The 122648-nt window shown below is 45.8% G+C and overlaps 3 protein-coding genes across 3 annotated transcripts; 2 read left to right on the top strand and 1 right to left on the bottom strand.

Annotated features, from left to right (window-relative positions):
• Nucleotides 1-2432: 2432 nt before the first annotated feature.
• Nucleotides 2433-19123, top strand: LOC128973618 (killer cell lectin-like receptor subfamily G member 1). Its single transcript, XM_054390003.1, has 5 exons — nucleotides 2433-2550; nucleotides 14077-14169; nucleotides 14931-15082; nucleotides 18170-18273; nucleotides 19012-19123. Exons 1-5 carry the CDS (start codon nucleotides 2433-2435, stop codon nucleotides 19121-19123), a joined length of 579 nt encoding a protein of 192 aa, XP_054245978.1.
• A 12380-nt stretch (nucleotides 19124-31503) lies between these two features.
• Nucleotides 31504-65325, top strand: A2M (alpha-2-macroglobulin). The gene is made up of 36 exons (XM_054387525.1): nucleotides 31504-31586; nucleotides 33267-33450; nucleotides 35141-35300; nucleotides 36165-36217; nucleotides 36701-36721; nucleotides 37087-37255; nucleotides 38570-38654; nucleotides 39917-40040; nucleotides 41232-41346; nucleotides 41586-41695; nucleotides 42181-42339; nucleotides 43687-43914; nucleotides 44240-44303; nucleotides 44756-44898; nucleotides 47511-47660; nucleotides 48349-48519; nucleotides 49109-49250; nucleotides 51132-51240; nucleotides 51583-51811; nucleotides 52064-52190; nucleotides 52805-52926; nucleotides 54376-54427; nucleotides 55577-55660; nucleotides 57764-57940; nucleotides 58410-58494; nucleotides 59226-59382; nucleotides 59718-59792; nucleotides 60344-60509; nucleotides 61133-61356; nucleotides 61907-62125; nucleotides 62430-62557; nucleotides 62886-62976; nucleotides 63136-63204; nucleotides 63835-63937; nucleotides 64408-64449; nucleotides 65182-65325. The coding sequence occupies exons 1-36, from the start codon at nucleotides 31504-31506 to the stop codon at nucleotides 65223-65225; spliced, it is 4464 nt and encodes a 1487-aa protein (XP_054243500.1). The 3' UTR covers nucleotides 65226-65325.
• A 5698-nt stretch (nucleotides 65326-71023) lies between these two features.
• On the bottom strand, nucleotides 71024-121146 carry LOC128973521 (alpha-2-macroglobulin-like). Its single transcript, XM_054389893.1, is given in 38 exon segments — nucleotides 71024-71052; nucleotides 72124-72165; nucleotides 72399-72501; nucleotides 73357-73425; nucleotides 73585-73675; nucleotides 74004-74131; nucleotides 74436-74654; nucleotides 75194-75417; nucleotides 76041-76206; nucleotides 77307-77381; nucleotides 77642-77798; nucleotides 79946-80030; nucleotides 84997-85173; nucleotides 85287-85370; nucleotides 86707-86758; nucleotides 90412-90533; nucleotides 91125-91251; nucleotides 92833-93061; nucleotides 93833-93959; nucleotides 95388-95487; nucleotides 96154-96324; nucleotides 96537-96686; nucleotides 96989-97131; nucleotides 98420-98483; nucleotides 99535-99762; nucleotides 100214-100375; nucleotides 101272-101381; nucleotides 101513-101627; nucleotides 102318-102441; nucleotides 103146-103230; nucleotides 105385-105553; nucleotides 108983-109003; nucleotides 109618-109670; nucleotides 110214-110370; nucleotides 111227-111410; nucleotides 120888-120994; nucleotides 120996-121039; nucleotides 121071-121146. Coding segments are annotated over 38 exon segments (4569 nt in total).
• Between the last annotated feature and the right edge of the window lie 1502 nt (nucleotides 121147-122648).

Here is a 122648-nt window from a genome sequence, read left to right as displayed (position 1 = left end):
TCCAATGAGCGATAAGGGCCCCGTGGAGCTCTCCGGCTAACCCCTCCCTCCCGGCAGCCACTGCGGAGCGCGGCGCCAGGCGGGAGCCGTTGGCCCAATGGAGAAGCACGGCCCTCCCCGTGCCCCGCCCCTCGCCAAAGTGGCAGAAGTCACTTGGCGCCAGTGAGGGTCAGAGGTTTGGGGTATTGTGTGCTGACCGTCTCCTGGTCTCGGTGCTTTGTCGCCTTTCCACCTTGAAACCGAACTCTTACAGAATCGTAGAATCTGGAAAAGGTTTTTAACATCATCATGTCCAACCACCAACCCAACACCACTATGCCGACTAAACCATGTCCCAAAGTACCGTGTCTACACATTTTTCAAACGCCTTCAGGGACGGTGGCTCTACCCTGGCCAGCCTGTAAAGAAATTTTTGCTAATGTCCGATCTAAACTTCTCAAGTCTGTTGTCTCTCATACAGGCTTGGATCACCTTCCCCACATCACTGTCACCCAGCTGCTGCCTGCCTCCTTCTCTCTGTCAAAGGCCATCACCATTCTTGGATTTGGCCACTCCACCCCATGTACCTCCAGAGTGTCTTCTCATTAAACAAGCAGGAGAGATCACTGTTTAGGTTGGACATGAGCAACAATTTCTTCACCAAAAGGGTTTTCAAGCCCTGTGACAGATATATCTGTATTCACTCTTAGCTATTAACTGTATGCTGCCTGCATGCCCTTTTATGGTGCAATCACTTCCTCTCTTAATTACTGTCCAAACAAAGAACTCAGTTTACTGTTGATATGTGAAAGAAAATAGTAAATAATATCAAAACAGAGCACTTTGTTCTTCCCTGACTGCCTTCACCGCTCCACTTGTTCACATTGACCCAGCAGGTAGACTGCCAAGTGCTTTTGGCCACAGCCTTTTCCCCTTTGCCTGGAAAGGGGAAAGTTGCTCTGCTCTCTTATGCTTTCCTCTTCCTCTGAAGACTCCCTGTCTTGCTACCTACAAGCCCTACCCAGGAATGGAAGGAATCTTCTGGGTGCAATATGCCACCCTTACAGGCAAATGCATCATGGACATATGGTCAGAAATATCCAGTCCATGTCGTTCTAAATATGTGTGTTGGAACAGTTCATCTGCAAGCCTCTATAACAAACTAAGCATCCTCATGGTCAATTGCTACTCAAATTTATAGCAGATCACCAGGATGAAGAGAAATAATCTCTGTCCTAGAAATGGCAAACTCCTTTGTTGAGAATACCTGGGCAGTTCTTAGAATCATAGAATCAGTCAGGATTGGAAGGGACCACAAGGATCATCTAGTTCCAACCCTCCTGCCATGGGCAGGGACACCTCACACAGATCAGGCTGGCCAGAGCCTCATCCAGCCTGGCCTTAAACACCTCCAGGGATGGGGCCCCAATCACCTCCCTGGGCAATCCATTCCAGGCTCTCACCACTCTCATGGTGAAGAACGTCCTTACGTCCAGCCTGAATCTCCCCACTTCCAGCTTTATTCCATTCCCCCTAGTCCTGTCACTATCTGATATCCTAAAAAGTCCCTCCCCAGCTTTCTTGTAGGCCCCCTTCAGATACTGGAAGGCCACAATAAGGTCACCTCAGAGCCTTCTCCAGACTGAACAGCCCCAACTCTCTCAGTCTCTCCTCGTAAGAGAGGTTCTCCATCCCTCTGATCATCCTGGTGGCCTTTCTTTGGACACATTCCAGCATGTCCGTATCCCTCTTGTAATAGGGGCTCCAGAACTGGACACAGTACTCCAGATGCAAACATCCCCAGTCTCGGCATGAACTGGAAGGAATTAGAATGTGGATCAAACCACAAATCAGTCAACTATGCAGCTAAGATGTAGGTTAATAAGATGCTCCCCAAATTGTCTCTTCTCTAGCCTAGCAGTCCCAGGTCTCTCAGTCTTTCCTCAGAGAAGAGATGCCCTAGTTCCTTCATCGCCTTTGTACCCAAGTTTGTCCATGTCCCTCCTGTACTGATACTGTTGAGTTGTTGACTCAGAAGGTGTTGAGGAATACCAGCTCTCAGTGCCCACTTGTGAGCACATTGACACTGGGTGCTGGGTGTGGAAACAGCTTCCAGTAGAAGTATTCAAAGCTCACAAGGCTTTCTTCTCATATCCACACTGTCCACCTCCATTCCCCTTTTGACAGCAGTTGGGCTGCCAGTTTGCCATAGCCATTGCTTATCTTGTACTCTCACTATTCACCTTTTTCACTTTATGCTCTCACTGTCCATCTGCTTCTGTCCTGAGAAGTCTTTGCCCTTCCACTGCTTTCCATTCTGTTGTGTATTTGATTCTTTTGAGCAGCATCATGCTTTATTTCTTAATGTAGCCTCAGGCTTCCTGTTTCACAGGCGTTGAGCCTTGTTGCTCAACTGCCTGATCGAAACATCTTGTCATACACTCTGCTTTGGCATGGAAGGAAGCAGATCAGAAACTTTTGCAGCTGAAGCAAACGAGGAAATAATTTATACTTCTCTAAAATTCTCTCAGACATCTCTGCCAAGAGCCAAAGCTGCACAGGAAAAAAGAGGTAAGGAAAAACTTCTTTCCTTTAAGGATGCTGGAGCACTGGACCATGATGCCCAGAGAGGTTGTAGAGTCTCCTTCTCTGGAGACTTTCAAAACTCACCTGGACATTGCAATCCTGTGCAACCTGATCTAGGCAATCCTGCTTTAGCAGGGGGGGCTGGACTCGATGATTTCTGGACGTCCCTTCCAACCCTACTGATCTGTGACTCTGTGAAACTGGATGAGGTAGGTCAACAAAAGATTTTATTTTGAGTGAAAGCAAGATCTAACAAAACCACTGACTTTGGGTACCTTGTCATGGTATTGTTGCTTTGGTTCTAAAATAACCATGAGTATTTTAATTTGATAGCAGCTGATAGCTCAGACACCCAGCATTGATCCCCTTCCTCTCCCCAGTAGACCCCTTTCAGTATCTGTTCCTGGGCATTCAACCTTAACATCCTTTTCTCAGAACAAGGTTTACAATTTTAAAGTTGTCTGCTTGAGATCGTCAACAATAGTTCTTGGAAGGGCAGATGAGATGCAAATACAGATAAATTTGAGGCGTATGCTAATGAGAGATCAGAGGCAGAGGAGGCATATGAGATCATCCAGTTTCTGTCCCGTGGGGCTCTGCAGGATTCTTTTGTGATACATTTTTCCTATGTTTTCTCCATTTTAATTTTACAGACCTACTGTTGAGCAAATTTTCCACTTTTGCCTTGAGACAGTTCTGCAGGGTATTTTACTGTCAGGAAGAGATTTTGCTTTCCTTAAACTTTCTCTTCCCTTTTCTCTGCTCTGTTCCCCCTATTCAGGCCTTACAAATGCCACATCGAGCAATTTCTGTGTCTCCTTAGTTGAGAAAAAACCTTAGAAGTGGAAGATTTTGCATTGGTATTCATTCTTCATGTCTCCTTCTCATGAGCTGGTTGTTCTTCCTCTAAACACCCAGGTGCTTTACATGATTTGTGTTGCATTGGCTGCGACACTAATATGGAACAGGTGGATGCTTTGCTGGGTAAAAAGCTCACTGGATGGTCAGACCCAATGAGTAGTGGTGAATGGAGTTAAATCCAATTAGTAAATAGTCACAAGTGCTGTTCCACACAGATCAGTATTGGGGCCAGTTCTCTTTATCCCCGTATTTCTGGATGAGGGGATCAAGGGTCCCTCAGTAAGCCTGCACATGACAGTATACTGCGAGGAAGTGTTGATCTGCTGGAGGGTAGGAAGGGTTTGCAGAGGGACCCGGACAAGCTGGATTAAAGGGCCAAGGCCAATTGTATGAGACTCGACAAGGCTAAGTGCTGGTTCCTGCACTTGGTTAGCAACAAACCCATGAACCTTCCAAACTTGGGGTAGGGTGGCTGGAAAGCTGATGAGTAGAAAAAGACCTAGGAGTGCTGGTTGACAGCTAGGTGAAGATGAGCCTGCAGTGTGCCCAGGTGGCCAAGAAGGCCAACAGCATCCTGGCAGGAATAGTGCGACCAGCAGGACCAGAGAAGATATTGTCTCCCATGTATTGGTGAGACCACCAGTTGAGTGGTGTTGAGCTTTGGGGGCCCTAACTACAAGAAAGACATTGAGGTGCTGGAGCGTGTCCAGAGAAAGGCAACAAAGCTGGTGAAGGTTGTAGAGAACAGGCCTTGTGAGGAGTGGCTGAGGAAACTGGGGTTGTTTAGTTTGGAGAAAAGGAGGCTGAGGGGAGACCTTGCTCTCTACAACTCCCTGAAAGGAGGCTGGATCCAGATGGATGTCAGTCTCATCTCCATAGTATCAAGTTAGATGATGAGAGCAAATGGTCACCAGTTACACTAGTGGAGGTTTAGGTTATATATTAGAAGACACTTTTTCACTGAAACCGTTCTCAAACACTCAAATAGGCTTCCCAGTGAGGTGGTTAATCCCCATCCCTGGAGGTATTTCAAAGGTGCAGAGATGTGGTGCTGAGCAATATGGTTAAGCACCAGACTTGGTAGATTTGGATAATGGTTAGACTTGATGATCTTCATGTTAATGTCGTGAAGTTAAACAGGGCAAAGTGCAAGGTGTTGCACCCGGATCAGGGCAATTCTGCTCTTGTGAGACGCCATCTGGTGTATTGCGTCCATCTCAGGAGCCCCCAACACAAGAAGGACATGGATCTTTTTGGAGAGAGTCCAGAGGAGGTCCACAAAATTATCAGATGGAATGGAGCATCTCCTACAAGGGCAGGCTGAGGGGGTTGAGTCTATTTAGCCTGGAGAAGAGAAGGCTCTGGGGAGACCTTATAGTAGTCTTCCAGTGCCTGAAGGTACTGGAAAGATACAGAAAAAGTGTATCTATAATTAGAGAGGCACTAATTATAAGGATATGTGGTGACAGGACAAGAGGCAATATTTTTAAACTAGAGCAGGATTGTGATTGTTTTAAAACTGTCTTTTTAATTTTTCTTTACAAAATCCAAGCAGAGAAGGTGAAGGAATGTAAATAAATCACAACTGGGTGTAAGAAAGCAAAATAATGATTATTCTAAACACTTCCATTGGGGAGATAGAAATGTTTGAGAACTACTACTCAAGACAAGGTTTGGGGAGTTGGGGCAGTTCTCAACTTGCTTGCTGGGCTGTCTGGCTGCTGTTTCTTTTCTGGCTGAAGGTAACACACTGACCTTGACAAGCTAAGTCTAACAGCCTCTCTGCTTCTTGACTCTGCCTTCTGCCAGGGAAGTCTGGGGGGATTCCTTCTGGTTTGGGGGGAGGCCCTTTGGGGGAAGCAAAGACATTTGTAAATGTTGTGAATAGTGTATATTTGTACATATTCATTGCATTTCATCATAGATTGTAGATTTGCTTGTAAATACAGCTTTCATTTGCTTCCAGACTGAGCTAGCCTGGTTATTATCGGTGTGGGATGGGGATTTCAGCTCTCACACTGTTAAAAGGATAGATTTATATTGGACATTAGGAAGAAGTTCTTTACTATGAGGGTGGTGAGATACCAGGACAGGTTGCCCAGTGAAGTTGTGGACATCTCATCCCTGGAAGAATTTATGACTAGTCTGGATGAGGCTTTGAACAACCCGGTCTAGTGGGAGATGTCCGTGCTCATGGCACTAGATGATCTTCCTTTCCAACTCAAGTATTTTGTGATCTTGGAGGTCTTTCCCAACACCAACAATTCTATGATTTTTACGTCTGACCTTAGCACTTTTCCCATGCTGTTAGAGCAAAGGGAGCTGTTACTGTGGGACACCAGATTTCTATGCCCTGATCAGAATAACTGCATCCATCTGTGGTTCTCACTGCTGCCTGGTCACTCTCTGTGCTGTGGAAACAAAGACAGCACAGCAACTCCCAGGTTCCTATTTGGTAATCACACTCCATCTGCTGGGAAGGCAGTCTTGCTGTTACATGTAGTTTCATTAGAAATTATATTTTCTGCTGCATCAGAAAAAACAGGGACATCCCTTCATTCCCTGTCATTTGTGTTCACTCAGATCTTGTTGGAAGTGGAGATTACCCAATGCCATCTTGAGACATTTTCCATTTTCTTTTTAATATTCCTCCTCTCCAAATGCCTCATGTTTTTGAGCTAAATCCAGAGGGCCTACAAGAGGGATGCTGATCTTTGAACACACATTCTGTACCTATTATTCAATTTTTTCCCAGCTCTCTTCCATATGCAAGGAATCCCAAAGAAGAGCATTTTGAATACCTTTCTCTGAAAGATCTTTGTTTTCAGTTCTGTCTCTGCCTCTGTCACATTTGAGAGATGTGCTTTCAGGTGTTTAATCTCTGTTTTTAAATGCAAGCCCATGCTACCAAGTCATCCCAGTGATGCAGTGTCACAGGTATAGCATGGGTGTATAGATCAGTTCTCTGGTCAAACCAATGACTCTTATGGACTCCAAAATTAAAAGTTGCCCTTGCTGACTTCTTTTTGGCTTCCAGAGAGCCTTAGATATACCACACTACCAAAATGTCAGTTTAGCAGTCACTTAAGACAGCATTAGCCTGTGAGGCACACTTCTTGTAACAGTGATAACCAGCCACAGACAAGGACAGATGATAGAATGGTAGAATCATAGAATCATTTCAGTAGGAAAAGATCTTTAAGATCATCAAGTCCAACCTTTCTCTAACTCTACCAAGTCTGGTGCTAAACCATGTCCCTCAGCACCACATCTGTGTCTTTTAAACACCTCCAGTGACGGGGATTCAACCACCTCCACTGGGGACTCTGTTCCAGATTTTAAGAACCCTTTCAGTGCAGAAGGTGCAACTTGAGGCCATTTCCTCCCCTCCTATCACTTGTTGCTATGGAGAAGAGTCTGACTCCCACCCGGCTCTGGCACCTTTCAGGGAGTAGTAGACAGTGAGAAGGTCTCCCCTCAGCCTCCTTTTCTCCATGCTAAACAACCCCAGTTCCCTCAGCTGCTCCTGGCAAGACCTGGTCTTTAGGATCCTCCTTTGTTAAATGATCCTGGCCCTAAATATTTGTTCTGCCCCCATACTTATGTAGGCAGGAACTGAGGGGATCTGTCTGGGACAGTGCAGTGTGGTCTTCCAGACTGTCCTAGAAGACTTGAGTATTCTGCTAACTGATAACAGCTTTCAGTTTTTGAACTGAACTGGACTCCCCAACCTAAAAATATTGCAGATGAATGCAACATACCATAGTCATTTCTCCAGAGTACTGGGAAACCCTAAGGGGTATTTTGTATATTAGAAAGTCATAGCATTGGATATGTGCATTAAATGCCCACTGGTCAACTTCTCCCTTCCCCTGAGAAAACTCCTTCACAGTTCCTCAGAGAGCTACATAGAAATATTTCTGGATGCTCCAAGCAGATTTCCCACTTATATTTGACACTCCTCTCAGGTACTTCTCCCATCCTCTTCTACAAGAGCTTCACGTGTTGGTCAGGGGCTGAGGATCAAGGACAAACCATTGAACCTGTTTTTAAAAGAAGGAACTGCAGGGATTCCCTTTTGGAAGGAGGAAAAATCCCAATTTATGGATGTTTTTTTCCACTTTCCTGGATCAACCACTGCAATTCAAGTGAGGCTTAAGTTCACTTCAAACATGAATACAACTTCAGTCTCTTCACTTCAATATGACTTCACTTTATGTTTTCCTTTCTAAATTACCTAACAACATAATTTTTCACTTTTAAGAACTGAAGTGGATCTCTCCCTCTGCTCTGTTTGTGAAGGTGCCTCAGGATTTTGTTCCGATGAGTTGAATCAGTTCTTTTTTTCTGCAATTGATTTGAAACAATAGAGAGTGGACTGCTCTATTGGTTGCCAGGACTCACCAGCTCCAGTGCCCAGTCCTGGCATTTGAAGATTAACCATTTCACTGACTGTCATCCCAGTTACCTTGTCCTGAAAGCAGGTTTCCCTAAAATCAGGACCAGTGATTTGGAGGATGCAGGAGACAGCTGCTTTGAGAGGCAAGACAGGAGAGAAAACAGAAGTGCAAATCCTCAATGTTACAGTTTAACACTCAGAAATGTGGTGTCAGAACAAGGAGCTCTTTTTCAACAGGTATTTTCCCCCTTTCACTTAGTTTTCAGTTGTAATCTGCATAGAGGCAGCTCCACCCTACCCTTTAATCTTGAGCTGAGGCCATGCTCTTGAGTCTTATCTGACAGCAAAAATCACAGTAACCAGGGATGACTCAGAGTGATCTTGCCCCTGTACTCAGGCTGCACCTTGTGTTCAGTTTTGAGGCCCTCACTACAAGAAAGACATTGAGATGCTGGATCATGCCGTGAGAAGGGCAACAAAGCTGATGAAGAGTCTGGAGAACAGGTCTTGTGAAGAGCAGCTGAGGGAACTGGGGTTATTTAGTTTGGAGAAAAGGAGGCTGAGGTGAGACCTGACTCTCTACAACTTCCTGAAAGGAGGTTGGATTGAGGTGGGTGCTGGTCTCTTCTCACAATTGGTAGGTCAAGAGGAAATGGCATTAAGTTACACCAGGGGAGGTTTAGATTGGATATTAGTTTAAAAAAAAAAAAAAAAGTATTGAAAGAGCGGTCAAGCATTGGAACAGGCTGCCCAGGAAGATGGTGGAGTCGCCATCTCTGGAGGTGTTCAAAAAGATATAGATATAGCACTTCGGGACATGGTTTAATAGCCATCGTGGTGGTGTGCTGATATCAGACTTGACAGTATTAAAGGTCTTTTCCAGCTGAAACGATTCTATGACTTATCAGGCCGCCAGGTGACTTTGTAAGAGGAACAGGGAACAGGTGGAGAACTCAAATCCTCCAGTTCTCCCATTGTCCTCCTGCATGAAGCAGAAGAGAGGGTTGTAACTTCACTTTGTACCTGAAGAGAGATGGGGTTTTGTTCTTTAATAGAGATTAATAAAAATAAATAAAATTTTAAAACTTGCTATTTTTAAGTACAAGTGGAGCACCTAGAAGATGGTGCAAGCTTCAGGAGACACAACACAGCCTCTACCTTAGGAATGTACAAGAAGAATAGTGCTTACAATAAAGATCCCTCATGCTCTCCCTCCTTACCTTAGTAACTTCTTTTAGCCCAAAAGGCAGGTCTAAATACATTGCTATAAGCCAGAAACTGGTCTTAAAGCTGGTGAGGCCACAAACCAATCTAAGATCAAAATTGATTCTTATTAGTTTATTGATCGACTCTACTTTGTATATTTAGACAATGCTTAAAGGAAGTGTTGTTGTTTTTAAGTGAAGTCTCTTCCCCTTTTAACACTGCCTTTCTTTCTCCTTCCCACAATATTCTTGATACCTGATGTGCATTTTTTTCACCCTCCACTGAGAGATCATAAAAAGTCTTCCCTGCTGCTTACTAATATTTAATACTTTTAGCAATCCCTTTTAATTTCTCTCTGACAAACTCCCTCATTTCCCTGTAGTTTTCCATTTTGAAATTATTACACCACAGTGTCTTTTTGTGTTGTGTCATTGCTGCTGTTGTTGTTGGCTTTTTGTTTGAGCTGATTCTCAATACATTTGTGTTCACCATGGCAAAGAAGCTGCTGGATGGAGCCCTGGGGAGATTGATGGCCTGAGCATGGCTCAGGGCAGTCACGAGCTGCTTTGATTCTGTGTTTCCTGGTTGATGATGCATTGAGTCTCAGCATCATGCCCTGATGTGACATGTGTATAATTTAATGTGATTAGTTGACACTTGTCATCGCTGTGCTTCCCTCACATTTGCTAAGGGGTTTTTGTCAGTTCATACATGCTGTCACCATCCTTTTCTGGAAGTTTGTAAAACATTTCCAGCCCTTTGCATTTAGCAGCATTTGCCTGCTCTGTGGGGATGCTGTTACTGCTTCTTCTTGATGCAGCTGGTTATTTAACCTAATTTGACTGTAATTTTACTTGAGCAGAGAACAGCACCCTCTGTATTTTGCACCCTGTTGATACGACATCCTGCTCACAGCCCTTCTTCCACTGAATCTTCTATATGCTTGTTGTGGTAGTATCTTTGGTTAAAGTTGGCCTCCTCTTCTTTCGTCCTATTCCTTAGCCTCCTAGCCTTTTTTCAGAGTACAGATATGTTTCTTTGGGCCTTATCACGTGACTGAGAAAGAAGCACCTCAGATTTCATGAGCTTCACCAGATACTTTGCCACTGGTTTTGGGCAGAAGACACTAGAGCAACACAAGAGCAGGATGTGGTATATAAGCTTTTGGGAGAAGCACAGGAAAATCATAGAATCATAGAATCAGTCAGGATTGGAAGGGACCACAAAGATCATCTAGTTCCAACCCCCCTGCCATGGGCAGGGACACCTCACACTACATCAGGCTGGCCAGAGCCTCATCCAGCCTGGCCTTAAACACCTCCAGGGATGGGGCCTCAACCACCTCCCTGGACAACCCATTCCAGGCTCTCACCACTCTCATGGTGAAGAACTTCTTCCTCACGTCCAGCCTGAATCTCCCCACTTCCAGCTTTATTCCATTCCCCCTAGTCCTATCACTACCTGATAGCCTAAAAAGTCCCTCCCCAGCTTTCTTGTAGGCCCCCTTCAGATACTGTAAACCCACAAGAAGGTCACCTCGGAGTCTTCTCTTCTCCAGACTGAACAGCCCCAATTCTTTCGGTCTGTCCTCACAGCAGAGGTGCTCCAGCCCTCTGATCATCCTTCTGACCCTTCCCTGGACACATTCCAGCACCTCCATATCCCTCTTGTAATAGGGGCTCCAGAACTGGACACAGTACTCCAGGTGGGGTCTCACCAGAGCTGAGTAGAGGGGGAGAATCACCTCCCTTGACCTGCTGGCCACACTTCTCTTGATGCAGCCCAGGATCTGGTTGGCTTTCTGGGCTGCAAGTGCACATTGACAGCTCATGTTGAGCTTCTCATCCACCAGCACCCTCAAGTCCCTCTCCTCAGGGCTGCTCTCCAGCCAGTCACTGCCCAGCCTGGATTTGTGCTTGGGATTGCCTCGACCCAGATGCAGGACCCTGCACTTGGTCTTGTTGAACCTCATGAGGTTGGCTTGTGCCCACCTCTCCAGCCTGTCAAGGTCTCTCTGGATGCCATCCCTTCCCTCCAGCGTGTCTGCTGCACCACACAGCTTGGTGTCATCAGCAAACTTGCTGAGGGTGCACTCAATGCCACTGTCCATGGCACCAACAAAGATGTTGAACAAGACTGGTCCCAGGACTGATCCCTGAGGGACTCCGCTTGTCCCTGGCCTCCACTGGGACATGGAGCCATTGACAGCCACTCTTTGGGTGTGGCCATCAAGCCAGTTCTTTATCCATCTCGTGGTCCACCCATCAAACCCATGTGTCACCAGTTTGGAGACCAGGATGTGGTGTGGGACAGTGTGGAAGGCTTTCCTCGGGTCCAGGTAAATGACATCAGTTGCTCTCCCCTCATCTATTAATGTTGTGACCTTGTCATAGAAGGCCACCAGGTTTCTCAGGCAGCATTTGCCCTTGGTGAAGCCATGCTGACTGTACCCAATCACCTCTTCACTATTCTTCTGTCTCAGTAGTGCCTCCAGGAGAATGTGCTCCATGATCTTACCAGGCACAGAGGTGAGACTGACTGGCCTGTAGTTCCCTGGTTCTTCTTTCTTACCGTTTTTGAAAATGGGAGTTATGTTTCCCTTTTCCAGTCAGTGGGGACTTCCCCAGACTGCCAGGACTTTTGGAATATAGTAGAGAGGGGTTTAGCAACCTCATCTGCCAGTTCTCTCAGTACCCCTGGGTGTATCCCATCGGGTCCCATGGACTTGAACACTTTCAGGTTCTTCAGGTGATCATGAACCTGATCTTCACTTATGATGGGAAGTTCTTCCTTCTGGTCCTTGCCATTATCTTCCATGACTATTCCAGGAGTGTGGCTGGAGGCCCTTGTAGTGAAGGCTGAGGTAAAGAAGTCATTAAGAACCTCAGCCTTTTCCAGGTCACTTGTGACCATTTCACCTGTTTCCTTTCTGAGGGGGCCCACACCTTCCCTAGTCTTCTTTTTACCATTAATATACCTGTAGAAATTCTTGTTGTTCCCTTTGACCTCCCTGGCTAGATTCAATTCAAACTGTGCTTTGGCTTTCCTAACCAGGTCTCTTGCTGCTCAGGCAGCTTCCTTACATACCCCCCATTCCAGCTGTCCTTTCCTCCACTCCTTGTAGAGCTTCCTCTTAAGTGATAGTGTGTCCAGCAGCTCCTTGCTCATCCAGGCAGGCCTCCTAGCATTCTTCCCTGCTTTTCTCTTTGTTGGTATACATTGCTCCTGGACACAGAGGAGGTGGTCCTTGAATACTGACCAGCTGTCCTGGGCCCCTCTTCCCTCTAGGGCTTTGTCCCACAACACTTTGGCCAACAGATCCCTGAAGCGATCAAAGTCTGCATGTCTAAAGTCCAGGGTCGTAAGCTTAGAATATGTCCTCCTGGTTGCCCTGAGGATCTTAAATTCAACTGCTTCATGGTCACTGCAGCCAAGGCTGTCTCTGAGCCTCACATTGGTCACCAGCCCTTCCCTGTTGGTGAGAACAAGGTCCAGCATAGCACCTTTTCTTGTTGGTTCCTCTACCATTTGGAGGAGGAAGTTGTCATCTATGCAATCCAGGAACATCCTGGATTGCTGGTGCCTTGCTGTGTTGTCCTTCCAGCAGATGTCCGGGTGATTGAAACCCCTCATGAGGACCTGGGCTCGTGACCTGGAAGCCACTTCTATTTGCCTGTGGAGGGCCTCATCTGCTTGGTTCTGCTGGTCACGTGGCCTGTAGCAGACCCCTACAGTAACATCTCCCTCCCCTGTCTTGCCTTTAATTTTAACCCATATGCTCTCAACCAGCTCATCATCCTTCCCCAGGTGGAGCTCCACTGATTCCAGCTGGTCACTGACATAGAGGGCAACACCTCCTCTTCTCCTTCCCTGCCTATCCTTCCTAAAGAGCTTGTATCCATCTATCCCTACATTCCAGTCATGGGAATCATCCCACCAAGTTTCAGTAATAGCCACTATGTCATGGTATCCCAGCAGCACATCCTGGGTTCATCATCAGTAACTATTAGCTGTACATTTAGTGCTTCTTAGAAAGTTCTGTTGTCTCTGCAGCCATCACACTGTGGTTAGTAAAACAAGCAAAACAAGCCACTGGAGCTCATGCGTGGAAGTAAGCATCACTTTCTCCTCAGCCTGGGAGAGAGGAGATCTTAGTGCTAATATTTCAAATGGCATATGAAAAGTGAAGGCCTCGGTGGTCAAACACAACTCCAGGAGATGATAAGAAAGCAAGATGTAGCCTGGAGGTTAACACATAGGTGCTATAGATGAGTGGCAGTCCTGCTCCACCCCTTGAAAGGAAGCTGTGCAAAGCTACAGTGGAGGTTACCCCAAAGATTCACTCTGCCACTGGCAGCAAGTGAACAGCAGATAATGGTGGTGAAAGTATGAAGGGGCATCCCAAGGTCTTCAAGGCTAGCCTGCCACCCTGCCAAGGTAGAGGCAGATGAGAGCATAGGACTGACTTGGGAGTATCCTGGGAAGATATAACACAATCATGTGTCTAAACCAGTGAACAGGATGCTGAGGTTAAATCTGTTGCTGAGAGAGCTGGAGGAATAGCTTTGGGTTTATTTTTCGCATTTAAGTTGGAACATGGTGGCTGCAGCAGTGCACTGTGTTTCCATCCCAAGCTTCAACACTGAAGTAGAAGTGGGTTTGTGGGGAGGCTCCCGCCAACGTGAGGTGCCACATTGTCCCTGGGGGGCTCTGGCTGACTGGCATAAATGATTCCCTCCCGGGGTCAGCAGCTGCAGGGGCTGGAGCAGCCAAATTTGTGGCCAGGCAGCAGCAGAGATGTGGCTGACCTGGAAATAGGCACATCCCTTGGGAAGCTCAGGCAGAGACTGATGTCCCTGAGCCCAGCTGAAATGGGTCCCTGGGATGGTGGGACAGGGATGGCAGTCATGTTCAGACTGTAGACAGACAGGAATGTTGTAATTCATTCAGTTCCTGATGGAAATGCCCAGGACACAAACAAACTACATAAACCTGTCAGTTTTCATGTGGCTCCAGTTCACTATGGTTTATTTTCTCTTTCACAGCTCCCTGTTGCTGGCCAGCAGTTGTGTCAGGCTTGGCTATAGGCTTTGGGATACTGAGCATCTCCCTGGCAGTTGCTTTGATTTGGAAACTGAGTAAGTGCACAAAGCGGTGCTGAGGATGAGCAAAAACCAGCAAAGGACCAGAACTCATCTAAGCACAGGATCCCTAATCCCAAACTCCATAATATGGAGATAAACCAGAAGCTATACTAGGTTGCTACAGCCCTAAGTACCTGCTGCTTATCCAGAATATTTTGAATATATTCCTTGTGTAGACCCTAGGCGACCCATTTCAGATCTTGTAGCAAAAAGCAGTGAAACATACCGAAAAGTTTTTGTAGACTTGGCTGTTGTAATTGTAGTGGTATATACCATAGAACACATTTTCAAGGTCATAACACTTTTGTGTGCATGCAGAAGGTGCTAGACTGTGTGGGAGAGCCTACTGTTTGCTGCTTAAAATCACGTGATGTGTGACATGATCACACCATGCCAACACAACAATGTCTCTTTTTTTTCCCCTACTGTTTGCATGCCCAGAGCGTTACCTGCTTTCAGATAGCCAGTTTTGGTTCTCAGGTATCTGAGTAGTTCAGAGGAAACCTGCTGGAGGTGTATTGTGTTGAGGGAGTTGCACCAACATCAGAGTGCCTATGACTTTTGTATGAAGATCTGGAAATTACACAGGGAGGATCTGAAGTTTAGTGTTCATGCATTGTTAGTTTTAGATTATTTTTCTGACTTTTCTGCATTGCGATTATTTAGAAGAGTTGCTTTTCAGCAAGTTCTTGCTGATGAGCATCCTCATGTTGGTCAATGGTAGAAAAAAGCTGGTATTTTTGATTCCGTTACAGATGACTCCCACTCACACTGCCCTGAGCAGTGGGTGGCCTACAGAGGGAGCTGCTACTCCTTCTCCAAGCAGAAGAAGGACTGGTATTCCAGCCAGGAATCCTGCTGGAGACAGGGAGCTCATCTCCTGGTGATCAGCGATACCAGCGAAATGGTAATGCCTCTCTTGTTCTTTGAGGATCTTCTGTTTCCTTGCAGATAGCTCAGTGACTGACATCCAAGCAGTGCTGTCACTCTGGCAATATTTTTGTCTTTAAAGGAGAGGCAGGATCTATGTGATGTTGTGCACTTCCAGTGGCAGGTACACATCTTAGAAGTTTCCAGAAGGCAGAGAAGCAAAGGATAGGAGAGAGGTGTGAGGGTCACTGTCAGCTACTTGGAATCATCCTATGAAGGATATAAGAAGACAGCCTCCTCCACTGCCCCTCTCCACCTACCCCAAATAATGATCACATGAATGATTACAGGAAAAGACTGTGGCACTGTGCAGTCACTGTACTTGTTGCCTGCAAACCTGCATGTACCTCCCCACTCTCCAGAAACGGTTCCTTTGCAAAAGTGTTGCCTTTTCTTCCTGCAACTGCTCCTCTTGCTCAGTGACCATTGCCAGTCCCTGCCTTCATGCAAAACAAACCTTTATCCACTTGTTTTCAACACTTAGTCCCTCTCTCTGCCAAATAAACTCAGCTGTACTGGTGCAATCAGAAACCATCTGTTCCAATGCTTATTTTCCAGCAGGTGCTGACTAGGTGTAGGGGCATGTATGACCACTAAAGAGATGGGCAGAACTTAGGGAGGTGAGGCACGTCTGCCGAAGTTGGCCAGAAGTGCTTGTGCTGTTTTTGTGCAAACCATGGCTTATTAGCTGAGGTCCAATGAACGTGGATAACTTCCCATTCATAGACAGAAGTTGCATTGTTCTGTGGAGGTTTACAAAGCCAGGTCTCTGCTCAACTAGGAGCATGCACCAGGCTCTCACACTTGCTTAGGCAAATTCCCATTACTTGGGAAATAGACATATTCCCCAGATGACCCATTTCTCTGGGTGAAAAAAGGCTCATTGGTCCAGCTGCTTTCTTACTGCTGTCTCTGCTATTAGAGTGTTACCCATTATCCCTGCTAAGACTTCCCCATACAAGCAAGATTTTCCTAACCACCCATGTCCTAGGCTGCAAAAGCAGTGACTGTTCAACCTCCCTTTGTCATGGAAAGTACAGTCACCTTCAAACTACCAGCAACACTCAAGTGTTCCTCAAGCTACTACTATTTCCACCACTTTACCAAGACAGCTTTGTTAATGCTTCGCCCCTCTCCTCTCCTCTCCTCTCCTCTCCTCTCCTCTCCTCTCCTCTCCTCTCCTCTCCTCTCCTCTCCTCTCCTCTCCTCTCCTCTCCTCTCCTCTCCTCTCCTCTCCTCTCCTCTCCTCTCCTCTCCTCTCCTCTCCTCTCCTCTCCTCTCCTCTCCTCTCCTCTCCTCTCCTCTCCTCTCCTCTCCTCTCCTCTCCTCTCCCTCCTCCTCTCCTCTCCTCTCCTCTCCCTCCTCCCCTCCCCTCCCCTCCCCTCCCCTCCCCTCCCCTCCCCTCCCCTCCCCTCCCCTCCCCTCCCCTCCCCTCCTCTCCTCCTCCTCTCCTCTCCTCTCCCTCCCCTCCCCTCCCCTCCCCCTCCCCTCCCCTCCCCTCCCCTCTCCTCTCCTCTCCTCTCCTCTCCTCTCCTCTCCTCTCCTCTCCTCTCCTCTCCTCTCCTCTCCTCTCCTCTCCTCTCCTCTCCTCTCCTCTCCTCTCCTCTCCTCTCCTCTCCTCTCCTCTCCTCTCCTCTCCTCTCCTCTCCTCTCCTCTCCTCTCCATTCACATATATTGCATTGAGGAATTTCCTTTGAAGAATCAACATGCATAGGTTGAGTTGAACCTGCTGTTAGTATTCAATACCCTGCTGTCCTTATGCCAGCTTCAAAGTGAAAGTGATGGCAGGAGCAAAGTATTGTGGGGCTTGTAGTTCACATTGTAACGTGAGAGGCTTCCTGTTGCAGTTGCAGCTTGGTTGCAGCTTCTGGTTTCCAGGTTTCGGGGGTTGGTCTTTTCTGCTGGGGTGGCTGCTGCATGCTTGTGTAAGGGGAATAATTTCATCACTACTTCTGCATTATGCTGCACGTTTCTCTAAATAGACTAAGGTAATTGTGCATTCTTTATCTCAACCCAGAATTTTTTTCTGTGTGTTACTTTTTCTCACTTACCTATATGGGGAGAGGGGGGCTTGTGAGAGCAGGCTGTGTTAGCCCAGGACAGTCCATTTTTGGCACCCAACATGGGGCTCAAAAAGCAGGCTATCTAACCAGGACAGTTAATTTTGGCAGGAGGCAAAAGGGTTGAGACAAGAAACAGCAAGATAATAAAGGTATTTAATTGAGGCTTGTTAAAGGAGTTTTATACTTTTTTCTTTTCTCATGGTATGTTCACTATGTTGATGCATTTGCATTCTGGGGGCGGCTGGGTCCTGTGTGTGCTCTCTGCAGTGCTGTTTGTCACCTCAGGGGAATGGCTTACAGCTGTGCTGTGGCTGTGATGGTTACTGGTATGCCAGGTTTTGTTCAGTGTGATGCAGATCTTCCTCAAGAATACCACCTTGAGATCTGCCCCAGGGCTGGATAATTATGAGTGTCAGGAGGTGTGAGCAAGCATGGGCAAGTGCCTAAGATGGTGGCCACCTCCGATGTTTTGGGATTTCACCTGAACAAGTGCAAAACCCTGACACGCTGGAAAAAGGCTGTTGTCAGCCCAGAAGTTCCCAAGAGACAGAAATCATTGTGATATGTTAAGGCCTGACCCATGCCTATCAAACCCTTCTCATCACTGCTCAGATCACTCAGGGGCGAGAGAAGTTCTCTGGACCTACAGGCAGACTGGTAGGCACTGTGGCTACTCAGACCCCAACAGCAGGCATGCAACAGAGAACCAGCCTGTGCCAGTATCAGCTGCCCCTGTGTTAACCCAGGACAGCACACTTACCTTCCTGTGAATTTACACAGAGTCATTATTCCAGGCATGATCTGCAGGACTGATTCTCCTGATTAGAAGGTGTGGAGAAGCAGTGTTATCAGCCACTTAAGGAACAGTCAGGCAGGGGCTTGTATCTTGCTCTCTGTTCTTTTTTATTCCTCCTTACCTTCATCTTTAGGCTGGCTTTCACATCATAATTCACTTAATAATTCACTCCACTGTCACTTGATAATTCATCATAATTTCTAGGACCTGTTCAAGAGTATTCAGACAGAATGTTTCTGGATTGGACTGAGGAACAGCACAGATTCTGGCTGGATTTGGGAAGATGGTTCTGTATACAATGGTACCAAGTGAGTTTAATTCTGTTTTAAAAACAACAGTGCTAATTCAGATGGCCTGGTGTTCCACAAGACCCAGAGTTCTTGCACCACATCTCAGGACCTTTTTTCCTGGGAAGATTTTTTTCTTACTGTCACTTCTACAGCACTGAACCCAGCTCTTTGCTGCATGATTGTTGCCACCCTAAGTCAGAACCTTAATTTTGGCTCACTCTTTACTTGGACAAAACTCAACATTCTGCATGAGGGAAAATATTATGACTTGGTCTAGTGACTTTTCCTGGCCCTTTCCTTTTTATAACAGTTCAGGCAATGACTTAGTCTTTAACACTTCTCTAGCAAGGAAACTCACCCAAGATCTTGCTGGCAGTAGCACTCTAAGCACTTGGGTTAGTTCCTTTTTTAAATTCAGTTTTCTGTCTCCTTGGAGAACAGAACTCCTTGGAGGTGATCATCTTTCCACGAAAGTCTCAGCACTGCCATTCTCAAGCTGGTGGATATCACTGCCACCACAGAGCATCATGTCTCTCTTTGGTTCTGATTTTAGTTCCACAATGGCAAAATTACTTAGATGTGTAATCTCCAGGCAGATGGGGGGTTGGGTACATTTTGTTTTCAACATTTGGAGGTTGGGTTTTTTCACTTCCTCTGGGCTCCACCCTTCAAAATCAGATGGTTTTGATTTCTTGCCTCCAGGAGACAATCTCAACGTTTTCTCTCACTTTCACTTCTGTTTCCTGTCTCTTGCAGGATACTTTCTAACAGCCCAGTGCAACACTGTGTTGTCCTGATGAAAGATCATCTTCAAGCCTCCAGCTGTGAATTTCCTGCTCCGTGGATTTGTGAGAAATCCCTTACATAAATCTCATGTACATTTTCATCTGATAAGCATCTCATCAATGGTACTAGTGGATTATTGTCCTGCAAACCAAAGGTCTACACAAGACCAAGGACTTTCCCTTTCCACACCCTCGCAAAGGTGTTTTGCAGGTACAGGTTTGTTGTCCATAAGGGTGAGCTATCCTCAGTAGTACATCCATTCTTAGTCCACATCTGTTGGATTACTCCTGTTTGTGACCTGAGGAGAATTGTGACATCTTGGCCCTAATCTTTCCTTATTTGTCCTATAAGGGCCAACAAAAATTTTGTCAAAAACATATGCTGGGTCTTCATATCTCTGAGAGTGACCTGGCCATAATCCTCCGTTCCTGAGCATTGGATTTCATTTCCGTTCCCCAAGTCTCCATTATGTAATGCCAGCAGGACTGGGAAAATGAAGCCTACTGTTCACTGTCAGAAACATAAATACACTTCTCCCAGTGGCAGCCTCCTCCTTTCCAACCCAGTGCTATAAGTAGGAGAGAAGAGGGATAAATGAGGCTACGACTGTAAATTCAGCAGTAAGAATAAACCTCGAGTACTGCACCAGACCAAAACTGTGCACCCATGCCAATGTCATTACTTTTTTCCATTGGAAGGAGCAAGCTGCATGCCATGTTTTACAGGCCAGCTTCAACAAACTCCTCAAGAGGCTGGACATCAGGAGTCAAAGCAATGCAATTAATTGTGTGCTATTATTGAAATAACCAAGGCACTTCCCCCATCACCTCTGCCATTTGGTATTGTAACGGACAAATCCTTACTATAAGGAGCTCCCGGTTCAAACAGAGCAGATGTATGCAAAGAGTGTTAACAGCATGCCTGCTCTTACAGGTTGAGGGCTTGACTGTACATGTCCAGCACATTTGCTTGTTGCCAGTGGGTGCATGTGGCTGAGCCTGTATGAACAACCTTTGAAGCACACATGGCAGTTGTGGCCTGCTCTAATCATCTGCCTCACTATGTATATATCATAGCTTTGGTTGGAAAAAAACTTTGAGATCACCGAGTCCAAACCAAGTCCAACTCTGTTGAGATTGGTGGTAAACCATGACCCTCAGCACCACATCTCTGCCTCTTTGAAACACCTCCAGGGATGGGGATTCAACTACCTCCCTGGGGAGCCCTTTCTAGTGTTTGAGAATGCTTTCAGTAAGGATGTTTCTTCTAATATCCAATCTAAATCTCCCTGGGTGCAGCTTGAGGCCGTTTCTTCTCATCTTATTGCTTGTTATTAGGAAGAAGAGACTAACACCCAAATTGCTCCAACTGCCTCTCAGGGAGTTGTAGAGAGCAAGAATATCTCCTCTCAGTCTTGTTTTCTCCAGGCTAAACAACCCCAGTTTGCTGAGCCACCTGTTCTCCAGACCCTTCACCAGTTTTGTTGCCTTTGTCTGGACCCACTCCAGCAGCAAAATGTTTTTCTTGTATTGAGGGCCCCAAATCTGAACCCAGTATTCAAGATGTGTCCTCACCAGTGCTGAGTGCAGGGTGGCAACCACTTCCCTGTTCCTGCTGCTCACACTGTTCCTGATACATGCTAGGATGCTGTTGGCCTTCTTGGCTACCTGGGCACATGCTGGCTCATGTTCAGCCATGTGTCAACCAACACCCCCAGGTCTTTACTGGGCAACTATCCAGCCACTCTTCCCCAAGCCTGGAGTGGTACACAGGAGTATTTCCATGGGGATTTTCCAGCAAGGAAGTTGTAAGCCTTGGCAAACATTAAGGTAGTGACGGATGTTTTGAGGTGTGTGTTTGTTCTGGGAGAGACAGAGGGAGGAAAAGGGCTGCCAGGAACCTCTGGAATTTCAACAAGAAGAAGGTCAAAGTCCTGTAGCTGGGGAGGAACAGCTCCATGCACCAGTACAACAAAGGGTGATCCACATAGAAAGCAACTTTGCTGAAAAGGTCCTGGGGTCCTGGTGAACTTGCACCCTCACTGCAAAGGAAGCAAATGGTACCCTGGGCTGTGTTAGACATAGTATTGCTGGTGGGTCAATTTCCCTCTACTCAGCACTGGACACTTGGGGTCCTGTGTCCAGTTCTGGGCTCTTCAGTACAAAGAGACATGGACATACTGGAGAAAGTATGGCAAAGGGACACAAAGATGATGACAGGACTGTAACATCTCTCATATCAGGAAAGGCTGAGACAGCTGGGATGGTTTATTCTAGAGAAGAGAAGGTGTGGGGGAGTGATTTTAGGAAACAAGTACGGAGAAGAGACAGAAATGAAGAGACAGTCAAGAACTAGGCAGTATGGTACCTGGTGGGGAAGGGCTAGGGAGAAACTAATTGACCCAAACACTAGAGGTTTCATCTGAAATTACTAGTTCAGGGGTTCACAAAGAGCACTGCAAATAAGTTGGAAGTGATTTTAGTTTGGATTGATGCTGCCATGCCATATGCATGTAAGCACTACAAACAACAGTGAAATCACAGAGAAAACAGAAACGAAATCTTGTTACCCAAAAGAGAATTGATGTTTCCCCTAGAAATGTTGTTTTCAAACAGTTTAACTGTTCCTGCACCACCTAGTTGAAAGAAGTAGATTAATGCAGTTTTGTGCAATCCAGGGGCAACACAACAGCAGATTCCTCGCACTGGTGTTTACAGGATGCTTTCAATTACACATCCCTGGTATGTGAGGCTTGACACCCATAGAAGATGTAACACACGAAGGCATCAGGACAGGTGAAGACAAAAATACAGACCTTAGCATAAGCAAAGTGGATGTCTTCTGAGGCTCTTTGTGAGTTCACTGACCTGAGGGGCCTGAGGAGGTAGCAAAGGCACACCGCTGGCTCGTGTTAAGCCAGCTGTTGATTAACACTCCCAGGTCTTTCTCTGCTGGGCACCTTTCCAGCCAGTTTACCCTAAGCCTGCAGCGTTGCATGGGGTTGTTGTGACCCAAGTGCAGGACCTGACACTTGGCCTTGTTGAATCTTGTACAATTCGCCTCAGCCTATTGATCCAGCCTGTTCAAGTCCCTCTGTAGAGCCTTCCTACCCTCAAGCAGATCAACACTTCTCCCTGCTAAATGTCATCTGCAAGCTTACTGAGGGTCCCTCAATCCCCTCATCCAGATCATTGATAAAGATACTAAACAAGAATGGCCCCAATACTGAGCCCTGGGGAACACCACTTGTGACTGGCCACCAACTGGATTTAACTCCATTCACCATCAATTTGTGGGTGTGGCCATTCAGGGTTTTTCCACAGCGAAGTGTCCACACATCCAAGCCATGAGCAGACAGTTTCTCCAGGGAGATGCTGTAGGAGACAGTATCAAATGCTTTATTAAAGTTCAGGTAAATAACATCCACAGCCTTTCCTTCATCCACTAAATGGGTCACCTTGTCATAGGAGATTAGGTTTGACAAGCAGGACCTGTCCTTCATGAAACCAAAAGGGAGTGACAGAAGAAGTTTTGATTGTTTAATCTGACTAAAAGGAAGTTGGAGTGATTAAATAGCTGTCTACAAATACCTGAAAGACAGTTACAAGGATGTTTGAACATGACCTTTCTTGGTAGGGACAGAAGATGGGGCAATGGCTGTAGCTGCAGCTTGGGGAATTCAGACTGGGCATGAGTAAAGAGGTCTTCATGACACTAGAACAGATCACCATAGAAATGGCAGATTTTCCATCCTTGGAAATTTGCAACATCTGATTTGGCAAAGTCACAGCTGACAGCATCAGCAGAATCCTGCTTTACAGGATGGACTTCTAGAGGTCCATTACAATCAGCACTTCTGTGTTGTTATCAATGAATACAGCAGGATTCTTGGTTCAGATACAGGATGCTCTTTTCTGCACAGATAGGGCACCTGTCCCTTTGAGCTATCCCAAATGATAGAACTTCAGATTCACTGTACTCTCTTCCTGGGTTTCTTGAGGTGCTTAGAGTTAGCCACTTAAAATCTAGCCAAAAAGCTCTCTAAAGCCTGCTAGCCTTCTAAGTTGTACTCACAGCAGGTGCAAATGGCAAAAGGGACCAGGAAACTTCATTGCCACCACCTTGTCATACAAGCCGAATCTCATGGTCCATGCAGAGACCCTTGAAATCAGGCTGCAGGGGCCCAAGTTACTCTTGGGAATGGGATGGAGGACAAGCGGCTTGAGGGCAGACTTTAAAAGTCAGTTCACTATCTGTGCATGGTCATTAGTATCTACTGGGATTCTCAAGTCTTCAAAATCTTGCCTACCCACAACTGAATGAAAACATTTCTCTTCATTTTTTGGCTACAAAGCACATTTTTGATGAAGGTCCTAATGATTTGGCTGGCTTGTGAGCCATGTGAGCTGGTTGTCTACTTGCCAGAAAGGGTAGCCCTAGCTTCCTCTGCTGTGTGCAGTTCTGCATCTCTTTTCTGCAAGGTTTGTGTTCAACCAGTCTGACTTCTGACCTGTTTGAAGCAGTGTAAGGTGTCATCTTCAAAAAGGTTTTGGCTGTCCCATGTACAAATCCTCTTCTCTGTGGGTGTGACAGATCTTCCTGGTTTATATTTCTAATGGGCAGGCAGAGCAAACTTTAGGCATTAGATAGAATCATAAAATCATAGAATTGTTAGGGTTGAAAGGGACCTCAAGGATCATCTAGTTGCAACCCCCCTGCCATGGGCAGGGACACCTCACACTAGATCAGGTTGCTCAGAGCCACATCCAGCCTGGCCTTAAAAACCTCCAGGGATGGGGCTTCTACCACCTCCCTGGGCAACCTGTGCCAGTGTTTCACTACCCTCATGGTGAAGAATTTCTTCCTAACACCCCATCTGAATCTACCAATTTCTATTTTACAGAATCACATAATCACAGAATTAACCAGGTTGGAAAAGAACTTCAAGATCATCAAGTCCGACCTGTCAGCCAACACCTAATCAACTAAACCATGGCACTAAGTTCCTCATCCAGTCTTATTTTAAACACTTCCAGGGATGATGATTCCACCACCTCCCGGGGCAGCCCATTCCAATGGCAAATCACTCTTTCTGTGAAGAATTTCTTCCAACATCCAGCCTAAACCTCCCCTGGTGCAGCTTGAGACCTCTTGTTCTGTCACTGGTTGCCTGAGAGAAGAGCCCAACCCCCACCTGGCCACAACCTCCCTTCAGGTAGTTGTAGACAGCAATAAGGTCTCCCCCGAACCTCCTCTTCTCCAGGCTAAACAACCCCAGCTCCCTCAAACGCTCCTCATAGGTTTTGTGCTCCAGACCCCTCAGGAGCTTTGTTGCCCTTCTCTGGACACATTTGAGCAACTCAACATCTTTCTTAAACTGAGGGGCCCAGAACTGGACACAGTACTCAAGGTGTGGCCTAACCAGTGCTGAGTACAGGGGCACAATGACTTCCCTGCTCCTGCTGGCCACACTATTTCTGATGCAGGCCAGGATGGCATTTGCCTTCTTGGCCACCTGGGCACACTGCTGGCTCATGTTCAGCCTACTGTCAATCAGTACCCCCAGGTTCCTTTCTGCCTGGCTGCTCTCCAGCCACTCTGTCCCCAGTCTGTAGCACTGCATGGGGTTGTTGTGGCCAATGTGTAGAACCTGGCACTTAGATGTGTTAAATTTCATTCCATTGGACTCTGCCCATCTGTCCAGCCTGTCAAGGTCCCTCTGCAGAGCCCTCCTACCCTCTAACAGATCGACACCTGCCCCCAGCTTGGTGTCATCTGCACACTTACTGATGATGGACTCAATGCCCTTGTCCAGATCATCAATAAAGATATTGAACAGGATGGGGCCCAACACTGATCCCTGGGGGACACCACTAGTGACTGGCCTCCAGCTGGATGTGGCACCATTCACCACCACTCTCTGGGCTTGGCCCTCCAGACAGTTCTTAACCCAGCACAGAGTGCTGCTGTCTGAGCCACAGGCTGACAGCTTGGCCAGGAGTTTGCTATGGGGGACGGTGCTAAAGTCCAGGCAGACTACATCCACAGCCTTACCCACATCCCCGAGGCAGTCACCTGATCATAGAAGGAGATCAGGTTGGTCAGGACCTACCCCAATTTTTTTTCCATTTCCCCTAGTTCTATCACTACCTGACACCCTAAAAAGTCCCTTCCCCAGCTTTCTTATAGGCCCCCTTCAGATACTGGAAGGCCACAATAAGGTCTCCTCAGAGCTTTCTTTTCTCCAGATTAGAATAGCCCCAACTGTATCATCCTGTCTCCATAGGAGAGGTGCTCCAGCCCTCTGACCATCCTTCTGGCCCTTCTTCTTGTAATAGAGGCTCCAGAACTGGACGCTATACTACAGGTGGGGTCTCAGCAGTGCCTCCAGGAGGATCTGCTCTATGATCTTACCAGGCACAGAGATGAGACTGACTGGCCTGTAGTTCTCTGGGTCTTCCCTCTTTCCCTTTTTGAAAATGGGGGTTATGTTTTCCCTTTTTCAGTCAGTGGGGACTTCACTGGACTGCCATAACTTTTGGAATAAAATAGAGAGCCTCATCTGCCAGTTTCCTCAGCACCCATGGGTGCATCTCATTAGGTCCCACGGACTTGAACACTTTCAGGTTCTTCAGATGGTCACAAACCTGATCTTCACTCACAATGGGCAGTTCCTTCTTCCAGCCCCTGCCATTATCTTCTGTGACTCTAGGAGTGTGGCTGGAGCCCTTGCCAGTGAAGACTGAGGTAAAGAATTCCTTGAGAACCTCAGCCTTCTCCATGTCACTTGTCACCAGTTCACCTGTTTCCTTTCTGAGGGGGTCCACACCTTCCCTAGTGTTTTTACCAAGGAGAAGGAAGAGTGCAAGACTGGGCTGTCTTCTGTGCAGTCCCCAACGTGGGAATTTGGGTTGTTTAGTATGGAGAAAATGAGGCTGATGAAAGGCCTTCTGGCTCTCTACAACTGTCTGAAAGGAGGTTGGAGCCAGGTGGGTGTTGGTCTCTTCTCCCTCTTAACAAGTGTTAGGATAAGAGAAAATGGCCTCAGTCTGCACTATGGGAGGCTTAGGTTTGATATTGGAAGAAACTTCCTCACTGAAAGGGCTCTCAACCACTGGAAAAGTCTCACCAGGGAGGTGGTTGAATGCCCATTCCTGGAAGTGTTTCAAAGAGGCAGAGGTGTGCTGCTGAGGGACATGGTTATGCACTAGCCTTAAAGGTCTTTTCCAATCAAAATGATTTTATGATTCTATGACATACACTATCATCCTCTCCTCCTCTCCTTTCACATACAAGTCATTTCAGGGCAGGATGAGGTCTGTAATGAAGGTTTATCTCATTGTACTTGAATTTCTTGATTTCAAAGTTCTTGATCTTACCAAACTTCAGATAATGGAGGACAGCCAGATAATCATTTTATCCAGCACCCTTTAATCTGGACCTGATTATGTGTCCAGAAATGTGTCCAGAGAAGGGCCATGAGGATGATCAGTGGGCTGGAGTACCTCTTCTATGAGGACAGACTGAGAGAGTTGGGGCTGTTCAGTCTGGAGAAGAGAAGGCTCTGGAGGAGACCTTATTGTGACCTTCCAGTATCTGAAGGGGGCCTACAAGAAAGCTGGGGAGGGACTTTTTAGGGTGTCAGGTAACGATAGGACTAGGGGGAATGGAACACAAATAGAAATGGGTAGATTCATATTGGATGTTAGGAAGAAGTTTCACACCATGAGGGTGGTGAGACACTGGAACAGGTTGCCCACGGTGGTGGTAGAAGCCCCATCCTTGGAGGTTTTTAAGGCCAGGCTGGATGAGGCTCTGGGCAACCTGATCTAGTGTGAGGTGTCCCTGCCCATGGTAGGGGGTTGGAACTGGCTGATCCTTGAGATTCCTTCCAACCCTAACAATTCTATGATTCTAAATCATGCTCCTACACAGAGTTTATGTTTGGAGTTTAGGTTAAGACTGTAAGTATGAGAGATATTTTACTGCCACTTGTAATGGCAATGATTATCACAGCTATTTGATCATTGTGCTGCAGACCAATGTAAAGACATTTCCCTCTGTGATACGTCACCTGTAACAGTGTTTTACATGGGTTTTCACACAATGGAACCATGAAGGACTCCATCAAACAGCAATAATGTGATCTAGATGTATCAATAACTTGACCTGGAACAAGAACTAGTACAGGGAAAGCAAGACCCAGGCCACGTTTGTTCCGCTCTGTGAGGGCAGCTGCTGTTCTGAGGAACTGGTTAATGAGTTACATGCTGTTCATGGGTTGAACTTTTGGCATCTCCCCATCATGTCACTGCCCCTGTTTCTGTCAGGGTGAAGGTCAGATCTTTTTTGACAACTCGTTTGTCGAGGCACTCTCTGGCCCCATTTCCTGGTATTAGCCCTGGTGAGACCGGGAATGGACAGCACAAGGGAGCAGTGTGAGTGGAGGGGAAGGTTTTCACTTCGCACTCCCTGTTTTCAGATCCTGCCAGTAAGTGGGGGTTAGGAACACCCAAACCTTAGCCAAATCTCCTGCTCCCAGTTTGAAAGAGATCAACTTGCTCCTGCTCCTCGAGCAGCATCATAGAATCATAGAATCAGTCAGGGTTGGAAGGGACCACAAGGATCATCTAGTTCCAACCCTCCTGCCATGGGCAGGGACACCTCACACTACATCAGGCTGGCCAGAGCCTCATCCAGCCTGACCTTAAACACCTCCAGGGATGGGGCCTCAACCACCTCCCTGGATAACCCATTCCAGGGCCTCACCTCCCTCATGGTGAAGAACTTCTTCCTCATGTCAAGCCTGAATCTCCCCACTTCCAGCTTTATTCCATTCCCCCTAGTCCTATCACTACCTGATAGCCTAAAAAGTCCCTCCCCAGCTTTCTTGTAGGTCCCCTTCAGATACTGGAAGGTCACAATAAGGTCACCTCGGAGCCTTCTCTTCTGCAGACTGAACAGCCCCAATTCTTTCGGTCTGTCCTCATAGTAGAGGTTCTCCAACCCTCTGATGATCCTGGTGGCCCTTCTCTGGACACGTTCCAGCATGTCCATATCCCTCTTGTAATAGGGGCTCCAGAACTGGACACAGTACTCCAGGTGGGGTCTCACCAGAGCTGAGTAGAGGCGGGGAATCACCTCCCTTGACCTGCTGGCCACACTTCTCTTGATGCAGCCCAGGATCTGGTTGGCTTTCTGGGCTGCAAGTGCACATTGACAGCTCATGTTGAGCTTCTCATCCACCAGCACCCTCAAGACCCTCTCCTCAGGACTGCTTTCCAGCCAGTCACTGCCCAGCCTGGATTTGTGCTTGGGATTGCCTCGACCCAGATGTAGGACCCTGCACTTGGTCTTGTTGAACCTCATGAGGTTGGCTTGTGCCCACCTCTCCAGCCTGTCAAGGTCCCTCTGGATGCCATCCCTTCCCTCCAGCGTATCTGCTGCACCACACAGCTTGGTGTCATCAGCAAACCTGCTGAGGGTGCACTCAATGCCACTGTCCATGTCACTGACAAAGATGTTGAACAAGACTGGTCCCAGGACTGATCCCTGAGGGACTCCGCTTGTCCTTGGCCTCCACTGGGACATGGAGCCATTGACAGCCACTCTTTGGGTGTGGCCATCAAGCCAGTTCTTTATCCATCTGGTGGTCCACCCATCAAACCCATGTGTCACCAGTTTGGAGACCAGGATGTGGTGTGGGACAGTGTGGAAGGCTTTCCTCGGGTCCAGGTAAATGACATCAGTTGCTCTCCCCTCATCTATTAATGTTGTGACCTTGTCATAGAAGGCCACCAGGTTTCTCAGGCAGCATTTGCCCTTGGTGAAGCCATGCTGACTGTACCAAATCACCTCTTCACTATTCTTCTGTCACAGAAGTGCCTCCAGGAGAATCTGCTCCATGATCTTACCAGGCACAGAGGTGAGACTGACTGGCCTGTAGTTCCCTGGTTCTTCCTTCTTACCCTTTTTGAAAATGGGAGTAATGTTTGCCCTTTTCCAGTCAGTGGGGACTTCCCCAGACTGCCAGGACTTTTGGAATATAGTAGAGAGGGGTTTAGCAACCTCATCTGCCAGTTCTCTCAGTACCCATGGGTGTATCCCATCGGGTCCCATGGACTTGAACACTTTCAGGTTCTTCAGGTGATCACGAACCTGATCTTCACTTATGATGGGAAGTTCTTCCTTCTGGTCCTTGCCATTATCTTCCATGACTATTCCAGGAGTGTGGCTGGAGGCCCTTGTAGTGAAGGCTGAGGTAAAGAAGTCACTGAGAACCTCAGCCTTTTCCAGGTCACTTGTGACCATTTCACCTGTTTCCTTTCTGAGGGGGCCCACACCTTCCCTAGTCTTCTTTTTACCATTAATATACCTGTAGAAATTCTTGTTGTTCCCTTTGACCTCCCTGGCTAGATTCAATTCAAACTGTGCTTTGGCTTTCCTAACCAGGTCTCTTGCTGCTCGGGCAGCTTCCTTGCTGTGTTGTCCCTCCAGCAGATGTCAGGGTGGTTGAAATCACCCATGAGGACCAGGGCTTGTGACCTGGAAGCCGCTTCTATTTGCCTGTGGAGGGCCTCATCTGCTTGGTTCTGCTGGTCACGTGGCCTGTAGCAGACCCCTACAGTAACATCTCCCTCCCCTGTCTTGCCTTTAATTTTAACCCATACACTCTCAACCAGCTCATCATCCTTCCCCAGGTGGAACTCCACTGATTCCAGCTGGTCACTGACATAGAGGGCAACACCTCCTCCTCTCCTTCCCTGCCTATCCTTCCTAAAGAGCTTGTACACATCTATCCCTACATTCCAGTCATGGGAATCATCCCACCAAGTTTCAGTAATAGCCACTATGTCATGGCATCCCAGCAGCACAGTGCCCTTAATTCATCCTGTTTGCTGCCCAAGCTGCGTGCATTTGCATAGAGGCACTTCAGCTGGGCTGGCCTTGTCCTCCTCTTGTGCCAGTTCCCCTTGATTTCCACAGAGTGTCCTGGTGCATTATCTGTGGCTTGCCTCAGGGCAGCAAGTTGAAAGCCCTCACTAGCTCTCCACCCCTCTACCTCTGGTGAGCTGCCCCTCTGTTTGTCACTGGCCTGCAGGAGACTATTAACTCCTTCTCCTTTCAAATCTAGTTTAAAGCCCTGTCAATGAGCCCTGCCAATTCCTGCCCCAGAATCCTTTTCCCCCTCTGGGACAAGTGCATCCCATTAGTTGTTTGCAGCTCTGGTGCCTTGTAAACCGAGCTGTGATTGTAGAACCCAAAGCCCTGTCGATGACACCAGCCCTGGAGCCATGAGTTGACCTCCTGGCTCTTCCTAAATGTTCCCTCGTCCATCACTGATGTTAGAGGGATAGAGGAGAACACAACTTGAGCTCCTGATCCCTTTAGCAGTTGCCCTAAGGTCCTGAAGTCTCTTTTAATTGATTGTGAACTTCTCTTTGTAGCACCGTCACTACCCACCTGAAAGACCAGAAGTGGGTAATAGTCTGAAGGACTCACGAGGTTGGGAATTTTACCTGTAATGTCCCTTACCTGGGCAGCAGGGAGGCAGCAGACCTCTCTATGAAGTGGGTTTGGTCTGCATATTGGGCCCTCTGCTCCCTTCAGTAGGGAGTCTCCTATAACAATGACCCTTCAAGGTTTCTTTTCAGGATTAGTTTTGATGGCTGGCCTGAGGCAACCTGTCATTGGTGCAGCTTCTGACCTTCTTGAGTCCTCACTCTTACCAATGACCTGTTCCTCCTGCACAGCCTCATACCTATTCTGCAAGTGCACTGTAGGCAGTGTGCTGCTTGAAGCAGCACGCTGCTCCGTTTGCATTTGTTCCGTCGGGCAGAGACCGGTTCCCACTGACCCTGCTCAAGTGGGTTACTACATGGAGGATGGGAGGGTATCAAACTCCCTGCTCCACTAAGAGTTACCCACTCTTCTGGTTTTGTAGAGGTTAGAGTATGGAAATAGTCAATTTCCCTTTCGCAGTCCCTTATAGTTCTTAGTCTTTCCACCTCTTCTTTAAGTTCAGCCAACATGTTCATCAGATGCCTGATCTGCTCACGCCCATGTCCAGCACTGTGTCCAGCTCCATGTAAAGAGCCGTACCAGAAATTGAATCTTCTTATTCTCTTCTGTTAGCTCCACTTCTCTTTAGCTACCACTTTTTCTCTACTGATTTCTCCTGCTCTGCCCCAAAAGAGAGGCAGCTCCAGCCTTCTGGGTGCACTCCCCTCCCTCTTCCTGCCAGTGCCTGGCCTTCTGCCCAGACTCAGAGCTGCTAGTTCCAGCTCCTCCTTACTGCCTCTCCCCATTTCCGGATCGGCCCTGGCCCGTAGCCCTTATCTCCTCCAGCCTCTGTTTGCAGAGGAGAGTATAAAGGGGTTGAGTCAGAGAGCAGAGCAGGAGTACAAGCAGCAACGGACCAGGTTTGGTGTCTGGTTGGCTCATCACGTCCTGGTCTGCACCATGGTGAAGCTGCTCATCAAAACAAACACCTTTCTCCTTCTCCTCTTCTTCCTTCCTGGAGACACCTCACCCACCACAGAGCCGTAAGCTATGCAGGGGGGGTGTCTGGGCAGGCAGGAGACCCGGGTTGTGTTCCTGTGGTTGTTGCTTTGTTTTTTTATCTTCTGCCTACTTTATTTTACCGAGGAATAAAAACACTATGACTGCATAAAGTGTCTTCTACAAGCAGTAACTCTAGTGCTTCAGGGGGACCCAAACAGTCTATAAAACCGAGATAACAGTAAAACTTCAGGAAAACAGTAAGGAAAAGGAAAGAAGAGGGATAGGTCTGTGAGAATACCTTTTGCTGCTTCAGCGAACTGACAGGATGTCAACAAAATTTTTCTGCATAAATTAGTTCCTCTGAAAGACAACTTTTTATAACTGTTTACACGTTCAGTTTTTATTAAGAGACAAACTTTTTATAAAAAAAACAATGAAAGGCATCATTTTGGGTCAACTACTTGGCAGGAGATGGGAGTGGTTTTAAAATTGTTAATGAGGAAAAAAGTCAGGAGCAAATAAATGATCTGGTGTGAGCAGAAATGGCTTTATTTGTTGAATCACATTTTTCAGCTCAGCCTATGGAAGGAAAAATGCCTTCTTACCCAGGAGTTTGTGGCACTGTAAAATCTTAAAGGTATTTTCCAGCCAAAACAATTCTGTGAGTCTATGATGCTATGACTCTGACTGTTAAGCTTTGTGAGGGTATATTGTGCTGCATCACTTTTCTCCTCCTTTCACCCTCTTTGTATGTGAAGGGAATGTGTGTTGTCTGCATGTGTGTACATGTATAGCTGGAGCAGCACATGAGGAGTCCTGACATCCCAGAGATGTTTTCCTCTGGCCTTTTTGGTAATGTCTTTTTCTCCCCAGCAAAACAAGCCTGTGGTGCAGTGCTTTCAAGATAAACAGAGAGCAGGGTTGGGATCTGAGAGGCCAGAGCTTTCTCCCCTCAGACCAACTGATAGACATAAAAGTGTTAGACCCTCCTCTACCACTAAAGGGGATGCCCTTTCTTACTTGCTGAGGTGTCAGGGGCTCTTCTCCCAGATGCTTGCTGCTCCAGGGGTGCCAGTCAGAGGCTGGTCCTCACCCACCTGAAAGAGAGCCCTGTTGTCATTAGGCATATCAGGTTTGATTCCCAGATACAGTTGCCAGGCACCTGGAACACCACCGACAAGATGCTCTGTTGGGAGGAAGGCTGCATAGGGATGAGCAGAGTCCCCCTGCTTGGGCTGAGACAGAGGGGCTTGCTTTCCTGAAAAGCTGAAATGTTTTCCAGTGTTTTTGCTGAAGATCTGGCACCACGCTGTGGTAGTTTTGGGTTTCTGCAAGGAATGAGAGGAGTGCTACAGATGGTTTGCAGCATGTAGTCAATGGCATTTATTCACTGGATATCAGTACTTGTATGGCTCCTGAATCCTACCCTGTTCTCAGAGTCTAGCAAAGGTGGCAACTGACTTTTCCCCATTGGCATTATTCAGGGTCCCAGAAGGAAATGCTGCTGTTGTGCCGGAACCTAGAAAAAGATCTATTTGCACTGAGGATTTCCTGTGGTATTTTACCTTTGAGACCAGCCTTTCTGCTTTCCCCTGCTGTTACTGACATCCTGGAAATCTTCTTGCACTTCTGTACAGTGAAGGCTGTAGTCATCAAACTGTTTTGTTTGCTCCTGTTACCAGTTCCTGCTCCTCTGACCTGTCCTTCTTCCTTGTTCCTAGGCAGTACATGGTGCTGCTGCCCTCTCTGATACACACCGATTCTTCTGAGAAAGTCTGTGTTCAGCTGACCCACCTGAACGAGTCTGTGACGCTGAGTGCCACACTCGAATATCAAGGGGAAAACAGGAGCTTGATTGATGACGTTGTGTCAGAGAAGGACATGTTCACCTGCATCCCTTTCTCTGTGAGTATCTTATCATTGTGGGCTGATCGCTTGTGCCAGGGATAAACTGTAAGGGTGATGAATAGTAATGAGCAGAGTAACACTGTGTAGGTATTCATTTTCTTCTTGGCCAAAGGTATGTTCATGTCCACCTTCAACACCTTCTCGCTGCTGACATCTCCTTAACATGCTACCTGAATGGGAAACACTGAATCCTAGAAACCCAGCCTCTCTCTGGAACAGGAGGAAAAGAGGCCAGGAGAAAGACATGGGTTTATAATTGACGGTCTTGTTGGCTGTTCAGTGAACGGCTTCTTCACATGATTCTCCACATCATCCTTCAACAGCCACACTGTCACCTGAGTGTCTTCAAATTGGGATAGACCTTCCGGACCTTGCCTACTTTTTAGCTTATAGTATTCTGAATTAACACAGGATTATATACCTGTGATTACCTCTAACCAGAAGAGAGAGTGAAGGAGGAAATTCATGTAGCTGATAGCCCCAGGGACTATGACAAGTCATAAACAGCTAGGAATGTTGATCACCTACCTCAGAGCATAGATTATGTCCTTGGCCTAAAGTCTGAAGAAATGGCATTCAAGACACTGAACAGATCCATGTTTGGGTTAGAATCATAGAACTGTTTTGGTTGGAAAGGAACTTTAAGATCATTGAGCTGAACCATTACCTAACTCTACCAAGGCTCAACTCTATCCCTCAGCACCAGATCTCACCAGAGGTCTTTTAAACATCTCCATGGATGAGTTCAACCAACTCGCTGGGGAACCTGTTTCAGAGTTTGAGAATGCTTTCAGTGAAGGAATTTCTGTGCATATCTAACTTAAAACTCCTGTGGCGCAACTTGAGGCCATTTCCTCTTGTCCTATCACTTGTTGCTAGGGAGTATAGACCAATACCCACCTTGCTACAACCTCCTTTTAGGGAGCTGTAGAGAGCAAGAAGGTATCCCCTTAGCTTCGTCTTCACCAGAAAAAACAGCCCAAATTTGCTCAGCCACTCCTCAGAAGACCTGTTCTTCAGACCTCTCACTGGCTTTGTTTCACCTCTCTGGACACATTCCATCACCTCAGTATCTTCCGTCTAGTGAGTGGCCCAAAACTGAACCCAGTACTCAAGGTGTGGCCCCACGAGTGCTAAGTATGGGGGGATAATCACTTCCCTGGTCCTGTTGGTCACGTTGTTCCTGATGCGGGCTGGGATGCCATTGGCCTTCTTGGCCACCTGGCACACTGCTGGCTCATTTTCAGACAGCTGTTGATATCGGGTTTGTCAAATATTGGCTGAAGATTTTTTTTGTTTGCTTGGAGAGAGATTTATAGAGATCTGGCATATCTATCTTGGAAAAACAAACGTTCTGCAAGGACTATGGACATTATCTGAAAAAGAAGCAGGATTATTCCATTAGCCCTGTGAATGTCAAAATGAAAAAAGGACAGAAAGCTTTTGTTCAGGGTAGTAAGAATTTCTTAAAACTGGGCATTAAGGTTGGGAGTTCCTTTGCACAATCACTGTACACAAGTAGTAATGAGTAGGAATATGGATCAAGAAAGATATGTTTCTTGTTCCTGATTATGGTTCTGTGTTGGGTCCATCAGGATTATATTAGATCTCGTATTTCATGAGGCCATTGCAGTTCAGGAAGCCTTTAAATGTGGTTGGTAACATTATCTGCCTTCTTTCTCTTCAGCTTCCAAAATCAAATAACCTGTCACCAGACACATTTGTCACTGTGATTGTGAAGGGGGCAACACTGCAGTTCAGGAGCCGCAAGTTGGTGGTGGTCAAGAATTCTGAGAGCTTGGTCTTCATCCAGACAGACAAACCCATCTACAAGCCTGGACAGACAGGTACTAGGAAAGGGGTGGAGATTTATGTTTGAATCAAAAATTTGTCCTAAAACTGCTGGACTGTGCTGGCCAGATGTTGACTGCTTGTAGTGGGGGTCAGAACAACTACCTCACAGTAGAGGATTGTACATTTAATGGGAATAATTTGGGGAACCTTAATACACACGTATATATCTGGAGTGTCTGCTCACGCTTCCTCTGGCTTTGGGGAATCTGCTGTTGTGGTCCATGCAGTTAGGGTCCACATTAAAATCAGAGAAAGACTGGATATTTGTTGTTTAGAGAACAGGGCCAAAATTCACACTAAGTCATGAAACAGCTTTGAAAGCAGCAGCTGATTTTGCTCAGTGAAGACAGAGAGAACTATATAAGCCATTTATTTCTTCTGGGCCATTGATCTCCTAAATTTGGCCTGCACAGAATTGAATGTCCTAAAAGAGGCATTGAATTCTCTATCCATCCAGAGCCAACACAAACTTGCAGCCAAGTGCCGAAATAATTTGCTTGCATTCCTCCTTCCTAAGAAGCCAGTCTAGTTATAACAAAATTAGAAGACTCATGTGAATTCCAATGTAAAAATGTATCCTTGCAAAGTAAACAAAGACAACTTAAATTTAACTTTGGTCCCAATTAATGAGATTCATAATCAGTAAGATGTTCGCATTGCCACGGATTTGCTCTTAACATCTTCTTATCCATGTAATTTCTTACATTGGTAACCTTCTAGCATAATTTAGCTTTGTAGTGAATGGAATTTGCAGAAGAGAGCAGCTCTGTCTCTGTTGTACCATTTGTTTGTTGCAACTGATGTTTTCTGCTCGGTGACTGCACTGTGGAATCTCACTGTCTGCCCTTCTTTATCAGTGCTGTTCAGAATTGTTTCTTTGGATAAAAACTTCCGCCCCTTGAATGAGGTGGTAAGTATGATACTTCCTTTTCACTAGTCAGTTGGCCTTAAATCATCTATGAGGGGAAAGAGAGGAAAGAAGTGTCTTTTGGGGAGAGCTCTCAGTACAGTGAGATAATTGTGCAATTCTTGGGTTACCTCAGATCTTGTTAACAGGGTCTGTTCTTCAGATTTCTGCATAAATCTTCCTTCTGCATTCTTGGAAAGGAAACTGCAAATGCTGGTATAAACATCTCAGCAGTGAGAAATTCTGCCATTGTCATAGTGTATGCATGCTCTTATTAGTGTTGCAGATCATCTAGAGTTAGTAATTTCTGTTTAGATGACTTTCTGCCTGAGACAAAGGATTGCCCTCCTCTTGATGTACCTCAAAATGCTATGTTGCTCCAGACCAGGAAATTTTTTCCTTATCCCTTTTGTCACTGTCTTGTTCCCTGAAATGTGGTTGCTTGCACTTTTAGTCTAAATGTTGTTTCCTTTCTTCTTTTTCTAGTTTCCGTTGGTGTATATTGAGGTATGTACAAACATTCAGTTTGTGTTCCACACCTATGGTACCTCAACCTAGGTAGAATTAACTACCAGTTGCCCCAAGATGATTCTTCTCTATTTTATGTATCAAGCAGGTCCATTATGTTAATTTGAATATACAGAACTTTTGATTTATATGCTGGCAACCACATACTCCAGGCCCAGGTTACAGCTCCTTCTACTGTCCAGCCCAGGGCTACCCACACAACACTGCTGGTGCCTCCCACTTCAGGAAGCGCGGCTTCCTGAAACACTGGGTCTGGGCCTCCTCTCACTGTTTTAATTTTAATTTAGCTCTTGATACAGACTCTTGCTGTTCTCAACATCTCCTTGTGATTTCATTGTCTGTAGGACCCAAAGAAAAACCGTCTGTACCAGTGGACAGAGGTAGAGTTGAAGAGAGGATTAACCCAGCTGTTCTTCAACCTCACCTTTGAACCTATGCAAGGGACTTATACAGTGGTGGCACAGGTGGCCTCTGGGAAGACAATTCACCATCCGTTCTCTGTGGAGGAGTATGGTAACTGTTGCTGCAGTTTCAAGTTTCTAACAGCTAGTCATATGATTTATAAAAGCTTAAGTGAACAAGGTGGTAGATCTGTCCAGGATGTTCAGCACGTCTAGAAAAAATGCCTCTGTGTCCACTCCCTTCCAGGCATCATCCCTGTCTGAGGAGTAAAGTCTGAAAGACTTGAGTGACCTGTCTCCACTCTTCCCTAAGCCTCAGACCATTTAGTTATTCTGACACTCTCACCTGAGCAAGGCTATCAGGAGGAGTGATATGCTTGGATCAGTCTGTGCTGGCAACCACAAGCCTCACCTCCTTTCAGAGTTGACCTAAAGCCATTACCTCATCTTCAGTTGGCCACATCTGTCAAGTTCCATGCTACAAATCTGGATCTCCCCTCCCTCAGGCCTGAAGCCCTGACCTTTTGGTGTAGTCTGGGGCTGTCTGCAAATGCAGACTTGGCCTTTCTTCACCCATGTGCTAATCTTGTATCTCGCATGACACCTTAGTGCCTTAAACACTCTCTGATGCTTTCACCTATATGCTGATTCCATCTGCTAGACTAGAAAATGGCATTCTAATACACACTTACACAGGGTGGCAATCCACATAGCTTTCCAACCTAGCAAGCCAGCTGCAGCTCTTGTTGCATGGTCTGGCATGACCTAGCTTATGCAGCAGAGATGAGTCCTGGAAGCTGGTTGACCTCTTTCAGTTGCAGAACAGTTTCTAAGTCCTGAATCCCTCCTAGTTCTCCCAGGACAGCCACCATCCACTTCACCTTCTGCAGCTGGGTTTGGATGTGATGTCACCCTGTGCAGAGTTACTGGGGATGCTATGAGGTCTTCCTATTTTGTAAATTGGTAAGATCTATGTGCTTTCGAAATCCACAGACCAGGCTGCAGTCCCAGCTCTGTATGCATGTGGGATATCTTTACTAACTTATCTCTGTTTTACTATATCCTACTGCCTTGTGACTGATAACTCTTGTCTCGTTAAAGAAGCTACTGTATTTTAATAGCTGGTGTAATAATCCTGGCACAGTGGTTGGCTGAATGCCTGTGGTCTTCACGGCCTTCGGTGGCATGCGCAGGTGGCATGTGCCCCAAGTGATCCTGCTTTGACAGGGAGCTTAGACTCAATGATCTCCAGACATGCCTTCCAATCCCTACCATTCTCTGATTCCATTACTCTACGAAGCCTCTAAAATCTGATAATTTAGGCACAACGGAGATTCAGGTCACTCATAAGAATAACCTTTGAGCAGCTTTCATGTCTCATGTTATTCCTCACCACAATGCCTGTTTTCCTGTGATTCTGCTGCAGTGCTGCCAAAATTTGAAGTAACAGTGAAAATGCCCAAAGTGATAACCATTCTTGATGAGAAGCTGAAGGTGACAGTTTGTGGTCTGTGAGTGTCATTCTTTCAAGTTCCTGATTTCAAGCTTTTTCTTCTGGAACTAGTGAAAGTCCCGCTGGGAGACTGAGATATCATATGCCATTATATTTCTCATTTATTCTGGGGGCCTGGGACCAAAACAAATTACATCTACCAACAGACAGAAGGCAACAATTATTGCATGGAGGGCTTTGTATGTAATATGCAGAAACACATAGTTCTTCTGGGTTTTGGGAGGGGCTTGAAGCTTAGTGAAGTGTCTAGAGAGCAGGTCTTGTGAGGAGCAGCTGAGGGAACTGGGGTTGTTTAGCCTGGAGAAAAGGAGCCTGAAGGGAGACCTTCTTGCTATCTGCAAGTCCCTGAAAGGAAGTTGGAGTCTCCCTAGGATAGAGACAAGAGGAACAGGCCTAGGACAGGATAGGACAAGAGGAAATGGCCTCAAGTTGCACCAGGAGAGGCTTGGGTTGACTGTTAGAAGAAACTTCTTCAATGAAAGGGCTCTCAAACACTGAAACAGGCTCCCCATGGAGGTGGCTGAATCCCCATCCTTGGAGATGTTTCAAAGATGCAGATACATGGTGCTGAAGGATATGATTTGGTAGAGTCAGCTAACAGTTGGAATTGATGATCTTGAAGTTCTTTTCCAAACAAAATGATTCTTTGAGTCTGTTATTTCAGACCAGCTACAGCACCGGGGAAGGGGTCTTCAATTTTGCTTACCTGAGAATGATGTTTTAACTATTGTTTCTACTTGTCATTGCTGAGAGGAAACCATAAGTGACACAGCTGCGCTCTTTCCTTTGGGCCGCCTCATTTGATTCTGCATGGCATCCTTCAGGGAGAGTCAAGGCTTATGCTAGAAGACCCAGTGCACATCCATACACAAATGGCTTCCATCAGAATTGGGTGGTGGGGTAGATAGTGCAACATGTTCTCCAAGATGAGGGGTACTCTCAATTAAATCAGCATTAGAATCATAGTATCATTTTGGTTGGAAAATACCTTTAAGATCGAGTCCAGCCATCATTTTACTCTGCCAAGTCTGGTGCTGAACCATGTCCCTCATGAGGGACTATAAGAATTAGTGATCCTATCCCTGTCACCAAGCTCTATCCTAAAATGTTACCAAATTTCTTCCTGTTATGACCTTGCTGTATCCTGGAGGCACCTCTAGGGAAGAGTCCTGGATCCACGGGGAGTGAGGTAGCAATGTTCCTCCATCCCTCTCATGTACCTCATGGCTCTGTTTTTCTTTCAATCCTTGCTACTGGCAGCTACACATTTGGGAAGCCTGTTCCTGGTCTTGTCAGCTTCCGTGTCTGCCGGAAGTTTGAATACGCAGCTACGACCTGCTATGGTGAAGAGTCTAAAGCAGTGTGTGATGAGTTCTCTGGACAGGTGAGGCATGAGTACCCTTGTGGGTAGGGTGATAGGAGAATGTGTTGCTTACTGATCATGCTTTGTAGGCACAGGCTTGCACTGAGTATGTGCAAGCATAGTGTGAAGAGGGAAGAGAGTCCATGTATCTTAAGGAAACTTGAGAAAATTGGGCGTAAGATGAAATGTGAAAAATGAAAACAGGGGAAGGTCTTTGCAGTAAGAAAGGTGTGTGCAAAGGCAAAAAGGTGATAGAGAAGGAAAAGACAAAAAAAAAAAACAATGAAAAAGGTCACATGGAGAGTATGAGAGAGAAGTGAGAAAAGATGTGAGTGATGAGAGCAGAGTTGCGGCTGGCTTACACTAGAGTCATTGTGTGGCATCAGAACTTGGTGCTGGAAGCAGGAAAGGAATAGAGATAAGAGAGGGCTGATGTAGTTTGAGCAAAAAGGAAAGGAATATGTGTTTAGTAGCAGCACTTTTTTCACTCTTCAGACTTCCAAGTCTACAATAGCAAAACTCAATTGTATTTTAAACATGGATAGGTGCAATAATTGACAGAAGATGGGGTAATAGCAGTTGTAGTAATATGCCAGAACAAGGATGAATGCCAAAGACATTCTTATGGCCCTTGTGGTCTGGTACACTCTGATCCCCACAACTGCCTCTGCCACTACTGTTATCTATGTTAAGAGAAAATACGAACACTGTGGTGCTAACTGCTGTTCCATGCCTCTCTTCCCTTCTCTGTGGAGACCAACCTTGCACATGAAGATGCCAAAAAGAGGTTGCAAACTTTGGAAATACTTTTCCAGCTGTCATCTTTCTACATGTACACAGGCTTTGGTTTATGTATCACTCATACAGCTTGTGCATTTTGAGTCAGCAGTGCCTGATGCCTGGCAAACTTCTACTGTGTAGCATACACATGAATAATTCCCTGTGTTTTTGTAGCAAGCATTTGCAATTTCAAACTTCACATGCATACATAAAAAATCTGGTTTGCAAACTCGTTGCCCTGATGCTGCTGCAAGTACTTCAAAGTGCTCCTTGTCAAGTTATTAATCCACTTTTCCAGCTTTGATAAAAACAGCAGAGGGAATGAGGTGATGGTTTCTCTTCCAGTTCAGAGCAATGCACAAGAATAGATTCATTAAGTTGGATAAACATAAAAATGAGACTAAAATGATCTTGTTTGTTTTCCTCAAACAGACAGACAACTATGGTTGCATTTCTGAAGTGGTAAAGACCAAGTTATTCCAGCTCAAGAGAAGTGGATATGAGAATAAGCTCCATGTGGAGGCTAAGATTAAAGAGGAGGAGACAGGTATGAAGCATCTGGATTAAGGACCTGTGTAATAAGCCTGGGAGAGAGCAGCAGAGAGACTTGCCAAACAGAAATGAGGGATGAAAGCAGACTCTTGCTTTTCTGAAATTCTAAAGTTTTCCTACTTGGAGGCCAGGAGTATCAACAAAATTGCTTGTCCAGCGAAGGAAGGTTGGCCTGGAATAAAAGTAATTCTGGTCAGGCAATGGCAAATTAATTCTTCATGCTTCTTCCTGCAGGAGTGGAGTTGACAGGAACAAGCTTCTCTGAGATCACAACCACCATTAGCAAAATCACCTTTGAGCACTCAGATTCCCACTACAAACCTGGAATTCCCTTCTTTGGGCAGGTAGGAAAATGAGAGCTTAAGAAAGGAACGCCATGAGTGCCAAACAATCATAGTACTGGACCTCCTGGACAAGATATGTGCCCACTCCCTCTTCAAAGATGCCAAACCTCAATGCTGCTAATCCATGTGTCCCTCCTCTCCTCTTCAGGCTCCTGAACTGGGGAATAGCAGCTGAGAGCACAACCCTCATTCTGCTTTACTTCTCTATCCTTGTGCTTCCACTTCTCCAGTCAGGCAGAAGTTTGTTTTTCCAGTCACCTGTCTAGTAGGAGGCCTAAGGGGTGTGAGTCCACTCCTTTGACCCAGAGGTGAAGATAAGACAGAGCCAAAGAAATAAGATTCAGAAAGTTTGCAGCTCTCTGAAAGAGACAGGTGAAACACATGTGAAGTGCAACAGAGACCTAAGCCAAACAAACTTAGCTTGGTGGTCTACCAGGTGCCAGATGTTCCTCTCTTTCTGTACTGTACTATTTTTGCCCCTCCAGGTGAAACTAGTGGATGGATCTGGTGCCCCAATTGCCAATGAAATCGTGAGGATTTCTTTACAAGGAGACCAGGAAACCAACTACACAACAAATGAAGAGGGCAGGGCATGGTTTTCCTTGAACACTTCCATGCTGAACTTTGACTCTATTGGAATTAGGGTGAGTCCTGCAGCCAGAGGAGGTGATGAAGTGACCCACAGGGCTGGGAGTACCTCTGAAGTTTCTGCTACATATGCAAAAGCACTTAGCTGCTTGTTCCTGGTTTGTGCTAAACTTGACACCAGTCTGGTGGAAATAGTTGCAAAACAAACCAGGTTGCCATGTCACAATTACACTTTGCTTGTATTTGATTTTTGCTTGGCAATAGCAATGTAAGGTTACAAGAAACATCAGGAGATCCTAACAGTCCATTCTACTCCAAGGGATCACCAGTTCTACCTAGATAAATCTGTTTCAAGAGTGGCTCCAACTCCCATGGTGCAGTGCTTCAAGTGCTTTGCTGACTTTTTGATTAAATGTTTTCCCAGGTATCTCAATATTCTTTATGGTGAGATAAGGCAATCTGCATCTCTCAGGGGTTTATTTATTGTTCTGAGTTTCTCAGTGGTCCTCCTTATTTTGTTCTTTTTTTTTTTTTTTTTTTACTCCCCTTTTCCCACCATAAAAAGAAAAGGAGTACAAACCATTCATAGGCACTTTCTCCCTAATAATTTGTTTGTCTGGGGAAAGTGATACTGAGATTTCCTTTGTAAACGGAAAATGCACTGTGTGTGTAATGTGCATGTTTTATAATACCTCACCCTAGAATAGGGTAGATTGTCTAGAATTGTATTTGCTCTTCTCCCTATGGTTCTCTTGTCCCAAACTAAACTCATTAAAAATTATCCAGAAGTTACCCACTAGGTGCTTGAAGTTTTCAGAATTTTGCAGTGTAACAAAAGGCAACAACTTCCAAGGATAGCGAGAAAGATATAGAAATAAGGGCACATGAGGCAGATGAAATGGTAAAGCAGCACCCTTCTAAATGTGAAATGTCTTCTTCTTGTTCATATTTTTTAACAAGACCTGGACCCTCAGCTCCAAAACTTCTCATCAGTTTAGGTTTTGAATTCTTGAGTGGAGACTTTTCCTCCTTTTCTACAGCATCCTTATCTTGATCTTGGCATTGGTAATCTCTGAACTGAACAGCACTATCCCTTCTCTAGCACAGAAGGCAAGGCATTAGGGTAAAGAGCCTTTGAGCTGATCCTGATAGTAAACAAACAACTGATATGGTTCAGTTTGATTGAGACATACTCCAGCTTCTGTGGGAGTGAGAATATTCCCAATGATGTGCTAAGGAAAACATCACCCAACCTTGCATCTCCCCAGCTTGTGGGTTTTTTGTAGATTACCTTGTTGCTTAAACACAAAGAATACCAAACCTTTAATATAAGCCTATGAATTCTGGCTTCAGTTCAGCTACCTGTGTTCAAGGATCTGTGTGTGTATTGTCTTCTTTTCCAGGCAATTCATAAAGTACACTCCTACTGCTATGACCGTTCCTGGGTTTCTCCACGTTATGAAGAAGGCTACCTGCCACTAAAGCGCTTTTACTCTCCTAGTAATAGCTTCCTCAAAATTGAGCCCAAGTCCAAGACGCTAAACTGTGGTTCCTCCACACTGGTCCGAGTGCACTATATTCTTACTCCAGAGGCCATAGGAGAGCAGAAGAAAGTTGTCTTTTACTATCTGGTAAGCTTGCACCTGCCATATGGTGAGGTTGTCACTGGTAATTGTAGGGTGGCTGGAGATGGAAGTTGTGGTTTGTGACAGCAGGGTTTAAGCACTTTTTCATCATTCTCTGTATGTTCTTTACCCATAAAAAAAAGGAAGGTATGGGTTAGGAGCAACAGAGTAAAGAGTGGGCACTGGGATTCTGCTACAGAAGGGCAGAAATCAGCTGAGCAGGATGTAAGCAGCAGGCATATAGCTCAGTTGCTCTCCTTTCAAGTTCCTCATCTTTAAGATTTGGCTCATGCACATCCTCAATCACAGTAGGATTTCTCATTCCATCCAGGTGATGGCGAGAGGAATCATTAAGCATGCAGGCACCTACATTCTGGATTTGGACCGCGACAGTGGTGAGTTTCAATCCCCTGCCAAATTGCCACTGTCCTGGGAAGCCAGGAAGCAGTGTCAGGCATAGACACTGCTTCCATGTAAATGCAGGGGTCTGTATCTCCATGTCCCCTAAGATATGTGAAGAGTTTGAGTTTTCTTGTTTCTGCCTCTATTTAGGCTTTGTACAGATTTGCTCTAATTCCCCATGCCAGCCTTATTTCTGCTGACACTACACTTCTGGGGCTACAGTGCTCCTAGAGGAGACTGATAATCTGTATTTTAGAAGCTGAACTAAAATTCAGCGTGCTTATGCACTGGAAAACAGGACTTGCACATCTCTGTGAGCACTGGTTCATCCCACTGGTAGGCCTGGAGTTTATGCATGGCTAGGATGAAGTTCGGCATGAAGTCAAACTGAGAATTTTTGGCTGCTTCCCGTACCTTAACTTTTTGCTCTTGTTTTATTTACTAGCCAATGGTGTCTTCTCACTCCAGCTGCCTGTAGAAACTGATATTGCCCCAGTGGCCCAAGTGCTTGTCTACACCACTGCCCCCAGCAGTGAGGTGATTGCTGATTCAGCCAAGTTTAGCATAGAAAAGTGTTTCAGCAATAAGGTAAGTGTCCATTTCTTTATGTAAATGGAGATAAACCTTGCCTGAACCTGCTGAGCAATGCACAGTGATGCTTCAATAGCAACAGAGAAATGAAGAAAGTAAAGAATAATGAGGCCTTCTTTCTGTGAGCATGTGGACCATTTTTCTTCTATGACCCCATGTATTTCTTGGGCAGAATGGCAGATTTATGTATGAGCAGCCTTAAGAAGAGAACAACCCCTGAAATTCATCAGGACTTCAGAATAGTAGAGAGGACTTTCCTGAAGACCAATTCTTTTTCATGCTAAAACCCAACCTAATGAGTTCTTGAGACTACTGTCACTGTAGGAGCTTGTTCACCTGAATTTTATTCATATATTAAATGACATACTACTAAAGGTCATGCATTGAAGTTTGGGTGCAAGCCAAGTGATTTACATGCTTAGATACTGCTTTCCTGTCTGAAAGCATCCTGAATTCAAAGCAGTTGTCAAAGTGGATAGAATCATAGAATTGTTTCAGGGCTATCTCTATGCTAATCAGTTTTCCTAGTAGCAAGTTCACTACAGCTCTTGTCCTGCCATTTCCTGAGGAATATTGGTTTTGCAGTCTCAAGATGATGAGTCCACCCTGGGAGAGGTGTCAGCGAAAGGCATGCTGTGGTCTGTTTGGGACACGAGGGACGCTGACAGATGATGATGCATTGTCAGGCAACATGTTTAGTCTGAAGATGCTTTGATCATTGCACATTAGGGGGGGTTTGTGCCGTTGAGGAGAGGGAATATTTATGCTGATCAGCCATTTTACTACATAATCTTGTGAGGTGGTGATGGCAACAACTTCTGCTAACAAGAACTTCCAGAGCTGAGGTCTGTAGGGGGTCATTAGAATTGTGAGTTAGGTTTTGGAGGAGGCATACAAGTCTGGCAGACCTGAACCAACAGGCCAGTTCTTCCGAATCATTACAAGCCAGTAGATACTGCAGTATTGCTCCAGGCATCCCTGCTTCTCATGTTACAAAAAATCTGCTAAGAAGGGTTTTGTTAAGCCTTTTTCCTCTTCACTTACGATGTCTGGGTGCAGCACAGAGTCCAGACCTGGTTTAAGGCCATACTTTATCTGCCTGAACAAATTTAGACACTATGTGGGATTAGCTCATCCTATTCACAGTGGCTATGAAACCCAAAAGAGCCTTTAAAGTTTTATGAGCAATGGTGGTACTTGAAGTCACCAAGAACCAAGTGCTGATTCCTCTGGCACTGAATGAAGGAAACCCAGTTCTGTAGTAGCACAGAGGGAGTATGGAGGTGTGTGGCAGTATCATATGTAATATGGGCTTTGTAAGGTTGGAACTGATGCACTTAACTGCTCCACCCTGCAAGGAGGCCCTGCAAAACAGGTATAGTGTCCTACAAGATAATTCTAATAAAAACAAACATCTCAGCTCACCCTCTTTTGTTGTGTCACCGAGACCAAAGAGTTGTGGTGAATGGAGTTGGCAGCCAGTTACAAGGGGTGTTCTGCAGGGCTCAGTACTGGAGCCAGTTCTCTTTAACATCTTTATCAATGATTTAGATAAGAGGATCAAGTGTACCCCAAATAACTTTGCAGACAACACCAGGTTGGTTGGGTATGTGGATCTGCTGGAAGGCAGGAAGTTTCTGCAGAGAGATCTGGACAGGCTGGGTAGCTGTGCTGAAGCCAATTTTATGAGATTCAACAAGGTCAAGTGTCAAGTACTGCACTTGGGCCAAGACAACCCCATGCAATGTTACAGGCTTGGGGCAGAGTGGCTGGAGAGCTGCCCAGCAGAGAAGGACCTAGGGGTGTTGATTGATTGACAGTGGGATGAATATGAGCCAGCAGTGTGCTCAGGTGGCATCCTGGCTTGTATCAGGAAAGTTGTGTCCAGCAGCTCTAGGGATGTGATTGTCCCCCTCTACTCAGCACTGGTGAGGCCATACCTCAAGTACTGTGTTCAGTTTTGGGCCCCTCACCACAAGAAGGACATTGAGGTGATGGAATGTGTCCAAAGAAGAGCAGGGAAGCTGGTGAATGGCTGAGGGAACTGGAATTGTTTAGCCTTCAGAAGAGGAGGTTGAGAGGAGACCTCATTGCCCTCTACAACTACCTCAGAGAGGTTGGAATAAGGTAGGGGTCAGTCTCTTCTCACATGCAACAAGTGACAGGACAAATTGTGAGTTATGTTTTGAAGAAGGCACATGAGTCTGGTAGACCTCAACTAACAGGCCAGTTGCTCAGAATCCTTACCAGCCAGTACATATTGTGGTATTGCTCCAGGCATCCCTGTTTCTCAGGTTGTGCCAGGGGTGGATCAGATTGGAAATCAGAAAAAATTTCCTCACAGAAAGGGTTATTGAGCATTGGAACAGGGTGTCCAGGGAGGAGGTGGAATCACCATCCATGTAGGTATTTATAAGGTGTGTGCTGAGGGTCATTGTTTGGTGGTAGTGGCTTAGCAGTAGTGGTGGGATTGTGAGCTCCAGGTGAGCGTTTGGACTTGACGATCTCAAAGGTTTCTTTCAAACTCAACAGTTCTATGATTTTATGAACTGGAGGGAAAGGTTCTGCAAAGGTAGAGCATATGTGACGTACTTTTCCTGTGGCTACAGGTGGACATAAGCTTCTCTCCTTCTGAAGGCCTGCCTTCCTCTGATGCTCACTTGCTGTTCAGAGCCTCACCGCACTCCCTCTGTGCTGTCCGTGCTGTGGACAAGAGCGTTCTTCTCATGAAGCCAGAGGCTGAACTGTCACCCAGTTCGGTAAGTCTGTGGAACAAGTCACAGTGCAGTCAGAGTAAGTGCAGGCCAGTGCTGGAGTGGAAAGCAAACAGTCCCTTCTGTCAGTGCTGACCCCAGAAAGCTGCCTTGTGCTGTTTCTTGTCTTCCTCCAGTGGGTGAAAAAAGATAACTGGGCAACAGCTGTTTCTTAAGGGGTTTGTACAATTGTAGGGATGGAATTAAGAAGCTTTTTTAAGGGGACTGCTTGTCTTGGCCACAGCCAAACACTCCCGTGTGTTCGATGATAATTTTTCAGTTATTCCCTCCAACCATGGACTGATTTTCTTTGAGCCTCAAAGAGTTTATTCCCCCTCATGCCAAGCAGCAAACAGCGATCCCTAAGGACAAAGTGCTGCAGATGGAATGGCTGCTGTAATTTTTTATATCTTTGAGCCCTAATAACTAGACTAACATGCTGACCATAATAAAAGAGGCAATATCTCCAAATTTGGATCTCTTTTTTGACTCCCAAATTGTGATTGCTCCCACAAGAGGGATGCAGGTGATGGGACTGTTATGATGCTTGAATCCAATTCCCTCTGTTGTGTTTTGTGGCAATGGACACTGAAAATGGAAATACCCTGGCCATGTCAGGGGGTTTGGAGTACACAATCTCTAAGGTCCCTTCTGACCTAAGCCTTTCTATGATTCTATGATTCTTTCTGCCTAGGTGTATAGCTTGCTGCCAGAAAAGGAATTTCATAGTTCTCTTGGTGGTCCAGGCATGTTCTTGGAGGAGCCCCAGGAGAATTGCATCCCCTTGAAGAAGATAGTCCTGAATGGGATCACCTATTCTCCAGTAGTGGAGATGAATGAAGAGGACACTTACACCATCCTAAAGGTATAGCCTGCTTGCATAGTTAGAGAGTGGAGTGGGAGAAGGACTGAGAATAACTGTAACAAGGGAAGAGTTTGTGAATCTGAAGGATCTCACACTAATTTTTATCCAGAAGCAAACTGAGTGAGCCATAAGCTTCACCTGTGTTCCCAGCTTTGCTCTCTGCTTGGTAGAAAGGGGATCAGTTTTCTTCTTTAAGGAAAAGTTTTGAGGTTGACTTGAAATGAGGTTCTAACAGGATGTAAATAATCCTGTGCTATTGCAGTTGCCCCAAATAGATCAGTATGAGCTGCATCATAGACATTTCCTTCCAGGGAGAAAGCTGTATCTGCTCTCTGGTTTATCTTGACCCCTAGAGGTTGGAAATGGATTGGAACCAGTGTCCTAGAAACAGTAGGGATCTACACTTTGTTCCCTCTGAGTCATCCAGGCACCCAGACTCAAGGTTAGGAGGATCATCTTAAGGTCCAATCCACAGAAAGCAACAGCTTCTCCTTTCATAGCAGTAAAATACCATTGTCAGGTCTGCTGTGTAAACCTGTGTAAACAGGAATCAGTAACAAAAAAAAAATGTTTGGTTTCTCTCCCATAGGAAATGGGTTTAAAGATTTTCACAAACACCAAGGTGAGGAAACCTTGGTATTGCAGCACTGAGAATATGGTGCCTGAGAGCGCCCGCTTTGCGTCACCTTCAGTCATGTCTGCAGCACCTACCTATGCTATGAGGACAAGCGGTAAAGGAACTGGGTTTTGTTTTCACCTCTGTTCTGAGCAGACTTCCTGTCTATATTCTGGGGTGAATACTTAAACAAGAGCTGGGGTTGTGAACTGAACCATTGGAAGTAGTACTGAAGTTAAGCTTCTGCATGAGTGTGAGGCTTATCTCTTTTGCCGGGTCAAGAAGGCCTATATACAAGTTTCTATGACTCCACATGAGAAGTCAACACAACCAGGTACTTTTCAGAGACTCTGGCAGAGCAGAGGCTGTTATTCTGCTGCTGAATTCTCTGTCCACTAGGCTTATAGAGTAGACTTTTTTCCCCAGATATCAGTTAAGGGGTTTCCAATACAATTTTCAGTCTGTCATTGACTCGTCCAGTTTTATGTCCGGTCAAAACCAGAGGATAACCTGGTATGCTTTCAGAACTAAGAATGTTATCCAAATGTAAAAATTAATTTAGCCAAAGAAAAGATGACAAAAACTAGAGTTCAGATATAAACTTTTCTTCTTCATGTGCTTGGGAGGATTTTCTTTCTGTTTCTAAAGCCAAGCAAACCAAGTCCCACCCACTCCATCTTTGTTTTCCAGTTGTTCAAACCAAAATAAAAGATTTCCAGATTTCACCCCAAACTCAAAATATTTTATTGGGAATATTTTTTGTATGTGGAAATGTAGGTTTAGTAAAAATTCCCATTTTTACCCCTCCAAAATTCCAGCTGCATATTTTTAGTTTGAACATCTTCAGGCTAGTTCTTGAGGAGGCCATAGATTTGGCAAAGGAAGGTAGTTGTCAGAGTCACAAGGACCTTACTTAAAACACTGCAAAAGAGGGATGTTCTATTGCTAGCTATTCTGATGGGATGGAGAAGTCATGTTGAGACTTCCTTTTCCTATGAAAGGGAAAAGGCTTCTTGCACAGAAGGTCATAAATAGCTCTTAGCTCTAACATCCTTGTTTTATCCTTGTGGAAGTGCTGCCTCACAAACTTTGAGGTTCACTGGAAACCAGTGGGAAATAATGGAAAGCTGGTTCTTCTTCCTAAGTAAGTCCTGACTTTGACACTTCACTTCTCTTGGTACCTGTGCTCACTACAGCCAAAGCAAACATCCTGTTGGTCCTAGTGAATGGAAGGTTGACCATGAGCCAGCAATGTGCTCTTGTGGCCAAGAAAGCCAATGCCATTCTGGGGTGTATTAGAAGGGGTGTGGTTAGTATGTCAAGAGAAGTGCTCCTCCCCCTCTACCCTTGTGAGGCCAAATCTCAAATATTGTGTCCAGTTCTGGGCCCCTCAGTTCAGGAAGGACAGGGAATTGCTTGAGAGAGTCCAGTACAGAGCCACAAAAATGATTAAGGGAGTGGAACACCTTCCTTAGGAGGAGAGACTGAGGGAGCTGGGGCTCTTTAGTCTGGACAGGAGGAGACTGAGGGGTGACCTCATTCATGTTTATAAATATGTAAAGGGTGAGTGCCAAGAGGATGGTGCCAGGCTCTGCTGGGTGATGCCCAGTGACAGGACAAAGGGCAATGGGTGGAAGTTGTGGCATAGGAAGTTCCATGGAAACATGAGGAAAAATGTTTTCACTCTGAGGGTGAAGGAACACAGGAACAGGCTGCCCACGGGGGTTGTGGAGTCTCCCTCTCTGGAGATATTCAAAACCTGCCTGGATGCATTCCTGTGTGATCTGGTACAGGTAATCCTGCTCTGACAGGGGGGTTGGACTAGATGATCTTTTGAGGTTCCTTCCAGCCCCTAACATTCTGTGATCTGCTGCCAGCACAGCTTCTGATTGCCACATAGATTGCCACTTTCTCAGACTGAAGCACGATGCTAATGTAGATCTTGCTTGTTTGGAATTATCGGTAGTTATTTTCTTTTCCATTTCACCCCATGCAGGCCGTCAGCCAGTTAGACACAGTGACGCGTTAAGCAGTCCTGCAAAGGTGATGGAGACAGTCCGCAAGTATTTCCCAGAAACATGGATTTGGAGTTTAGTGCCTATAAGGTGAGCACCTTGAGCTAGTTCCTTCCCTTTTAATAAAACTGTTTAAAAAAACAAACAAACTTGAATCCCCACATGTTTGTCAAGGCTTTTCAATGCCAAAAAGTCCTTCATTGTTTGCAGAGATCACATGGCAATCCTTTGAGATGGAATTTTCTTAATCTGTAGTTAGATTTGTCCAATAAGGGGGCCGGAAGAGGATGTGGTGTGGTCCTACAGTAACAAACATACTGTGTTCCCATCAGCTACACAGGCAGTACTGTTCAGTAGGCTAAAAAGGGTAAAAATTGTCAGCAAAATGCCGTAAAAATTATCCGTCTGTCCTTGCTGTCTGTGCTTCATCAGCTCTGAGGGAAATGCTGATCTAGATGTGACGATCCCTGACACCATCACCGAGTGGAAAGCCAACGCATTCTGCACCTCAGCAGACACAGGCTTTGGTCTGTCCCCAACAGTGTCCTTCAGAGCCATGCAGCCCTTCTTTGTAGAGCTCACCATGCCCTACTCTGTGGTTCGTGGCGAGTCCTTCACGCTAAAAGCCACCGTTTTCAACTACCTGACTGCCTGCATCAGGGTAAGGAAGGTTTAAATACTGTGTGTACCTTCTTATACATTTCTTGCCTTCACTTAGCTGCTTTCTCTCTAAGAATCCCTAGATCCTTCACTCCCCCCCAAACTCTTATTCTCCTATGTATTCCAGACACAGAACCCATAACTCCAGCTCCCTGCTCCTTTGCTTTTGAAATGTAGCTGTTGCTATGGCTTCCTTGCTCCCTATCTTACATAGTCACCCTTCCCTCATTGCACCTCTATCTACAATTGGCAGGTCAGTGTGACTCTGGCTCAGTCTGCTCACTTCCTGGCTGCTCCAGTGGAAAAGGAAGAAGAGTCTCATTGTCTCTGTGAGAATGGAAGGAAAACTGTGGCTTGGCTGGTGACTCCCAGATCTCTAGGTAAAGATCTCAGGGTGCTGAAAACTACAGGGAGGGTTTCTTTGTGCTGTTCTCTTCATTCAGTATCAGGTGTTAGAGCAACACAGTTTCCTGGGAAGCACTGCAGATGAGTGTCTGTCACATGTAAGATTATTTAGGAGGTCGTTGGACTCATAGTCCAAGGCTGTGTCAGGCACTACATGCAGTACTATGAAGCCTTACATCACTTAGCTAACATCTTCTGAAGCCATAGATATTGCTGGCCAGAAGATATGCTCAGAAGATATTCCTCCCAGAGATTAGATGATTGCCCCATGGCAATACTTTTTCTCTGTTGTTGTTATTTGCTGTGGTAACAGCTGTGGAGTGGCACTGTGATGAACAGCAGAGGGCCTGGTGAGTCCCTCCACTGTGGTGTCCTGAAAAGAGTGACCAAAATGGAGTCACTTTTCAATGGTAGTGCAGCTCATCTCCCCCAGGACAGCTTCTTATATAGAGAGCTATTTTCTTGTGGAAAAGAAGCAGGGCCTAGATATGACAGAAAATCCCTATCCATGAGCCTGCAACATGAAACTCCTGGAAGTGGCATTGTCTGGCCCTGCCTGACTGAGCTGTCTGACCCCTGTTTCCTCCAGGTCAGGTGGAGTTCTCAGTGAGCAGTGAGGCCCTGCAGAACCAGCAGCCCTGTGGGAATGCTATTGTGGAGACCCCTGAGAAAGGGTGGAAGGACACAGTCATCAAAAAGCTGCTGGTGGAGGTATGTGGACTGTGGGAATGGAGGACTGAGGTTTTCCATAGTCTGTGATGCTGCTGGGCAGAAAGATAGATAATCTCATCTAGGCTCTCTTTCCCAGGAAAGGGAAGACCAGATGATCTTTTGAGATTCCTTCTAACCTGAGCTGCTTGTGATCTGAGGAGATCAGTACACAGCAAGGCAATATAGTGGTCACACCTCATCTTTATACTTTGGCAGGACTGGATAGACTGCAGCTTAATAATGTTGTGCACTATGTCTCCCAGTGCTCTAAACTTTCCCTGTCTTCTATTGTATCAGGACTCCTACTCCAATCCATCATTCTCTTTATCTCCTCTGATTTCAATACACCGTATTTACAGCCTCTTCTACTTTTGAGACACCCCCAATAAGTTTGCCAGTTGGACGTGCTGCTTCTCTGCTAGCTGAGTGGCAAGCAAAATGCCTCTTAAGCTGAGTGTTATGTAGTTCAGCTTTGCTACCATAGTCTGGCACCAGGATGAAGGTGAGGTATTTGCAAGCACCTACAGAAATTCAGTGCCAGTAGAGAAATCCCTTTGAAACACCATATGTTATAAAAGTCCATGGAAATAAGTTAAAATTTTACAATTTACCCCTTTCCTGTGGCAAGAAGAGTTGCTAACGCAGTGTTGTACAGAAGGAAATACTGGGTTGCAGTATTGTACATCCCTTATGGGGCAATGCTAGGTTATTGTGCTGGGTGTGGTAATATGGCAGGTAGATTCTATGCTCTTAGCTTTTCTCTGTACCATAAACCTCCCTTCTTCGTTGCATGGCATCAGTAGTGTCACCAGATATTACAGTGTACAACATCTTCCCTTTCTATTATTAACAGGCACATGTTTATTTTGCCTAAAGCATCTGCAGCATTATGATGAATAGCACTGCAGACACCACTTCAAGACAGCCCTCTAGAGCTGCTGTGAGCTATTCCTACCAAAAGCACTTGCTGTATTGCTGCAAGTCCTTTTGTTACAAGGACGTTGAGTGTCTCGCTGTTTACAATAGCTGCAATGTTCTCCTTTTCTGTCCTTCCACCACATACAACACCAGTCAATTAGGATCACATTTCTTTCACTTGCTTAAATAATTATTTCAGAGATCAGTATTTCGGGGAGTGTTTCTGACTGAGAGCACTGGAACAGGCTGCCCAGGGAGGTTGTGGAGTCTCCATCTCTAGAGGGATTCCAAACCTGGCTGGACATGTTCCTGTGTGATTTAATCCAGATGATCCTGCTCTGAAAGGAGAGTTGGACTAGATGATCTTCAGAGGTCCCTTCCAACCCCTATCATTCTGTGTGGTTCCATATGATTACCTCTCCTTCAGTTCACACACTTTTCACTTACACCTTTGTCCTTGCTCAGGATTCTTCTGTCCAGCTGTACTACCTGTCTGGCTAACTTCTCTTGTTTTTCTTCATGCTATGCAAGCCGGAAGGAGTCGAGAAGGAAGAATCCCAGAACTCTGTGCTCTGTGCAAAAGGTAAAGCTCCCCCTCCCCACCCTTTCCATTTGCTCTGATACGGTTTGATGGGTGGGGCATGCTTGGAGGAGGGATAGTGCTGCTTCTGTCATATTCCAGATGGGCTGGTATTTTAGGCAATCAAAACACATATCCTGTCAGTTTGGAGCCTGAGACCTAAGGCAGAAGAAAGCTCTAGAGAATGGACCACAGACTGGAAATACATCTGGCTGAACAGGAGTCACAAGTGTGTCCAGGTGGCACTACCAAGAACTGTGTGACCAGGAAAGTGGTTGTCCCCCTGTACTCAGCACTGGTGGGGCCACACCTTGAGTGCTGTGCTTAGTTTTAGGGCACCTACTACAAGAAAAACATGGGAGAATGTCCAGCCAAGGGCAATGAAGCCTAAGAAGGGTCTGGAGACAGGTCTTGTGAGGAGCAGATGAGGAAACTGGGGTTGTTTAGCCTGCAGAATAGGAGGCTGAGGGAAGAACTTCTCACTCTCTAGAAGTTCCCTGGAAGGGAGTTGTAGTGAGGTGAGTGTTCTCTATTACCTAATGAGAAGTGATAGGACAAGAGGAAATGGCCTCAAGTTTCACCAGGGGAGATTTTGGTTGGCTATTAGAAGAAAGTTCTTCATGGAAAGGGTTCTCAACCTCCCAAATGGGCTTCCCCAGGAGGTGGTTGAATCTCCATCCCTGGAGATGTTTCAAAGCTGCAGAGATGTGGTGCTGAGGGACATGGTTTAGAATTAGACTTCTTAGCATTAGATAGTGGTTGTACTTGATGATCATAAAGGTCTTTTCCAACCAAAACAATTCTGTAATTCTATGATTCTATGATCTTGCCTAAGCATCAGGGTATGAGTTAGGACAGATACAACATGACTGTGTGCATCCATGTTCTCCTGTGTGATGACAGTGGAATTACAAATGCTGTCTCCTATTTTCTCGCTTGCCCAGGAACAAGTTGTAGAGATGCAACCTACAATGCCTAACAGGGGCTTTGTGTGGTTTCATGCAGAGAATGTATAATAGCCAGGGAAAAACAAAGATGGCATTTCTAATAGAATGTGTTCCTGTTGTTTCACTGAGACCCCCATGACCTCGCCTTCCATTAGCTATTTCTTAGGCCTGCACTGAAGCTATTTGAGTCTTGTTTTTCTCATAGGAGTGCCTGTGAAAGAGAAGTTTTCTCTGTTGCTACCCTCAAATGTGGTTCCAGACTCAGGCAGAGCATATTTCTCAGTGCTGGGTGAGTGCACAGCCTGGCAGAAGAGCCAAATGTTGTTTCTGGCCCTCAGTGTTGGCTTCCTACCTCATAGCTTTTCTTCCTACTTTCCTCCATGCCTCGCTCCTGTCATTGATCTGTTCTGTCTTGAACACGTTCCCTTCAAGTTGTGCTCTTCCTTTTCCCCTTTCTGCATGTACTTTTGTTGAGCGTTCTCTGCCAGCACCCTAACCTTTCTCTCATTTCCCTATTTTCCCTATTTCTGCTGTTCTGTGATTCCAGGATTTTTATCAATACAAATTTTGAGGACAGGAGAGACAATGCCTGTGTGTGGTACAACCAGGTGAATGATCTGCTCAGCCTGGTGGAGGAGCTGAAAGAGAGGGTGGAAAGGCTAAGAAGCGTCAGGGAGGCCGAACAAGAGATATACTACGGGAGCCAGGCTCTGCCCTCCTTGAAACAGAAAAGGGAGCACCTGCAGAAAGCACTCAGCATCAGGGGGCCCCTGTATCCTGACATAAACATACACAAGTCTATGAGATCTGATGAGATGCATCCCAGAATCCTGAAGGAATTAGGTGATGTAGTTGCCAAGCCACTCTCCATGATACTTGAAAAGTCCTGGCAGTCAGGTGAAGTCCCTGGAGACTGGAAGAAGGGAAATACTGTACCCATTTTTAAAAGGGTAGGAAGGAGGACCCTGGGAACTACTGACCTGTCAGCTTCACCTCTGTGTCTAGGAAGATCATGGAACAGATCCTCCTAGAAACTCTGCTAAAGCACATGGAGAACAGGGAGGTCATTTGGGACAGCCGGTATGGCTTCACCAAGGGCAAGTCCTACATGACCTATCTAGTGGTTTTCTACAATGGAGTGATGAGGGAAGGGCAATGGATGTCATTTGTCTGAACTTCTGCAAGGTCACTGACACAGTCCCCCACAACATCCTTCTCTCTCAATTGGAGAGATTTGGATTCAGTAGGTGGACTGTTTGGTGGATAAGGTATTGATTAGATGGTTGCATCCACAGGGTAGTGGTCAATGGCTTGATGTCCAGGTGGGGACAGGTGACAAGTGGTGTCTCTGAGGGGTCCATATTGGGACCAGTGCTGTTCAATATCTTCATCAATGATATAAAAAGTGAGACTGAGTGCACCCTCAGCAAATTTGCGGATGACACCAAACTGAGTGGTGCAATCAATACACCAGAGGGACAGGATGTCCTCCAGAGGGACCTTGACAAGCCGGAGACGTGGGTACAGGTGAACCTCATGAGGTTCAACAAGGTCAAGTACAAGGTCCTGCACCTGGGTCAGGGCAATCCTCATTATCAATACAGGCTGGGGAGGACACAGTAAAGAGCAGCCCTGTGGAAAAGGACTTGGGGCGAGAAGCTGGTGGGCGAGAAGCTGGACATGAGCCAGCAATGCACACGTGCAGCCCAGAAGGCAAGTTGCCTCCTGGGCTGCATCAAAAGCAGCATGGCCAGCAGATTGAGAGATCAGACTACTCTGCTCTCATGAGACCTCACCTACAGTACTGTGTCTAGCTCTGGGGTCCTCAACACAAGGAAGACATGGACCTGATGGAGAGGGTCCAGAAGAGGGACACAAAAATGATCAGAAGGCTGGAGCACCTTTCCTACGAAGACAGGCTGAGAGAATTGAAGTCTGTTCAGCCTGGAGGAGAGAAGGTTCTGGGGAGGCCTTCCAGTACATGAAAGCAAGCTGGGGAGGGGCTGTTTAAAAAGGCACATATCACTAGAACAAGGCAATGGTTTTAAACTAGAGCAAGGTAGATTTAGATTGGATATTAGGAAGAAGTTCTTTCCTATGAGGGTGGCGGCATACCAGAACAGGCTGCCCAGGGAGGTGGTGGAGGCCCTACTGCTGGAGATATTCAAGATCAGCCTTGATGGGGCACTGACCTAGTTGGGGATGTCCTTGCTTCCTGCAGAGTGGTTGAACTAAATGACTTCTAGAGGTCCCTTCCAACCCAGTGCATTCTATAGTTCTATGATTTTCTTTTGTCTGTCATTTCCTAATTCTTTCTCTCAATAGCTCCTTCTGACTTTGATATCCGGCCCTAAGTTTTGTTAATATTTGTCTCCTATGTCCTGCTTCCCAGGTGACATTATGGGCACTGCCATGCAGAACCTCCACCAGCTCCTCCAGATGCCTTTTGGCTGTGGGGAACAGAACATGGTCTTGTTTGCACCCAACATCTATGTACTGGACTATCTAAACAAGACAGGGCAGCTGAGCGAGGAGGTCAAGTCCAAGGCCATCGGATACTTAGTGAGCGGTGAGCTGGGATATAACTTTTGCATCTGCTTTGGCTTTTTTTCAGATCCTGACTGGAGTGATTCTGTCAAATATTGGCCAGACTTGGCAAGAGAGCTGTTCTCTTGCACAGAGGGTCTTTACTATATGCCTGCAAAAGCCCTTCATTACTTTTTTACTTTATTATTTTCTGTTGCTTAAGCATTAGGGTACCTAATAACTGCACCTACTTCTCTCTGCTCCCTAATTGGGTTGCAATGAAGTGCAGAGTTCTCAGGTGACCCACTACAGTGACTTGTTCATTGTCATTAATATGTCCTGCCTTTCTTCTGAAGGAGGACAGGAGTTACTTTTCCAATGCATGGAGGTGATGATTTGCCAGTTATTGACTAGGATAGGACTGACCTAGTCCTGTCATCTTTTCTGTTCTTCTGCTCATCCATTCCTCAACAGACTTTCTCTGGCATCTGAATCTTAACTCTCCATTGCAGGGTATCAGAGGCAACTGAACTACAAGCACCCAGATGGCTCTTACAGTACATTTGGACCACGTTATGGACAACCAGGGAATACCTGGTGAGTTTTCAGTGTCACCTATGCTTCCCCTGTATGCTCTTTCTCACCCTCTATTCTTCATAAATGCTGCATTACAGTAAACAAGCAATGATGTTCTAGACCAGAAAGCTTTCCAGACCTGGTGAACTGGTGTGGTCCTTGTGGATGATTTCATCACCTTTAGTTTGCTTTTAGTTTATGAAACAGTGCTTGGCTTTTGGCAGCGTGTTGACTTCTCTCCATATGCCTGCTTCTTTTCCATTACTGATTGTAACAACTCCAGTTAAACTCTTTCAGAGTGTTGTTCTTCCTTTTTTAAACTCTGGGGAGTTTTGGGAAACCCATGAGGCATGGATTTCTAGTACAAGAATCCTGTCAGCAGCCCATAAGCTAGCGAGGATGTCATTTTGAGTATTTCTGTTACGCAGATTTTGACACAATTGGCCTGCAAGTCCCTACTTTTTCCAAAGAGAGTCTTAGATACAGATCAATAGTCACTCTCCTTCAATCTGTGGCATCAACGCAAAGGGATCACAGGATTTAATGAACCAAGAGAGGGACAAGAAGTCAAAGTGGGAAGCCTTAACAGATGTTTTTTGAGGTGGAGGTATACTATACATGTAGTCTAATTGGCCCACAGTTCTCCAGGCTTTCTTGCCTTTCTCCAGACAGATGATATGCACTCAGGCCCTATCACCTCAGAGAGGCAGCAGCCTTGCTCAGACCCTTTCACTGCTATTTTTCCCTTCCAGGCTCACAGCCTTTGTCCTCAAGTCCTTTGCCCAGGCTCGGCGTTACATCTTCATAGATGAGAAGCACATCCAGGATGCTTTGGTCTGGCTATCCTTCAAACAGAAGGAGAATGGCTGTTTCCGCAGTTCTGGGACACTCCTGAACAATGCTATGAAGGTAATGTGCCTGCCTGGTTGTGTGTTTTTTTTTTTTTTTTTTTGTGAGGCTAGAACTTGTTCATGGGTCAGATGGGTCCAATTGAAGTTCTTGAGCATACAGGCAGATGGGAAATTCCCAAGTCAATGGCAAGCACACTAGGGAGCCACACACCATTCTGAATAATCACCACAATAGAATGGAGAATGAAAGCTAACTGCACTTTATAAGTGGAACTAATATCTCCAAATCAGGTGAAATGAGAGGAGGCAATGCAGAATAAAGTATCCCCACTGGATAAGACTGAAGATAAGAAGCTTGGTGGGGTCAGCATCTATGTTTCTCTTTCCCTGCAGGGTGGAGTGGAAAATGAAGTCTCACTGACGGCGTATATCGCTATTGCATTGCTGGAGATTCCTCTGCCTGTAACTGTAAGTGGCTGCACACTAAATTAAACCAGATCTGAAGCCTGTTTAAAAGCAGTATAGGTTTGGTCATTCTAATTGCAAAGTCTGTGATCTTCTAACCATGAAACAAGACTCTGATGCAAGTAAAGCTGAGGTGTGATTTGCAACGAAAGAACTTTTTGTTAGAAGAGACTTCCTCACTGAAAGGGTTCTCAAACACTGAAACAGCCTGCCCAGGGAGGTGATTGAATCCCCATCCCTGGACATGCTGTTAGTAAGGCAGAGATCTCATTCCTCCACAGCCTTCTAATCAGAGGTTATCTCTCCCCCCGTCCTTAAATTGAACTGTGAAAGAAACGTTACAGGATCTATTAAAGACACAAGCTAAGGAAAGTCTTTGCCTGGCTGTGAAGCCCCTGGCTTCATTCTAGGGGCATATTAGACTTGAAAGGAAAGGGATACACAATGGTATAATCTTTGTCACACAAGAGAGGGGAGATGGCCATTCCTGCTGTTCTAAGATGGGCCTCAGGATGAGCTCTGGCTGCTCCAGCTCAGTCTCTCTCTCCTCCCAGCACTCCGTGGTGCGTAATGCTCTGTTCTGCCTGGAAATGGCAGCAGATAAGGAAGAAAGCCACGTGTACACCAAGGCACTGCTGGCATATGCCTTCACCCTGGCAGGGAAGGAGGAGAAGCGGAAAGCATTGCTTGGCTCACTTGAAAAGGAAGCTGTGAAAAAGGGTGAGTGCTCCAGATGGGACATCTTGTTCGCTGGCCTTATGTCTTCCCTTGATAAAGTGGCTTCTGGTGGTAGTGCAATGGCTGCAGGAAATGGCTCCTGTGGGTGGGTGGGGAAAAGCTTGTGCGCAGGGGTTACATTTCTCAGAACTTCCTCTTAGTGCCCAGTGCTGCTCCTCTACTCTGAGGGAGGCCATCGGGAAACGCCAGACACCACCCCCATCAGTGCTGAACTAAAGGGTAGCTCTGTTAGCATCTCTCCTGGGCCTGCTGCTCACTGCCCAATGCCAGCATCTCTACTGCACGAGGGAAGGAGTGCCAGTCCGGTACTCTGCTGGTGCTCAAGCCTATAAAAACGTCTGTGTGAATCTGGAGTCTAGGACGAAGCAGTATCTTTGTCCGAGGACAAAGGACCGAGCCTCAGCAGCTGACTCCTTAGGTTTGCTCTGGCTGTAAACCTGCATCAACAGCAAAGCTGACCCTTCCCACTTCATCCTACATGACAGATGCATCCTGGAGGCTCTTCTGTCCTCCCAAGTGGACTGTCAGCAGATCAAGGACTCCCTTGCAGTAACTACTAATAACTGCTTGTTGTCTTGTCTCCACGCTCCGTGCCTCCTGTGAAGATGGGTCTGTTCATTGGCAGCGGCCTGGGAAAGAGCCGGAGGTGGATCTCCCATACCATCGCAATCAGGCTCCCTCTGCTGAAGTGGAGATGACAGCCTATGTGCTCCTTGCTCACCTCACCACACGGCCAGCACCTTCCCAGGAAGAGCTGTCATTCGCATCTCTGATTGCCAAGTGGATTATCGCTCAGCAGAATCCCAGTGGGGGCTTCTCCTCCACGCAGGTGAGCTGCTTCCCTCCATGTCAGTGCCAGAGATGCAGCTGGGGGCCCAGTGAGGTTTGTCAGGGCAGGGACTGTAGCCCTGCAGTATACCTTTGCAGTATCTACCACGGTTCCCAAGCTGCCAAGGGGCCAGAACGTCAGGCAGTGCCTCTAGCAATGACTGACACCTTGATTAATGACCTGCTTTTCTTGACACAGTGGGGCACAATGGCAGGGACACAAGACGTGTGAGCAGCCACTGGAGAGGGCTCCCACTGCCGTTTGTTTGTGCATATGAGTTGCTGCTTCACCCTGGGGCGAGTGAGTGAAGGCTGTGCAGAGCTGCAGGCCAGGCAGTCCAGGCAACATGCCACTGCAGTGCAGAGGAAACACAGGAAGGGAACAGAAACCAGGAAAGGCCACTCTGTCCCTCTGTCCTTTCCACCAAAACTGGGAGAAAGCAAAGAAAAAAGGCGAGGGTGCCTGCCAACAGCAACAGGCAGGCTGTGGGAGGACAGATTGGGGAAACACTAAGGGCATCTCTCTGGGTGCTGGCGCCCATCTCTTTCAGGACACAGTGGTGGCTCTCCAAGCCCTGTCCCTGTATGGAAGTGTCACCTATGCCAAGAGCGGAGCAGCTTCCAAGGTGACCCTGCGATCTGCTGGGGACTTCCAGCAAGACTTCCAAGTGGATCCCACAAACCGGCTGCTGCTCCAGCGTGTGTCCCTGCCCCGGGTGCCTGGGGAGTACAGCACAGAGGTGTCTGGTGGAGGCTGTGTCTACCTGCAGGTGAGGGTGATGAGGAGAGGTGACAGTCTGGGAGGGGAGCCCCTCGCCAGGCAGGAGCCAGCTAAAGAGCAGAAGGGAGAGAAGAGAGGGGAAAAAGTGGGAGGGAAGGCTGTGGGAGAGGCAAGAGGAGAATGATAGAGGTATGTGAAGAAGGAAGAGTGGAATGGGAGGAGGAAAAGATGTGGAGCGTGGAGGAGCTGTGAGAGTGGGAGAAGCAGGGAGGCTGGATGGGGAGAAGATCAACACTCCCACGGGCTGAGCACACATGCACACATACTCACACAGAGCTGCTGCTCTCCCCTAGACAAGCCTGAGGTACAACGTGCAACCCACGCAGGAGGATGCACCCTTCATGCTTCATGTCTACACAATCCCAGAGACGTGCGTGGACTTCAAGGCTCACAAGATTTTTGACATAGGCATAAATGTCAGGTAAGTCTGTGTCTGAAGAGCCTTTGTCAGAAGACACAGGAGTTGGGGGAGGGCTGGAAGCCATGGAGAAGCAGTGCATCCTGGGAAGGCAGGCAGGGAGCAGCTGGGCTGCGAGGAGAACCTGTGGTGGAAGACCATGTCCTGCAGTAGTGGAGCAGTGTGTGGCTGGTGACAGGCCATAGGCAGATGACTAGAAGACCATGGAATAGCTGGAGAAGAAGGTGCTGGCCTGCCAGGTCATGGCAGGGTGACAAGTTACATGGAAAAGGTGGAAGTGCCCTTAGCTTTGAGGTAAGGTGTACTGAGTGTTTGTTGTTTGCCCCCTTAGTTACACTGGGGAGCGCAACGGCTCCAACATGGTGATTGTTGATGTGAAGATGCTGTCGGGATTTGTCCCCTTGAAGTCCTCTGTGAGGAAGGTAGGAGCCTGTATATCTAACAAGCTGCATCGTGCACCCTGTCTTCAAGACGCCTCCCGAGGGTGTGTAGCAAACTCGAGAGTTTCAGGGATGGAATCAGCTATACCCTGCCATTGTCATCTACTCCTTTGCAGTAACGTATTGGTCTTCTTTCCTCAGTTGGAAGGTCACCCCATTATTGAGCGTACAGAGATGACTGCCAACCATGTCCTCGTGTATCTGGAGAAGGTGGGTATCCAGCTGAGATGAGTATGGGTCAGAAACACCCCTGTGTTTCCATGATTGGAACATTTGGTCACATAAAGCAAAGATCTGCGACTCAAAACTACCACATCTCTGACAAGATTAGGACCGAGTCTCATTCTGACTTTTGCCCATATTTCAGACCTACTGGTTCATTCTTCAAAGCTCATCTGTTCCATGCTCCAATTGGGTCCTGACCTATCCTGTAGCCAGACCCTCCCTCAGTGTGAGGACAGGCCCCAGGGTTTCCCTTTGCCCCTTGGCCAGACCCACAGTTCTCACTCCGGGGGCACAGGGGAGAGCCATTGATCCCAGGGCAAGGTGGGAAGGATGGGGCAGCCTGGGGTAGGGTAGAGCTGGGGCAAGGTGGGAAGGATGGGGCAGCCTGGGGCACGGTAGAGCTGGGGCAAGGTGGGAAGGATGGGGCAGCCTGGGGCAGGGTAGAGCTGGGGCAAGGTGGGATGGATGCAGCAAGCTGGGGCAGGGTAGAGCTGGGGCAAGGTGGGAAGGATGGGGCAGCCTGGGGCAGGGTAGAGCTGGGGCAAGGTGGAGAGGATGGGTCAGCCTTGGTCTGGTCAGGGCCACCTCTCAGCCTCCCTTGCTTCCCTTAAGCAGCTGAGCAGCGAGACCCTCAGCTTCTCCTTCACAGTGGAGCAGGACATTGCCGTGCAGGGCCTGAAGCCAGCTCTGGTGAAGGTCTATGACTACTACGAGACAGGTGAGTGTGGGGCAGAGGGTGCCCATAGCAGAGAGGGTGGGCAGGGAGGGGGATGCACTGAGGAGTAGGAGCTCTTGGGGGGGGAAATATGCAGCCAGCCTGCCGCTTGTCCTGCCTGCTTCCCCATTCTCCTGCCTCATTCTCTTCTCTCTTACCTGCTTCCCTCTTCTCTTGCCCCATGCTTCCTCCATCTTCTCCCACCCAGGCAGTCCCCACCACACTGCACCATGCTCTGAGAAGGCGTCCAAGCACCTGGGTGGAGACCTGCTAGGGCTGCTTGTGCGACGTGGCTCTGCCTTACTGCTGCTGCCTCTGGGCAGGGTTATGACTAGTGTCCCCCCAGCCCTGCTGAGAGCTCTGGGGGGAAGCTGAGTATGGTGTCAGTGGCCTGCTGTGAAGAGAAGCATTGCTCTGGCACCTATCTCTCTGCCAGAAGAGGCTCTGACTGCCCACTTTCTTATCTTTTGCAGATGAGTTTGCCACACAGGAGTACACTGCTCCCTGCAGCACAGGTAAGGTGCACAGGAACAACTGAAATGTTTCAGCTTGGGATGTTGCAGCTTGTCTCTAATGAAAGTCTTTGCAGTTCTCTGGTTTTCTCAGCCTATGTACCCTCTCAGCATTGATCTTCACTGTGCCTGCAGCAGTCTCTAGGCATGCTTCACACTGCTGCCACACAATGCTCTGTGCAAGATTGGACACAGCTTTCATTTTGGCTCACTGGGATCAGCAATCCCAGTGTTACTGCCTTCGTTTGCACAGAGGCACTTATATCTATTCCTGCGTGTGTGTGTGTCATGTTGTACAACTGAGACTGAAATCTCCCTTGAGAGTGAACACCACATCCAGCCTTTTGTGTCTCTGCCCTTTTTAGGGCTACATTTGCCAAGCTGCAAACACAGAAGTGTACTGAGGAATCTTGGTGAAATGTTCATGTTATTCACAACTTTGGTGGTGGCCTTTCAATGTCTGCTATAAGTTATTTTGTGTCTTCATTTGGGAAGCTTCTTAGGATAGCTCAGGTATCCCCAGGATAATTCTACTTCCCTCCCCTGTCTGTAGCATGGATATCTTAAACATTGCCCAGCGCTTCCCATTTTGTCTATAACTAGGCATTTTTAAGTGAAGCAGTTCCATGGATTTGAACAGAGCTTGAACATAGCCACCAGAACATAGAGAAAATGTCCAGCACTCTGGACACCACCTCTTCAGGATACTCACCTCTGTCCTTTTCACATCTCCAGCCAAGGCTGAACAGGGAAATGCCCAAAGGCCATATCTTATCTGAGCCTTGCTGGATCAGCTTTGTGTCTCTGCTCCTAGAAGATCTTCTTGTTGAGGGAGGCTATTAAAATATTAGAGGAGGACACCTCAACGCTGAAAAAGGAAGTAACAGCATAAATAAAGTCTTGTTTTTCATCAGATGCCTCCAGCCTTATGTTTTGCTACTGTCTTGTCCCTTCTCCCATTCATGTGTAATAGTCTGGGAAGATCAAGGGCAACCTTGCATTCCATGACCATGAAATGGTTAAATTAATGATCCTTAGGACTACAAGGAGGCTGAATAGCAACCTCACTTGCCTGGGCTTCGGGAGAACAGACTTTGAGCTCCTCATGGACCTGCTCAGTAGGGTACCTAGAGGGGAGAGGGGCCCAAGAAAGGTGGTCAGTATTCAAGAATTACCTCCTTTGAGCCCAGAAGCAATGTGTCTCACCAAAGAGGAAGGTGGGAAAAAATACCAGGAAGCCTGCATGAATGAACAGGTTGTTCCTGGACACTTGTTGCAAAAAGAATGCCTACAGAGGGTGGAAATGGACAGGTAACCTGGGAGGAATACAAAGAAGTTGTCCACGCAGCCAGGGATCAGGTCAGGAAAGCTAAGGCCCATACAGAATTAAATCTGGCTGGGGACATCAAGGGTAAGAAGAAAAGTTTTAACAAGTACATCAGTGACAAAAGGAAGAACAGGGGAAATGTGGGTCTTCTCTGGAAGGAAACAGGGAACCTGGTCACACAGGATATGGAAAAGGTCTGAGGGACCCAATGACTTTTTTTCCCTCCATCTTCCATGGTAAGTAAGGGCTCTAACAGCACTATCCAAGTTGCAGAAGGCAAGGTCAGGGAGGAGGAAGATCTGCCCACTATAAGAGAAGACCAGATCTGAGACCATCTAATGAACATGCAGATGCACAGGTCCATGGGACCTGATGCGATCCACCCATGGCTCCTGAGGGAACTAGCAGAGGAAGTTACAAAGCCACTTTCCATCGTATTTGAAAAGTCATGGTGGTCTGGTGAAGTTCCTCTGACTGCGAAAGGGGAAACATAAGCCCCACTTTCAAAAAGAGAGGTAGCAGGGAACTACAGGCCAGTCAGTCTCCCCTCAGTGCCCAGCAAGGAGCAGATCCTCCTGAAGACTCTGCTAGGGTACATGGAAAGCGAGGGGGTGGTTGGAGGGATCCCTGGACGTGTTCAAGACAAGGCTGGATGAGGCTTTGAGCAACCTGGTCTGGAGGGAGGTGTCCCTGCCCATGGCAGGGGGAGTGGGACAAAATGCTCTTTAAGGTCCACAAAATGCTCTTTAAGGTCCCTTCCAACTCAAGCCATTCTATGATTCCATGATGGTTCTATGAAATTCTGCCTGACAAATTTGGTGGGTTTTTATGATGGGGTCACATCATTGGCAGATAAGGGAAGAACAACTGCCGTCATCTTCCGGGACTTGTTCAAAGCATTCAACACTGTCCCACGCAACATCCTGGTCTCTAAATTGGAAGGACAAAGATCTGATGAATGGACCACTTGACGGGTAAGGGATTGGCTGGATCGTTGCTCTCAAAGAGTTGTAATCAATGGCTCAGTGTCCAAATGGAAACTTTAGATGAGTGTAATCCCTCAGGGATTGGTACTGCAAACAGTCCTGTTTAAGATCTTGGTTGGTGACATGGACAGTGGGATCCAGTGCACCCTCAGCAAATTTACCAACACCACCAACCTATGTGGCAATAAGGATGTACCCGTGACATCCTGGTCTCCAGGCTGGTAAAGTTTGGGCTTGATGGATGGACTATTCAGTGCATAAAGAACTGGCTTGATGGCCACACCCAAAGAGTGGCTGTGAATGGGTCAATGTTCACGTCCACGTGGAGGCCAGTGACAAGCAGAGTCCCTCAGGGATCAGTACTGGGACCAGTCTTGTTTAACATCTTTGTTGGTGACATGAACAGTGGCATTGAGTGCAGCCTCAGCATGTCTGCTGATGACACCAAGCTGTGTGGTGCAGCAGACACACTGGAGGGAAGAAATCCATCCAGAGAGACCTTACAGGCTGGAGAGGTGGGCACAAGCCAACCTCATGAGGTTCAACAAGACCAAATGCAAGGTCCTGCATCTGGTTTGGGGCAATTCAAAGCACTGATATAGTCTGGGCAGTGACTGGCTTGAGAGAAGCCCTGAAGAAAAGGACTTGGGGGTGCTAGTGGATGAGAAGCTCAACACGAGCCAGCAGTGTGCACTTGCAGCCCCGAAAGCCAATCGCATCTGGGCTGTATCAAGAGAAGTGTGGCCACCAGATAGAGGGAGGTGATCCTTCCCCTCTGCTCCGCTCTGGTGAGACCCCACCTGGAGTACTGCATCAAGTTCTGGAGCCCCTATTACAAGAAGGATCTGGATATGCTGGAGCATCTTCAGAGAAGGGCCATAAGGATGATCAGAGAGCTGGAGAACCTCTGCTATGAGGACAGACTGAGAGAGTTGGGCCTATTCAGTCTGGAGAAGAGAAGGCTCCAAGGAGACCTTATTGTGCCCTTCCAGTATCTGAAGAGGGCCTACAAGAAAGCTGGTGAGGGACTTTTTAAGATGTCAGGTAGTGATAGGACTAGGGGGAATGGAACAAAAATAGAAATGGGTAGATTCAGATTGGATGTTAGGAAGACGTTCTTCCCATGAGGGTGGTGAGTCACTGGAACAGGTTGCCCAGGGAGGGGGTGGAGACCCCATCCCTGGAGGTTTTTAAGGCTGGGTTGGATGTGGCTCTGGGCAACCTGATCTAGTGTGAGGTGTCCCTGCCCATGGCAGGGGGGTTGGAACTAGATGATCCTTGAGGTCCCTTCCAACCCTAACAATTCTATGAATCTGTGTTCATCTCCATACTTGCCAGTTCTCCAGACAGAGAATAGATACTACCTGACCTATTATGCACTGGAAGCTTGTCTCTCTGCTTCTAAAAGCAGATGATTTCTGAAAGGTAGTCTTTGGACATAAACTTCTGATCACATATTGCTTTTGATAGAATCAAAGAATCATACAATCGTTTTGGTTGACCTTTAAGATCATTGAGTCCAACTATTATCTAACTCTACCAAGGCTGGTGCTAAACTATGTCCCTCAGCAGCACATCCCTATATCTTTGAAACACCTCTGGGAATGGGGATTCAACCACCTTCCTGGGGAAGCCTATTGCAGTGTTTGAGAACTCTTTTAGTGAAGAAATTTCTTCTAATAACAAATCTAACCCTCCTCTGGTGCAACTTGAGGCTGTTTCCTCATCCTGTCATTTGTTACTAGATCTTAATGTGGAATCGCTGCTTTGAGGTGGAAGGAGACTGTGAACCTGCCCAATCTGATCTTTCACAGCATCCCAGATAGAAGTGAAAGGAATACCTGTGGGCTTTCCCATTCTAATCATAAAGGCATTGTCTGCTTGTTTATGAACAGTTGAAGTGAAATCTGAGAGGGACTGGAAATTTAACAGTGTCATTAGTCAGAGTTTCAGCCAAGAGCTACTTCATGAGCCAAACTCCTTGGCATTTTGCTTGAGAACTTTATCCTCTTTCCCTCAATGGAAACCTGTAGATCTCTTAGCTTTTTTGAATAATTTTAATATAGTGTTTTTTTCCCCTCCCTGTTCTCCAGACCCTTCACTAGTTTTGGTGCCCTCCTGTGGACCTGCTCCAGCACCTCAATGTCTTTCTTGTAGGAAGAGCCCCAAAACTGAACCCAGTACTCAAGCTATGGCATCACCAGTGCAGAGTAAAAGGGGTCAATCCCTTCCCTGCTCCTGCTGGTCACACTATTGCTGATACAGGCCAGAGTGTTTTTGGTCTGGCCACCTGGGCACTATACTGTCATGAAAGTCCCATCTGAGACTGTTAGTCAGGGACAAGAAGGTTGAAAAATGTCAGGTTACCAAACTTGTGCCTACAGACACGGGTTTGCAAATAGAGATCTTCCTTTACAGCAGGCTGTAGATGAATGGTAACCACTCTTGCATTTTAATTTGCTGGTTATGGTATGGGATCCTTTCTGCCTCCAATGAAACAAAGTAATCAACATGAAAATGTAATTTAAAAGTCTGTAAAATTGTTGGAGTAGATTCCATTCACAAAATCTGGATAATGGTTTTCTACCATGGAAGGCTTATTCAAATGTTTTGTGTACACCTAGTTTTAAATTAGGGACCATCTCCCTGTTGACTATGAATAGCCACATGATTTCTCATTTGAGGCTCCCTAGCTAATCCATATCTGTAAAGCAGTTTTAGCATCTCTCTGACTAAGCTGTGATTCATCAAAGTCTCATACTTGCTGGTTCTCCATGGCATACCATGTAGGAAACTTTAGCAAGGTTACCTCTAAGGAAGTACAGGAATGTCTGAATATGGACTTTCTATCCTCATGGAGCATGAATTGGCATGCTTGAAAGGCAAATCACCATGGTCTAAAATCAAAACAACTTAATTCAGCAATCAAAAATGATGTTGCTTTGAGAACTTGGAAAAGTAATTGTCCCATGGTGGGAAATTAGATGGTTTTACTATTTCTAAATAAAGAAAGATGCAATTAGCATTCATGCTTGATTGGAAATTTTGCTCATCTTCTACTGAAGCCACTTCATTCCACAGACTTCTCTGAGTATGAGGCATCAAAAAGGTCTTGAGCAAGAAAACACCAAAAGCCACAGGAGACAAAGTGACATAACACTGATATCTAGCAAAACAGATGGAGTTTATTTGTTCTTGATAACACTGTTTGGATAGGCACACAAAAAAACCCTGGATGGAACAACTAGCCATGATACACAATAGGCCATGATACCTAACAACAAGCATTTCGTGAGAATAAACAAGTCACCTAAGATCTTTCTGCCATTTGAAAGTTAAAACCAGAAATTAATGGGACAAACCCAAGAAAATAGGAGTATATCTGGAGATATCTAACAGGACTATAGACAGTTTTACCAAAGCAACTCTATGTTTTAAATAAATATGCCATTTAAGCTAGACTTAGGTAGGTAGATTGCTGGCAAATGTCATTAGCTTCTCCTTTGGAGTAGCCCAGAAGAAGCAGGCACAAAACGTGGAAGTTTCCACAAGAATATGCAAGCTTCAAGTGGAGAACAGGCTATTTTAAGTTAGCAACTGAAGGTATCATTTATGTACACACCCCTCCTGCCTCCCACAATGCACACTCTAATCTTAGAAGAAGGCATACTGTGCATCTCCTCCCGCTATTCTACAAGGAAGAAACAATCCTGGAAAGGCTGTGTATGGGGAGATATCACAGAGGTTGCATTTCATGTAACATTACTTCATTAGCTGCTCATCCAAGCTGCCTTCTGGTGAGTGATGTGTATGGGCACAGGCAGAGAACAATTTCATCACAGTTACAGTTTCTAAGCCAAAGGAGAGAAATTGTTTCCAAAAGCACCTGTCAGATGAAAGTTCAGAGTTCATAACACTGAGACAGCTACATTAGACCCGAGCTTAAATAAACTCATCCTCCTTTTTTCTTCTTTTTTTTTTCTTTTCCCTGACTTATTGCAGGGAAACTTATGTGCAGCCTTATTACCCTGCACACAGACATGGCTGTGGATGCTCTTCAACTTAAGAAAGGAGGCAGATTGAAGTTGTGGCTGGAGGCTCAGAAGGAAAAACTGAATTGGGAATTAACAGTTCAAAAATCATTGGTGAGTCCAGTTAATTTATTCATAAAGTTCATTTCCCATGCTTTGCAGGCACTATTCATATGTCACTCCACAGATGGTGGTTGCAGCGAGGCAGGTGGGTTCCAGCAACTATGGAAACCTTATGGATTGCTCTGGTCTGCTTCCCGATCTGCAAGGATGGAAGACAGGAGGAATTAGTTTTAGAAATGGAATTAGTCAGAAATGCCAGTTCCCTCTCTCAGGCTGAGAAACAGAGAGCAAGATGTGAGTTTGGAAAGCCAGACTGTGTATGAAGCACAGTACAGGAGAGCGAGTTGCTGCTTGACTAATGCTAAAGGTCATTTATATGACTCAACACTCATCACTTTCAAAGCTATGTGAGGTTGAGAGAGGGCAGAGGCTCTTTCTGACACACAAGGAGAGATAAACAGAGTGGGATTTATCATTTACCACCAACAAGAGACAAAACCTTTGCATTCCTCAGGTCCAAATGACTTTTTCTCTGCTCTGAGATGCCACGGTCAGACCCCGTGAAAAACCAGTTCCCAAGCTCTTGGTGGTTACCAGACCCTTCATATTCTAAAAACTAAAGCTGGCCAACTGATGAGAAGCCAGACCTGCCAGTCTTCATATTGGTAGATTCCATATAGGTCACAGGAAGTATATCTGCTCAGGGAGTTTCACAGGCCTGCCAGGATTAGGCTTGAGATCTGGAATGCAGCACGAAATCATGGTAGGCCAGACCATGACATGCTGCTTTATGAGTTATGTTTTGGTGGTCTTGATATGCTCTGCTGCTTCAGTACTTTTGGGGGAAAGTGTGCCAGGTGATTTCAAAGAGCAAAGTCCCCTTAACATGGTGCCATAGCTATACTAGCTGGAGCCATTAGAAAGGACCATAGGATACCTCAAATCTGAGAGAGTAAGAATGATAGAAGAAATTTAAACTCAAAAAAGAAGTCCAAGGGGCAGTGGGAGAACAGTACAGACACAACTTCCACTGAAGCTGGGAGAAAGTGACTGTGGACATCACTCCTGAGATTTCAGAGATGAGGGATTTTGAATTAGACAACTTTGTGCCTCCTGTGCTTTCAGTCTTGTATACAAAATCTGTGCCTCTGAGTGGGGCCAGTCTCATCCAAATTAGGCAGAAATAGAAAGCCACTGGCTGGAAGATGGAAAAAAGGATGGAGAACATGAAGAGAACTGTGAAGAAGGGAAGGACTATTAGTTCTCCTACCCGTGGTGCAGGGAACATTGTACCCCTCTGTGGCAAATTCATCTGGAAAAGAGTAGGAAAGGGAGACATTAGGCTGACAAAGCTCCTTGGAAAACCTGGTGGTGGGACAGGTGCCAGACTAATACTTTGCCCAGGCCCCAAAGCAGGCCCTTGCCACCATCCCCAGATCCTCCAGAGATATCAGCAGGCCTGAAGGAGCTGCAAGCTCTGCCTGCCATCACATCCCCCTCCCTGCCCACCCTCTCTGCTATGGGCACCCTCTGCCCCACACTCACCTGTCTCGTAGTAGTCATAGACCTTCACCAGAGCTGGCTTCAGGCCCTGCACGGCAATGTCCTGCTCCACTGTGAAGGAGAAGCTGAGGGTCTCGCTGCTCAGCTGCTTAAGGGAAGCAAGGGAGGCTGAGAGGTGGCCCTGACCAGACCAAGGCTGACCCATCCTCTCCACCTTGCCCCAGCTCTACCCTGCCCCAGGCTGCCCCATCCTTCCCACCTTGCCCCAGCTCTATCCTGCCCCAGCTTGCTGCATCCATCCCACCTTGCCCCAGCTCTACCCTGCCCCAGGCTGCCCCATCCTTCCCACCTTGCCCCAGCTCTACCCTGCCCCAGCTTGCTGCATCCATCCCACCTTGCCCCAGCTCTACCGTGCCCCAGGCTGCCCCATCCTTCCCACCTTGCCCCAGCTCTACCCTACCACAGCTTGCTGCATCCATCCCACCTTGCCCCAGCTCTACCCTGCCCCAGGCTGCCCCACCCTTCCCACCTTGCCCCAGCTCTACCCTGCCCCAGGCTGCCCCATCCTTCCCACCTTGCCCCAGCTCTACCGTGCCCCAGGCTGCCCCATCCTTCCCACCTTGCCCCAGCTCTACCCTACCCCAGGCTGCCCCATCCTTCCCACCTTGCCCTGGGATCAATGGCTCTCCCCTGTGCCCCCGGAGTGAGAACTGTGGGTCTGGCCAAGGGGCAAAGGGAAACCCTGGGGCCTGTCCTCACACTGAGGGAGGGTCTGGCTACAGGATAGGTCAGGACCCAACTGGAGCATGGAACAGATGAGCTTTGAAGAATGAACCAGTAGGTCTGAAATATGGGCAAAAGTCAGAATGAGACTCGGTCCTAATCTCGTCAGAGATGTGGTAGTTTTGAGTCGCAGATCTTTGCTTTATGTGACCAAATGTTCCAATCATGGAAACACAGGGGTGTTTCTGACCCATACTCATCTCAGCTGGATACCCACCTTCTCCAGATACACGAGGACATGGTTGGCAGTCATCTCTGTACGCTCAATAATGGGGTGACCTTCCAACTGAGGAAAGAAGACCAATACGTTACTGCAAAGGAGTAGATGACAATGGCAGGGTATAGCTGATTCCATCCCTGAAAGTCTCGAGTTTGCTACACACCCTCGGGAGGTGTCTTGAAGACAGGGTGCACGATGCAGCTTGTTAGATATACAGGCTCCTACCTTCCTCACAGAGGACTTCAAGGGGACAAATCCCGACAGCATCTTCACATCAACAATCACCATGTTGGAGCCGTTGCGCTCCCCAGTGTAACTAAGGGGGCAAACAACAAACACTCAGTACACCTTACCTCAAAGCTAAGGGCACTTCCACCTTTTCCATGTAACTTGTCACCCTGCCATGACCTGGCAGGCCAGCACCTTCTTCTCCAGCTATTCCACGGTCTTCTAGTCATCTGCCTATGGCCTGTCACCAGCCACACACTGCTCCACTACTGCAGGACATGGTCTTCCACCACAGGTTCTCCTCGCAGCCCAGCTGCTCCCTGCCTGCCTTCCCAGGATGCACTGCTTCTCCATGGCTTCCAGCCCTCCCCCAACTCCTGTGTCTTCTGACAAAGGCTCTTCAGACACAGACTTACCTGACATTTATGCCTATGTCAAAAATCTTGTGAGCCTTGAAGTCCACGCACGTCTCTGGGATTGTGTAGACATGAAGCATGAAGGGTGCATCCTCCTGCGTGGGTTGCACGTTGTACCTCAGGCTTGTCTAGGGGAGAGCAGCAGCTCTGTGTGAGTATGTGTGCATGTGTGCTCAGCCCGTGGGAGTGTTGATCTTCTCCCCATCCAGCCTCCCTGCTTCTCCCACTCTCACAGCTCCTCCACGCTCCACATCTTTTCCTCCTCCCATTCCACTCTTCCTTCTTCACATACCTCTATCATTCTCCTCTTGCCTCTCCCACAGCCTTCCCTCCCACTTTTTCCCCTCTCTTCTCTCCCTTCTGCTCTTTAGCTGGCTCCTGCCTGGCGAGGGGCTCCCCTCCCAGACTGTCACCTCTCCTCATCACCCTCACCTGCAGGTAGACACAGCCTCCACCAGACACCTCTGTGCTGTACTCCCCAGGCACCCGGGGCAGGGACACACGCTGGAGCAGCAGCCGGTTTGTGGGATCCACTTGGAAGTCTTGCTGGAAGTCCCCAGCAGATCGCAGGGTCACCTTGGAAGCTGCTCCGCTCTTGGCATAGGTGACACTTCCATACAGGGACAGGGCTTGGAGAGCCACCACTGTGTCCTGAAAGAGATGGGCCCCAGCACCCAGAGGGATGCCCTTAGTGTTTCCCCAATCTGCCTGCCTGTTGCTGTTGGCAGGCACCCTCGCCTTTTTTCTTTGCTTTCTCCCAGTTTTGGTGGAAAGGACAGAGGGACAGAGTGGCCTTTCCTGGTTTCTGTTCCCTTCCTGTGTTTCCTCTGCACTGCAGTGGCATGTTGCCTGGACTGCCTGGCCTGCAGCTCTGCACAGCCTTCACTCGCTCGCCCCAGGGTGAAGCAGCAACTCATATGCACAAACAAACGGCAGTGGGAGCCCTCTCCAGTGGCTGCTCACACGTCTTGTGTCCCTGCCATTGTGCCCCACTGTGTCAAGAAAAGCAGGTCATTAATCAAGGTGTCAGTCATTGCTAGAGGCACTGCCTGACGTTCTGGCCCCTTGGCAGCTTGGGAACCGTGGTAGATACTGCAAAGGTATACTGCAGGGCTACAGTCCCTGCCCTGACAAACCTCACTGGGCCCCCAGCTGCATCTCTGGCACTGACATGGAGGGAAGCAGCTCACCTGCGTGGAGGAGAAGCCCCCACTGGGATTCTGCTGAGCGATAATCCACTTGGCAATCAGAGATGCGAATGACAGCTCCTCCTGGGAAGGTGCTGGCCGTGTGGTGAGGTGAGCAAGGAGCACATAGGCTGTCATCTCCACTTCAGCAGAGGGAGCCCGATTGCGATGGTATGGGAGATCCACCTCCGGCTCTTTCCCAGGCCGCTGCCAATGAACAGACCCATCTTCACAGGAGGCACGGAGCGTGGAGACAAGACAACAAGCAGTTATTAGTAGTTACTGCAAGGGAGTCCTTGATCTGCTGACAGTCCACTTGGGAGGACAGAAGAGCCTCCAGGATGCATCTGTCATGTAGGATGAAGTGGGAAGGGTCAGCTTTGCTGTTGATGCAGGTTTACAGCCAGAGCAAACCTAAGGAGTCAGCTGCTGAGGCTCGGTCCTTTGTCCTCGGACAAAGATACCGCTTCGTCCTAGACTCCAGATTCACACAGACGTTTTTATAGGCTTGAGCACCAGCAGAGTACCGGACTGGCACTCCTTCCCTCGTGCAGTAGAGATGCTGGCATTGGGCAGTGAGCAGCAGGCCCAGGAGAGATGCTAACAGAGCTACCCTTTAGTTCAGCACTGATGGGGGTGGTGTCTGGCGTTTCCCGATGGCCTCCCTCAGAGTAGAGGAGCAGCACTGGGCACTAAGAGGAAGTTCTGAGAAATGTAACCCCTGTGCACAAGCTTTTCCCCACCCACCCACAGGAGCCATTTCCTGCAGCCATTGCACCACCACCAGAAGCCACTTTATCAAGGGAAGACATAAGGCCAGCGAACAAGATGTCCCATCTGGAGCACTCACCCTTTTTCACAGCTTCCTTTTCAAGTGAGCCAAGCAATGCTTTCCGCTTCTCCTCCTTCCCTGCCAGGGTGAAGGCATATGCCAGCAGTGCCTTGGTGTACACGTGGCTTTCTTCCTTATCTGCTGCCATTTCCAGGCAGAACAGAGCATTACGCACCACGGAGTGCTGGGAGGAGAGAGAGACTGAGCTGGAGCAGCCAGAGCTCACCCTGAGGCCCATCTTAGAACAGCAGGAATGGCCATCTCCCCTCTCTTGCGTGACAAAGATTATACCATTGTGTATCCCTTCCCTTTCAAGTCTAATATGCCCCTAGAATGAAGCCAGGGGCTTCACAGCCAGGCAAAGACTTTCCTTAGCTTGTGTCTTTAATAGATCCTGTAACGTTTCTTTCACAGTTCAATTTAAGGACGGGGGGAGAGATAACCTCTGATTAGAAGGCTGTGGAGGAATGAGATCTTTGCCTTACTAACAGCATGTCCAGGGATGGGGATTCAATCACCTCCCTGGGCAGGCTGTTTCAGTGTTTGAGAACCCTTTCAGTGAGGAAGTCTCTTCTAAGAAGAAGTCCTTCCGTTGCAAATCACACCTCAGCTTTACTTGCATCAGAGTCTTGTTTCACAGTGAGAAGATCACAGAGTTTTGAATGAAAATGACCAACCCCACATTGCTTTTGAAGAGGTCTCATACTTTTCTCAAACTGTTGTTTATGGTTTTCCATGTTGGTATATCTTATTACCTACAGTTATAACTTTTCTCCCAAAGGTAAAGGTTGGAGATTTATCATAAAGAAATCTAGAAGCGGAAGAAAAAATGAAAATGAATCCCTGAACGTGGGATGTGCCAGCTTTTTTTTCAGACTTCTGCTCTTGTGCAGGTACAATAGTCCCATGCAAGTAGTTCAACAGGAATGTGCTTTTCTAAGAAAGAGATTTTTCTGGGTGTAAAAATCTGTTTGGCTCATTTCAGGGATTTAAATGGTATTTAACTTATTATTAATCAAAGCTGTACTCATTTAAAGGAGAAAAATGTGCAATTGTATACAAAAGAACTCAGAAAAAGACGAAATAAAATGTTGATATGGAAGAGAGAACTGGACAGGAGAGGAAAATGAAGGAAAAAAGTGTTATTCTAGTCTATGCTTAAATGGAAGGAATATTCAAACAGGATTTCTCATTTCAAATGTAAAGGGACCTGATAATCTGAGGTGGCACTGATAGGGCAAGTTTAGTACCATCTGTGGCTCAGATTGGAGTGCAGACACATACTGTTACAGGCAGAGGAATCTCCAGCAGTGTAATCATGATGTAGGCTGTAAGTGTGATCTCGTCATTCACTCCACCCTGCAGGGAACCACGAAAGCAGATGTTGATCCCACACAGCACAACCGACTTCTCCCTGTGCTACCTATCTACATTGTCATGGTAAGTCCCTCAGAAGATGCTATTGGCTTCTACCTGCTTGTGTGATAGCTCTCATATACAACTTCCACCTCCTCCTCCCCAGCCCCCAAGTGCCGAAATAACTCTATTGGTCCTGGAATGACTTATGGTCATGTTTCAGACTGACAGTCCATGCGGAGCCAACCAGGCAGACACGTTACCTTCATGGCATTGTTCAGGAGTGTCCCAGAACTGTGAAAACAGCCATTCTCCTTCTGCTTTTCAGTGAGCCAGACCAAAGCATCCTGGATGTGCTTCTCATCTATGAAGATGTAACGCCGAGCCTGGGCAAAGGACTTGAGGACAAAGGCTGTGAGCCTGGAAGTGATAGAGGGAACTGAGAAATCCTGCGCAGCTCCTATATACATCAGAGGTCACAGAAACCATGTGAACATCAGCATTCTGCAGGAAAGCAGTGTCTTGGTCACAGTGGTTTGGCTTGACACCATGATCTAGTTTACAGACTAGGTGAGATAAGAATCAATGCTAAACAGAGCCTGCATTTCATAGCCCTGAGGACTGCAGGTAGGTGGGCAGTGGCACTCTGGGGATTCACCAACATCTGTGTGGTGAAGGCACCCTATGCGCAGAATTATGCCCCCAAATACCAGCAAACTTGTCCCAACATGTTCAGGCAAGTCCCCCTTCCACCCTCCTTTCTGGAGTGGGGAACAAAGGCCCAGGTGCCAACCTGTCTCCTAAGGGGTAAACAACTACATGTACCCATCGCATGGCATGCTCATGCTCTTTCCATCTAAGGACATAATTCTAGCTTCACCCTTTCTGTAGGCTAAAGCAGGTTGTTGATAAGAGTGCCCATTGGCCAGATCCAGCCTCAAGAAACATTATAAGTATTACCCCAGTTGTTTACTAGTTTGCTCTCTCCTTTTGCTTTCTCTTGCTTTGTTCAAGCTATGTAAGCTCACAGTGCCTACATCTTCTCACTCCCTCATGCAAGCATACTAGCAGCCTCTGCAACATGGAGAAGAAGCCAGCACCCCGAGCTGCCTGAGGAACCATCAAAGGAGATCTCTTCGTTGAAGCTACGCAAGCCAGCATCGTAAACCCAGTTGCATCTTTGAGAGGACTGGAACCACAAGGATAAGCTTTCGCCTGGAGGGGGAGGGACTAGCCCAAGCCCGGCAGTCCAACATCAGCTACAGCTATAAGCAGCTGGCCAAGCAGACACACATCCTGCATGACCCCCGCTGTTCACAGGAGATAAAGGAGCTGCCCATCATTGCAGCTCCTCAACCTTGTGCTGTCAGGGTAATGTAACCCGGGATATCCTGAGAGAGAGAGACACCCTCTCTGTTGAATTCAAGCAAAGGACTGCATCATAACCTTAAATGGGAAACATTTGCTGAGATCGGCATAGACAGCTCACTTTGATGGCCGTGCCCCTTCCCCGAACCCGTCTCCGGAATCAGATGGCTGACCCCCGCCTACTGGGAACCATCACCCTGACCGCGAGGGCTGACCCCGAAGGACCTGGCCTCGCCACACAGGACCACTCCCAGAGTTGGCCCCGCCAGCCCCTGGCTGCCACAGTTGTGCCATGGGACCACCCTGCCAAGGGAAGCCGCCAATAGGTGGACAATCACCCCTCTGGCGGAGGCGGGAGGAGAAGAAAAGTTACTGTCCAGAGAAAAGCCCCCCCCACGGCCCATCAGTGACTCAGCTGCAGCCTGAGCCCAGGGACCCTTCCCCCGCCCAGCCCCGGGTCAGCCCCGGGCAGACAGACAGCATCCAGCCAGCATAATCCAGCAACTTGCTTTGCTACAAACAAAGACACAGTGTATATTTTCACGTGTGTAACACTCACTAACATGCAGTTCAAAGCACCCGCACCTAGCCATGTGATATTCCAGCTTGAATTGCCTCTTGATAGCATTGTAAATCTTTCTCTGTATATAGTTAAACCTGCCAAGGGTCTTGTCGAGTCTCCATCTGGTGGACAAGTAGTGGAACTGCACTGCTCATTCCCTTAATTAGAAACTAATTCTGTAAATATTCTAATTGGGTCAAAATGTATATACTAAACCAGTTATGGAATATGTTTTCACAACCATGCATTAGAATCAATATATAAAAGTGATTAATCGTTTATTAAGATTTTTTAATAGTTAAAAATATTTTTCATAATTCATATTTCATAATTCATACATTAATAACCAATCTGCTAACAAGAACTAACTAGGGCATCCTGCAGGTCGCCCTCACTTGAGTTGAAGAAGGATGTCAGGGGATATAAATAGCTATTAGTTCAGCATTGCAAACTTGAGGCAATCTCTTGAGGCATCCCCTTCATCATCCTTCTCTACTCCATTGCCACACGTGACTATCCCATGGTGTCATGAAAAGAATTTCATCTCCATCTCCACAAAGACCAAACACAAAAGAACACTGAGGAAAAGAAGGGCATGAAAAGCAGAAATGACAAGCCAGTGGTACTAGAGTCTTACCAGGTATTCCCAACTTGCCCATAATGGGGCCCAAAGGTGCTGTAAGAACCATCCCAGTGTTTGTACTTCAACTGCCGTTGGTACCCTGAAACAGAGAGTGCAAGAGCATTGCAGTTGTCACAGTACCTTTCAAGGAGACGTGCAAAGGAACTGTAGCATGCAGGGGACACAGTGTGAGCTATGCTGCTCAGTGTTATAGAGGAAGTTCAGGCAAACCCACAGCTCCAAGTACCTGAGTCCTTGTGCTCTTCCTCTCTCCTGAAACACCTGGAAACTGGATATCTATGGTCATTGTAGCTTTCTGCCCTAAACTTGATGAGAAGTAAATGTATCCCAGGGTTGAGAGAAGCAGAACAACAGTTCCCAAAGGAGAACTAAATACAAAGGTGAGCCTCACACAGGATAAGAGATGCAGAAACCAGGATAATTTTCATTGCTGGAGGTACAATTTTCCTGCAAAATAACTCAGTAAAACTAGTTCTTTCTCCATCAGCAGATGCCTACCATGTCCATAGACACTATCTACCAACATATTCTAGCTATTGTGTTCAGCTTCTGTTCTAGTCAAAGTGAGTGACAATTTCTCAGTCAATTCTAACAAGGGTTTGAGATCACAGAGTTGTCAGGGTTGGAAGGGACCTCAAGGATAATCTAGTTCCAACCCCCCTGCCTTTGGCAGGGACACTTTCCACTAGATCAGGTTGCCCAGAGCCACATCCAGCCTAGCCTTAAAACCTCCAGGGATGAGGTTTCCACCACCTCCCTGGGCAGCCTGTTCCAGCATCTCACCACCCCTGTGGTGAAGAATTTCTTCCTAATGTCTAATCTAAATCTACCCTCCTGGAGCTTGGATCCATTCCCTCTAGTTCTATCACTACCTGACATCCTAAAATGTCCCTTACCAGCTTTCCTGTAGGCCCCCTTACGATACTGGAAGGTCACAATAAGGTCTCCTCAGAGCATTCTCTTCTCCAGGCTGAATAGTCCCAACTCTCTCAGTCTGTCTCCATAGGAGGGGTGCTCCAGCCCTCTAATCAATCTCATGGCCCCTCTCTGGACACGTTCCAGCATGTCCAGATCTTTCTTGTAATAGGGGTTTCAGAACTGGACACAGTACTCCAGGTAGGGTCTCACCAGAGCGGAGTAGAGGGGGAGAATCACCTCCCTTGACCTGCTGGCTATACTTCTCTTGATACAGCCCAGGGTACAATTGGCTTTCTGGGCTGCAAGTGCACACTGCTGGCTCATGTTGAGCTTCTCATCCACCAGCACCCCCAAGTCCTTTTCTTCAGGGCTTCTCTCAAGCCAGTCACTGCCCAGACTATAGTAGTGCTTGGGATTATCCAACCCAGATGCTGGACCTTGCATTTGGTCTTGGTGAACCTCATGAGGTTTACTTGTGCCCACTTCTCCAGCTTGTTGAGGTCCCTCTGGATCTCCAGCATGTCTGCCACACCACACAGCTTGGTGTTGTCAGCAGACCAGCTGGGACTGCACTCAATGAATAGAATAGAATAGAATAGAATAGAATAGAATAGAATAGAATAGAATAGAATAGAATAGAATAGAATAGAATAGAATAGAATAGAATAGAATAGAATAGAATAGAATCAAGAAGGTTGGAAGAGACCTCAAGGATCATCGAGTCCAACCTGTCACCCTACACCTCATGCCTATCTAAACCATGGCACCAAGTGCCACGTCCAATCCCCTCTTGAACACCTCCAGGGATGGTGACTCCACCACCTCCCTGGGCAGCACATTCCAATGGCCAACCACTCTCTCTGTGAAGAACTTTCTCCTCACCTCCAGCCTAAACCTCCCCTGGCGCAGCTTGAGACTGTGTCCTCTTGTTCTGGTGCTGGTTGCCTGGGAGAAGAGACCAAACCCCTCCTGGCTACAACCTCCCTTCAGGTAGTTGTAGACAGCAATGAGGTCTCCCCTGAGCCTCCTCTTCTCCAGGCTAAACAGTCCCAGCTCCCTCAGCCTCTCCTCATAGGGCTTGTGCTCAAGGCCTCTCACCAGCCTCGTTGCCCTTCTCTGGACATGCTCCAGCAATTCAACATCTTTCCTAAACTGAGGGGCCCAGAACTGGACACAGTACTCAAGGTGTGGCCTAACCAGTGCTGTGTACAGGGGTACAATGACCTCCCTGCTCCTGCTGGCCAAACTATGCCTGATGCAGGCCAGGATGGCATTTGCCTTCTTGGCCACCTGGGCACACTGCTGGCTCATGTTCAGGCGGCTGTCAACCAGTACCCCCAGGTCCCTTTCCACCTGGCTGCTCTCCAGCCACTCTGACCCCAGCCTGTAGCTCTGCATGGGGTTGTTGTGGCCAAAGTGCAGCACCCGGCACTTGGACTTGTTGAATGCCATCCTGTTGGACTCTGCCCATCTGTCCAGCCTGTCAAGGTCCCTCTGCAGAGCCCTTCTACCTTCTAACAGATCAACACCTGCTCCCAGCTTGGTGTCATCTGCAAATTTACTGAGGATGGACTCAATCCCCTCATCCAGATCATCAGTAAAGATATTGAACAGGATGGGGCCCAGCACTGATCCCTGGGGGACACCACTAGTGACAGGCTGCCAGCTGGATGTGGCACCATTCACCACTCTCTGGGCTCGGCCCTCCAGCCAGTTCCTAACCCAGCGCAGAGTGCTGCTGTCCAAGCCACAAGCTGCCAGTTTGGCCAAGAGTTTGCTGTGGGGGACAGTGTCAAAGGCCTTGCTGAAGTCCAGGTAGACTACATCCACAGCCTTTCCTACGTCCACCAGGCTGGTCACCTGATCATAGAAGGAGATCAGGTTGGTGAGGCAGGACCTGCCCTTCCTAAATCCATGTTGGCTGGGCCTGATTCCTTGGCTATCCTTCAGGTATGCAGTGATTGCCCCCAAGACAATCTGCTCCATGATTTTCCCTGGCACTGAGGTCAGGCTGACAGGCCTGTAGTTCCCAGGTTTTTCTGTTCGTCCCTTCTTGTGGATGGGCGTCACATTGGCCAGTTTCCAGTCTTCTGGGACCTCTCCAGTGAGCCAGGACTGGTGGAAAATGATGGAGAGAGGCTTGGCCAGCTCATCTGCCCAGCTCTTTCAGCACCCTAGGATGAATCCCATCAGGTCCCATGGACTTGTGAATATCCAAGTGACTCAACAAGTCTCGAACTAATTCCACATGGATTTCAGGAGTACAACACTGCTCCTTGACCCCATCAACCAGCTCAGGAGGCCAGTTATCCTGAAGTCCTCCTGCCTTACTGTTGAAAATGGAGGCAAAGAAGGTATTTAGAATCTCAGCCTTCTCCTCATCCTTAGTTACAATGTTACCCTCCTCTTGCCCCTCTTTTTAGCATTAATATATTTATAAAAACGCTTTTTGTTGTCTTTCACAGAAGCAGCCAGTTTAATTTCTAACTGTGCTTTTGCCTCTCTAATTTTTCTTCTACATGATCTAACAACATCCTTAAACATATCACTAGTTGCCTCCCCCCCTTTCCAAAGGCGATAAACCCTCTTTTTTTCCCTTAAATCCTTCAGGAGCTCCTTGCTCATCCAGGCCGGTCGTCTTCCCCGCCGGCTCGTCTTACGGCATGTGGGAACTGCCAGTTCCTGTGCTTTTAAGAGCTCCTGTTTGAAGTAGGTCCAACCATCCTGGACCCCTTTGTTCTTAAGGGCTGTTACCCAGGGAACTTTCTGAATAAGTTGCCTGAACAACCTGAAGTTTGCCCTCTGAAAGTCCAAAGTGAGGGTTCTGTTACTGCTCCTCCCTATTTCCCTGCATATTGAAAACTCCACTATCTCATGATCGCTGCACCCTAGACAGCCTCCAACCATCACATCTCCCACCAGCCCTTCTCTATTTGAGAACAGCAGATCAAGCAGAGCCTTGCCCCTGGTAGGTTCACCTAAGAGCTGCATCAGGAAGTTGTCATCCATGCACTCTAGGAACCTTCTGGACTGTCTTCTCTCTGCTGAATTAAGTTCCCAGCAGATGTCTGGTAGGTTAAAGTCCCCCACAAGGACAAGGTCTGATGATCTTGAGACAGCTTCCATCTGCTTATAGAATATCTCATCGGCCTCCTCATCCTGGTTGGGTGGTCTATAACAGACTCCAACCAGGATGTCAGTTTTGTGTGGCCTCCCTCTGATTTTAACCTATAAGCATTCAATCCTTTCATCTGCAACCTCGAGTTCTGAGGCATCAAAAGATTCCCTAATATACAGGGCCACCCCTCCTCCTCTTCTCCCTTGCCTGTCTCTCCTAAAGAGCTTATAACCCCCCAGTGCAGTACTCCAATTGTGAGAATCGTCCCACCACGTTTCTGTGATGGCAACTACATCATAGTTCTCCTGGTGAACCAAGAGTTCCAGTTCCTCTTGTTTGTTGCCCATACTGCGTGCATTGGTGTACATGCACTTCAGCTGGGCTGCTGATTTCACCAGTTTGTGTGGTCCTCCCTCCTTTCCAGGGAGACTGGTTTCCACACCCACCCCCTTCAGACCTAGTTTAAAGCCCTCCCAATGAATCCTGCCAACCCCAGTGCCAGCACCCTCTTACCCTTTCTAGATAAATTCAACCCATCTTGGTCCAGCAGGTCAGTGCCACTGTCCGTGTCGCCAACAAAGATGTTAAACAATACTGGTCCCAGTATTGATCCCTGAGGAGATCACTGGCCTCCACATGGACATGGAACACTCTTTGGGTGCAGTCATCAAGCCAGTTCTTTATCCACATATCTACATAAGCAGATGCCATTATCAATGGCCAGCTGTTTTATGAATTTCATATACCCCTTTTCTTATGAAGAGAACTCTTGAGTTATCGCCAGTCCTGGACTTCTTGTATGCTGCTGTGTGGATGCTGTCCCTTCTCACTCTGTACCTTCACCTAAGTGCAGGATTCTCTCTTATAGGTAAACTATTATATACACCTGACCTATGACACTACCACGTTCTCTTCTAGAGAATGCACCAAGACGGCAACCAGCAAGTGTCCTTATCCAGTTGCCAAGGGAAAGAATGAACAGAAAAGTAAAAGTCATGACCCAGCTCACCGCTCACTAAGTATCCAATGGCCTTGGATTTGACCTCTTCACTCAGTTGCCCTGTCTTGTTCAGATAGTCCAGGACATAGATGTTGGGTGCAAACAAGACCATGTTCTGTTCCCCACAGCCAAAAGGCATCTGGAGGAGCTGGTGCAGGTTCTGCATGGCAGTGCCCATAATGTCACCTGGAGAACAGGAAAATTTCCAGTCTAAATTAGTGCAGCTCAAGGTTTAGCAGTCTGAAGAAAGTGGCAGGGTTTCAAAATAGCATGTGGTACTTAAGGAATGCTTTGCTTACCCAGCACTGAGAAATATGCTCTGGCTGAGCCGACCACCACAGTCTCTGGTAGAACCAGGGAGACTGGCTCTGACATAGACTTTTCTGGGATTAAAAAAAACCCAAACAATTCAATTTGGTTACAATTACAGATATATCAACGTAGAATTATAGAATTGCTTTGATTTGAAAAGATCTTTAAGGTCAGCAAGTCCAACTGTTCTCTAATTCTATCAAGTCTGGTTCTAAACCACCTCAGGACCACATCTCTGTCTTTGAAACAGAATGGGTATTCAACCACCTCCCTGGGAAGCCTGTTCCAGTGGTTGAGAACCCTTTCTATGAAAAAACTTTCTTCTAATAACCAACCTAAACCTTCCCTGGTGCAACTTGAGGCCATTTCCTCTTATCCTGTCACTTTGTACTAGGGAGATTTGTAGAGAGCAAGATGGTCTTCCCTCAGCCTTCTTTTCTGCAGGCTAAATGACCTCACTTCTCTTATTTGCTCCTCACAATACCTGTTCTCCAGACCCTTCTCCAGCTTCATTGCCCTTCTCTGGACACACTCCAGCACCCCAAAGTCCTTGTATGGGTGCCACAAAACTGAACCTGGTGCTCAAGGTGTGGCCTCACCAGTGCTGAGTACAGTGGGACAATCACATCCATGGTTCTGCTGGTTGCAGCAGTCCTGTTGTAGGCCAGGATGCTGGTGGCCTTCTTGGCCACCTGGGCATAAGCTGGCTCATGTTCAGTTGGCTGTCAATCCCTGGTCTTTCTCTGCTTAGCAACTTTGCAGCCATTTTTCCTGAAGCCTATAGTGTTGCATGGGGTTGTTGTGACCCAAGCACAGGAGCTGGCAGCTGGCCTTTCCTGAATCTCATACATGCATGTGTAGCAGTTAAGAATGTGAGACACCATTTTTTGCACCGTGGTTTTCTGCCTTTAACAAATCCATTCATGTGTAATTTTGTTGTCAAAGCTTCCTATCCTGCAAATTTCATGCTCGGCCTGCAATACTTTCACACACAGACTGTCATGGAATTCTGTGTGGCACTCCCAGTTGGCCTTAACTGACAAATATACTTACAGACTATTTTTCTGGCCTCATTTGCTTTGGTGGGCAGACATGACCCAGAGCCCACTTTTTTTACACCCAAAGAATATAAGATATTAGAGATAACACTATCAAATCCCAGATATTTTTTCCCCATAGGGTCCTGACTAGCCTTGGTTCCTAAGAGATGTACTTCTGTCTCTGTAATTGCTGGGACTATGCACTTCTCCTTCAGGAAGAGTTAGTTTCGCTACTGGCTGGACATACATCTAGTTTGTTCAATGTTATCAGATCCCTGTACATTCCTGCTCAGAGTGGAGCATTCACAAACCTTGTCTTTAATCTCTACCTTGGCAAAGAAAGTTTTAGAAAGAAAAAGTTTCTTACCAGATGCACAGTGTACAGAGTTGTAGGTGGTTTCCACCTCAGTCCCTTCCGGCTTGGGGAAAAAGGTAAGAAAAAAAGCTAAAAATCATAGGATCACAGAATCCTATTCTTTTCAATTGGAAAAGACCTTTAAAATAAAAGAATCCTTAAGTTTGGAAAAGACCTTTAAGATTATCAAGTCCAACCGTTATCTAACTCTACCAATTCTGCTGCTAAACCGTGTCCCCCAGTACCACATTTCTGCATCGTTGCAACACCTCCTGGCATGTGCCTTCAATCACCTCCCTGGGGAGCCTATCCCAGTGTTTGATAGCAATGAGAAACATCAACAACATTAACAAAGAAAAGGGAGAAATATCAAGATGGAAACTAAAAGAGAGTCCAAAAAACTTAAATACCTATAAATTCTCCTCTGGTAATAACTTCATCGTAATGAAAAACCTTTAGAAATTGTTTACAAAGTGTTTTACTCCATTATACTGAAGTGTGGACAACTGAGGACTGTAAGATACTGGCTAATTACAAGTGTGACATTTAATGCACATTCTTTCCCTTATTATTACTGAGAAAAACCCTGAAGCTTCATAGTTTATCATGAAGATTATGCCAGATGACTGATAATAAACCCACAGAGCTCTGTCTTCCAAGGTGCTACCCAGCTTGGCCTGCTCTAACAGAGCTCTTCAGACTGTGTTCATGGTTGAGTGCCTGGGCCACCAGTAGAATATGTACGTAAGAGTTTTGGCAGGTGCAAAATAAACGGCTCCAATGCACCCAAAAGTGACAAGTTCCAACACCCAAAATTTAAGTACCTGCCACAGTGAACTGGTGATTGTATCCTTCTGTTTCAAAAACTTCTAGGCTACTCTTTGAAGTCAGAAAAGAAGCCCTGTTTTCTGCTGAGCTGGTTGAAAAGGTTCTGCATAAAACTCAGGAAACAAATATTTGCTAGAAAACATTTTGTCAGAGGTTTTTTTCTGTGAGATTCCCCACATAAATTTTTTTAACCTCCAAATCCAATGTCCCCATTGCCTCATTACTGGTTCCCACCAGTTTATTTTCCGTCATTCTTCAGTATGGAAAGAAAGTGAAAGTGTAAAAGAGTAGTGGGGAAAAACAAGTTAAAAAAGAAAAAGAGTTTCAGGATAAACTATGACAGAGCAAAATGCTTATGTTTGAGAAGGCAGTGATTTGTTTGTTTCAGCATGTCATTCTGAAATGCATCTAAATGAGACATCTATTGTTTTGTTTGATTTTCTACATTTAAACAGGAAATTAAAACATTCAAACTGTAACTACTTGAAATATTTCATTTCCCTCTGAGAAATTCCTGGGTGAAAAAAACATCCTGTTTCTCAAGGATTCCTGTTTCTCTAAGGAAACTAAGCATTCAGCAAGGCTTAGTTTCCTTAGGGGCAAGACAATGCCCCAGGCGCTCTCTGTCTTCTGGGATGCACTGCCTGCTGCAGGGAATATGGACATCTGAGTGTTTGGGACAATGCAGCTCCACCCCAAGCAAGTTACACCATATCCAACCTTGCTAATTAATTGGTGAATGCTAATCTCTGACTCTATCCAGAAAATCATAGAATTGCTTTGGTTGGTAAAAGACCTTTAAGATCACCAAGTCCAACCATTCTCTAACTCTTCCAAGCCTGATGCTAAACCCTGTCCATTGGACATCACATCTCTGTGTCTTTTAAATACCTCCATGGATGAGGATTCAACCACCCCCACAGGGAGCCTCTTATAGCACTTGAGAACCCTTTCAGTGAAGAAGTTTCTTCTACTGTCCAACCTAAACCTTCCCTGGTGCAACATGAGGCCATTTCCTCTCATCCTAAAACATGTTACTAGAGAGAAGAGACCAACAGCCACCACACTCCAATCTCCCTTCAGGTAGTTGTTGACCCACTCAAGCACCTTAATATCTTCCTTGTAATGAGATCCCAAAACTGAACCCAGTACCAGTGCTGAAGACAGGAGGACACCACCTTCCCTGCTTCTGCTGTTCCCACTATTCCTGATACAGGCCCGGATGCTGTTGGTCTTTTTGGCTACTTGAGCATATGCTGAGTCATGTTCAGCAGGTGTGTCTCTGCTAAGCAGCTTTCCAGCCACTCTGCACCAGGTCTGGATTGTTGCATTGGTTTGTTGTGACCAAAAGGCAGGATCTGCCACCTGGCATTTTTGACCCTCATACAACTGAATCTCATATCCAGTCAGGGCTTGATGTAGAATAGTTACCTTACTAGAGTAGCAGGATAGGACTAGTAATTGCTTAGTCATTTAAACGCTCATTCACTTATTTTTACTTCCACACCATCTGGAGACCAGACTTTACACTTCTGATCTTCCAGCATCTTCAAAGAACAAAATAAACACTGAAAATTGAAACGTCTGCAATGTAAGGGGGAGTTGCAATGTTATATATTACTGCTGTCTTAATTTTGGTAAATACAATTATTCCTTTCTGTCATGCACAGGTTTGATGATGTGTGATGTTATATAGATTTCCCTATAGAACCAGCTAGTACTCTTTGCTTGCCATTAATATCACAAGGAATTATATACTATGGATTAATTTTACAGCTGACTATTTCTCCTGGGATAAGCTGTGCTTTAATCATTGCATCACACCGTTTAAGAAAAAAATATGACAGAAGAATTAAAAAACAAAGTTCATACTGTTTTGAACATTTTTAAAGTATAATGAAACCAAATCAAAAAAGTTATAGCAGTTTTGTATTGAAACGTTTGTAGCTTATGGTGGCTGATCCATATTCCAGGGCACTGACCATGGGCTGGAGGAGGCTTCTGGCAAATGTTCCATTTACAACCTGTGATTTATTATGGGTAAACCCAAGGAGTTCTTATTTGCCTCCCAGGCGATGTGTCTAGGACAAAACTGTCATTATTATTCTTGTTATAGTACATAATGTAATAGGATCCTCTGCTTTTACTATGACTTGGCAATGCTATGAGCTATGGGTGGAATAAGAGTCATACAAACCATTATTACTGCTACCATGGCTAAACTAGAAAACTTTTGTGAGACAGCAACTGTTGTGAGGCATAAAATTATTACAACTTTTCTGTGCCACCGAAGTCAACAGCCCATATATAGAATCATAGAAACATTAAGGTTGGAAAAGACCTCTAAGATAATCAAGTCCAACTGACAGCCCAGCACCACCATGTCCACTAAACCATGTCCCAAAGTGTCATATCTACACATTTTTTGAACATCTCCAGAGATGATGACTCAATCACCTCCCTGGACAGCCTGTTCCAATGCCTGACCATCTTTTCAGTGAGGAATTTTTTTCCTAGCATCCAACCTAAACCTCCCCTGGTGCAACTTCAGGCCATTTCTTCTTGTCCTACAACTTGTTAGTAGGCAGAAGAGATCAACACCCACCTCACTACAATCTCCTTTCAAGGAGTTGTAGAGAGCAAGAAGGTTTTCCCTCAGCTTCCTCTTTTCTGCAGACTAAACAATCCCAGCCACTCCTCACATGACCTGGTCTCCAGACCCTTCACCCACTTCTTTGCCCTTCTCTGGACCCACTCCAGCACCTCAAACTTCTTCCTGTATGAGTGCCCCAAAACTGAACTATACTCAAGGAGTAGTTTCACCAGTGCTGAGTCCTGGGGGACAATCCCTCCTCTGGTCCTAATGGCCACACTGTTTCTGATACTTACCTCCACCAGCAGCTGTTGGACTACTGTATCCTTCCTCCCTTTCTCTGGGGTCTCCTCAATGGTGTTCCCACAGGGCTGCTGGTTCTGCAGAGCCTCAGTGCTTACCATGAACTCCACCTGCCCTGGAGGAAACAGGGGTCAGCCAGCCCTGCTGGGCAGTACCAGAGAAATGTGGGTTTGTACTTGTGCTGACCACTGTCTGGTGTGTTACAAAGAAGCTTTTCCGAAAGGAGAACTAAACTCAAGACAGTCTTTTATCTTGATCCACACCTTCATTATGACCTCCTGAGCAGATGTTAGTCCATCAGCAAGAAAAATAGTGGAGAGGCAACTCTTGTAAATCAAACAGTCTTGTTCTGAGAGGCTTCAAATAAAGCAATCTTTGATTAAAATATTTGGGACCCAGGCATATTAAGCTAAGACGTTCTCAGCTCCACAACAGGAACATCTGAGTGTTTTGCATGCATCAAGGGGATTTGTGATTTCTATTCAAATGCTAAAAATGCAATGGCACATAACACTTAAATAGTTTGTTTAGGACCTGGAAACTGCATCCTAGTGTAGTGTCTCAAACTCAGGCTTGGACTTCTCCCTTCTAGCACAGACAATGTCCTTCCAGGCAGGTTTGGAGTCACCTTAGCTCCTCACACAAAAGATCTGATATCATTGATAGCAATCTAATCCCAGCATTTTCTTGTTGTCCAGTCTCTTACCTAGAGATCTTGGTGTTACTTCCCAAGCCACAGTTTTCCTTTCATTCATGCAGATGCAGTAGGATTCTTCCTGCTTCTCTACTGGCATACCCAGGAAATGAGTAGATTCAGCCAAAGATACACTGACCTGATGGTTGGAAAGAGAGATGTCATGAAGGTTGGAGCTGCAGAGATGCTGGGGTTACTGGAGACAGTACAGTACATTGAAGTGGGTGGTAGAGCTGGTTAAAGTGTGGGACTGAAAGCTTTCTGGATATTGCAGAGCAAGAACTGGGTTGATAAACTGGGAAAAGACTGAGATGTGTACAATCACAAGAAATCGTGGATGTAAGTGCAGAGAGCAAGAGCAGTATCTTTGGAAAAGAAATACATTCTGGGGAAACGGTGAGTGTGTGCCAGTTGTGTGAATGAGAAGAGAGTGTTGCATTAAGAAGACTGTAACCAGCAGGTGCAGGGCAGTTCTCCTCTACTCTCCTATGGTGAGGCCACATTTGGAGTATTGTGTCCAATTCTGGGCTCTCCAGTTGAAGAGAGACAGAGAACTACTGGAAAGAGTCCAATGGAGAACCACAAGGATGGTTGGGGAATTGGATCCACCCCATCACAAGGACAGGATGAGACCTGGAGCTCTTCAGCCTGGAAGAGAGAAGGCTGAGAGGTGATCAATATCTAAAGGGTGGGGGTCAAGAGGATGAGGTCGGGCTCTTTTCAGTGGTCCCCAGTGACAGGACAAGGGGAAATGGGCACAAACTAGAACACTGCAAGTTTCTCTTAAAGATAAACTTATTTCCTGTGAGGGTGCTGGAGCACGGGGCCAGACTGCCCAGAAAGGTTGTGGAGTTTCCTTCTCTGGTGACTTTCCAAACCTGCCTGGACACGTTCCTGTGCAACCTGATATAGGTAAACCTGCTTTAGCAGGGGCATTAAATTGGATGATCTACAGAGGTCACTTCCAAAGCCTACTCTTTGGTGATTTTGTGAGTAAAGGCAAAATGATAACTACAAACTTAGACATGCATGACCACCCTAACAGTGAAGATGTAAAATACCAGCAGTGGGAAAACTAGTAAGGGCAAAAATGACAGTGGAATAAGGAAACAGAAAAACCACAGAAATAAATGAGTGGAATGGGTAGGTCAGTGCCTCTCTGATTCCATTTCATTCCTTTTAGAGTAAAAATCTATATTAAAAAAAAATTAACAAAGATGACTAAAGTTTTCTTCAAATTACCTCCCGAATTCTCTCCTATCTTTTTTGTTGGTGAAAGAATGCAGATAAGAATAGTGAAGCTCTGTGAAGTGTCTTAGTGGGACATGCAATAAATCACAGGAAGTCTGCATATTCCAGGAAATATGTCATGATATTGGTATAATATTTATATGAAGTGAGACTGAAGGCTCGACAGAGGTATACACCCTGGTGTACCTGGGGTTTTCATGTGGGTGTGCAACGATGCTATGGTCTGCAGATAACACAATTTTTGTATTTCCACAGGACAAAGACATAAATATACCATGACAAGGCTGGGGGGAGGCTCACCAGCAGTGCTTTAGGTTCTGAATCAAACACAGCTTCCAAAACTTTGTCAGAACAACTTATTCACCCTTATTTAAACCTACCAATAATTTCCACCTATATGAAATAGGAATTGGCCAATTGTAGCTTTCCCTAAGCTGTCAGATTGAGTAAAGCTGTAAATGTCCCTTACCCTGATGCAGGCAGTCAGGTAGTTGAAAACGGTGGCTTTTAGCGTGAAGGACTCGCCACGAACCACAGAGTAGGGCATGGTGAGCTCTACAAAGAAGGGCTGCATGGCTCTGAAGGACACTGTTGGGGACAGACCAAAGCCTGTGTCTGCTGAGGTGCAGAATGCGTTGGCTTTCCACTCGGTGATGGTGTCAGGGATCGTCACATCTAGATCAGCATTTCCCTCAGAGCTGGCAAGGGACATGGAACAAGATTTCAGTTATATTCTGGTGATCATCTATGCTTTTATCATCCTACTGAACACCATCTGCTGACAGCAAACTCCTGAGTGGTTGGGATATAGACATAGGATTTTCAATGTCATCCTAAAGCATCTATACTTAGCGACCTTGAAAAAGCTGTCTACTAGTAATACCCCTCTCACTGAAATCGCAATACTTCCATTATATCCATTCGAATCTTCTGAGGTTTTGCCCCAGAGAACCACATTCTATATGTGGACTCGCTCTACCTGTGGACAGGCTGGAGAGAATCCAGAGAAGGACCACAAAGATGACCAAAGTATGGGGAAGGTGCCATATGAGAAAAGGCTGAAAGAATTTGGTTTGTTCAGCCTTGAGGAGAGAAGGCTTAGGGGATACCTTATCACTCCCATTCCAGTACTCAAAGGGTGACTACAAATAAGATGGAAACTATCACCATTTTACAAGGAGCCACATGGAAAACATGAGAGGCAATGGGTGGATGTTACTCCTGGGGAGATTCCAACTGGACATAAAAGGATAATTTTTCATAATGAGAACAATCAGTCATTGGAATAATCTCTGCAGGTAGGTGGCAGAGGGTGCAGCATTGCACACTTTTAAGACTCGACTGGAAAAGGTAATGGACCATCTTGTCTAGACCATGCTTTTGCCAAGAAAGGTTGGACGATATGATCTTTGACGTTCTCTCCAAGCTGGTACTCTGTGATTCTCTGATACCTTCCCATAAACACTTACTTCACTGAAACTGTGTCCCAGATCCATGTCTCAGGGAAGTACTTTCGGATGGTCTCCAAAGGACTGCCGTCAGCCCTGTGTTCCATTATTTCATCATCAAAATCTTCAAGCAGATTCAATGCAGTGACTAGCAAATTTGTTCAAGGACAGGAAGAAAGGGAAAGATGTGTCAAACTCCATTCTAAGTCAGGAAGATACTTTCCTTACGAGTAGTGGTTATTCTTATCTAAAATTCTTAAACTGAAAGAACAGCTTTGAAACCATGACAACTGGAAACAAATGTATTTCTCTGTTGTCATCTCAATATTGCATTTTGCCTAATGTTGCTGCTTTTCTTACAGAGATTAGATGAGGTTGAGTATTCTTCCCTTACTTCCAGCAAACCCAGCGGTGTCAAAAGAGCCATGCATGATGATGCTATTGAGGGTATATTTCTATTGTAATACAGTCAAATGTGAAACTTCCTGCCTCCAGATATTAACTACAGTTGCACATAATTTATTAAATTTGTTTGAAGAATTGACTGTGCTTACACGTGACCAGAAACAGAAGCCACACTTATCCCTCTCCTCATCCATCTGAGATTATTCTGAGATGAATACAGGACTTTACATCTCTGGTCATTAACAAATTAATAATTACAGAACAGGGAGATGCTTTCCCACAGTGTTGCATTAGTGTGTTGCCTTATGAAAGACTTTCTATCAGCTTTAGAAGACTTTACATCTTTTCAAAGCAGCCAGATGTTTCAGGCCATGCTCTGAAGACAAATCCCTACATTTCAAAGCCAGAGATCTAATCTGTTATGAACAGAAGACTAGAGTCTACCACCAGACCAAAACCTATCCTTTTTTAGTAGGTGCTTGGGTGCTGCTCCAGAAAAGTCAGTGACTGGAAGTGGTATAGGCGAGAGTGTTTTATATAGCTTTGCCTTTCTAATGTCACAACTATTCAGAAAAACAAAACAACAAACAAACAAATAAGCAAACAAAAAACCCAAACCAGAATACCTCAACTAATATTATTATTCCATCTTTAGAGTCACTGAAGCTACAGAGAAGTGACCTGACCTACCCAGCCTCTTACAGTCATGTGAGATAGAGCTGTGAACAGAACCAAATTTCTCAGCCCCCAGTGTTAGAACATCGACTCCCAGAATTGTACCACCTTCTCATTTGTCTTGGCCCATTTTTGCCCTAGTTATTCCTCTAGTTATTGCTATAATGTGACTGTATAGAAGTAAACACTCTTTTTTTTTCAGGTTTCCATAGCTAGACTCAGATGTGATGGAAAAATCCACTACTTTGTCCTGGCAGAGTGTTTTAGTGCCTAAAGGGTCCCTGCTGTAGCAGCCATCATGGGAATCACTGAGCACATCTGTCTAGCGGAAGATAAGCAGGTAGCGGTGGATCAGTTTCACAGTTCAGGACTGAGTGCAGAAAGGAGTAGAATCTGATCTGCTTAGTGCAATTAATATTCAAAGAAGGAGAGGGAAGGAAAGAAGTAGGGTGATAAATTTTAGGTAGTTGTGTGGGAGATAAAATAAAGCAGTTACTAGAACCACTGTAACTTCTTTCCATCATGTGTCCTGGGTAGTGCTGGCAGATTTCAGGCTTGTGGATCTTGCTATTAGTGAAGACTTTTAAGCCCAATTCCTAGTAAACAAAGAGAAAGAAGAACAACAAATATGCAAATACACTTTGGAAAATAATATGTAAAGAATAGATGTACTTTAATTTGGTATCACTCAGAATAACAAAGGCTTGTATATAAATATTAGATGGACTGGTTCAACACAGATTTTGAGACTTTATCATGTTACTCTCATCCTTAGGCTGAATTCTGGCTAAGACCACAAGCCTACCTTGGGGACATCTGCTAAGGTCAAAATGAAGTATGTGAAAAGCATAGGACTGAGGGTACCCAGATAGTCTTGTGCAGGACTGTTTAGATGGACATAGGTGAGCCTGTGAGTTACCAAATAACTGACACTTTATTAAAGATCTATCTACATCAGATAGAAAGAGAACATGTATGACTAAGGAAGAGTTTCTAATACTATGGCATCAGAAGTCACTTCTCAGGACTGTTTCCTTCCTCAACCCATATTCACAGGTTCCCCTATTAGCAATGAGAAGCAGAGAGGCACTCAGATACCAATGATGGTCTACACAGATACAGGCCCTGAGCCTGGTTACTTTCTTGCACACAAAAGTGAGCAAATTCACAGCAAAGTTTATTAAAAAGTCTTTCAGGACAGGTGAGGGGAGGAGACTGAATTCCAAAAAAAAAAGGAATAAAAAAGAAAGGCTGGCACTTACTTTGAGAATGTCATAGGCATCACCTTCACCATCAGGAGAAATTGGTATGTAGACAAATCCATTTAATAAAATGTTATCAAGTGACACACAAGGTTTTACATTGTCTTCTTCAAGGTAGTAGCCCTTGAAGCTATAACCTCGGATTTCCTTCAGTGGAAGAAGATCATACACCTGGGTAAATGAGAACAACCAGGGAAAACGTGGCAAGTCAGCACTTACTAGGACACAGACACTACCTAACACTCTATTGATGAAAACTGACATCTAAAACCATGTGTAATGAGTGCAACTATAAAAATACACAACTCCATGACTACAGTGGTGTTAATAGGTACTCGATTGGGTCTTGTACTTACTCTTTACCAGAAATGACCAAGACTTACAAAGCTAGGAGAGAGCTCGTCTTCAGGCTTCATAAGGATAACACTCTTGTCCACAGAACGGAGGGCACACAAAGACCTTGGTGAGGCATGGAGTTGCAAGCGTGTATTGGAAGCAGGAAGACCTTCCTTGGGTACAAAACTCAATCTGACCTGCAACCCCAAGAGGAAATTAAAGCAGCCACTTCTCCAGACATTGTTAGATGCTACTGCTAGGGATAAGAAGGGACTTCTGAAGATCATCTAATCCAACCCTCCTGCTAGAACATTCTTGTATTGTGAATATGTGCTGAAATCCACAACTTGTTCTAGAGTTTCAGTCATTAATTCTTAGTCAACACCTGGTCAGACCATTTCATGAACCCATTGTGAATTCCTTCTCCATTCGGGAATTCATTGCTGATCTACTGGCAACAAGGAAAGCAAAGGTTACATAAACTCTGGCTTATACTCACTTTATTGGGGAGGCAATTTTCAATCTGGAAATCTGCTGAACTGGCAATGACTTCCCCGCTGGGTAAAGTGGCATACACAAGCATCCGTGCCAGGGGAGCAATTGCTGCCTCAACAGGGAAGATCAACTGAAATGTTCCATAAGCTAACAAAGGGGGAAAAAAGGCTAAGCAACATACAAGAAGTTCCAGTATATGCATTTATCTTCCCCGGATTAAAAAAATCAAGTTCACTCATGCTGAACATTTTTTAGCTAGTCAGGGCAGGGATACTGATACATGACTGAAGTCTATGGCTGTGGCTGAAGACAGCTGCATTCAAACATTGATTGTGTAGTAGTCAAATGAGATGAGTTTGGTGGGCCTCAGTGTGCCTTCTAGATTCTCCTCAGTTAACATCTGACATAATTTCTTGGTATTCCCAACCCCTTTTTTTTCTTCAAGATTTCTGCCATCTACAAAAAAGTAGATGAGGTAAAAATCATAGAAATAAAGGACTGTTGTAATGGCTGGCGGCAGTTAAAGTTTGCAGAGTGGCTGAAAGAGTAACTTTGCCAAGTTATTTCTAAGCAAGCATTTAGCTGGAGCACCAAACAATTTCTCCAACCACAGTGGAAAATATCTCTCTGTTGAAAAGCTCTTTCTGTCTGGGCCAGATCTACATGTCACAATCTGGACAAAGTGATAGAATATGTCTTGGTATGAACCAGGGTGTTAGTTTAGTCTAGTAGCCAGCAGATACTAGTAGTTAGTGCTGCTAATGAGGATGCAGACCTTTTTATAAACCTACAGTACCCAAGGTCTTTTACTTCTATGTACTGTTTATTCCCACTGCAGTGCAGCTTCTTCTGACAGGCATCCAAAAAGTCTCCACAGTCTCGTTGTTGAAATACTTTTAAAGATTCATCATAGTCAGTCTGAGTTACTGGAATGTGTAACCCATGGATATTTATATAAATAAAATTAAAGAATTGTTTACAATATTGATATGTGTGTGTCTGCATGCTTATAAAGGAGAAACAATACCAAAAGAATGAACACAAGTGAGAGAGAGAAAGAAAGGAGTCTCTTTTCTTCCTTGCTCAATGTACAAGTGAGTTTCACAACACTTATGCATCCACAATCTGAACAGGGCAGAGAGGTCAGGGGAAAGTGTTGGTTTCATGAAAAAAACAAAACAAAACAAAAACAAAACAGGATGCATATTTTTGCTGGATTTTCTAAAAATTTTTGCTTCATCAAAATAGCACCTGACAGAACTCACAGAAAACAAAACTAATCCAAGCCATTACACTTAAAAAGGTCTAACTTTAAAAAACATGTTTAAATTCAAACATTCAATACTTGAATTGAAATAACTTCTCTGCACACACACATACACACCCCACCTCAAAATTCTCATCAAAGATGCTAAAAATGCATAGAGCTGCTCACCATCTCCAGGAGTCACTGTCAGATTATAGGTGTTTGCTAACGCAATGCCTCCCTTGGCCATCACCTGTGTGACAGAGAAACTTTCCTGTAAATGTTGCTGCTGGTGTTGAAGGGAAGGAGATTGAGTGTTCATTGGGTTAACTGTAGTATGTGAGTATGAATAGCATGGCCAATGTTAAGCAAAACCAAGAAGATACTAAGCAAGTGACAGACTGGTATTTACTGTATCTTTGGAGGCAGAAAGATCCACTTCTAGGATGACAAATGCTTTCCTATTGGTCTGGCTTTCCTTTTCTACATATTGCACATATAGATCAACTAGCCATCATTATGGCTAGAAGAGTCCTCTAAGATCATCAAGCCCAACCTTCAACCACTATACTCTCTAAACCATGACCCAAAGTGCCATGTCTATAATTTTTTTTAAATACCTCCAAGAACGGTAACTCCATCACCTGTCTGGGCATCCTGTTCCTATGCCTGACCACTGTTTCAGGCTCCTTGGGGAGCCTGTTTCAGAGTTTGAGAACCCTTTCAATGATTAAGTTTCTTCTAGTATCCAACTTAAACCTCCCTTGGGCAACTTGAGGCCATTTTCTCTCAATCTATCATTTGTTACTAGGCAGAAGTAATCAACACCCACCTCACTCCAACCTCCTTTCAGGGAGTTGTAGATAGCAAGAAGGTCTCCCCTCAGCCTCCTTTTCTCCAAGCTAAACATCCCTGGATCCCTCAGCCAGTCTTCATAAGACCTATTTTTCAGAATCAGCTGGTCTTCATATATGAATGAGAATTTGGAATAGTGGAAACTGTGTGTATTATGAAATGAGTTCTGGATGGGCTCATCCAAGTCAGTGCTCCCTCCATCAACCTTTTTTCTCTCTTCTGATCTTAATAAAACGTGTACACCCTACCCATGCTTTCACACAGAAGTCAACATGAGAAACATCCAGAAATGTGTTTAAATCCCACTGCCACAGGCTGGGATCTGTTTCTATCATTACAGACTCAGGACTAACCTTAGCAGTGCTGTGGTTGCTCATCAAGGAGTGTAGCTACATGTGCCACAGTGCTCTCTGTGGCCACAGAACAAAGCAACCACAAATAATTCTTACCAAATAGTAAATGATGATATTCCTCTGCTCTTCTGTGGCCTCTGGAGTGAGGATATAGTGCACCTGGATCTCTGTAGTGGAGCCACAATTTAATGTCTTGGGCTTTGGCTCAATTTTGAGGAAGCTCTTGCTGGGGGAATAAAACCGGCTTACTCTACGCATGGCATGTTCATATGAAGGTGTGATCCATTCGCTGTCATAGCAGTTCAGCTCAGGTTTATGGTCAGCCTGATAAAGAAGAATTAAAAAGTTACAGATGACCAAAATTAGATAACAATTCACATGAAAGTCCACAGAAAAACTGGATATTTTTCCAGTTTTCCCAGTCTTAGAAGAATCATAGAATCATAAAGGTTGTAAAAGACCTCTAAGATCAGCAAGTCCAGTTGTCAACCCAACACTACCATGACCACTAAACCATGTCCCGAAGTACCAAATCTACACATTTTTGACACCTCCAGGAATGGTGTCTCCACCACTTACTTCCCTGGGCAGCTTGTTCCAGTGCCTGACCGCTGTTACATGCGTAGGAGACACAGAGAAGAGAGGTGACCTGACAAGATACATGCTTTATCTTCCTGTTGGCAGAAACACTGATAACCCATGGGTAGATATTTCCCCTGATGATCAGAAAGACAGAGGCTTACCCCAGTCCATCTGCCCTGTCTCCGCCACTCACTTGGATTTCCAGGGAGGCTTCTGTGAAGGTGGTAGTGTCTATAGAAAACCAGGACTGTCCCTGCTCATCTGTAGTGTAATTCCCTTTGTATCTGTCTCCATCCACAGAAATCATGATTGTTTCATTGGTAATTGGAGCATTGGTGCCGTCTACCAGTTTCACCTAATAGGAAAACCCCCCCCAAAACCCAGTAACTTCAGATTTTAGACTAGAAACTGAAAGCAGTTCTCAAGTCCTAAAGCCTCTTCCTTCCCGCCCCGCCCACCCCCCCACCCCCCCCTTGTTAGGAAGGAAATTTCCTTACAGAAAAGAAAAAGCATAAATGTGGAAATGAGTGAGGTGAGTCCTGAGTTGTCTGAGTTAGCTGAGTTTGCCAAGAAAGTTCTCCACAAAACAATCTGATTGGCTCAGGAAAATTACCTGTCAGGGCTCTGAGTTCCTCAGTTGTTCACTCTCTGGTGAATATCATTTGTGACCTTCACTACATTATCATCTGCTTCTCGGTTCAGAAACTTTAAGTTCAGTCTTGTCCCTTGCGCCAGCCCTTGACTAAAGCTTCACTGAAGATAAACCCATTGTTTTCATCTGGCTAACTGAACTTTGTTGTTTGAGCTCAGCCCTGATTTATCATGTCACATTATCTGGTGGTCACTGGATTGTTGGCAGAACCTGTTACTGTCATGATTCCTGCTTTGCTTGGTGTGGTTGTGTACTGTGATATTATGCCCTTGTTGATGAGGTCACCATGCCTACATGTGTTGTGGTCACCCTTTCACTTGGATAATGTTCCCTTGTAGAATAGCCCGATCTTGCTGATCCCTGATGTTGTTCTCATGTGTCAGAACAAGAAGTCTTCCATTCAGTACTGGGTTGACTGCCTGGAGTTCAGGGCCACGTATCTGTTAGAGGTGCCCCAGCTATCATTTGTTCATCTGCCTGTGCAAGGGCAGAGAAAGGTGGACCATGCTATCTGCACACAGTGCTATTCCATCTGATGGGATTGTGTACTTGTCAGTTTGCTATGTCATTCGTTGTCCAGGGTCTCAGAAATTCCCTACCCTCCCAAAGAGTGGGATCCCTGGTCTGTACTGAGAGTCCAGAAGGTCAAAGCTGATCTTGCTCATGATGGATGTGATTCCACAAGAGCCTGTTCCAGTCATCTCTGTTCCTGAAAGCATAGTAAAGAGAGATTATTAATGAATAGCAGCTTTTCTAGACATGTTACTTCACCTTCCCTGTTTTTGCAAGGCCCTCCTGTTATGGCCTGCCATCACTTTGACATCTCCATGTGATACATACCTGTGCCATCTTCTGTGATCTTGCCTTGTACCTCAATGCTCATCTCATATCCCCTGCGCTGGAGCTGAAATATCTTGGTCTTTACTACACCAGAAACACAACCATGAGCATCTGCCTAAGCAGGAAATTGGAGGGAATGGTGCATTGTGAGACAAAGAATAGATACCCCCAAACGCAACACACTCAAATTCTGTTTGCAAAATCCCAGCCTTATGTTCTAGGGTTGTGTCCAAGAGCAGAACTTGTTTACATCTATTTCCTAGTGTTTCATCCACATATATTCTGTGTTGTGTGAGGTGCTTGGCACTCGGTTCTCCGAGACTGGTTTCCTTGTAAATTATTTCCTACCTTTGTTCTGTTTTTCTTTCAGTTTCGTCTTTATTCATTCTTTTCCTTGTTGTCATTTCCCCTGTGTTTTGCCTACATACAATGTTTTCCTCAACTCAATGTTTTATCCTCAACTTCTTTGTTCCTTGCTCCTTGACAATCCTTCATGCAGTTACAAAATTCTTTCACAGGTTCTTTTCTCAGTCTGAGGCCTTGCAACTGCTTACTAGATACTCATCACTAGTTTCAATGGGGTCAGGATTTCAGCTGTGAGACTTTCCTCACCAGTTCTGTTTCCAGTTTAATGACCCACTTCTTAAGATTGCTTTCCTTTGAGAACATCTGCTTTTCCCTGCACAGGATGTTATCTCTGGTGTCCTATTATCTCCAATATCCTATAGTTGCAGATTTGGCCTCCCTCAGACAACATTGCCCATGTCCCATATGAAGGACCACCACATTTTAATCTTGGTCTCACCTGCCTAGTGAATTCTTCACATACAGCTTCTGCTTCTTTTCCATAACAATTCGAAGCAGAATGGGAAAATTTCCGGCACACTTGGACATTCACCAAACCAGGAACAGGTTTCCCATAAGTGTACCTATAATGACAAAGTATTATTATATTAGATGATGAGATAATCAGTCAGAGTCACATTCAGAGAGATCTGCTTAAAGACATCCATGGATGACTTCATAACATTTCTTTTTAAAGGCTGACTAGTCTGATACTTTAATGATCCTAGTGATTATATTTCAATCACTTCCATGGTAAGAATCTTTCATCATCCATTTAACCTGTCCTAGGTGGGAGGTCTCTGTGGGAATGCAGAACAAGATTGTCTGTAGAAAATTATTTCAGTCAGGAGTATTCTTTTATCACATACTGCTGAGGGTTCAGTGAAGAAGTAGAAAGGCAACAAGTATCTCAGGAGGAGCAGTCTACAAGTTCAAAATGAGAACACTGGGTTTGCAACATCTGTTTAAGTGATATCTGATCTGACATCTCTGAGTATTTAAGGATTCAGGATTGGTAGAGAAGCTCTAACTGAAGAAATGTAAAGACAGAGAGAAAATGGACCATTAACTGGGAGGAGGTAGCTGCAGATGGGTTTGGCATCATCTTTTAAGGAACATGGAGATGACCCTTGACTTTCAGTGCTCAGACTCAGGATTGATAGGGTGGAATAAGCCTGCACTGGATGTCTGAGCAGAGTATGAAAAGCCTTGCCCAACTCTAGTTTCAGTATGAGAAAAGAGGAGTGAAGGATGAGCAAGGGAGATTTACTCCAGCTCTGTGACTCACAGACCACAGACGGACACTGGAAGTTCCTTGTCCTTAATAGTGATCATCTTGGGCAGCTTCACCAGGACTTCGTACTTAGGCAGCACTAAATGGGAGAGAGAAAGTCTGATATGAGAATCACAGAATCATAGAATCACTGAACAGTAGGGGTTGGGAGGGACCTCTGAAGGTCATCTGGTCCAACCTTCCCATTAGAACAAATCACACAGGAACATGTCCATGTGGGTTTTGCATGTTTCCAGAGAAGGAGACTCCATGACCTCCCTGGGCACGCTGTTCCAGAGCTCTGTCACCCTCACAGTGAAAAAGTTTTTCCTCATGTGTTGGCAGAATCATATGCTCCAGCTTGCACTTATTGCTGCTTGTCCTATCATTGGGCATCAGTGAGAAGAGCCTGGCTGCCTTCTCCTGACACTCACCTTCATATATTTATAAACATGACTGAGGCCATCCCTTAGTCTCCTCTTCTCCAGGCTAAAGAGCCCCAGGTCCCTCAGTCTTTCTTCAAAAGGGAAATGCTTCACTACCTTAATCATCTTTGTACCTCTGCACTGGACTCTTTCAAGCAGTTCCCTGTCCTGCTTGAACTGAGGATCCTGGAACTGGACAAAATATTCCAGATGTGGTCTCACCAGGGCAAAGTAGAAGGGGAAGAGAACCTCTCTCGACCTACTAACCACATCCATTTTAACACACTCCAGGATGCCATTGGCATTCTTGGCTGCAGGGGCACATTGTCCAACCTGGTCTATGGGGTTGGCCTTTCCAAGATGCAAGACTCTACACTTGTCCTTGTTGTTTTTCATTTAATTTCTCCCCACCCATTCAGGTCCCACTGAATGGCAACACAGCCTTCAGCCACAGTTTTGTGTCATCAGCAAACTTGCTGATAATGCACTCTGTTCCCTCATCCATGTCATTGATGAATATATAGAATAGTACTAGTCTCAGTCCCTTAGGGACCCCACTAGATACACATCTTGAGGGGTGGTGACTCAACCACTGCCTTGGGCAGCATGTTCCAACCCTTGACCACTCTTTCAGTAATGATTCTTTTCCTAACATCCAATCTAAAGCTCCCTTGATGCAACTTGAGGCCATTTCCTCTCTGTTCTGGGTGAACACAGTCTGCTCCCACAAGCCCCACTTCACCCACACAGACAGGAGGGAACCTGCTTTAGGTTGAGATAAAGAGTTTAAAGAGATGTACAATTACCTTAGCCTTATTTCACAGAAAAGCACAGCAAAGCAGAAACAGCAGCTGAAGCCATCAATAAAACAATTCCCTCAATCCAAGCACACAGCAGCCAGCCCAGCAGAAAAAATCAGCACCCCAAACCTAGAAGCCAGAAGCCACAACCAGAACAGAAAACCTCTCATATTACAATCTGTACTTCAAATCCCATGATATTTTAATCCAGCCAGCACTTTCATTTTGAAGCTGAGGTGTCATCAGCATGGGACTGAATACGTATCAGCAGACTCAACTCAACCCATGACACTCTCGTCCTATCACTTGTTACTAGGCAGAAGACAGCAACCCTCACCTCACTTCAACCTCCTTTCAGGTAGTAGTAGAGGGCAAGGTCTCCCCTCAACGTCCTTTTCTCCAGGCTAAACAATCCTCGTGAAACTTGTGCTCTAGATCCCTCACTAGCTTCATCGCCCTTCTCTGGACATGCTCCAGCACCTCAATGTCTTTCTTCAGTGAGGGGATTGTATGATTCTATGATTTGTGGAATGTTCTTCAAACTTAAGGTTCCTAACAAGCATGTTTTCTAAGCTTTTGCAGAAACATGGGAAGAGAAGGAAAAAGAGAAAGGACTACAAGTGAAGAAATAGAACTAACATAGATGAAGAGTTGCAAAACAGGGTCACCAAAACATTACCCTCTCTTACTCCATATCTAGTGTTACTTACCACAAGCTGCTGGATTGAAAAATAACTAAAACAAGGTCAGCTGAAATTGGTGCCACAAGCCATGCACAGGTAGCCTGTCAGACTCTATATTCCCAAAAATGCTATGAGCAAATACAAGCTCAGATAGGTTGCAGAAATGCCATAAAGAGAGCAAACACCTCTGATACACAGCATCTTGTGGGTTAGTCCTTCTGAACTCCATTGCATGTATATTCAGTCCCTCCATTCTCTATGCAATTCCCAGGCAATCCCTAATTGAGGGGTCACAGAGAAAGGCATTGCTTTCAGCCCCACTTGCAGCCCATACTTCTCTCCTTACCATATTCCTCCACGCTGAAGGAGTGCTCCACATGAGATGAGAAACTCTTCTGCACAACTATTTTGTAGGAGCCTTGGATGGGGTCTGAGGTGAGGGGGAAGGAGAGCTGTGTAAGGCCAGTCTCTAGTTCCACACCTTGCCATTGGTACACACGATTCCTCTGGGGATCCTGCAAGTGAGGATAACTCAAGGTCACAAGACAGCAGAGGAGGCTTCCAGGGTCAGAAGAGTGGAGTGCCCAGTGTACATAGATCATAAACGGATAGAATTGTTTCAGTTGGAAAACACCCTTAAGATCATTGAGTCCAACCATATCTAACTCTACCAAGCCTGGTACTAAACCATGTCCCTCAGCACCACATCTGCCTCTTTCACCTTCAGGGATGGTGATTCAACCTCCTTACTGGGGAGATTATCCTGTCTGAGAAGGGTCAGTGAGCATTTACCTGTCAGTTCTGCATGACTGGCATACAAGAAAGCTTTTTGATCATGGAACTCCTGTATTGTCTCCCCTTCATCTCTACCTGCATGCTTATGAAGGATGGAGCCAGGAAGCTGGGAAAGACAGGCTGGCAAGATAGCAAGATAAAGAGATGGACTGCAGAAGTAAGTGGGGCACAGGGACAAAGGAGGGACATTTTAGTCCGCTTTACTTGCTATACAGACTGCTAAAGGTCTTCTTCCATGCCTGGAATAGAGACCAGCTAAGTAGAGGTGCATAATCGTCTGAGGAATGAGACACTTAGTCATGGGGCTGAGAAGAGTCCAAATCTGTGGTGGAGTGGTGGAAACAGGAACATGTATATTCCACACATGTCCATCCAACTGAGAGTTCTCCCTTCTTGTCTCTCTCTGCTTCTAACACTGAAGCTAAAATCTCATCGCTACAACATGTGAGTATTGCCCATTATGAACTTTCAACTACAAACTCTCCAAATTCTTCAGATTAACCCCAAATTTCTTGTAGAAGTCACTGAACTAGCTCAGTGGTGCTAGATTGATGCACCCTTTTCAGGCTCCTTCAGCAGGATAGTTAAAGTCTACAGTCCTTCTGCATGGTCTTTGCATTGTACCTTGGCTGTCACCAAAAGTCTGTTTATTCTAGATAGTTGTGTTACTCAAGGTATGTGACTGTGTGCATTTACTTCACTGAGATTTTATCTCAGGTCTTAGGGGAAAGGGGATGTGAATGACAACCTCTGGTTGGAGGTCACCACTCAGGGTGCAGAAAAGGGGCAGAAACAGTCCAACAGAGGCCCATGAACATGATGAGGGGACTGGGCCTTATGAGGAAAGGCTTAGAGACCTGAGGCTCTTCAGACTGGAAAAGAGCAGACTGAGAGGGAATCTTATCAATGCTCACCAATATCTAAAGGGTGGAGGTCAAGGGGGTAGGCTTGGGCTCCTTTTAGTGGTTCTCAGTGATAGGATAGGTATAAATTAGAACACAGAATTTTTCATTAGAATAGGAGGAAAGATTTCTTCACTTTGAGGGTGCCAGAGCATAGGACCAGGCTGTGGAGGAGCACTGAAGAGGTTGTGGAGTCCCTCTGGAGAGATTCCAAACCTGCCTGGACACATTCCTGTGCAACCTGATCTAGACTAACCTGCTTTAGCAGGGGGGTTGGACTAGATGATCTCCAGAAGTCCCTTACAACCTCTACCCTGTGAAGAAGGCACAATCAATGTTGGACTCGATGATCCTAAATAGTCTTTTTCCAACCAAAATGATTCTATGAAATGGTTCTATGATTCAATAAAATGTACTCCATGGTTCTAACCATATCCTCTTCATTTTCATGTTTCAGCTCACCACTTAGTTTGAGGGACACCACCAGGCTTCCTTGGAAGAGGAATTCAAGAAAATGTTTAATACTGGGCTTGTGAATTTGTTGCCATTTCTGTGATTCATTTATAGGCCTGGAAGTCAGTTTGTTTGTTTTTCCAAAGAAAGGTTGTGGGGTTTTTTTTGTTTTGGTTTGGTTTGTTGGTTTTGTTTTTGTTTTTTGGTTGTTTTTTTTTTTATGACAGAAGCAATAGGCCAGGAGAAGGGTTCAGAAATAATAGACTCACACTAACTTCTGCCTTTGTGACTGACTATGATAAGCTCGAGACATTGATGGATTGAAGAACCTCTATCTCCTTAGCACCACTGATTTTAACCTGTCACCTTTCTTCACACATGCCACCCTTTGCTTTTGGCCAGTCCAAATTTTGCACAAGTGTGTGGTGAACTGCACTGGTATATCTTGATCTGTCTGAAAAAAAAATACCCTAGAGAAAAATGGTGAATTTACTGTCGTGTGAGTTTTCCACTCTGCAAGACTGCCTCACAGACATCTGTGCAAGCCAGTGCTGGACTGAGCAGAAGCATTGAGGAAGGGAGAGGTGATAGCTGGGACGGAGGACAAGGCCTACGTAAGGTGGCTTAAACAGCATGGACAAACACCATGCCTCCCTGACTGGAGCTGAAAACACCGGACGGCCTTCTCAGAGATAAAAATTGAAGCCTGTCATGGTACTGGCACAAAAAGAAAAAACGAGTGATGACTTTTTTCAACTTGTAAGACAAAGTCATGTGAGATTTCTGGAAGCAGTGGATAGTATTTATTTCTTCTTGCTCCTTTCATGAAATTCCTGTACTCAGTCAGGTGTGATCTTGTTTGAAGGGAAGGTCTACAACCCTGTGGGAGAGCTTCAGCAGAAGGTAGTTCTGAGATGCTCTCCACCTACTATACCACTCCACGCCCCACACTCTCTTACTCTTCTTGATCCAAATACTTACAGATTGTCAGTGGCTCTATCTTGGAAGTTTGCTGATGGAAAGAGAGAATGATAAACTCTGATAGGAAGATAGAAAAGAAGAGCCTAATCTGTTTCTGGCCTCCCTTATGCCTCCTCTGTTGTGACAACACTCCCAGCTCTAGACTGAGATGGTGCAGAATGGAAACAACAACATCAAGCTGCAAGAAGCTATGACAGGACTGACTACGTAGGACTTATAATCACACAAACCAACTTTAGATTTGTGGACATTAATTTCAGCAATCTTTGTGCTGCTGTCATGGATTCAAGATCCATCTTTCTTATCAGTTTTCCTGTAAAAGATGTCCCAGATAATAATTGTAAATTCAGGTGTCTCAGATTAAAATAAATTTTTTAAAAGGGTACTTGAATCAGAGACTTTTGTCTGCCAGTGAAGTTCAGCCTTTTAAATGGGGGAAAAAAAAAAGCAGACAAAAGGCTGTGGTTGGGAAGACAGGGAATGTCTACTTACACAATTTTGTTTCTTGAGTGTTGATAGTTTGTTTAACATTGTTCTGTGGTTTCAGCTACAACTGACAGATGAGAAAATCTTAGTTCTGCTTGGGAAGAGGAGTAAGCTATTCTGATGTGACCTCTAAGTATAACTCTTCTCACAGCTTGGCTTGTACCAATCAACAATTTTATTCCTACAGCACATTCCCTAATCAAAGAACCACACAAAGGAAAAAGGTCAATTGCATATGTTTTTTCCATGAAAACACCACTGCTGTAGTCTTCTACCTCTGAGCCTATACACTGTGCTGAAATAACACATGTGTAGTTATCCACTCACCTGAACATAGACAAATGGAAACTGTGGGGAGAGAATAAAGGAGAATCAGTGTTAGAAATATGAGTCTCATATGGATAGAAGTACTTTCCAAATTTGGTCTTAATGGCAGGGGAACAACATTCTAAGAAGTCCTTTTGGATTCTTCTTTTCTATACTTGCTATTTCCTTAGTTCTTGATGGTTAAGGGATCTCTTCTACATTTTACTGTCCCAACTTTTTGTCTCACTACAGTATGAAAATGTGATAAAGTAGGATTTTTCAAAGAACTTGTCTTCATCTTGTTGCCAAATAAGCTAAAAGCTGGACTTACACCTACTGCCAAGACCAACTGCACATCTGGGTCTCTTAATGGAAGCTTGTCCCAGTCATTTTTTCAGTAATGAGATTCCTGCCTACATGCTTGTTCCTTTGCACATCTGGCTTTGAACATCTATATACCTTTGAAAAAAGGGGTTTGTTTCTCAGTCAGTAGAGACAGCTGGAGTATGCCCCAGGACAGGATATTTAAGGGTCATGGGGGGTGTGAGTAACAAATGATCATACACTTTAAAGGCTGTCTTCAGTGGTTCTGGATGATGGTCACAATGATGTTAACTGGGAATTAAATCTGGAACAAAAAGGAATTATGGCTCTACCTTCTCATTCAGAGGATAGAAGTCTTTGTCCAGGGAGATGATCCGAAACAGAACTGAAGGGTGTAATGGAAAAGAAGGGAATTCCACTGTTAATTTTGTACTGATTACTAGGAAATGTCAATGTTTTGATAATTTATAACTCATATTCATTCCTTGGATCACAGTCTCTGAACTGAGATCTCTAAGTTAGGGAAAGAATTACTTCAGGCTCTTTCTCTTGCAGATGGTATGAGACAGATAAATTTAGAAAGATAATCAGGTTTTGGCTGAACTGAACTGTCCCTTAGGAGTGCCTGTCCTGTTTTGTTGATTCAGGTGCAGCCACAGGAGACTATGCTTTGAAGTCATCCCAGATTCATGCCTCTGGTTGAGTAGAATGAATCTGAGCCTATGGTTACATCTGGCTGAGATGCTGTGCCTGGAGAATGAAGAATAGGAATGATGAAGGTACCATATGATCTAGATCTCAGCTGACAGAAATTAGATTTACTGAGTACTTTAACTCCCCCATCTGAAGAAGTCTGAAAACTTTAATAAAAAGGAGTTGAAGCCCATAATGTTTTCTGCTGTCGGAGTCAAGACCAAGCCAATCGTACCTTTCTGTCCAGGCTTGTAGATGGGTTTGTCTGTCTGGATGAAGACCAAGCTCTCATAATTCTGGACCAGCACGGTCTTGCGGCTGCTGAACTGCAGTGTCACCCCCTTCACCATCACAGTGACAAATGCCACCGATGTGCTATTCGATTTTGGAAGCTAAGGAAAAGGAACAAGATAACTGCTTTACTGATTCACCCCACTGTAGGAAGCCTTTGAAGGATGGAGTAGCAGATAGATCTAGAAGTTGCCTAAAGAGATACCAAAGACTCAGTGCCGGAAGGAAGAGAAAAACATGGGGGTTTTGATAGGAATTTGGAGGGCTTGTCTCCTCCACCTTAAGAAAAGCTTTTTCTTTCAGAGTTGTTACAATGATAGATCTTCTCCATATCCCTGAGTTTTCCCCTTGCTGCTTCTTCCCCTCCTTCCAATACTGGAAAACTTTTCCATTCTTTCTCTCCCTTTCCTTAGAGAAATACTGAATCTGATCTTGTTCCACCCTATGATTTATCAAAAAGGAAATCAACCCAGATTAATTATTTAGAGACTGGGAGCGGTTGCTTACATTATTCACCGAGCAGCCTTCTGCAGAAAATAATCACGAATAAGGCCCAGAAGGAGACAAATGACCTAATGGACCTCACTTCCTTTAACCATTCCACAGTTTCTACAGTTCCAGTTCTACTTTACTCATTTTCACCTTGAGGCTTACACAAATCACGCAGACATAGGGTATATTCTGACAGACAGAGCTGTAGGGTGAAGAATTCCAGAAGAGTGCTCTAAGCCCTATAGGGACAGAAATTTCACCTGGGATGCAGATTTTGGTAACAGTGGAAAATTATTCTTTATAAGGCTATCACAGTTGATTTTCCACATCAAATTAATTTTTTGTTTGGCTTAGCTTAGAAGTTTCTGATTGCAATGTGTCTTATTTCCAATTTATGGACTGTTTAGATCTGCTACACCACATCAGCTGGCACAAGCGATCAGCCCACAATGATAAAATACTCACAGAGAAAGGGATGCAGGTGAACATGTCCTTCTCTGACACAACATCATCAATCAAGCTCCTGTTTTCCCCTTGATATTCGAGTGTGGCACTCAGCGTCACAGACTCGTTCAGGTGGGTCAGCTGAACACAGACTTTCTCAGGAGAATCGGTGTGTATCAGAAAGGGCAGCAGCACCATGTACTGCCTGGGGACGGAGGGAAGCAAGAATCAGAAATGTGAAACAGTTTTAAGGCAAGAGTATTAAGTGCAAGGTGAATTAAGAACTAGCTGAATGACAGAGCACAGAGGGTTGTGACCAGAGTGGTGTGCAGGGTGAGTTTGTTGACCTGTGGTTAGTGGTGTTTCCCAGGGGTCAGTGCTGGGCCCAGTCTTGTTCAATATCTTCATCAATGACTTGGATGAAGGAATGGAGTGTAATCTCAGCAAATTCGCTGATGATACAAAACTGGGAGGAGTGGCTGACACCCTGTCGGACTGTGCTGCAATTCAGCAAGACCTGGACAGGATGGAGAGTTGGGTAGAGAGGAACCTCATGAAGTTCAATAAAGACAAGTGTAGATTCTTGCATCTGGGCAGGAATAACACCCTGCACTGGTACAGGTTAGGGGCTGACATGCTGGAAAGCAGATCTGTAAAGAAGGAGCTGGGAGTGCTGGGAGTGCCAGTAAAGCACCTTTCTGGCCAAGAAGGCCAATAGTATTTTCAGGTGTGTTAAGAAGAATGTGGCCAGCAGGTCGAGGGAGGCTCTCCTCCCCTTCTACTCTGCCTTGGTGAAGCCACATCTGGGTTATTGTGTCCAGTTCCACATAAACATAAGGAAAAAGTTCTTCCCTTTAAGGGTGGCAGAGCACTGGTGAAAGCTGCCCAGAGAGATTGTGGAATCTCTGTCTCTGGAAGCATTCCAAACCCTCTTGGATGCATTCCTGTGTGATTTACTCTGGATGATCCTGCTCTAGCAGGCATATTGGACTAGATGATCTCCAGAGGTCCCTTCCAAGCACTACCAGTCTGTAATGCTGTGAAAGGAAATTAAGAAACCATCATGCCTAACCCATTACTGTCCTTGTGAATCACAGTGCATATGCACATGAGCATTCATTTTATTTGGGGTTTATACATATTAAACTGCTTAACTAATTAGCCTAAAGAAGGACAATGTTTGCAGTGGAAGGAACAATTTCTGTGCCAGAGGAGAGTCCTTTACAAAGGATGTTTTCTTCAGTATCACAGCAGGGGGTAGGGATGGTGTGAAAGGCTCCAGGCTGTTAATTGATTTTTATAGATCCCACAAACTCCTATTAAGACTCAAAGGCATTAGCTTAAAAAAAAAAAATTAAAAATTGAAGATTCAGCAGTTTTAGGTCTGAAAAATCCACCCACTTTCCTGGCATATCCTGTCTTTGCCTACCCAGGTTTCCAAATCCTTCTCATGCTAAGTGCTTCCAGTTTGGGACATTATTAAGATGAGTTCACAAAGGTTTTTGGAGAGTAGTTGTATTGCAACACAAGTGTACTTGGATCCTCAAAGAGCTTTTGACAAAGGTCCCTCCAAAAAAAAAAAAAAAAAGTTCTTAAACTAAGATGCCATGCAATAAAAAAGGTCATTTTACTAATTCTTTGTTAAGAAATCAGATTGTTAATTCTGATCTGGATTAAGTGATTAAAAGACAGGACACAAAGAGTAGGGACCAGTGAAAATATCCAGAATTTGTTTTGGGACCGCTGCTGTTCAGTAGACTTCTAAATGATCTGGGAAGTACAGTTCTCTGATAATTGTCCAAGGTAAGAAAATACCTCAAACTGATTTACATATTAGTGGAAAACTTTTATAATGGTGGGATTCTGAAAGAAAAATGGCAAGAGGACTGTTCATTATGAGAAAATAATTAATGAAGGAAACAAAAATTACCACAACAGCATATGTGGTATTGTGTATATGCTATATCAACAAGTGGGCTGTTGTCACTCAGACATGAGTATTGGGATAAGCAAAAAATGGACTGTAGGGAAGCGTTCAGAAAGGAATAGACGACATCAGATACAGTTACAAGGTAGAATCATAGAGTCCTAGTATTGTTTTGGCTTGAAAAGACCTTTAAGATCATCAAGTCCAACCATTATACTTCCACATCTTGCATGTGACATCCATTTAAAAAATGGATTTAGCAGAAAATATTCAGTGAAAGACAGAAGAGGTACCTGAAATGTGGAATTATTTCTAAAGGGGGAGACACTAAATAGATTAAGGTTCTTCAGCTTAGAAAAAGGCATGGGAGAAAACTAAGTCATGACATGCACAAAGAAAGTATGGTTTGCTCATCACCTGTATAACACATGCAGGAAACAAGACCAGGCTGGAGAGTTGGGCTGAGGGGAACTCAGGAAGTTCAACAAAGGCAAGTGTAGAGTCCTGCACCTGTGGAGGATTAACCTTCTGCGCCAGTGCAGTGCTCTCCAGCTCAATACAGACTAGATGATCTCTGGAGGTCCCTTCCAACCCCCACCAGTCTGTGATTCTGTGAAAATGTTAAGCAGCTGGCTTAATAATAGAAGGGAGCAGAAACTTTCAAAAAATTAAACTGAGGAAGATAATGCTACCAGGTGTTGTAAAATCCAAATGTACAGTTCTGGTATGGCCAGCCTGTGGCTTTTGAGCCTCTGGTGCTCTCAAGCAGAGAGGGTATGCATACTCAGGTTGCACCAGGTGATAGACAGCAGCCAACTGTCCTTCCCTAGGTGAGAAACAAAAGACCACTGAGTTGGATAATTAGGGCCTTACTCTATGTTCAGCCAAGTGCAGGTCCTTAAAAGAAGTTGGATTGCCATTTGCCAGTAACTCTCCAAGACTTTGGCACCAGCTACATCAAACTATGTTATGAGGCTCATAAGGGAACAAAGATCAGCTACTCATGATACAAAGGTTATTAAAAATGTCCTGGTTAAGTAAGTGCCCAGAAATGGCTAGAACACATAGCAGCATGGGTGTAATCACTGACACAGTTAAGACCTTGAGAAGCTCCATAGGGCTACATCAGTTGGGAAATTCATTTCAACAGTACTTGCTCTGCTCCTCTACTCTGTCCCTCAGCACCTACAACTGACCACCAACTCACACAGAAGTAGTGTGGCCCTCTGATCTGATGTTGGACCATTTTTATGAGCCTGGTATTATTTTTTCCGTGTGCACGTTCAAGCTATGTAGATGCAGCTGTAGGAGGTTCTGGTGCCAATTCAGTCTGCCCAGTGTATTAATCCCTGTATGCATGGAATGGAACCTGTGGTCAGGACTGCTCATATTCCTTCTTCATAGGACCTTCACTGAGGATGGCCAATGTGTACCAGCTAAAGTGCCAGATAACGCCAGCTCTGGAGGAAGAGATAGCAGTGCACGTCCAGAGTTGCATTATTGCTTGGGCTCTGAGCTTTCGGGTTGTCCTACAGCTTCTGTGAAGGCAGTGGGACCCAGGCAATACTTTTGTTTCCCTCACTAACAGGCAATGGTGCACAAGCAACTCTGGTCAGTTCCTGCTGCTGGAGAAGCACTGAAAGGAAGGAGCTCCAGTCACTCAGGAGGTGATCTACAGCTTGTGACTATCTGCTTGCTCCAGTGCTCCCCTTCCTCTGTAGTTTTCTCACCACAGCTTCCCCAAATCCATTTCCCCTTCCACTGTCAGTGGCACTGGCAATCTGACTGTAACATCCAGTCTGCTGAAGGAACAGCGTGACCTAGTTTGTGGGGAATTTGGCTCATTCCTTTTCCTATTCACTGTTCTGCTGAAGTTTTGGCAAACATGCACAACTTCCCTCTTAACTAGGTTTCATGCCTTTGAAATAAGGATATGAAATGTGCCATTTATAAATCTTCCTTTAGCTCTTTTGGGATGTTGGTGCAAAGAGTTAGGTGAATTAAAGAACTATGAGAGCTTTACATAACTTGGGTCACAAATTCCATGTATAGACATTTCAGGATAAATAAAATCTAGGCTGCCAAAAGAGACGTCAACAACCTCCCTACATGTAACAAACTCTTCTGACAAAAAAGGCAGTGGCTCTGTCAGAAGCAAACATCAACAAAGGATAGGAAACCCTAGAGAAAGCAGCTGATGTCAAAATGATGAGATTATTTATGAGATTTATTATGAAGATAATGCTGTATCTTAAGATGGACAGCTGTCTGTGTATTGACTCTTAGCTAGCTCTGAGAACAAACAGTCAGCCAAAGAAGGCAGTGAATCACAGAATCACAAAATAGTAGGGGTTGGAAGGGACCTCCAGAGATCATCTAGTCTGACCCCACTGCTAGAGCAGGATACCCAGGAATGTCCAGATGTAGCATCACCAGGGCAGAGTAGAAGAGGAGAAGAACCTGCTTTGGCCTGCTGGCCACATTCTTCTTAATGCACCCCAGAATACCATTGGCCTTCTTGGCCATGAGGGTACATTGCTGGCTCATGGTGAACTTCCTGTCCACCAGGTCCTTCTCTGCAGAGCTGCTTTCCAGCAGGTACTGCTGTAACCTGCAGTAACCTGTTACTGCAGGTAGCCTGTACTGTAGCAGGGGACTATCCTTTCCCAAGTGCAGGACTCTACATTTGCCCCTGCTGAACTTCATAAGGTTAATCTGTGATTCTGTGATTCCGCTAAATTGTTCATGCAGTAGCCCTTGGGCCAGTCTGGGCAGCAAAAGACCTTAAAAATGTGCTCTACAGCACAGCTGGGAGGAATGATCCTACCTGGAGCCTTTGGTAGAAAGCAATTGGGGAGACCTGATAACCCCTAAGATTTTGGAATTGAAGATGCAGAGGACCCAAGGCCAACTATGCTCCAATTGAAAAAGAGGTATTGGCAGCATATGAAGGAGTTGGAGCTGCCTCAGGAGTGGTTGGTACTGAAGCACAGCTCCTTCTGGCATCCCAACTACCAGTGCTGGGCTGGATGTTAAAAGGAAGGAATTCCTGTATCTATTGCACATCTGATGCCATGTGGAATAAGTGGGTTGCATTGATAATACAACAGTTTTGAACAGGGAGCACTAGCCACTCATGAATCTTGGAAGCACTCACAAGATGACCAGAGGGCAAGGATTTTTGAATGTCACAAAAGGAGGAAGAGGTAATGCATGCTGAGGAGGCACCAGCATACTGCCAGATAATGAGAAGTAATATGCCCTGTTCACTGATGGGACCTCTCCCATTGTGGGAAAACATCGAAGGTGGAAGGCTGCTCTGTGAAGTCCTACAAAAGAGTTGTCGAAGCTGCTGAATAGGTTTGCAGAGGTGAAAGCCATCCCAGTGGCTTTAGGTGCTGCTGAATGGGAAAGGTGGCCAGTGCTCTGACTCTGTACAGACACATGGATGGTGGCAAACACTCCATGGAGGTGGCTACAGCAGTAAAAGCAAAGCAACTGGCAGCAGAGGTAAATGTGTCTTGGTCGCTGAATTATGGTAAGATACTGCTGCTCAGGTAGAGAACCTGTCAGTGAACGTATGGTGCAGGGAGGCTCATGTACCGAAGAGTTGGGCCACTGAAAAACATCAAAACAAACAGTGAGTGGATCAGGCTGCTAAGACTGAGGTGTCTTAGGGGGATTTGGACTGGCAACATAAGGACAAATTATTTATAGCTTGGTAGGAACATGACACCTCAGGTTATCAAGGAAGACATACAGATGGGCTTGAGGTTGAGGGGTGGACTTCACCATGGGCATTATCATACAAGTCATCCAGGAACACAAAACACATGCTGCAATCAAGCAAGCCAAGTGGTTGAAGGCTCTGTGTTATGGAGGGCAATGGCAGAAACATAAATATGAGGAAGCCTGGCATATTGATTGTATCGTACCAACACAAACCCACCAAGGCAAACACCGCATGCTTACAATGGTGGAAGCAACCACTGGATAGCTGGAAAAAGTATATCCAGTACCTCATGACACAGTGCAGAACATCATCCTGGACTTTGGAAAGCTAGTCTTACGGGACACAACACCCCTGAGAGAACTGTGTCACACAATGCGACTCTTTTCTGAAACAGCCTCATAGACACCTGGGCCAAGGAGCACGGCACTGAGTGTGTCCCTTATCATAAAATATTTCACATATTCACAGACTACATTGGGATGGAAGGGACCCACAAAGGTCACATTGTCCAACCCCTCCTGCAGTCAGCAGGGACACCTCCAACTAAATCAGGCTTCCCAGGCCCACATCAAGTCTCATCTTGAATGCCTCCAGGGACGGGGCCTCAACTTCACATCTATTTTATCACTCTCTTTGTAAAGAGCTTCCTCCTTATGTCCAAGGTAAATCTACCCTGCTCCAGCTTAAAACCACTGCCCCCTGTCCTATGTCTACAAATCCTTCTAAACAGTCCTTCTTCAGCCTTCCTGTAGGTCCCCTTCAGATATTTAAATAGAGTTATAAGGTTTCCCTGGAGTCTTCTCCCCTGCAGGCTGAACAGCCCCAATTCTTTCAGCCTGTCTTTGCAGGAGAGGTACTTCAGCCTTCTGATGATCTTTGTGGCCCTCCTCCGGACCCACTCCAGCAGGACCCTGCCTCTCTTGTGCTTGGGGGCTCCAGAGCTGGACACACTACTCCAGGTGAGGTCTCACCAGAGCAGAGCAGAGTGACAAAATCATCTCTCTTGACCTTCTGGCTGCACTTCTTTTGATGCAGCCCAGAACGCAATTTGCCTTCTGGGCTGCAAGTGCACATTGTTGGCTCATGTCCAGCTTCTCGTCCACCAGTACCCTGAATTCCTTTTCTGCATGGTTGCTCTCAATTTCATCATCCACCAGCCGGTATTGATATCGATCTAGGTAGAATTGTTTTGGTTGGAAAAGGCCTTTAAGATCTTCAGCTCCAACCATTATCAACTCTACCAAGTCTGTGCTAAACCATGTCTCTCAGCACGCATCTCTGTGTCTTTGAACCACCTCCAGGGATGGGAATTCAAGCACCTGCCTGGGAAGCCTTACTTCAAGCATTGGGACATACATTTAGCAAGGGCCACCACTTTGGTTCACAGTAAAGGATCTGCAAGTTGAGCTGGCCCTGCCTAATCCAAATTCTGATATACTGTAGAAAAGGATAAAGTTCCTGTAGTGCACATGAATAATATATTAGGGGAGGTGATCTGGCTCGGTCCTGCTTCAGACAGAGGCAAACCCATCCACAGAATTGCTTTTGCTCATCGCTCAAGGACCTGGGTGCACCCAATGGGTGATGTGGAAGAATGGAGAAGTCCAATGTGTAGATCAAGGGGATTTAATTGTGGGTGAGAACAGACAATGAATTAAATTATATGATGTTAATTGCTAAACAACCCTGCCATCGCTATTGCAGCAGCATGTCATATTGATATGATAGTAAGAATCACTCAAAATAATGAAGGATGGACTTTGATGGTAGTGGTGAGTACCCCTGCCTGTCACACGGGAGACCGGGGTTTAATTCCCCGACAGGGAGTTTAAATTTGAGGTGGTGGAGTCACCATCACTGGAGACACTCAAGAGAAGACTGGATGAGGCAGTTAGTGCCATGGTCTAGTAGATTGCTTAGGGCTGGGTGATTGGTTGGACTGGATGATCTTGGAGGTCTCTTCCAACCTGGTCGATTCTATGAATCTAAGCAAGGGGCAGTAGTGATGGAACTTGAATTGGCTTCATCAAGTGGCACGCAGTAACATCCTCAAGATAAAATTTTCAACTCACAGACCTCTCCAGGCACACCAGACTCGATCTCTGGATGCAGCATGCAACAATCCAACATCATCTCCCTTGCCCTGAAAAGACTGTTATGACAGATAGAGCCCCAAAGTCATGGATTAAACGGGGATAGCCCATAGATTAAGGAAAGGATATCTGTCTATTTGTGTGCATATATACAGGACAGGAAAAGCAGTGGCAAGTAGTTGGAAAGCATAGGATCTGGACGTGATGTAGATGGCATAAAATAGGAGGTGGATAATGTGTTCAGCTGTATTAGAGTTAATTTTCACAAGAAGTTAAGGGGGTCCACAGCCAGGATAACTGGACCAAACCAGCCAATATTTGATATGCTGATATCATGCCCAGTATATAAGGGAGCAAGTGGCTGGGGGAAGCCCTTCCAATTTGAGGGGAGAGAACAGCTAGGCTGGGTGGTGATGATGGGTTCTGAGTGGTGGGCAATTGCAGCATACATCACTCATTTTATATATATATATTTCATTATTATTATTATTATTATTATTACTGTTGTTTATTCTCTGTTTGTGCTGTTCTGTTACATTCTTCTTATCGCAGCCCATGGGGGTTTTACCTCTTTCTCCCAATTCTCCCTTCCCACTGGGATGGGAGAAGGAGTGAGCAAATGGCCACGTGGTGTTTAGTTGCTGGCTGGGGTTAAAGCACAACCACCCCACTTTGCTCCACCTCTCTCAGCCCTTCCTCCTTCTCCTCTCCCCAAATGGTGCTGGGATCAGGAGAAAGGGCAGCATGTTGCTCATAGCAGGAGACATCTGAGCAGTATGGATTCATTCCCTTTCCCTCTGATCCTGGGCAGGGATGAATTAAGATTACTAAATTTTCATAGAACATTTTGTTTGGAAAAGACCTTTTAGACCACTGAGTCAACCATTAATTACTTATCTAATTAATTGTAATTACATAATTACATCAGATTACTGTAGGGAGACCAGAGAGCTCTGCCTGACCCCTAAGTAGATTTTGTTTGCTATCTATCCCAGAAGCACCCGAAGAGGGCAAGTGAATGAGGGGTTGATGGTATAGTAACAGTGAAAATGTCTGAGGTGGTCACTTCTTCATCTCTGACCACAGAGTAAGTGGTAGTAATAATGCTGTGTCTTCTTCTATGGTGCCTGTGGGCAAGAAATCTGTGTAGGAAACTTTACAAGATCTGTGTTGGTAAGAACTGTGCTTTTGCCAGCAGAACAAGAGGCACAGTGTGTGACAGCAGCCAGGGTCTGAAGACTGAGGCTGCTTCCATCCAGAATAAAGGCTCTGGAGCAACTTGCTTTGGCAGGTGAGGTTGGGGATGCCAGACTCCAGTCAGCTCATGCCATCCTGGGCTGCCCCTCCCCTCAGGACCCTGGGGTGGATGCCCCCAGGAGGGTGCCAGCAGCAGGCTCTGTGCTGGAGGAGAAGAATCTAGGTCACACATCCTCTTTGGGAACAAGTACATCTGATGCTGCCAAGGGAAATGAACTGCCTTGAAAGAAACAGGAGAAAGCAAAGCAAACTAGCAAGAAAGCAGCAGAAGAATGGGGAGAAATAACTCAGTGACTGAAACAAGGATACTACAGGAAAGGTAAGTGCCCATGGATTCTAACACCATGCCCACAAGCCCCCTGACACCTGAAGGTTTCTAGGCAGGAATATAGTTAGGCAAAGATGCTGTGAGGATCTGGGTCTCAAGTATTGGGCAATTGCAGGGCAGAAGTGTTGGTAGAGCTCTGATGGACCAGGGCTGGACTGATAGTATGTCGCAGGGAGGGTGGGAATGGAGAGCACTGTCAGAGCTGTGCAGGAGGCTCAGGGTTTGGTTAGTGACTGGATGCAGGGCAGGAATGGAAGAAACTAGCAGAGCTGTGTGACAGAAAGGAAGAAAATGGAAGCAAAATACCTAAGACCTCCCTCCCCCCCTCCACATGGGTAGCTTACGGTTCAGTGGTGGGAGAGGTATTTCCAGGGAGGAAGAAGAGGAGAAGGAGGAGGATGCTTGGTTTGCTGGGCAGCCTGTCCTTCACCATAGTGCAGAGCAGGTTTCTGATGAGTCAAGCAGACACCCAGACTGGTTCAGTGCTGCTGTTTTCCTGTGCCTTGTAGTTCCCCTTCACTCTTTGCTGGGTCAGCCTCTTTATAACTGCTCTGTAAACAGCCCAGGGGTTGGAGGAGATAAGGGCTGGGGGCCAGGACCCATCCGGAAATGGGGAGAGGCAGAAAGGAGGAGCTGAAACAGAGGGACAGTGTTTGCCAGAGACTTTTCAAGTGGAGGAAGCGTATTTATTGGATAGTGCTTTTATTAGAAAACTTCATACCCTGCTTTCTTTAACCCATCAGAAATCCACAGTGTTGGGGAGATGAAATATGCTCAGCACACAGCAATATTCCCTGTGTGTGACTTCCAATCACAACACAGTTATGGGGTGCTGTGACCTTTTGAAGCCAAAAGCCAGGTTTATAAATATTTTAAGAACAAAAGGGTACCCACAGGCAAAAACATTGCCCATATTATGTTAACAGAATAATACAGTTGTTTGCAGAGGCAGTTGCTAACAGAGGTACTGTGGGTCAGACAATCTGTCAAGACTATAACCCAAAATCATAGAATCATGGTATCATTTTGGTTGGAAAAGACCTTTAAGATCATCGAGTACAGCCATTATCTAACTCTACCAAGTCTAATACTAAACCATGTTCCTCAACATTGCATCTCTGTGTCTTTGAAATACCTCCAGGGATGGAGATTCAACCACCTCCCTGGGGAGCCTGTTCCAGTGAAGAAGTTTCTTCTAATAGCCAGCCTAAAACTCCCCTGATGCAACTTGATGCCGTTTCCTCTCATCCTATCACTAGCTACTAGGGAGAAAAGATCAACCACCACCTAATTCCAACCTCCTTTCAAGCAGTTGTAGAGAGCAAGAAAGTCTCTCCTCAGCCTCCTTTTCTCCAGACTTAAACAGACCCAGTTCCCTCAGACTCTTCTTGTTCTGCCACCTCATGGACTGTATGTAGCTCAATGCTCAACCCTAAAAGCTAAATGAAGGCAATGATCTGAAATTCAAACTTTAGCTTTTAGGAAGTTGTGTGTGTACATGTGTGTGTCTTAAAAGAATAAAAGCTGTTCTTGATAACACTAGGATTGTGCCTAAGGTGGCCCATGCACTTTCATTTTAGAATCTCTGGTGGAAACCATCAGCTTTAGGAAAGGAATGTCTCTCTCTCTTCAGCACTTGCATCACCTTTCACAGAATCACAGAATTAACCAGGTTGGAAAACACTTTCAAGATCATCTAGTCCAACCTCTCATCCAACACCATCTCATGCATTCCAACTAAACCATGGCACTAAGTGCCTCATCCAGTTTTATTTTAAACACTTCCAAGGATGGTGACTCCACCACCTATGTGGGCAGCCTATTCCCATAGCCAATCATTCTTTCTGTGAAGAATTTCTTCCTAACATCCAGCCTTTTCATGGGCACAGGTGAGAAAACAGTCACTATAGAACCTGAGACTTCTATTAACAACTCTGATTAACAGAGCTTTGTTAGTTCTTCAGCTAAAGGCTGAAAAAAAATCCTTCAAGAGAAAAAAGATAAAATAATTTGGTATTTTTCTTTTAAAGGAAATTCAAATAATTATATTAATTTCTCTGGCTTATGTATCTAATGCAATAAAACTCTATGCAATATATTTCAAA

The sequence above is a fragment of the Indicator indicator genome, chromosome 1 (genome assembly GCF_027791375.1).
Source record: "Indicator indicator isolate 239-I01 chromosome 1, UM_Iind_1.1, whole genome shotgun sequence".
Lineage (NCBI taxonomy): Eukaryota > Metazoa > Chordata > Aves > Piciformes > Indicatoridae > Indicator > Indicator indicator.
Note: the sequence above shows the minus strand (reverse complement) of the source record. Positions and strands in the feature narration are given on the sequence as shown.

What these genes read in the sequence shown, in the direction of transcription:
- A2M (XM_054387525.1), top strand. Translation starts at nt 31,504, where the DNA reads ATGGTGAAGCTGCTCATCAAAACAAACACCTTTCTCCTTCTCCTCTTC. An exon ending in CTGAACTGTCACCCAGTTCG is followed by an intron (nt 47,661 to 48,348) that starts GTAAGTCTGTGG and finishes CTTTCTGCCTAG; the next exon opens with GTGTATAGCTTGCTGCCAGA. An exon ending in TCAAAAAGCTGCTGGTGGAG is followed by an intron (nt 52,927 to 54,375) that starts GTATGTGGACTG and finishes ATGCTATGCAAG; the next exon opens with CCGGAAGGAGTCGAGAAGGA.
- LOC128973618 (XM_054390003.1), top strand. Translation starts at nt 2,433, where the DNA reads ATGGAAGGAAGCAGATCAGAAACTTTTGCAGCTGAAGCAAACGAGGAA. An exon ending in TGCTTTGATTTGGAAACTGA is followed by an intron (nt 14,170 to 14,930) that starts GTAAGTGCACAA and finishes ATTCCGTTACAG; the next exon opens with ATGACTCCCACTCACACTGC. An exon ending in TCTGTATACAATGGTACCAA is followed by an intron (nt 18,274 to 19,011) that starts GTGAGTTTAATT and finishes TGTCTCTTGCAG; the next exon opens with GATACTTTCTAACAGCCCAG.